Below are 114,139 nucleotides of genomic sequence, written 5' to 3'. Positions count from 1 at the left end.
AATTGAAATCGAAAATCCAAAAACTGCTAGATTACAAAATTTAAAAATTGGAAAATCGAGTATGTAATTGAAAACTCACAAGGATAAAAACTGAACAATTGATCAAGCAAATATTATAAATTATAAAATCGAAAGAAATATTGAAAAAAACAAAGGAAATGAAAAAACGAAAAATTATGACATAAACTCGAGAAAATGAAAAATAAAAATCGAGAATTTGAAAAAATTGGAAAATTGAAAAGTGAACATTGAGAAACTGAAAAATCAAAAAATGAAAAATTATTGATATCGAAAAATTGCAAAATTGAAAAACTTGGAATTTGAGAAATAGAAACATTGAAAACAAAAAATGAAGTTGAGACAACGAAAAATTTCGGAATCGAAACATTGAAAAAATATTGAAAATGAAAAATGAAAAATTGTGATATAAATTCTATAAAATGAAAATTAAAAATCTAAAAAATGAGAAACAAAAATCAAGAACTTGAAAAATTGAAAAAATTGAAGTTGGGAAAACGAAAAATTACGACACCAAAACATTGAAAAATGGGAAAATTGAAAAATTATAGAAAGCGAAAAAATGAAAAATTATTATATAACTCGATAAAATGAAAATTAAAAAATCGAGAAAATGAAAAATAAAAATCAAGAACTTGTAAAATTGAGGAAAGGAAAAATTGAAAGATTTGGAAGCTGAGAAATTGAAAAATAGAAAAAAAATTAAGTTAGGAAAACGAAACATTACGACACCGACAAATGGGAAAAATGAAAAAATAAAGAAAACGAAAAAACGAAAAATTGTATAAACTCGATAAAATGAAAATGAAAAAATATGAAAATTGAAAATAAAATTCAAGAACTGGAAATACTGAGGAAACGAAAAATTAAAAAATACGACAAGAAAGCTCTGAAAGAGGTTACAAAAAATACGACTAGAAATGTGATAAAAAAGGCGAAAAAGGGCGTAAAAAACATTACAAAAAAGACACCAATGAAAATGACAAAAATCCAACAAAAATAGGCGCAGAAAACGACAAAAAAATGTCAAAAACGGCTACGAAAAAGGAACGATTTTAAAAAGCCAAAAAAAAAGGAATCAGACAAAAAAAAGGCTTAAAAAGACAACGAAAAAATGCAAAACAAGGACAAGAGAATCACCAAAAAATACCAAAATAAAGGGCAGAAAAAAAAAAGCACCAATAAATGTACCAAAGAAAATACACCTAGAAAAGGCATCAATATAAACGATAAAAATCGTAGCAAAAATAGGCGCAAAAAATGCTAAAAAATTTCTGCGGAAGGGCGGGAGATACAAGCAAAGAAAGGTGTAAAAAAGGTCGACAAAAATTGCAAAACAAACAAAAAAATACTCTAAACAATTGAAAAAAAGATTTAAAAAAATATACAAACAAAATCACTAAAGATTTGATAAAAGAAGCTACAAAAAAATCGAAACAAAAAAGATGACACGAAAACGATTAGAACAGTAAAAAAGGCTGCACAGAAGGCGACAAAAAATGGGGACATAAGAAAGGTACCAAAAAATGCTACAAAAAGTGATAAAAAAAGACGGAAATTAAAGATGACAAAAAAATTTCCAAAAAAGGCTTTTAAAAACAGGACAAAATGGACTACCAAAAATCGTGAAAAAAGCTACAAAGGAAAAATATAGCAATAAAAACGACAAAATCTTAGCAAAAATAGAAACAAAACAAAAAACAAAAAACGCGACAAAAATTGTGAAAAAAAAATGGCTACGGAAAAAAGATGGAAACAATGATAAAAAAAATCAATGAAATAAAGGTTGAAGAAAGGTCTCAAAAAATTACGAAAATGCCACAAAAATTAATGAAACGACAAGAAGGTTTAAAAAATGTTACCAAAAAGTAATAAAAAAAAACTATTTAAAAAGCAATAAAAGAAAATTCAACAAAAAACGACTAAATAGGCGACAAAAAAAAATTTTAAAAAATTGTAAAAAAAATTACAAAAAAAATCTCCAAAAAACACCAAGAAAAGGGCTCAAAAGAAGACACCAATAAAAACGACAAAAGAAGAGAAACTGAAAAATGAAAAGAGAAACCACAAAAAAAAAGGCAACAAAAAACGAATCTGCCAAAAAAAGACGTAAAACAGACAACAAGAAAAAAATGGCAAAAAAAACAATGCTGCAAAAATGGAGAAAAAAGTAGAATTAAAATAATGACAAAAAAATTACGAAAAAATGTAAAAACAGAAACGACACAAAAAAGGCGAAAAAGTTCCGCAAAAAAACACAAAATCGATCAATAAAACGAAAAAGCGGAAAAACCTATAATAAAAATCGAGACCAAAAGGGTACTTACGATGGTCCCAAAAAATGTTACAAAAAAAGCGATCAAAAATGCTACAAAAAATGGAAAAAGGATAAAAATAAAAAAAAACAAAAGAAAGGGCACCAAAAAAGGATTACCAATAAAAACGACCAAAATCGTAGCAAAAATAGGCATAAAAATGGCAAAAAGTGGCTGCGGAACCGTGGGGAGCACAAGTAAAAAATGGCATAAAAAATGTCGATAAAAAGGACTTCAAAAAAGACCACGGAAAATTGTTAAAAGCGAGAAATGCACTGAAAAAGCGATAACAAAGAGATTTAAAAAAAAATACAAGAAAGAATCGCTAAAAATTCGATGAATGAAGCAACAAAAAAAGTGAAAGAAAAAGATGAATAAAAGAACGACAAGAAAAGACGGTAAAAAAAGCTACATAGAAGGCGACAAGAAATGGGACCATAAAAAACTCTCAAAAAAAATGCTACAAAAAAAGTGATGAAAAACAGTGAAAAGACGGAAAATAAAGATGACAAATATTTATCAAAAAAAGTACAAGCAGAAGGGGTAAAAATGAACTACCAAAAAGGGCGAAAGAAGTTCCAACACAAAAGACACCAATAAAACCGACAAAAATCATGGCAAAAATAAGAGCAAAAAAACAAAGATGTGAAATAAAAATGGCAGAAAAACGGCCAAAAAACCATAAACTTTTTCTTTCAAGTAATAAAAAAAGCAGTTTACAAAAGCAATAAAGGAAAAGGCAACAAAAAAGGCGACTAAAGAAACGAAAAAACGACAGAAAAGCGACAAAAAAAGGGGAAAAAAAATTACGAAACAGCGATTCAAGAAAAAAGCAACGGAAAAGACGACAAAAAGAACTATCAAAAATACCCCAAAATAAAAATCGCCAAAAAACCACAAAAATAGTAACAAGACGGAAAAAAAGTTGACCAAAAAAACGACAACACGTTTTTACATTCTGTTAATTTTAAAACTATAACCTATATAAACTATATTTTTCATCACTCATCAGTTTCAGTGAAAAAATGTGTTTTTTAAATTCCACTGCAACCGACTCACACTCATGTACGTGCGCCCTTGGCAATGTTATCAACTACAACTGACCACTCGAAAAAATCTCCGTGACTAATATCAAAACTCAACAACACTGTTTGCAGTGGAAAAAGTGTTGGCATTATTTTTCAGACAATCTACAACATGACAACTTTTTTCAAGTGAACATAACAATATTTACAGTGGTTGTTTTTATGTTTATTAGATGAAACCGATACCAAAACATAAAATGAATCATGCATTGTAGTGCGATAAAGTGATAACGATTGTTATGGCACTTCTTACGCACAATGTAGTTGTCGTTTATGACTTTCAAATGATCGCTATCCAGGTGAGTCATGTGTTGAAAATCTCAGTGTCAAATCGTCAAAACCAAAATTTCTACTAAAATTTTAAATAATCTCGACATCAAAACTTTGATTTGACTTTACTTGAAAACTAAATGTGATTAAAGTGTCAATGATCAACATGATTGTAGTGCCAATACTTTGTAAACTCTCATACCTACCTCCTCATTCTTCCCTTTTTTAATCTTTTTAATACTGTGCAGTGTTGCCGGTTGTAATTTTCCAAAAGAAGGCACTTTTGGTGTTTTTTTAATTGACAAAGATTGTACGCAAACTGTTCTAACCTACCTCTACTACAACATTAGTAAGTTATTGATTTAAAACCCACAAAGAGGTCAGTACGATGTTTAATAAATCAATCCTTTCCACGTGTATTTCATCAACCCTGAATACATTTGAATTGAATACGGTTCGGAAAACTCCGCATTACTTGCTTTCTGTGGTATTAATCTTAGATAACCTAAACATTTTGATTGTCTTTGAGAGATTTTTGATTATGCGTTGACACCAACTTAACCCCAACCATTCACAAACAAATCAGTTTTATCGATTTGTTAAAATCTCAAACGGAAATTACTCACACCTGTCTTAAATGAAAAATAATGCACAAGTGACTTGCATTTCACGTACTTAAACAAAATAAATGATGAATCACACGTGTTGATGAGATTAACAGATAATTACAACAACAAGATGGTGCCCCGCTGCGTTATAATGTATTCGAATAATACAAACTTAAATTTTTTTAATATCTATTTTTACAATGAACAAAAAATTAAAAAACCCTAATTCCGTTCGTAAACTTGCTGCGACTTGTCCATGAACTGCTTAAAACCTGTCGTCATTTTAAAGGGTTTACTCTCACTACCATCGTTAAGAGCGGTGTCTTCGCAGAAGCAAATGAACAGAGTGTCAACAATCGTCTGGAAATGGATTTTTCAAAAAATATTTTTTTTATAATTAGCGACTTACCTCAAAAACACTAAATACGATCAAGACAATAAGCAAATTGAGAATGAAAGCGAAGACTGTGGGTAACACAACGAAAGATTCATTCTAGAAAAAAATCGGTTTATGTTTCACATAGTAAAAAAAATACTTACTAGGAAAATTCCATAAGCAATCGCTGTTGAAATTGCAAGAATCAAAAACTGGGTCATTGCTAGAATAAAATCGCCGACGTAATTGATAGCGATGACGCTTCCGAGGTTAGTGATTAGTAATTTGGCAGCTCTTCTTCCGGACCTGAGGAAGGACTGGCCATATATTGCTGGAACAATCGGTACAAGTGATTGGTGTTGGGGTCAAATGAGGTCAAAGTGGGCTAGAAGCCCCGCTACAAACTACTAAATATTTTTCCTACCCGTTTCTACATAGGCATTTTTCGACAAAAACTTCAAAAGTGCTTCGATATTCCCACAACAACAGTCCACAAGCCATCTTAATCTCGCGTTACTAATGAGGGATTTTATTAGCGCTTTAATGATAGCCACCAGAGTGATAATAAAGGAACCAAACGCTATAGTCCCTAGATGGAACCTCATCGTGTTGGTAAAACTGGTAGCTATGGGAGCTTTCAAAGGGTCGCTACAACATAGTCTTAATTTAAACCCTCGGTACCGACAGTCGTTTTACCCTTTGAAGAACCACTGACCCACACTTCCGGCTATCACCATATACTGACAACCCGCGAAGAACTGTAGCGCCCATATGGTAACAACCACGTTGAAAACCATGGTAAATTTCACCACTCCGTTAGTTTCGTAGAAATAGTTGCCACTGTTTTCGATTTCTTTAAGTTCTGCTGACGTTCCCATGAATGTTGTGGTGGTGACCAAGAGAGCTAATACCAAGAGTTGCAAAACCAGGGTCTATAACACAAAAATCAATATAAACGTTTTCAATGATGAAGTTGTACCAAGATTGGTAAAAATATTATTCCTGGCATGGCGAACATCGCTTTTGTGGTTTCTTTGTACAAGAGAATAATCAGCTGGAGCTTTCTGAACAGAAAAATGAATAGAATGGTGATACTGATGGTGAATATGGTTGATATGAGGGCAAGCGCTATAAATCCTGGCTTGTCGGGGTCTCCAGATCGGGTCTGAGTGACTGCCCACCTATAAAGAAAAAATGTCATCTATATCTATGTGAAATAAGTACGTACCAGAAAATTCCAGTTAGTGCAATTGCTACAATTAAGCTAAGAATGGAAACCCCCCAGACTAGGACTCCAGGGAAATATCTGAATAAAATTAAAGTCAAACTGCATAGAACTAGAAGAAGTTACTATTAGAGGATTGATCAAATTAAATTAGACACTACCTGTTGTAATAAGCGCTATGATTATAAACTTCCACCACAAGTTTAAGCAGTAAACCCAGAGGTCCTAAAAGAGTTATTTTTATTTTGGTTAAAAATTCCACTGCTTAGATACATACGACTGATTCTATAGACACATCTCCTGTAAATGGGTCTCCACCATAGCAGGAGTTATCACCTTGAATACTGCAAAAACCCATTTGTTACTAACTAATAAAACATAAAATTACTAACTACTTACTAGCCTGGTGGGCATTCATCCGTACACGATTTTTCATTCGTAAGTACATTAACTTTGACATACCTGAAACGAATCTTAAAATATCACCGTTTTTTTTTTTCAAAAAATAAATTACGGCATGTTTGTGTAATCCTGCCCTGAGCACTCCACTCCACTAACTTTTGAGTTTTTGACCCCACAAATGTTACCACAGCTATCAATACCATGCCTGATCCTCCGAATGTCCGATTTCACCAACGTATAAATCATGAATGGAACCAAAATTAACATCAAAATTCCAAAAATTACGAATCCTTTTTTGTCCGTAAGTTTGCGTTTTTCGGGCGGTATCGGCAGTTCGAAATCGGTTTCCTCGTCGGGATTGAGTTTTCGAAATTCGTTTAGCTGTAATAAGGGCGTCAGTGGAACGAAGCAATTTTTACATTCTTACCTCTTGCTCTCTCAAAATGCTCGACGTAGTCCCCATTTTGTGGTACCTTAAATACGAATAGTAGAAAATTTAGCACGGCTGGAATTCGCCAACATCGCTATTAAATTGTTAATTAAGTTCGCAAAAATTGTGTTTTGTTTTTGTGTAAATGTGTACAATGGAGGCATTCTAAACACGGTTTTGGTGAAAATTGTCTAAACATTTTTAACCTTGGTTGCGACGGCGTCACTTGTTACATATTTGGTTAAGATTAGAATTATTATCAGAGAAAGAACTTACTAGGGTAGAGTTTCAGTCCGGCGAGTTGTAGTGGCAGCAGGAATGACACAATTTTTCGTGAGTGATAGTGGTAATCTTATCGGCAATAAACACTACTCAAAATCGTCGTAATACGGGAACGTCTATTCTGTCTGTCTGTTTGTTTTCTTGATTTCGTGTTATCTCGAAATTGGTCTTGACATTTCTTGAAAGTTTACTCACTGATTTTGTTGTGAGTCATTTTAATAAGGTTTGGGTGTGATTTTTGAAGCCACCGCATCAAGGGCGTGTTTGATTAACATTTTTCTGAAGTTGTGGTTTAGTACAGCTGATAACTGGATTTAGATAAACCAAGTAATTAACTGCAGCAAGTGTCAACAAGTTTTGTATGTGAATAACATTTTTTCGGTCTATTGTGATGCCAACGAAAATACCACAGGGCCCCAAAAGTCTTTGAAATTCATCTAAAAATACATCAGGGGAGTCCAGGATTCTTTCAAATTCTTCAAAGAACGAAAACTCCATGGAACCTCAACATTTTTAAAAATTAGTTCAAAAACGGAACACCAGGAGAATCTCAGATTCTTATATTCGTCTGGGTATAAAACATCAGGGCACTCCAATATTTAATCAGATTTTTCCAAAAACAAAGCACATGGGGACCCCAAAACTCTAGAAGTCTTCAAGAATTCTTCAATTTTTTCTCATAATAAAACAATAAGGGCCTTTAAGACCACCAGGACATGGCAAAATTTCTTCAAGGTCTTCCAAAAACAAGACACCAGGGAACTCTAAGACTTGTTCGAATTTTTCTCAAAATAAAATACCAGAACTCTTCAATGTTCTGTAAAATTTTTCCAAAAATAAAACACTTGGGAACCCCAAGATTCCTTCAAATACTTGTCAAAATAAAACGCAACTGGCCTTCAAAGTTATTTAATATTATTCCAAAATTAAAACACTAGAGACGAAGGTTTCTTCAAATTTTTTCAAAAACAAAACATCAGGGCACCCCTCATTTCTTCAAATTCTTTAAAAAAACAAAACTCCAGAGGAACCCTAAATTTTCTTCAAATTCTTCCAAAAATACGCACACCAGAACACCTCACCTCAAGATTTCTTCAAATTTATTCAAAAACAAAACACCAGGGGACCCCCAAAATTCCTTCAAATCTTTTCAAAACAAAACTCTAGAAAACTTCAAGATTTTGTCTTTTTTTAAACAAAACGCCAAAATTCCTCAAAATAAAATACCAAGAGCCTCGAGAACTTTTTAAGCCACAAAATTCCTTCAAATTCTTTTAAAATAAAACATATGGTTACCGCAAGATTCTTTCAAATTCTTCCAAAAACGAAAAATCATTGCAGCCTAAGATCCCTTCGAATTCTTTTCAAAGTAAAACACTAAGGGTCTCCAAGTTCCTTTAATTTTTTTTAACTAAATTCCAGAGGATGTCAGAATTTTACCAAATTCTTTTAAAAATAGAACACTAGGGGATCGCAAAATTCTGTCAAGTTCTTCCAAAAATAAAATATCAGGTGTCCCCAAATTTCTTTCAAATTCTGCCAAGAATAAAACACCAGAGACCTAAAATAAAACATCGGAAACCTCGAGATTCCTTCAAATTCTTTTTAAAAATAAAAATTTTATTATTTTAAAAAAGGAAATTTCAACATTCTTTCAAAAAATGTCTCCAAAAATAAAACACCAGGGGCCCCCAGGATTCTTCAAATTTCTTCTAAAAGCAAAACATTAGGACACTTGAAGATGCGTTCAAATGCTTCTTAAAATTAATCACCAGAAGTCTTCCAAATTCTTTAATATTATTCCAAAAATAAAATTCTAGAGGACTCCATGATTCCTTCACTTTTTTTCAAAAATAAAACACCAAGGCACCCCCAATTTTTCCAGATTTTTCTAAAAAATAAAATTGGATGGAACTTCAAGATAGATTCCTTTGAATTTTTTTTTAAATGAAACACCAAGGCACTTCAATATTCATTCAGATCTTTACAAAAACAAAGGCCCAAGGAATCCCAAAATTGTTTCAAATTCTTTCTTAAAAAAAACGCCAGAACACCTTTACTTAAGATTTCTTCAAAACATAACACCAGATGACCTCCAAAATTCCTTAAACCTTTTCAAAAACAAAACATCAAGTGACTCCAAGATTCCTCAAAATAAAATACCAGGGGGCCCCAAAAGTTTTTAAAATTTGCCCAAGGGTAAAACACCAGGTACTCCAAAATTCCTTCAAATTCTTCTTAAAATAAAAGAACGGTTGCAGCAAGATTTTTTCAAATTCTTCCAAAGACAGAAAACCAGATTCTTTAGAAAACTTCTCAAAATAAACACGAAGGACCTCCAAGTTTCTTTAAAATTCTTTCAAAAACTCAACACCAGAAGACATCAGAATGCTTTCACATTCCATTAAAAATAGAACTCTCGGGATAAAATATCAAGATTCTTTCAAATTCTTCCAAAAATAAAACACCGGAAACCTCAAGATATCTTCAAATTCTTTTCCAAATAAAACACAAGGGAGCCCAAGATTCTTTCAAATTCTGTTAAAGACAGAACACGAAGGAATCTCAATATCAAAAATTTCTCCAAAAATAATACACCACGATCCCTCAGGATTTTTTAAAACTCTTCCAAAAACAAAACATTCGAAGATGCGTTCAAATCAAATTCTTCCAAAAATAAAACACTTGGGAACCCTAAGATTCGTTCAAATATTTCTCAAAATAAAACACAGCGACCCTTCAAAGTTATTTAAAATCATTCCAAAATTAAAACACTAGAGAACTATCAAGATTTCTTCAAATTTATTCAAAAACAAAACACCAAGGGACCCCAAAATTCCTTCAAATCTTTTCAAAACAAAACTCTAGAAAATTTCAAGAGTTTTTCTTTTTTTTTCAAAAACAAAACACCAAATGACCCCAAAATTTCTCAAAATAAAATACCAAGGGCCTCCACAATTTTTTAAATCACAAAATTCCTTCAAATTCTTTTAAAATAAAACATATGGTTACCGTATGATTCTTTCAAATTCTTCCAAAAACAAAGAAGTATTCGACTCTTTTGAATTCTTTTCAAATTAAAACACCAAAGATCTCCAAGTTCCTTTAAATTATTTTAAAAACCAAGTACCAGAGGATGTCAGAATACGTTCAAATTCTTTTAAAAATAGAACACTAGGGAATCGCAAAATTCTATCAAGGTCTTTCAAAAATAAAATATCAGGGGTCCCCAAATTTCTTTCAAATTCTGCCAAGAATAAAACTTCAGAGACCTCAACAATTTTCCGAATTTTCCTAAAATAAAACACTAAAGAATCGCAAAATTTCTTAAAATTTATTCAAGAACAAAACGCCAGGCTTCAAACATTCTTTCAAATTCTTCCATAAATAAAACACCAGGGGCCCCCAGAATTCTTCAAATTTCTTCCAAAAATAAAACATTAGAACACTCGAAGATGTGTTCAAATTCTTTCAAAAATAAAACACTAGGGAACATCAAGATTCGTTCAAATGCTTCTCAAAATAAAACACCAGAAGTCTTTAAAGTTCTTTAACATTATTCCAAAAATAAAACTCTAGAGAACTCCAACATTTCTTTACTTTTTTTCAAAAATAAAACATCAGGGCACCCCCAATTTGTTCAAATTTTTCAAACACTAGTGAACTTCAAGATTAGTTCAAATGCTTCTGAAGATAAAATATCATGAGCCTTCAAAATTTTTTAAAATTTTTCAAAAAATAAGACACTAGGGGACTCCAAGATTTCTTCAAACTTTTTCAAAAACAAAACACCAGGGGACCCCCAAAATTCCTTTAAATCTTTCCAAAAGCAAAACCCTAGAAGGCTTCAAGATTTGTTCTTTTTTTTTCAAAAACAAAACACCAGATGACCCCCAAGATTCTTCAAAATAAGATACCAGGGGCCTCCAAAACTTTTTAAAACTTTTCCAATGGTAAAATACCAGGAATTCCAAAACTCCTTCAAATTCTTCTTAAAATAAGTCATAAGTTTGCAGCAAGATTTTTTCGAATTCTTCCTTCTAATTCCTTTGAAAGTAAAGCACCAAATATCTTCAAGTTTCTTTAAAATTCTTTTAAAATCTAAACACCAGAGGACATCAGAATGCTTTCAAATTCTTCTAAAAATAGAACCCTAGGGGATCTCAAGACTTTCTCAAATTTTTCTAAAATTAAAATATCAGGGGTCCGCAAAATTCCTTCAAATTCTTTTCAAAATAAAACAAAAGAAAGCCCAAGATTCTTTTAAATTCCGTTAAAGACAAAACAGGAGAGAATCTTAATATTCGTTCAAAAATGTCTCCAAAAATAATATAACAGGGGGCTTCAGAATTCTTTAAAATTCTTCCAAAAATAAAACACTACGCAATTCCTACATTCATTCAAATGCTTCTCAAAATAAAACACCAGGAACCTTCAAAGATCTTTAATATTATTTCAAAAATAAAACACTAGGGACCCCAAGATTTCTTCAAGTTTTACAGAAACAAAACACAGATTTTTTTCAAATTCTTCCAGCAAGTAAGACTCCATAGAACTCCAAGATAGATTCTTTCGAATTCTTCTTGAAATAAAACATCAGCGCAACACAATATTCATTCAAATTTTCCCAAAAACAAAACACCAAATGATACCAAGCTTTCTTCAAGTTCTTCCAAAACAAAACACCAGGAGAACCCCAAAATTCCTCCAAATTCTTCCAAAAACAAAAATGCCAAATTTGTTCAAAAACAAAACACCAAGGGAGCCCTAAGTTTCCTTCAAATCCTTCCGAAAGCATAACTCTAGGAGACTTCAAGATTTCTTGTTTTTTTTTTCAAAAACAAAACACCAAATGACCCTAAAATTCCTCAAAATAAAGTTCCAAGCCCCCCAAACCTCTTTAAACAAAAAATCCAAAAATAAAAAATTGGATCCCTACGAATTCTTCTCAAATTAAAACATCAAGGGCTTCCAAGTTTCTTTAAAATCCTTCCAAAAACAAACAACCAGAGAACTCCAAGATACTTTCAAATTCTTTTAAAAATAGATCTCAAAATTCTCTCAAATTATTTCAAAAATAAAAAATTCAGGGGTCACCAGGATTCTTTCAAATTCTGCCAAAAATAAAACACCAGAGGACATTCTTTCGAATTTTTCAATAAATAAGACACCAAGGAATAAGGGGATACCAAGATTTCTTAAAATTTGCCCAAAAACAAAACGCCAGGTTTCATCATTCCTTCAAATTCTTTTCAGAATAAAACACTAGGGAATACCAAAATTCTTTCAAATTCCTTTAAAAACAGAACACAAGGTAATCTTAACATTCTTTGAAAAATTCCTCCAACAATAATATACCAGAGGCCTTCAGGATTCTTTAAAATTCTTCCAAAAACAAAATACCAAGGGACCCCAAGATTTCTTTAGGGTCTTCCAAAAACAAAACACTAGAGAACTCCAAAATGTTTTCAAGTTTTTCCAAAAACCAGACTCAATAGAAATCCAAGATACATTCTTTCGAATTCTTTTTGAAATAAAACACCAGAGCAACTCGATATTCATTTAGATTTTCTCAAAAACAATACACCAAAGAATCCCAAGCTTTATTCAAAATAAAACAAAGGGCCAGGGGACCCCAAGATTCTTCCAAATTCTTCCAAACACAAAACACCGAAGTTACCCCAAAATTCCTTCAAATTCGTCCAAAAACAAAAACGCCAGAGCACCTTAAGATTTCTTCAAATTTGTTCAAAAACAAAACACCACCCAAGATTCCTTCAATTCTTTTCAAAAACAAAACTCTAGAGGACTTCAAGAATTCCTCATTTTTTTTTTTCCAAAACAAAACAGCAGGTGAGCCTAAAGTTCCTCAAAATTAAATATCAGGTCTCAAAGAATACTTAAAATTTTTCCAAAAATAAAACACCAAGGAATCTCAAAATTCCTTCAAATTCTTCTTAAAACATAAAGTTACCCCAAGATTCTTTCAAATTCCTCCAAACATAAAACATCGTAGGACCCTAAGGTAAAATACCAAGGGCTTCCAAATTTCTTTAAAGTTCTTTCAAAAACAAAACACCAGAGGACTCCAGGACACTTTCAAATTCTTTTAAAAATAGAGCACTAGGAAATCTCAAAATTCTCCCAGTTTTTTCCAAAAATAAAATATCAGGGATCCCCAAGATTCTTTCACATTCTGCCAAAAGTAAAATACCGAAAACCCCAAGATTATTTCAGATCGGTTTGCAAAATAAAACATTAGAACCCCAAGACTCTTTAAAATTTCTTTCTTTCAAAAAACACCAGCGTAAAACGAGGTTTATTATTTTTTTTTTTTCAAAAATAAACACAAAGGGCCTTGAGAATTCTTTCAAAGCATTAAAAAAAAAACACACCAGTGGGCCTCAATATACTTTCAAATGTTTCCAGAAATAGAACATCAGAGATTATCAAGTACACATTTTAATCGGCCAAATGTGCTTTAAAGAACAGAAATTGTGTAATTTAACAATTTATCATAAAAAAATCTTACAAAGGGTTAGATAAAATTTGTTTTTGTAATTTGCGTTTTGTGATAACTTCTTTAAAGTAAAAACCAGCTGACAAACAAGTCACCCATATGGACAATGTAAAATATTTTAAAGCAGAAAACCAAAGAGAAAAATTGTCCTCTCAGCAACTACAACAAGCTTAACTTTCAGTGGTTATGTTTATACGTTGAAAGAACTTCATGTATCAATGTGTTTGATTTGAATTCGTACACCACAAGTTTAGGAGTCTATAATGGTATATCATAAAAGTGTCAATTTAAAACACATGTTGTATACAAGATTTATTGTCCAGTATCAGATCAATATACACACAAATATTATAAACATTGTTATCTATCTACAATTATTACATCATAGATTAATAATTAATATTAGGAACTAGATCATTCAATTGGTTCGGCTTACAAAAATAACCCTACTTAAACAAAATAAAAATATTAATATCAAAAAAATAGTGCCAAATGGCAGATCCGAAATAAGCACTTAGACACATAACTAAAGTTAGTTTATAAATATAAACATTTATGTGCGTGTTTATTAAACAGACGAGATACGAGGTAGGTTTGAACCTAAAATAGTTTGGACGTTGCTTTAACAAATATCACACAGAATGACGCTACAAGAATATCGGAAGGCAGTTATTTTGACACAATATAATTGACGCCTTCTATAATTTGTACATAGATCAAGAGGAACGAACTACAAACTAGTTGGCACTGACTCGTAATTTGAACTTTGAATTACGCTCGTTAAATACTTTGCATCTTCAGGGTATAGATGAAGATGCAGAATTAGACATAGATTTTATTCTGTAACTGGTTGCGGCTGCCCTTTCTTCGAATTTTCGATAAACTCCATCAGACCTCGAGACATGTAGTAGGGTCTTGAGATACCGTCATTCATGATTGAGTCTTCACAGAAGCAGATGAAGAGGGTGTCGATGATGGTCTGGAAGCATTGGTTAGTTATTAATAGTTTGTACTGTGCTAGGTTGACTCACTTGGAAGGTCCCAAATATCACGCAAATAATGACAATGTTAATGACAAAACAGATGGATGTAGCTTCTTTTGGATCATGAGTATCCTGAAAAAAATTCACGTTAAGACAGTGTAAAACTGTGTTATAAAAACGTTACCTTAAAGAGTGCGAACGAAATTGCTGAGGCTAGTACAGCTACAAGAGCTATAATTACACCCAAAATAAAATCTCCGGCACAGCTTATCACGACAATGTTAGCAAGATTTTTCAGAAGTAGTTTTGTGGCTCGCTTGGCCGATCTCAGAAAAGACTGGCCATGAATTGCTAAAACATTTACATTTTTACTTCCCGAGCGTAAGCAAAGGAAGTATTGTAATCGAGTCCGTCGGCCGACTCTCTACTTTTACGTTTTCTCGATCTTTCATGACCCCTAGAAGACGAAGAAATAGGTCTCCCATTTCCGTCTGTCTGTCCGTCTGTCCGTCCGTCTGTCCGTCAGTCTGTCCGTCCGTCTGTCCGTCCGTCTGTCCGTCCGTCTGTCCGTCCGTCTGTCCGTCCGTCTGTCCGTCTGTTGTCCCGGATTTTTATTAGACAGATAATCTCCGAAAGTACTCGATCGATTGTTGTGAAATTTTGTACTTATATTAAGAATATCATGTAGATGGTAAAACGCTAACCAAAATTTGTCTAATCATCCCCACCACTAATGCGATGACGTCACTTCAAAATTGTACATAGTAAATGGGTTTTCAATTGTATAAAATAACATAGTCCTACACATGTAGTTTACAACTCCGAATCGACTTTTCACCCGAAACGTCCAGATTTTTGGAAAAAAAATCAAAATTATAAAACAACATTTTGAAATTTAATTTTTAATCTGCTAACCAGAATGCTTTGAAATGTTGCAGATGTTTTAAGGCTATAAAGAGCATCATAAATCTTTAGTCAAAAAATATTTGCTTATCCCCTCCAAAAACTTGATGACGTCAGCTCAAAAATTTGTGGAATAAATCATATCTAAAATGTACAAAATATGATGAGTCTGTACTTGTGATCTATCACTCCATTCATATTTTTTGGATTTGCATATACAGGGTGACTCAAAAAAATTAATGAATGCGTAAATATATTTTATTGATTTAATCAGGAACTACAAAACGGAATGCTCTGACATCTTGCAGATGTTTTAAGGTTATAAAGAGCATAATAAATGTTTAGTCAAAATATATTTGCTTATCCCCTCCAAAAACTTGATGACGTCAGCTCGAAAATTTGCCGAATAAATCATATCTAAAATGTACAAAATATGATCAGTCTGTACTTGTGATCTATCACTCCATTCATATTTTTTGGATTTGCATATACAGGGTGATTCAAGAAAATAAATGAAAGCGTAAATTTATTTTACTGATTTACTCAGGAACTACAAAACCGAATGCTTCGAAATCTTGAAGATATTTTAAAATTATCATAAGCATGGTAAATTTTTGATCAAAACGTATTTGGTCGTCCCCCCTAAAAAATTTATGACGTCACCACAAAATTTTGCTGAATAAATCCTATCTAAAATGTACAAAATATGGTGAGTCTCTTCTTGTGATTTATCATTCCATTCAAATTTTTTCGATTTGCATATACAGGTGACTCAAAAAAATTAATGAATGCGTAAATTTATTTTATTGATTTAATCAGGAACTACAAAACCGAATGCTTTGAAATCGTGCAGATGTTAAGGTTATAAAGAGCATAATAAATTTTTAGTCAAAATATATTTGGTTATCTTCTACAAAAAACTGATGACGTCAGCTCAAAAGTTTGCCGAATAAATCGTATCTAAAATGTACAAAATATGATGAGTCTGTACTTGTGATTTATCATTCCAATCATATTTTTTGATTTGCATATGCAGGGTGACTCAAAAAAATTAATGAAGGCGTGAATTTATTTTATCGATTTAATCAGGAATTAGAAAACCGAATGCTTTGAAATTTTGGGAATATTTTAAAGTTATTATAAGCATGGTAAACTTTTGTTCAAAATGTATTTGTTCATCCCTCCTAAAAAAATTGATGACGTCACCCTTAAATTTTGCTGAATAAATCCTATCTAAAATGCAAACAATATGATGAGTTTGTACTTGTGATTTATCATTCCATTCATATTTTTTAGATTTTCTTAAGAGGTGGTTCAAAAAAATTAATGAAGTCAATTTATTTTATTGATTAAATTAAAGGCAACGCTTATTATTAGTATTACACCCCAACCAACCCAATTTGGTAGACACAAAATTTGTTAAAGGAAAAACTCGGTTGAAACATAAGGGTAGCACGCTTATTTACATCGACTTTAACATTACAGACCTGCATTTGTTTTATGCGTTCACTTGGTTCCGCGAATGTGAAATAGACATGTTTATAATCAACCAATTGTGAATTTCACCGTCAAGAATTAAAATAAAACCCAATGTTTTATATAATAAGCGGAAGTCGAAGCAATAAAACCGATGGTCGTTTTGTTTACAGTTTCTCTGTTTGACTCTCACGTATGGTGTTACGCCTGTCATCTTAAATTAAGAATGTTTATACATACACGATTTTCAGTTGCCTCTGATACGTATACGTGAGTAAATTGTTTCGTTATTTTATTGATTATTACAAATCAATATTCAAAACGACCCAATTCATTTTCCCGAAAATTTGAGAATATAATAATTTTATTCTTAGTATTACACTACATCTATCCCAACTGATATACGTGTCCTTGCAAAAATGTTGATGACGTCATCACATTTTTTTTTAAATTCCCACTACAAAAATGTAATGAGAAAAAAAACACAATAGGCATGCAGTCGTCAAGTTTCCGACAGAGAGGGAAGTACTGTCTAAACTCTTTAGACCAATTTTTCTGAAGAAGCATACTGCGTTTTACTAACCCGTTTGTATATAAGAGTTTCCAGACAAGAATTTCAGGAGCATCTCTGCATTGTTGCAGCACAATTTCATGAAACACTTGCAGCACGCGTTTCTGAAAATTATCTTCAGAAGTATCTTCACTACGGCGAACAGCGTCATCAAGAAAGATCCGAATGCGATAGTTCCAAGGTGGTACTTCAGTGTAATTTTAAAACTAGTCCAGACTGGAGAATTCAACTGGTCTTTGTTTCTGGAAAAGTACCACTGTGCCACACTTCCAGCAATGGTCATGTACTGAATTCCTGCAATAAATCGCATAACCCAACTGGCGACGATTACATTGAAAACGATTGTGAAAATAGCGATTCCAGACAGTTGGTACGTGTACAGGTTTGGACCTTCTTTTGTCAGTTTTTGGGCGAACAACATCCAAAAAGTGGTAACTATGGCTGCTATGAATACAATAATTTGGATGAATGCTATCTGAAAATCAAATTTGAGCATCAGTGTGATTCTAAATGGAGTACTTACGAATATCGGAAAGAACACTATTGAGGGCATAGCAGCAAGAACTTTGGTTGTTTCTTTGTATAACTGAATAACCAAACCTATTCGTTTAGAGACGACCAAAAGAATCACCATCATTATAAAACAAAAAATTGTCCAAAAAATAACACTTGCAAGAGGCACTTGTTCCCTTGGTGGCCACGATATTTCATCGTTTTGGAAGTACAAAACCCTAAAAAACAAATCTAGAAAGGTTTTATATACTCGGATAGCGGTACCAATGATATCCTGTAATAGCCAATAAACCCAACATCGATATAGTCAAAATACCCCACACAAACGGAGCTGGGGCAAACCTTAGTAGTACCAGTGTGAGTACACCTAGAACTGTATACACCGGATTAGAAATTAATATTACTATACATTTAAGAAAATTCTAACCGATTGTGAAAAATATCGCCAAGACGTACCTCCACCACACGCTTTCACTTTCACCCATCTAGAAACAAACTGAAATAAGTACTATTAAGTAAAAGTACAAACTTAAAGTACCAATTCTTTGAAGTCAAGCGTATACGATCTTCCACCCAAGCTGCGGAACTCATTCCTGAACAACAATTTAGTACATTCGCCGTTTCCATCCACGTCTCTGGAAAAAAAAGGGTTCAAGATTTGGACAAGTTAGTACCGGGACTTACGGTTTCGATCTGAAATCTTTACCCGAGCAAGGAACACGTGGGCGTCGCGAGTTGTTGAGTCCACAGAAGTTTCCGCAGTTGTCGGTATCGTGAGTCATAAGTCTTGTGTCTACTGTCATCAAGGTGTACACTAGGCATGGTATCTGGAAGGCACCAAATGGAAAAAGCGGAAGGTAGCTAAATTTTCTTACCAAAAGTAGTATAGCAATTCCAAAAAACACGAATCCTTTCTTATCCGTGACAACCCTGTTTTCCGCTCGGGCGGGCACTTCCACATTTTCGATGGTGGTGTTGAGCTTCCGGAACTCGATCAGCTGAAACATGATTTAACATTTTTCCAGAATCCAGAATCCAAACCAAAATTTGATAAATTAAAAAAAAAAATTTGGAACCCCAATATTTTGAAAAACCTTTTTCCTGTCCCAGAAAATTTTTTTACAGTTTTTGGCTAACCGATTTTCCAGGAAGCGCAAGAAATTAGTTCTTCGCAAAAATGTTACGACAGCTGTGGTATTTTTGAAGTCTTTTAGTCTCAATCTATCGAAATCCATCTCCCGGGATTTTTAGATGTACTTTTAAACACATTCACCAAAAGCTCAATTTTACAATACACCTCTATATGAAATTTTTGAGCTTTTCATGAGCACTATCGAAAATTACTGAAAGAATCTCTTTTGTTAATTTCGGACTCTAGAAATTCTTTACGGCTTTATTTCTTCGAAAATCCCTACCATTTTTGAAAATCGCTACAACTAAATGTGACAAAATTTTGAGATACTCTGAAACTCTAATTTTGAATCCACCTATTTCGAAAATTAGTGGCCGTATCGACATTTTTTTTTTATTTTAGCAAATAGTGTTTTGTATAAATTTTTACAAGACGACTTCTACCAAAAAATTGGAATTGGAAAATATATCTTAGAATAATAATAATTCTTGAGTAAATTTATGAACATTTGCCTAGAGTAAAATTAATCCACTAAACTAAAAACATACTAACCTCCTCAGGCCTCATAATACTCGACGAAGACCCCATGATGTGGCTTTTCTCCTATAATACACGAAGAACCATTACTTCAAAAATAAAGACAAAAACACAAACTAAAATGCTATGTAAATTTCTATTTTTCTGGAAATCCTTGAATTATTTTAGACCACTTTTTACAACTATTGACTTTGTTCAGTTTTCTAATGAATGATGTCCTCCTAAAACTATGGCCGGTGTAGTTTTTCGGAAAGAAAACTTTCTACACTGTACTGTTTTAGGTCACAAGGTAAATAAGTTTTGTATTACAAATTAAAAATTTTATTTTCGTTGAGTTAGGTTCACAATAATTACACAATATACTCACTGTAAAATGTTGTAAAGGGCATTGTTTTCACCTTTATCGACTTTCGGAGATCAACAACAATATAAAATTGATGTAGATATACAGAAAATGTCTTAGTTTGCTGTGTCAAAAATGTATATTTTATGAAACAATAAATAAAAAAAATTTAAAAACTGATAAATCGAAATCCGAAAAGATTGGACAGTCCAAACATCACAAAGTTGAGAAATCGAAAATTGGAACCATCGAAAAATTAAAATTTTTTCAAAATCGGAAAGCCGAAAATTGAAATATCAAAAATCTAAGAAAATCCGTAAATCGAAATATCAAAAAATTTGGATGATCGAAAAATAAAAAAAAAATCGAAACATTGAAACAGAAAAATCCAGAAATTGAAAAATTCTCAAAATTGAAATGTTAAAAAAATTGAGAAATCGAAAAATCATCAGTACTAAAAGTTGAAAAATTAAGAATGCGAAAATTGGAAACTACGAAGAGTCGAAAAATCAAAACATCAAAAAATTAAAAAATCCAGATATTGAAAAAATCCCAAATTTGAAATGTTGAAAAATTGGGAATTCAAAAACTTAAAAAATCGAAAAGTCCAAAATTTTTTAAAATGAAAAAACTGAGATGTCGAGAGTTCGAAAATCCAAAAAATTACAAAAAAAATTGAAATATCAAACAAATTTAAAAACCTGTAAATGTTGAAAAGTGGAAAAATACAAAATTAAAAAATCTAAACACTGAAAAATAAAAAAAAGAAATCCAAAAATTTACAATTTGAAAAATTGAAAAATTTAAGAATCGCTAGATTGAAAAATTCCAAAAAATGTGGAAATATTAATACATCAAAAATCCGTAAATTGAAAATTTTCTAAAATTTAAATTTTGAAAAATTGAAAAATCTGGAAATCAAAAATTTTTTAAATCGCAAAACCCACGTGTGGAGGAATTGAAAACCCAAAAAATATATTGACATGTTAAAAAACTCGAAACGTCAAAAAATTGAAAAATCCAAAATTTTGTAAAATCGAAAAATGAAAAATTTAGAAAATCGAAAAACTGAAGAATTAAAAAAAATTATTCGAAAAATTGAAACATCGAGATGCTGAGAAATCGAGAAACCGTATAATTTAAAAACTGGAAAATCGATAAATCAAATATTGAAATCGGAAAAGACGAAAAATCGAAAGATGGAGCAATCGAAAAATTGGAAATTCCAAAAATTGGAAAATGCCCTCGAAAGACTAAACAGTCAAAACATCAAAAATTTGAGAAATTGAGAAATTGAAAATCCGAAAATTATATTAAGATATTAAAAAATTAAAAAATCGGACATTCGAAACGTCAAAAAATCGTAAAATTCAAAATTTGAAAAATCGAAAAATTTAAGAATCGGTAGATTGAAAAATTCTAAAATTGTCCAAACATTAAAACATCAAAAATCCAGAAATTTTATAAAATCGAAAACTGTAAAATTTAGAAAATCGAAAAACTGAAAAAATAAAAAAGAACAAATTGAAAAACTGAAACATCGAGATGCTGGAAAACCGAACAATTTGAAAATTGAAAAATCCATAAATCAAAAAATTTTAAAAGTGAAAAATTGAAAAACCCAAATATTGAAATCGGAAAAGTCGAAAAATCGAAAGATGGAACAATCGAAAAATTGAAAATTCCAAAAATTGGAAAATGCCCTCAATTGAAATGTGCTGAAAAATTGAGAAATCCAAAATTTGAAAAATCGAAAAGTCCAAAGTTTTTAAAAATCGGAAAACTGAGATGTCGAGAGTTCGGTAATTCAAAAAATTGAAATATCATAAAAATTAATAAATCGTAAAATCTAAATGTTGAAAAATGAAAAAATGCAAAATTAAAAAATTTAAACACTGAAAAATAAAAAAAAGAGAAATAGAAAAATTTACAATTAAAAAAATCGAAAAATTTTAGAATCGGTAGATCGAAAAATTCCAAAAAATGTGGAAACGTCAGAAAACCCAAACATTTTAACATCGGAAAATCAAGAAATTGAAAAATTCCTGAAATTAAAATGTTTAAAAAAGTGAGAGAACGAAAAATCGAACTACGAAAAGACGAAAAATCGAAAGGTTGAGCAGTCAAACCATCAAAAAGTTGGGAAATTGAAAATCCGAAATATATATTAAAGTATTAAAAAATTAAAAATTCGGGAATTCGAAACGTTAAAAAATCGTAAAATCCAAAATTTGAGAAATCGAAAAATCTAAAATTTAGCAAATCGAAAAACTGAAAAATTTAGAAAATCGAAAAACTGAAAAATTAAAAAAAGAACAAATTGAAAAATTGAAACATGGAGATGCTGGGAAACCGAGAAACCGAAAAATTTTAAATCTAAAAAGTCGATAAATCAAAAAATTTTAAAATTGAAAAATTGAAAAACCCAAATATTGAAATCGAAGAAGTCGAAAAATCGAAAGATGGAGCAATCGAAAAATTTTAAATTCCAAACATTGGAAAATGCCTTCAATTGAAATGTGTTCAAAAATTGAGTCATCCAAAACTTGAAAAATTGAAAAGTCCAAAGTTTTTAAAAATCGGAAAACTGAGATGTCGAGAGTTCGAAAATACAAAAAATTGAAATATCAAAAAAATTTAAAAACCTGTAAGAAACATCCAAAAAATCGTTAAATCTTAATGTTGAAAAATGGAAAAATGAGAAATTAAAAAATCTGAAGACTGAAAAATAAAAAAAAATAGAAATCCAAAAATTTACAATTCGAAAAAACGAAAAAAGTAAGAATCGGTAGATTGAAAAATTCCAAAAAATGTCGAAACATTGAAACATCAAAAAAAACAGAAATTTTGTAAAATCGAAAAAAAAATTGAAAAACTGAAACATCGAATGCTGGGAAATCGAGAAACCGAAACATTTAAAAACTGAAAAATCGATAAATCGAAAAATTTAAAAATTGAAAAATTGAAAAACCAAAATATTGAAATCGGAAAAGTCGAAAAATCGAAAGATGGAGCAATTGAAAAATTGAAAATTCCAAAAATTGGAAAATGCCCTCAATTGAAATGTGCTGGAAAATTGAGAAATCCAAAATTTGAAAAATCGGAAAACTGAGATGTCGAGAGTTCGGTACCTAATTCAAAAAATTGAAATATCAAAAAAATTAAAAAATCGTAAAATCTGAATGTTGAAAAATGGAAAAATGCAAAATTAAAAAATCTAAACACTGAAAAATAAAAAAAAATCGAAAAATTTAAGAATCGGTAGATCGAAAAATTCCAAAAAATGTGGAAACATCAAAAAACCCAAACATTAAAACATCGGAAAATCCAGAAATTGAAAATTTCCTAAAATTAAAATGTTTAAAAAATTGAGAAAACGAAAAATCGAACTACGAAAAGAAAAATCGAAAGATTGAGCAGTCAAAACATCAAAAAATTGAAAAATTGGGAAATTGAAAATCCGAAAAATATATATTACAATATTAAAACATTAAAAAATCGGGAATTCGAAACGTCAAAAAATCGTAAAATTCAAAATTTGGAAAATCGAAAAATGTAAAATTTAGAAAATCGAAAAGCAGAAAAATAAAAAAAAGAAAATGAAAAATTGAAACACCGAAATATTGAAATCCGAAAAGCCGAAAAATCAAAAGAAGAAGCAATAGAAAAATTGAGAATTCCAAAAATTGAAAAATTGACTAAATTGAAATGTTGAAAAATTGAGAAATCGAAAACTCGAAAAATCGTATAGTCCAAAATTTTTAAAGACGGAAAACCGATATGTCGAGAGATCGAAAATTCGAAAAATTGCAATATCGAAAAATTATAAAATCTGTAAATCAAAACATTAAAATATCGTATGATCTGAAACTTGAAAAATCGGAAAACGTAAATTTAAAAAAATCGAAAAACTGAAAAATCAAAAAAACGTGAAATCTAAAAATATAAAATTTATAAATTAAAAAATTTAAAAAATCGAAAAATTGAAAAATCCTAAAAGCCGAAAATTCTAAAAATGGTGCAATAAAAAAATTAAAGAATTGAAAAATTGAGATGCTGAGAAATCGGGAAACCGAAAAATTAAAAAATTAAAAAATCGATATTTAAATCGGAAAAGTTTAAAATCGAAAACTTGTAAAACCTAAATATTGAAATTCTAAAAGTCGAAAAATCGAAAAATTGAGAATTCTAAAAATTGAAAAATTCCCCAAATTGAAATGTTGAAAAATTGGGAATTCAAAAACTTAAAAAATCGAAAAGTCCAAAAAATTAGAAAACTGAGATGTCGAGAGTTCGAAAATCCAAAAAATTACAAAAAATTGAATTGTCAAACAAATTTAAAAACTTGTAAATCGAAACATCAATAAAATCGTAAAATCTAAAAGTTGAACAATGGAAAAATACAAAATTAAAAAATCTAAACACTGAAAAATAAAAAAAGAAATCCAAAAATTTACAATTTAAAAAATCGAAAAATTTAAGAATCGGTAGATTAAAAAATTCCAAAAAATGTCGAAACATTAAAGCATCGAAAAATCTAGAAAATGAAAAATTCCTAAAATTTAAATATTCAAAATTTGAAAAATCGAGAAATCAAAAATTTTTTAAATCGCGAAACCCACATGTCAAAAAATCGTAAAATCCAAAATTTTGTAAAATCGAAAAATCTAAAATTTAGAAAATCGAAAAACTGAAAAATTTTAAAAAGGACAAATTGAAAAATTGAAACATCGAGATGCTGGGAAATTGAGAAACCGAAAAATTTAAAAACTGAAAAATCGATAAATCGAAAAAATTGAGAAATTCAAATATTGAAATCGAAAAAAAACAAAAATCGAAAGATGGAGCAATCGAAAAATTGGAAAATACCCTCAATTGAAATGTATTGAAAAATTGAGAAATCCAAAACTTGAAAAATCGAAAAGTCCAAAGTTTTTAAAAACCCGAAAACTGAAATGTCGAGAGTTCGGTTAATCAAAAAATTGAAATATCATAAAAATTAACAAATCGTAAAATCTAAATGTTGAAAAATTAAAAAATGTAAAATTAAAAAATCTAAACACTGAAAAATAAAAAAGAGAAAGCGAAGAATTTTAAATCCAAAAAACCGAAAAATTTGAGAATCGGTAGATTGAAAAATTCCAAAAAATGTGGAAACAAAAAAACTTAAACACATCGGAAAATCCAGAAATTGAAAAATTCCTAAAATTGAAATGTTTAAAAAATTGAGAAAACGAAAAATCGAACTACGAAAAGACGAAAACTAGAAAGATTGAGCAGTCAAAACATCAAAAACTTGAGAAATTGAAAATCCGAAAAATACATTAAAATATTAAAAAATCAAAAAATCGTAAAATCCAAAATTTAAAAAATCGAAAACTGTAAAATTTAGAAAATCGAAAAACTGAAAAATAAAAAAAAAGAAAATGAAAAATTGAAACATCGAGATGTTGAACCGAGAAACTGAAAAATTGAAAAACCGAAATATTGAAATCCGAAAAGCCGAAAAATCAAAAGATGGAGCAATAGAAAAATTGAGAATTCCAAAAATTGGAAAATTGCCTAAATCGAAATGTTGAAAAATTGAGAAATCGAAAACTTGAAAAATTGTAAAGTCCAAAATTTTGAAAGTCGGAAAACCGATAAGTCGAGAGATCAAAAATTCGAAAAATTGCAATATAGAAAAATTACAAATCTGCAAATCGAAACATTAAAAAATCGTATAATCTAAAAGTTGAAAAATCGGAAAATGTAAATTTAAAAAAAAAATCGAAAAAAACGTGATTTCCAAAAATTTTAATTTTAAAAATCGAAAAATTGAAACATTGAAAAATCCAGAAATTGAAAAATTCCCAAAACTGAAATGTTTCGAAAACTGAGAAATCGAAAATCATAAATATTAAAAATTGAAAAATTGAGAAAACGAAAAGTCGAACTACGAAAAGTCGAAATATCGAAAGATTGAGTTATAAAAACATGAAAAAATTGCAAAATCAAAAATTGAAAAATTCCCAAAATTAAAATGTTTAAAAAATTGAGAAAACGAAAAATAGAACTACGAAAGGACGAAAAATCGAAAGATTGAGCAGTCAAAACATCAAAAAGTTGGGAAATTGAAAATCCGAAAAATACATTAAAATATTAAAAAAATAAAAAATCGGGAATTCGAAACGTCAAAAAATCGTAAAATCCAACATTTGAAAAATCGAAAAGTGTAGAATTTAGAAAATCGAAAAACTGAAAAATAAAAAAAAGAAAATGAAAAACTGAAACATCGAGATTATGAACCTTGAAACCGAAAAAATTGAAAAACCGAAATATTGAAATCCGAAAAGCCGAAAAATCAAAATATAATAGAAAAGTTGCTCAAATCGGAATGTTGAAAAATTGGGAAATCGTAAAGTCCAAAATTTTTAAAGTCGGAAAACCGATATGTCGACAGATCGAAAATTCGAAAAATTGCAATATCGAAAATTCGAAAAATTGCAATATCGAAAAATTATAAAATCTGTGAATCGAAACATTAAAAAATCGTAAATATCTGGAAGTTGAAAAATCGGAAAATGTAAATTTAAAAAAATCGAAAAAGTGAAAAATCAAAAAAACGTGAAATCCAAAAATTCTAAATTTAAAAATCGAAAAATTGAAACATTGAAAAATCCAGAAATTGAAAGATTCCCAAAATTGAAATGTTTCGAAAATTGAGAAATCAAAATCATAAATATTCAAATTGAAAAATTGAGAAAACGAACTACGAAAAGTCGAAATATCGAAAGATTGAGTAATCAAAACATGAAAACATTGAAAAATCTAGAAATTGAAAAATTCCCAAAATTGAAATGTTGAAAAATTAAGAAGTCGGGAAATCGAATCGTCAGAAAATCGTAAAATCCAAAATTTGAAAAATCGTAAAATGTAAAATTTAAAAAATCGAAAACTGAAAAATAAAAAAGAGAAATTGAAAAATTGAAACATCGAGATGCCGAGAAATCCATAAATCAAAAAATTTTAAAATTGAAAAATCCGAAAAGTCGAGAATTCTAAAAATGGACCAATCGAAAAATTGAGAATTCCAAAAATTGAAAAGTTGACTAAATTGAAATGTTGAAAAATTGATAAATCGAAAACTTGAAAAATCGAAAAGTTCAAAATTTTAAAAGTCGAAAAACCAATATGTCGAGAGATCGAAAATTTGAAAAATTGCAATTTTGCAAAATTAAAAAATCTTTCAATCGAAAAATATCAAAAAATCGTAAAATCTAAAACTTAAAAAATCAGAAAATGTAAAATTAAAAAATCGGAAAACTGAAAAATCAAAAAAACGAGAAATCCAAAAATTTAAAACTATGGCCGGTGTAGGTTTTCGGAAAGAAAACTTCCTACAATGTACTATTTTCGATCAATAGACAAAAGTCATTTGAACTAAGTCCATAATTTCATGTAACCAAATCCTGACCTTTTCTGTTTTGTTGTCTTCTACAACACTCACTAACAAAGAAATCACAAAATTTGGTGTTTTTTTTCAGTGATCAATGTGAACTCGTTTTATTACTTGTCAGAAAGACTTGAATTACATCTGATTTTATAAAAAAAACTTGTAGGAACACTATTTTTATCAACTTGAGGATCATTTTGCTTTAAAAACATTGACTCAATCCAGATTAATTAACACGTTTCAAAAATATAAAAACCTAAAAAAAAAGATAAAATCGATGTAAGGTTTCTAAAATTTCCTTTAAGTGTAACATTGTTCATTTTTGTTTAATACGAATTAAATAATAATTCGCTAGATTAATGTTCGTCTTATTTAATAGAAGTTATCCTAAAATTAAATTGAGTCAGTTGATTACAACGATTGACCACTAATGTTTGTGATTTTTTTTGTCAGGTTGGCAACGTATTTAAAATTTAATGGTTAGCTTCAGTTCAATAGTTTCCATAACATATGAAGCATTTAGGCAACCAGTTATACAGATGAGCGTGGTTTTTGCCATGCGTCCTTGGGCATTTAGTAAAGTTTAAAACTGAGAGGCGGCACGTTTTCATGACCTACTTCGATCATCTATAGAAACCCTGTATAACTTTTTTCCACAAACACAAAACAACAACAAGTACTTTTATTATCATTACTACACCAACTTCTACTACTCCTATAGTTGCTACAACATTAACATTAAGTCTACAATGAATAAATAAATAGCTGTCCATTCATTTACTCCTACTTACCACTTTTACTCAGCTAAAAAAATAACAATTTTAAAACCTTTAAAGCAAAAAATGGTGGTTTAACTCTCCTTTATTAAAAAAAAAAGAATTTCGGTAGGATCTGGCGCCAAACGTAGTCCAGCCTAAAATAAGCCACGCCCCATACATTGATTTTGTATGTGACATGGAGTAAAAATTAATGCTTGTGGCGCGAATTGTGGCATTCTTAATACAAAAAATTACAAAACACTTAAACTAGGAAAATTTGGAAAGAAAATTTTACCACAAGAATTCCTCTAAACTACTTTTTGATTGTGTACAGGGTGTCTGAAATGTGTGTAACCCAGTGTTTTCACGTGTAATAAAAAATAAGACATTTAGGTTTCGCTTATGAAATGATTTTGCAATGTATTGTTTTTTTTTTTTATTTTCTTTAATCTTATAATTTAAACTTTGGACAGCTTTGGACGGCCAAGTTCAGTAAAAAATGACATGATTTGCCAACGAAGCATTTTAAAGCGGAAACAACGAAAGCGGAAGTTGATTTGAAATAATTTAATACATTGCCTACCTAAAACGGTTAAAAGAACACAAGTCGTCTGTAGTGTCGTGTAGTGTGTAATGTATGTACAGCAGAGGACCGAATTGTGATCAATAGTCCATTGCGTAACCAAACTTAGCTGTTCTACTGCCATCTCTGACCATCAACCCCAACTGACGCGGTTTTCTTTAATGACCGCTATTTTGATTATCGTTTATTTTAACTTCGACCTTGAAATGAATATTTAATATTATAGTAAAAAATGGTTTACACAATATTTCTTAAACGTGTTATGATATCAGCATAAGTCCACAATGGACAATCATTTAATTCAGAACAAATCACGCGAATTAAAATCAAACAACAGTCCCATGCACTTCATAAATAGAAATGCAACTCAACATTCTTCTAATCATCAACCTTCACATCCGAATCAAGGACGCACACAGTTCCACTCGCGACCTCAACCTCAAATGCAACGCATACATCAGCAAAATACCGGACAAAGGAATATCTCAAACAGATTTCCGCGACAACCAATTTATCATCAAGTTCCTACAATGCCGAGCTATCAACAAAATTATCCGCAAAATCTTCAGCAAAATCAATACCCGAATCTTAACCAAAATCCGAATCTGAGGAATTTTGAAAGAAATGTATTCGCTCCAAATCCGAATGCGAGACACAATTTTCCAAGACCAATTGCAATGGAAACACAAACAATAAGAAATCAAGTTGTACCAATGGACACACAGACAGCCAGGCCAACTCAAAATTCAAATCAAAATCAAAGAAGAAAATACACCTTCGAAGAATTATATCACAACGACAATGAGTCACCTCAAACAAGTTATCTTCCATTTCCGAATGAACTTGAAGAAAATGAATCAGATGAAAATGGCACATTTGCACAATTTCAAGGACAGACTTTCGCAACAAGTGATTCCAATGAAGCTGTTATACCCAAAGAAATTTCTCCAAATCAAAATTTTTGGCTAATCCCGCCTCTCGAGGACCAGACTTAGCATTTCGCCCACAACAGCCTACAATCGAACTCAACAGAGACACAAACTACATTTCAAGATTACCATACATAAGGACACCGGAATTAAATTTAAAATTAATGATAGACACCGGATCAGCTAGCAGTTTGCTACGCCCTCAAGTCGCACAACAATTTTATCCTTCTTACATCAGAGAAGATGCATTTCAAATACATTCAGTTCACGCAACCACTCAACATTCAGAAAGCGTAACAATCCCAATTTCGCAAATTTTTGGAAGACCAGACATCAAACAAAAACATTTTCGATTTGACTTCAATCCTAAATACGATGGATTAATCGTTCAATAAGCGCATGCTTAGACTTGGAAAAAGCCATAGTTCCCATTTACTTTGAATGTGATGAAATAAAAAGAAGGAAACCAGTTTTTCAAATGAATCTTCAACCAAGAACTGAACAAATCATTCAAATACCTGTTGACAAAGATATCACAGAAGGAATCTTACACCACCAAAAATTCGACACAGCCGAAATACCAGCCTCATACGTCACCGTCAAGGAAGAGAAATCAATCCGGTCAATACATACGAATTCAATCCACAACCACCATTATGTCCAATTCACCCGAACATTGGCGAAATCTTAAAGGACAATCTATACAATCTCCGACTAAAACACATGAACACAGAAGAAAAAGACGCAATTTGGAAATTATGCATGGCATATCGAGACATCTTTCACACCGGACGTTTACCCCTAACGTTCAACAATCAAATCAAGCATCAAATAAGAACCAAAGACGAAAATCCAACTTTTACAAAATCATACAGATACCCAGAAGTACACAAAGAAGAAGTACGAAAACAAATATACTCAATGCTAGGACAAGGAATAATTCAACCTTCAATTTCACTTTGGTCATCACCCATATGGATCGTAGACAAGAAAATGGACGCTTCAAAAGAAAAGAAGTGGAGACTCGTAGTAGACTACCGAAAGTTAAATGAAAAAACAATCGACGACGAGTATCCATTACCAAACATCAATGACATTTTGGACAAGCTAAGAAACAGCATGTACTTCACCACACTCGACTTAGCCTCAGGATTTCACCAAGTAGAAATGCACCCTAACGACATAGAAAAAACAGCCTTCAGCACAGAAAATGGATCTTACGAATTTCTACGTATGCCCTTTGGATTAAAGAATGCCCCAGCTACATTCCAACGAGTCATGGATAATATTCTAAGAGGAATACAGAACGAAAAATGCCTGGTTTACCTTGATGACATCATCATATTTTCAACATCACTTGAAGAACATATCTCACGACTAAAAGAAGTCTTTGAAAGATTAAGAAAAGCAAACTTCAAAATACAATTAGACAAAAGCGAATTCTTACGTGAAGAAATAGCATATTTAGGACACGTTATCACACCCGAAGGAGTAAAACTAAACCCAGACAAAATAAAAGCAGTCATGAACTACCCATTAGCGAAAACCCAGAAGGAAATTAAAGGATTTTTAGGACTACTCGGTTATTACAGAAAATTCATACCAAAGTTTGCACAGCTCACAAAACCTTTGACAAAATGCTTGAAGAAAAATGCCAAGATAACACATGACCAACAATTCATAACAACATTCGAGACCTGTAAGAAAATTTTAATCAACCATCCAATTTTATAATACCCAGATTTTTCAAGACCATTCATCTTAACAATAGACGCATCAAATGTCGCCCTAGGAGCAGTCTTATCACAAGGACAACTAGGAGAAGATAAACCAATTGCTTACGCATCAAGAACACTCAATGAGACTGAACAAATACTCAACTATCGAAAAGGAATTATTAGCGATAGTATGGGCAACAAAATATTTCAGACTCTACCTATACGGAAGAAAATTCACCATCTATACAGATCTTCGCCCACTTCAATGGCTATTTTCACTCAAAGAACCCAATTCAAAATTAGTACGATGGAGATTAAAGCTAGAAGAATACGATTACGACATCGTCTACAAAAAAGGAAAATTTAACACAAATGCTGACGCACTCTCAAGAATACAAATTTACCCTCTGGACATTGACGCACAATCAATTGCAGTTCAACCAGATGAAGAACTAGAACGATTACTAAACGAGCTAATACAAGAAAATGAAAACCAAAACATAGGAGTTCCTAATCCAGAACCAACAATCAGCAATAACGACGCACTTCCCATTCCAAACTTGACAGACTTCTCACCAACAACTCCCGAAGAATTTTCAATACCAACATTTAGAATACCAACACCAAACAATACCCCAAGACATTCACCAACAAGCAGTTCACCAAGAAACTTATCACCAAGTAATTCATCAGACACAATATCAGCAATTTTAGGAACAAACCCATCCGACACATCAAATTCCAGACAAACAGGAAATTACTAACCGAATTATAATCGATCAGAAATTAGTCAATCTGAAAGTACCATCACTAACACAACAAACACACCATCAGTAACCTCACGACGAGAAAACAACGAAACACCAAGAACAATCAACATCTGTGAAGATGCAATCGACCGAAAAGAAAGACAAATTTTTATAACCACAGTTTTTGCAAACCCTTCGTCAAGACCAAAAATTATAAAGGAAAACGGAATGACAATAATCAAAGCTCAAATCGCTCAAGACAACAATAATCAACAAATCAAAGATCTTTTAATAGATTATTGCGAACCAAAAAGACATTATTATTGCTTTTTCGACACCGAAAGAATGTACAGAGATTTTTGCAAAGTATACAACGAAACATTCAACGCCGAAGCACCAATTCTCAAAATCACAGACAAAAACGAACAAAAAGAATTAATAAGAGATCACCATGAAGGAAAGACCAATCATAGAGGAATACGTGAGACATATACCAGATTACAACGCTTATATTACTGGCGAAAATTAACCAGAGACGTAGCCGATTACATCAATAAATGTGAAATATGCAAAAGGATAAAATACGAAAAACATCCCCCCGAGATTCCACTAAAACTAACAGAACAAGTTGACAGACCCTTTCAACAAACAAACATGGATCTATTTACAATCGAAGGAACCACATTCTTAACAGTTATTGACGCATTCACGAAATTAGCCCAAGCATATCAAGTTTCAAGCAAAAACGCTATCGAAATTTGTGACAAACTATTAATCTTTTTCCAACACTATGGAGTACCAGAAAAAATCACATTTGACTCAGGACTAGAATTTCAAAATGACACCGTAAAAAAACTTTTGGAAACCCACAAAATCCAATCTCACTTTACAACACCAAGACATCCGGAATCAAATGGTTTAATTGAAAGACTACATTCAACTTTCACAGAACATTACCGAATTCTGAGACAATACTTCAAAGACCAACCGATTACCACCATGGCTTACGCAATTATCGGATACAACAACTCAATCCATTCAGTCACCAATTATACTCCACTCGAATTATTAATAGGACACGCAACGTCACGAAACCCTTTTGATATTTATCACGACACCCGATATTACCAACAGTACAACATCGATCACAAAAATCGAATGAAATTAATCTACCAGAAAATCACCAAAGATATGCAACAACACAAGGAGCATATAATCGAAAGACGAAACAAACAACCCAATCAAAATACATTCGTACTAGGACAACAAGTTTACGAGAAAAACCCCCAAGCTGACCGAAATAAATCAAAGAATCGATACTTAGGACCATACATCATTACTGCAATCAATAATGATAACACCTGCATGATACGTTCACAAGATCAACAAACCAAGACAGTACATATGGATAATCTAAGACCTCCGGTTCCAAGATAATCATCAAAATCTATGGATCCAACCAACTTCAACCACAGATAACAAAAATTACCGAAAACTCTGGACTACTACCCCAAAATTTTGGTATTGCCAGAAACATAATCGATCATTGGACATTCATAAGAATATTCGACATAGAAAAGCTTATTAGTGAATATGATAATCTCCGTAGACACGCAAAAGAATTAGAAAATAATTTCAATAATACAATTAATCCCACACGTTTACATAACGAAGTACATAGTTATGAATCAGTATTGGACCAATTATTCACGCAAATAGAACAACATATAACTCAGTTATTTCCCGAAACAATATCAAAAAAGCATCGAAGAACGAAAAGAGGCCTAATCAACTTCTTAGGTAGTAATAGCAATCACTGGAAATTTAGATAGCGAAGACGGACAACGCTATGAAACCTTAATATCCCAAATTCAAACCCAGCAAGATAAACAGAAAATTCTGCTTGATGAACAAATCTCCCTAACCACCACAGCAATAGAAAAATTCAACGAAAGCATCGCCAGATTAACGATCAATCAACAAATATTCAAAAAGAAGATCACCGAAATCGAATCAATCATCAATCGAACTATTTCCACGAAAATCGAGATTTACCCACTTCTACATCTGCATACAGTTTTTCTCCAAATGATCACCATATCGCAGGAAATATTAAGAATATTAGAAGAAATCGAAACAGCAATCAGTTTCGCAAAATTGAACACACTGCACAATTCAATAATCGACCCAAAGGACCTGTTAAATGAACTAAAAATAGTAGAGAATAAACTCGACAAAAAAAGCCTCGCCTACGAAGCCAACGAAGCAAACCTTTTAACCTACGAAAGAATAATCCAAATTAAGGCTTATCAAAAAGATCTGCATATTACGTTTATTTTTGAGATACCTCTTACCGAACCTCATAATTACAATTTTTACCAATTATACCCATTTCCCATTCAGCATGACTCCAAAACTTACCAAATAATTATACCATCCCACAAATACCTCTACCTTAACGAGCTTTACTTCAGTTTGAACGACGATAAATGTAATGAAGTCACCCCTGGAGACTATATCTGCAACTTACCACAAACCAGTAAAATTTCCAAAGAAGCACCTTGTGAAATTCAACTACTCAAATTTTCGAAAAATTACCAGCAGTGTAAAATCATCAAAGTCAACCTTAAGAACACAAAAATCAGAAAAATCGACAAGAACCAATGGATTGGAATATTCCCAATTGAGCAACCAGCCACTTCCACATGCGGACAACAAGAAGAACACTTATCAGTAAAAGGAAGTTACGTTATCACCGTCCCAGATGGATGTAAATTAAGAATCAACTCAAGGACCCTTCAGAGCTACCAGAATCCTGAATTCAAGAAACAGTCAATTTAAACACCGAAATTAGAAATCTCATCAAATATACCACTCACGGAAGAAATTTGGAAACAAGAACCGTTACAACTCGAAACAGTCGACTTGGCAGACATCGACCCAATTTACCACAGGATGCACGAAATACAACAGGATCTTCAAAAAGAGGACCACGGATACGTCACATACTCCACTAATATTTGGACAATTTTAATTTGTATATTTTTCATTGTTACAGTAATCTTTTTCATTTGGCACAAGTGTATCAAGCCTCGAATTCATAGATATCGTTCCCGATGGTTGTCAGGTCCACCACCGGAAGACTTTTGAAAATTCGACATCGCAGGCTCCCCCGATTTTCAATCTAACGAGGGAGCATAAGTCCACAATGGACAATCATTCTGCAGACCCATATCCTGCCACGTGCAAGATGCGCTTCCACACTTGCATCAATATCAACATGAGAACTTCAATTCTGCAGTTTTCCTCCTTATAAAAGGCATTGGAATAATTAATTTTTCAGTTCAGAAGCATCCGTCATCCGCGTAACTAAGAAGCCGCCGCCGCGTAGTTTATAAACCCGTCATAATCGCGCTCTCCCAATAAGTTGTAATAATTTAAGTGAATAATTGTGAAGTAGAAATAAGTGAATAATCAAGTAATTGTGAATAATCAATCAATATAAAATAATCCAATAATCAATATTCAAGTGTAATAATGATATTTGTGAATAAAAGAAAAGTTCTTTTTAAAAACAAGTTTATTAAACCAATAAACTTAACTCGTATATATTTTTTGTTGTTGTTGTTGTTTTTTTTTTGTTTTGAAACTTTATTGTCGTGTATGTCGCTCTTGCTCCTTCTTCGAATTTTCCATAAACTCCTTCAGACCTCGAGACATATAGTATGGTCTTGATATACCGTCATTCATGACCGAATCTTCACAGAAGCATATGAAGAGAGAGTCGATGATGGTCTGGAGACATTGGTAATTTATTATAGTCCTACTGTATTACGTTAACTCACTTGGAAAGTCCCAAATATTACGTAAATAATGACAGTATTTATGAAAAAACAGCCAATGGCAGTTTTCGTTCCCACTGGACCAGTATCCTGAAAAAAATTAAAACAAACCAGTGTAAAAAAGACGTGAACTTACCTTAAATAGGGCAAAGGAAATTGCTGTGGCCAGTACAGAGAGAACTATTATAATTACTGCCAAAATAAAATCTCCAACACAGTTTATAGCGACAATGTTGCCAATATTTGTCAAAACTAGTTTGGTAGCTCGTCTAGCCGATCTCAGAAAAGACTGTCCATGAATTGCTGAAACATAAATATTATTATAATACAAAAATCGTTTTTTGCTGTTTTGATAGCTAACCTGTCAGTATATAAGAATTTCCTGACAAGAATTTGAGTAGTACCTCGGCTTGGTTACAGCAAAATTTCTCGCAACACTTGCAGCACGAATTTCTGCAACACAGTTTCAGAAACATCTTCACTACGGCGAACAGCGTCATCAATAAAGATCCAAATGCGATAGTACCGAGGTGGTACTTCAATGTAACTTTAAAACTAGACCAAACTGGAGAATTCACATGATCTTTGTTTCTGCAACACGAGACATTGTAATCGCGACATAGTCTAAAAATTTGTCTTACTTGGAAAAGTACCACCGTGCTACACCTCCAGCAATGGTCATAGACTGAACCCCCGAAACAAATCGCATAGCCCAGGTGGCTACGAATATATTAAAAACGATTGTGAGAATTGCGACTCCAGATAGTTCGTACTTGTACACATTTTCGTCGCGTTTTGTCAGTTCTTTGAAGTTCCAAATGCAGATGGTGGTAACAATGACAGCCATAAACACAATCATTTGGATGAATGCGATCTGAAAATTAGATTTTAGTACCAAAGTAGTTTAAATGCGGTACTTACGAATATCGGGAAAAACACAACTAGGGGCATAGCGGCAAGAACTTTGGTTGTTTCTTTGTATAACTGAATAACCAAACCTATTCTCTTAAATATGACCATAAAAATTATGAGTATCGTGACAGCAAAAATTGTCCAAGCAAGAACCGGTGCCAGAGAGATTGACCGCTCGTCAAACACGTCTTTACCTTGAAAGTACGAAGTCCTAATAAAGAAAAATGTAAAAAAAGTCCACACTCTAGAACAGTCGTACCATAGAAGTCCGGTAGTACCCAATAAAACCAAGATCGAAAAAATCAAAATTCCCCACACAAACGGAGCTGGGGCAAACCTTAGCAGTACTAGTGTGAGTATACCTAGAGCTGTACACCTCAATTAAGACTTTGTTTTACAAAATATTTAGAAAATTCTGACCGGTTGTGATGAATATCGCCGAGACCAACCTCCACCAAACGCTGCCATTTTGAGTCTAGAATCAACTAAAATAAGTACTAATAAAACAACACAAACTTAAAATACCGATGTATCGAAGTCGTCCTCAAATGGATTGTCCTCTTCAAACGTTCTATACATCTGTCCGAATAATTTCTCGGTGTTAAAATAATCGCATTCGCCTTTTGCATCCAATTCTCTAGAAAATAGGCTTAAGGTTTAGAACAGTTGGTGCCGGAACTTACCGTCTCATTGTGAAATCTTTACCCGAGCAAGGAACACCTTGAATTAGTGGGTTTCTGAGTCCACAGAAGTTTCCGCAGTTGTCGGTCTCGTAACTCATGTGTCTAAAATCCACGTTGACCAAGGTGTAGGCTAAGAAAGGTATCTGAAACAACTATTTTTGCACCAAAACTTGGTACCCTAAAGTCTCTTACCAAAATCAATATGGAAATGCCAAAAATGAGGAATCCCGTTTTATCCGTGACACTCCTATTTTCGGGTCGTGCGGGCACTTCCACATTTTCGATGGACGTGTTTAGCTTCCTGAACTCAATGAGCTGAAACATTATCGCTTATTATGATATGAAGGTAAGTTTGTCGGGCGGGTGCTTTGACCACTAGACTACGAAGCCGCTTACTTTCACACATTTTTCCGTCTTTAATTAAAATTTTTATTTGATAAATAAGATAAATAATGAAAGATGATTCTTCTTTTTTTCTTAGTTGATAAGTTAAAAATATCATTTTGTCTGTAGTTTGTTATTTTTTTCCGGATTACCGGAGATAAGTTGCATATGTGCTTGAAACTGTGCGTATTTAGTGTGCGCTGTTTACATGTGTATTCTGTCAATTAGTCTATTTTCGGTTTATGTAGCCCTCTCTCCGAAGAGGTCAGTTCTTATCTCGTCACCTCAGTTATTTGGTTATCGCACTTTATATTAATAGCACCTCTAGTTATTTCCACTTGTTATTTTCACAAATTTACATCACTTCTTATTAATGCAATGATGCTTATCTATTACCTCCTAGTTCTGGGTTGTAGTCTACCGTACAAAAAAACTCACAAAGTACAACGAATTACATAACTAGAAAACACATACTAACCTCTTCTGGTCTCATAATACTGGACGAAGATCCCATGATGCCACCTTCCCCTACAATATAGCCAGAAGATTTATTCCAGAGCAGTCAAAAACACCCACAAACCAGAAACTAACACGATATTTAAACACAAACCAACTAAAAGCAAAAATGATCACTTAAGTACACAAAAAAGGGCGAAAAATGACTAAAGTAATTAAGAGTGCTTACACCCGCGAGTGCGCTCTGCAAGTGATAAAAATTCACAACAAACAATGAAACCAAATTTGCGCCAATTATGTACGCAGCTGAAATATTTTATTATTATTATTATTATTAATAGTCTTTCATCAGAATTGAGATAGGGTGGGTGGGCGGGGCTTATATTTTGCCTTGTTTATCTTAATATACATAGCCATCTTTTCACAACAAGAAACTTAGAACATGGTAAAAATGGTACATATTTGCAACGAAATATTGATTTTGCAATTACGGGACGGAGCCAAATTGCAAAATCGATATTTGTTTATGAAAATTTTCCATTTAAAACGTGTTTTAAGTTTCATGTTGTGAAAAGACGTATACACATACTAAAACAAAAAGGCAACATTTTAACCTCTTTTTCGGAAAGTCTTTGGAAATTGTGAATTCACTTTGCGTGTTTATTGAACCAGATATCGTGGCGGCTATTTCGGAATAGTAACTAGCGGAAGATTATCTACAATTTGGCACCAATTTTCGGTCGATTAAACCAATTTTAATCACTTTTTTGAAAAATTTTTGGAAATTTTCAATTCACTTTGCGTGTTTATTAGACCAGATATCGTGACGGCGATTTCAGAATCGTCACTAGTGGAAGATTATCTACAATTTGACACCAATTTTCGGTCGATTAAACCTATTTTAAGCACTTTTTTGGAAAATTTTTGGAAATTTTGAATTGATTAGTCGCTTTACTGGACGATATATCGTGACAGCGATTTCAGAATCGTAACCAGCGCAAGATTATCTAAAATTTGACACCAATTTTCGGTCGATTAAACCGATTTTAACCACTTTTTTGTAAAATTTTTGGAAATTTTGAATTAACTTTGCGTGTTTATTTAACCAGATATCGTGGCGGCGATTCCAGAATAGTAACTAGCGGAAGATTATCTACAATTTGACACCAATTTTCGGGTGATTAAAACAATTTTAACACTTTTTTGGAAAATTTTTGGAAATTTTGATTTCACTTTGCGTGTTTATTGGTCCAGATATCGCGACCGCTATTTCAGAATCGTAACTAGCGCAATCTTATCTACAATTTGACACCAATTTTCGGTCGATTGAACCAATTTTAACCACTTTTTTGGAAAACTTTCGGAAATTTTGAATTGACTTTGCGTATTTATTGGACCAAATATCGTGACGGCGATTCCAGAATTGTAACTAGCGGACGATTATCTACAATTTGACACCAATTTTCGGTCTATTGAACCAATTTTAACCACTTTTTTGGAAAATTTTTGGAAATTTTGAATTGACTTTGCGTGTTTATTGGACCAGATTTCGTGACGGCGAATTCAGAATTGTAACTAGCGGACGATTATCTACAATTTGACACCAATTTTCGGTCGATTGAACCAACTCTAACCACTTTTTTGGAAAATTTTTGGAAATTTTGAATTCACTTTTCGTCTTGATCGGACCAGATATCGTGGCGGCGCTTTCATAATCGTAACTAGCGGAAGATTATCTACAATTTGACACCAATTTTCGGTAGATTGAACCAATTTTAACCACTTTTTTGGAAAACTTTTGGAAATTTTGAATTCACTTTTCGTCTTTATTGGACCAGATATCGTGGCGGCGATTGCAGAATCGTAACTAGAGGAAGATTATCTACAATTTTACACCAATTTTCGGTCCATTAAACAAATTTTGATCACTTTTTTTGGAAAATTTTTGGAAACTTTGAATTCACTTTTCGTTTTTATTGGACCAGATATCGTGGCGGCAATTTCAAAATCGTAGCTAGCGGAAGATTATCTACAATTTGACACCAATTTTCGGTCGATTAAACCATTTTTAACCACTTTTCTGGAAAATTTTTGGAAATTTTTATTTCACTTTTCGTCTTTATTGATCCAGACATCGTGGCGGCGATTTGAGAATCGTAACTAGCGGAAGATTATCTTCAATTTGACACCAATTTTTAGTCGATTGAACCCATTTTAACCACTTTTTTAGAAAATTTTTGGAAATTTTGATTTCGCTTTTCGTCTTTATTGGACCAGATATCGTGACGGCCATTTCAGAATCGTAACTAGCGGAAAATTATCTACAATTTGGCACCAATTGTCGGTCGATTGAACCAATTTTAACCATTTCCGTGGAAAATTTTTGAATAGTTGCGTGTTTATTGGACCAGATATCGTGACAGCGCTTTCAGAATCGTAACTAGCGGAAGATTATCTACAATTTGACACAAATTTTCGGGTTAATAAAGCAATTTTAATCACTTTTTTGGAAAATTTTTGGAAATTTTGAATTCACTTTCCGTGTTTTTTGGAGCAGATATCGTGGCGGAGATCTCAGACTCGTAACTAGCGGAAGATTATCTATAATTTGACATCAATTTTCAGTCGATTGAACCAATTTCAACCACTTTTTTGGAAAATTTTTGGAAATTTTGACTTCACTTTGCGTGTTTTTTGGGCCAGATCTCGCGGCGCCGATTTCAGGATCGTAACAAGGGGAAGATTATCTACAATTTGACACCAATTTTCGGTCGATTAAACCAATTTTAACCACTTTTTTGGAATATTTTTGGAAGTTTTGAATTCACTTTTCGTCTTTATTGGACCAGACATCGTGGCGACGATTTCAGAATCCTAACTAGCGGAAGATTGTCTACAATTTAATACCAATTTTTAGTCGATTAAGCCAATTTTAAGCACTTTTTTATGGAAATTTTTTGGAAATTTTGAATTGACTTTGTGTGTTTATTGGACAAGATGTCGTGACGGCATTTTCAAAATCGTAGCTAGCGGAAGATTATCTAAAATTTGACACCAATTTTCGGTCGATTAAACCAATTTTAACCACTTTTTTGGAAAATTTTTGGAAAATTTTTGAAAAATTTTCATTCCCTTTTCGTCTTTATTGGACCAGATATCGTGGCGGCGATTTAGGAATCGTAACTAGCGGAAGATTATCTACAATTTGACACCAATTTTCGTTCGATTAAACCAATTTTAACCACTTTTTTGGAAAATTTTTGGAAAATTTGTATTCACTTTGCGTGTTTATTGGACCAGATATCGTGGCGGCGATTTCAGAATCGCAACTAGCGGAAGATTATCTACAATTTGGCATCAATTTTCGGTCGATTAAACCCATTTTATCCACTTTTTTGGAAAATTTTTGGAAATTTTGATTTCGCTTTTCGTGTTCATTAGACCAGATATCGTGACGGCAATTTCAGAATCGTAACTAGCGAAAGATTATCTACAATTTGACTCCAATTTTCGGTCGATTGAACCAATTTTAACCATTTCCGTGGAAAATTTTTGAATAGTTGCGTTTTTATTGGACCAGATATCGTGACGGCGCTCTCAGATTCGTAACTAGCGGAAGATTATCTACAATTGGACACAAATTTTCGGGCGATTAAAGCAATTTTAATCACTTTTTTGGAAAATTTTTGGAAATTTTAAATTCACTTTGGATGTTTATTCGAGCAGATATCGTGACGACGATTTTAGAATCGTTACTAGCGGAAAATTATCCACAATTTGGCACCAATTTTCGGTCGATTAAGCCCATTTTAACCACTTTTTTGGAAAATTTTTGGAAATTTTGAATTCACTTTGCTTGTTTATTGGATGAGATATCGTGGCGGCGATTTCGGAATCGTAACTACCGGAAGATTATCTTCAATTTGACACAAATTTTCGGTCGATTGAACCAATTTTAACCACCTTTTTAGAAAATTTTTGGAAATTTTGATTTCGCTTTTCGTCTTTATTGGACCAGATATCGTGGCGGTGATTTCGGAATCGTAACTAGCGGAAGTTTATCTACAGTTTGACACCAATTTTCTGTCGATTGAACCAATTTTAACAACTTTTTTGGAAAATTTTTGGAAATTTTGATTTCTCTTTTCGTCTTTATTGGACCAGATATCGTGGCGGCGATTTCAAAATCGTAACTAAAGGAAGATTATCTACATTTTGCCTGTTTTTCTTATGCAAAATGGTAAATTTTTGTTGTAATCAACTTAAATCGTCAACTTTTCTTCTACAACTTCTTTATATAGGGCAAAAGTTGGATATCAAAGTCACTATCAATGGCAACTTGGTAACGGAGTTTATAAATGACAATTTTCAGCTCTAAAAGCAAGGTCAGCGAGTTTACTTGTTTATAAAATCTGATGCACTGACTTCACATTTATTTTTTTTACGAACAGCAAGCAAGGAAGCAAGGAACCAAGGAATTAATTCTCAATTATTTTCGAAGTCCCCTTGAAAATTTTGTCTCAGTGCTCTAGAAAAATAACGTCAAGTTCCGCTAGAAAGTCAGTTAAACAACGATATATACCGAAATTTTCAGAATCACCACAGGCTTTGATACAATTGGGAAGGTTCGATCGATTTTATATTGCCATATGTAATTTCTACGTATACCAGTAGAAACACTACGCATGAACTAGACTGTGTTTGGGGAATGCCTACAACTATACACACACGATTTCTAATTTGTGTTAGTTTGTGGGTATTCGTAATTTAAACTTTAATATACGCTCAAGTAAATACAATAAGTTGCAAATTTCGTTTCAGGAAGAGTATCAGTACAGGCAGAAGTAAAACTAGATATGCCCCTGAGACGTTTCTATCGGTTTTCGTTGTAAATTGGGACTTTATTGTTGTGTATGTTGTCGTCCCAGCGTCTTCTTCGTACTTTCCATAAACTCCATCAAACCTCGAGACCTATAGTATGGTCTTGATATACCGTCATTCATGACTGAATCTTCACAGAAGCATATGAAGAGAGCGTCGATGATAGTCTGAAACATTTGCAATTTATTTTTACAGCCACTGTGTTACTTTAACTCACTTGAAATGTCCCAAATATTACGTAAATAATGATGGCATTTATGAAAAAATAAATGGTTGCAATTTCAAATGTAATCCTATACTAATAAAAAAAAAAATTTAACAAGCCAATGCTTAAAAAAGATATGAACTTACGTTAAATAAATTAAAGTAAAATACTGTGGCGAGTGCACAGATCAGCATTATAAATACTCCAAAAACAAAATCTCCAACACAGTTTACAGCCACGATGTTACCGATATTTGTCAAAAGTAATTTGGTAGCTCGTCTGGCGGATCTCAGAAAAGATTGCCCATGGATTGCTAAAACATGAACATTATTATAACATTTATTTTTTTTAATCATACATCTACTGCTCGGCTAACCTGTCAGAGTATAAGAATTTCCAGACAAGAATTTGAGAAGCACTTCCGCATAGTTACAGCACAACTTCGTGCAACACTTGGAGCACGAATTTCTGCAACACAGTTTTAGAAAGATCTTCACTACGGCGAACAGCGTCATTAAGAGAGATCCAAATGCGATAGTACCAAGGTGGTACCTGACTGTAACTTTAAAACTAGACCAAACTGGAGAATTCAACTGATCGTTGTTTCTGTAACACGAGACATAGTAATCGTGACAAGCTTTTAAAATTCGTCTTACTTGGAAAAGTACCACCGTGCTACGCCTCCAGCAACGGTCATATATTGAATTCCCGCAAGAAATCGCATAAACCAAAGGGTTACGATTATATTAAAAACCATTGTGAAAATTGCAACTGCAGATAGTTCGTACGTGTACTTATTTTCGTCACGCTTTGTCGGTGTTGTAGAGTTAGACATGTAGCTGATGTTAACAATGGCAGCTATAAACACAACTACTTGGATGAATGCTATCTGAAAATTAGATTTTAGTAACGAAGTGGTTTTAAATGAAGGACTCACGAATATAGAAAATAACACTACTAAGGGCATAGCAGCAAGAACTTTGGTTGCTTCTTTATATAACTGAATAACCAAACGGATTCTTTTAAATATGACTATAAAAATGATCAGTATTGTGACAGCAAAAATTGTCCAGGCAACAACGGGTACCAAAGGCATTCGAGTCCCTCGGAAGTATAGAACCCTAATAAACAAAATGTAAAAAAGTTCCACACGCTAGAACAATCGTACCATAAAAATGCAGTAGTATCCAGTAAAACTAGCCCCGAAAAAATAAAATTTCCGCACACAAACGGAGCTGGAACAAACCTCAACAGTACCAGTGTGAGCACACCTAGAACTATGTACGCCGTACAATCGCACGCAAATGTTTTGATCATTTTTGCCGGTCGTCACCGAAGGAGGCGGTCCAAATCGTCCAAGGGCAGAATTTGTAGGTAGGCTCAAACTACAACGAAATTTACGTGTTGACCAAATTCCCTGAATTAGTTTTAATTTTATAAATACTTACTCTGAATTAGTTTTAATTTTATAAATACCCTATCTAAAATGTTCAGAATATGATGAGTCTATACTTGTGATTTACCATTCCATTAATATTTTTTGGATTTGTTTATACATACAGGGTGACTCAAAAAAAAAATAATGACTGAGTCAATTTATTTTATTGAAGAAATCAAGAATTGCAAAACTGAATACTTTGAAATCTTGTCAATTAGTTAGAAAAAAAAAACCTGTCCTGCTCTAATAACATCGAGAATATGCTCAAAATCACACTAATATTAGGTCTAATTGTGCCGACCATAGTTATAAAATTCACATTAAAGTAAGTCACGAACATTTTTTGAAGTGTACTACATTTCAAAAAGCAAAAAAAATGTTCAGTTTATAAACTTCATAATTTTGGTTTAAACTTTATCAATCATATTTGACGCTTTATTTTATCCATTCCATTTGTTATCCTTTACTGCGGTCTCTCTTGGATCGAGGTGTAACACCGGACCGAACGTTCTTCGACCGATAGGATAATTTATTTCTTCCGACATCTTGTCGGTGACAAATTTAATCTTTGCATACTTCAGCGTAGTTAATGAACTTGTTGTGACCACTGAAATATACAAAGAGTAAATTTTGAAATGGAACGAAAGTCGAAGATTTTTTTTTAATTTGCCGTTCTTTCAATTTTCGATTTTTCGTCGTTCCATTTTTAGATTTTTTGATTTTTCTGTTCGTCAGTTTTTAGACTTTGCAATTTTTTTACCTTTTTCGATTACATTTTACTTTCCGATTTTTTTGATTTTTGAATTCTCGATTTTACTTTTTTAATTCTTCGATTTCCGATTTTTCAATTTTCCGGTTTTTTAATTCTCCTATTCTCGATTTTTCGATTTTCCATTAATCATAAAATTTTTCAACTTTCGATTATTCGATTTTCCATTTTCTGATTTTACGATTTTTCGATCTTCGTTTTTCCGCTTTTGTGGTTTTTCGATTTTTCTGTTTGTTTCAGTTTTTATGGTTCTGCAATTTGCAGCTTTTAGATTTCAATTTTGTTATTTTCCGATTTTCCACTTTTCGATTTTTTGATTTTTTTTCGATCGTCGTTTTTTCGATTTTCATTTTTTTGATTTTTTGATTTTTCAATTTTTAGGCCTTGCAATTTTTTTACTTTTCGCTTTTTCGAGTATTTGTTTCATCGAATTTTCGATTTTTCGAGTTTTCGATTTTCGATTTTTCGGTTTTTCCATTTTTCGATTTTCCATGTTTAGATACTTTTCGATTTTTTTTTATTTTTCGATTGTTCTGTTCGTCAGTTTTGAGACTTTGCAATTTTTACTTTTCTACTTTTTTAGTTTCGGATTATTCGATTTTTGAATTTTCGTTTTTTTTTCATTTTTCGATTTTCCACTTGTTGATTTTACGATTTTTCAATTTTTCTGTTCGTCAGTTTTTAGGCTTTGCAATTTGTTTACTTTTCGATTTTTCGATTATTTTACTTTCCAGTTTTTTGATTTTTGAATTGTCGACTTTTAGAGTTTTCAATATTATGAATTTTCGAATTTTCGGTTTTCCTATTTTTCGATTCTCGGTTTTTCAATCTTGCAAATTTTCGATTTTTCAGATTTGTGAATTTCCAGTTTTTCGATCGACCCACGTATTAGATTCATTGAATTTTCTATTTTCGGTTTTTCGATTTTTAGATTTTTGATTTTCCATTTTGCATTTTCAGATTTTCTGTTTTTCGCATATCTGATTTACCAAATTTTCGATTTTTCGGCTTTTCGATTTTTCGATATTTTATTTTCGAATTTTCGATTGTTCAGTTTTCCATTTTTCAGCTTTTACACTTCAATTTTTTTACTTTTCGATTTTCCAAATTTTCGAGTTTCAATTTTCGGATTTTTGATTTTTCGATTTTCTTATTAAATCTTTGAATTTTTCGGTTTTGATTTTTCGAATTTTTGATTTTTAATTTTTCCATTCTTCGGTTTTTAGACTTCAATTTTCTTTCTTTTAAATTTTTCGATATTCTATTTTCCGCTTTTCAGAATTTTCGATTTTCAGTTTTCAGACTTTCGATAGTTAGAATTTTGGATTTTTCAGTTTTATGATTTTTCGATTTTTAGAAAATTTGAGTAGTCGAATTTTCGATTTTTCAATTCATCGATTTTTCTATGTTCAATTTTTCAATTTAAATTTTGCGATTTTCAATTTGTCCATTGTCGATTTTTAGAATTTTCGGTTTTTCAATTTTTCCATTCTCAACTGTTAGACTTCAATTTTGTTACTTTCCGATTTTTTGGTTTTCGACTTTCCAATTTTCAGAATTTTCAAGTTTCTTTATTCAGATTTTCCATTTTCCACTTTTTCGATTTTAGATTTTTCGAATTTTTGTTTTTCCAATTTTTTGCTTTTTCGATTTTTCTGTTCGTTTCAGTTTTTAGGCTTTGCAATTTTTTTTTACTTTATATATTTTGATTATTTTAATTTCCGATTTTTTTTATTTTTGTTTTTGATTTTTTTAATTTTCAATATTACAAATTTTTGACTTTTCGATTTTTTGGTTTTCCCGTTTTTCAATTTTCGATTTTTCGATTTTAGAGGTTTGTGAATTTCCACTTTTCGATCGACCTAGGTATTTGATTAATTGAATTTTCGATTTTTTGATTAGCCATTTTCGATTTTTACGATTTGTATTTTTCGATTTTCTGTTTTTTGCATTAGTGAATTTCAGTTTTTCCGATTTTTGATTTTGCGCATATTTGATTAATAAAACTTTCGAAAAAGTTACCATGCTTACAAAAACTTCAAAACATCTACAATATTTCAAAGTATTCAGTTTTGCTATTCTTGGTTTCTTCAATAAAATAAATTGACTCGGTCATTAACTTTTTTGAGACACCCTGTATAACCAAATCTAAAAAATATTAATGCAGTGATAAATCACAAGTATAAAACTCATCATATTTTATACATTGAAGATAGGATTTATTCTGCAAAATTTTGAGGTGACGTCATAAATTTTTTAGAGGGGATAAGCAAATATATTTTAATTAAAAATGTATCATGTTTATCATGATTTTAAAACATCTGCAAGGTTTCAAAGTATTCGATTTTGCAAATTCAAAATTAAATTGCAAAATATTGTTTTATAATTTTGATTTTTTTTCCAAAAATCTGGACGTTTTGGATAAAAACTCAACACGGAGTCATAAACTACATGTGTTACTGTATACAATTTAAAACCCATTTACTATGCATAAATTTGAAGTGACGTCATCACATTATTGGTGGGGATGATTAGACAAATTTAATAATTTTGCGACATTTATGAAAAAAATATCAGTTAACAAAAATGGCACGTTTTTATTATTATGCCAGTTACATGTCACTCAACGACAATATCGTTTTTTTTAAGAGTATTTTATTTGAAAAATTGATGAAATTTTTTATGCGGAACAATTGGTCGAAAGATGTTAGAAAGCAAAATAATTCATGTCCGGACCATCGTTACTCACGAACGAAAGTGACCATTATTTTATGGGAACAACTAGCTGCTAAATCTTCTCCGACAAATTCGAGAGAACTGGTGTGAGCCATAAATATTTCTTACCAAATGTATATATAACTACTGTCCGTCCCGTTATTGTCAATAAAATTTTATAGGGTAAAATGTGAATTTCGTTGTAGTTTGAGCCTACCTACAAATTCTGCCCTTGAAGGATTTGGACCGCCTTCTTCGGTGAGGGCAGGCAAAAACGATCCGCCCATAGGCTCAAAACATTTGCGTACGCCAATTAGAAACCTAAATTACAAAATATTTAAGAAAATGCTCACCCGTTGGAAGGAATATCACCAAAACGGACCTCCATATGCTTTTATCTTTTAGCTAGCAACAGACTGAAATAAGTACTAATAAATGACACAAATTTAAAATACCCCTACAAGAAAGGCAGCGTCGGACGGATTGTTTAGTAATCTTAGTTGTCGCACAATCATGATTGGCCCGGAATTACGTGCAATACATTCATCCATTGCACCCAAGACTCTGGAAATAGGCTTTAAAGTTTAGAACAATTAGTGTCGGAACCTACGGTTTCGATGTAAAATCTCCACCCGAGCAAGGAACACCTTCGACTACGGGGTTTTTGTGCCCACAGAAGTTTCCGCAGCTGTCGGTATCGTAATTCATGTATCTAAAATCCACGTTTACCAAGGTGTATACTACGAAAGGTATCTGCAACAAGTTCAGGTTTAACTATTTTGAGCCAAAATGTTAGTATCAGTAAGGAGCATCATTTTCTACCAGGTAATTTGTAATTTAAAAAAGGTTAACCAACTACCGAAGCTGGAGATCCCTAAATTCTCTTACCAAAATTAGTATGGAAATGCCAAAAATGACGAATCCCTTCTTATCCGTGACAATCCTGTTTTCCGGTCGTGCGGGCACTTCCACATTTTCGATGGACGTGTTCAGCTTCCTGAACTCGATGAGCTGAAACATTTGCTTGTTAATTTCATTATAAATTTTATTTGGTTAGATTAACGTGGATTTCAAAAACTACTGAAGATACAAATAGGACAGGATGTGCTTAGAAAGTTGTTAAGAATGTTATCCAAAATTAAAACAAAAAATAGCTGTAGTTTTGCATTAAAAAACGTTAGATGCTTTCTTCCAAACAATCGACTCTTGGCTACATTAGGTCAGTTCTTATCTCGCTATCTATCAGTTGTTATTCGGTTATCGTATTTTTAAATGGTAATAGCACTATTTTTCTTGAGTATGGTAATAGAGAAATTAGAACCACTTTCATATATAGTGTTCACGCATTTCAAATTTGTCTTCTAAAATGTAACCCAAAATAAATCTAAAAAATTATCAATTATCAATTAATCGAATCGTTATTTCCACAAAATTTACAAAAAATGTCTGTTGTTTCTGGAAACGCAGATTAACATGTTTTCAATATTTTTTCAAAGAATTGTGACAGAACTTCCTCTATCATAGTTTTTTCTACTCTAGCAATAAATCAAAAAACCATTTGAAAAACGATGTGTCCAAAGTCGCTGTCTTGTATTTTAAAATTAGTAAGTAATCGAAAACGCTCACAACTTGGCACTAATAAAACTTACACACTACAACGAATTATGTAATCAAAAAAAAAAAAACTAACCTCGTCTGGTTTCATAATACTGGGCGAAGATCCCATGTTGCCGCCTTCCCATACAATATACGCACAAGTATTACTTCCAGCACAGATAAAAACACAAAACCAGAAACAAACACGACGTCTAAATACAAAGAAACTAATACCAAAAATTCTCGCAGAACACAATAAAAGGCGAAAAATGAGTAAAGTAATAAAGTGTCCTTACAACCTGGAGCGCGCTCTGCAAGTTTCAAAAGTATTGAAAGCAAGTTCGTGTCAATTATATACGGAGCTGAAATATTTCTCAGATTTGAATGAATGACAACATCAATTTATCGTATGAGGTCACATATTTTTATTATTACTAGAATTGTTGATAAAGGTTTGTTTTTCCTTCTTGAATGTGGGTTAGCAAACTAAATGTAGGATTCCTGTTTCCGTGTGTCTGTAACCGTTTGTTGGTGTACCTACCTTAAAAACAGTACAATTTTTGAAATATTTGCTTATTTAAATACACCTTAAGAAGAACAGGACAAAATCCTTGAATTTTAAACGTTTTCAAAAATGAATTTGTTTGGCGGAAATCGAAGTCACCTTTGGAAACACAGGCGAGATTCTATAAAATTTGATTTTTAAAAACAGGGTAAAACCCTTAAAAAAGTATTGCGTCCTAATTCTTTCAATATTAGATTCCAGAGTAGGTAAACATTTTGGTAAAGAAATTGGCAAATATATCAGCAATATGCTTCTCATAAAGAAGTCTGTTCTCTTTGATCACAGTTGAAAGATGGTTAGAAAAAGTTCTGTGTGAACATTTTTACTCGTTTCGGTTCCTGTTCATTTAAAGCTCGCCAGAGTGCTCTATTTTTGGGGACTAGGTTTAAAATTCTCCCGTTAATTCACTGTTTTGATGAAGATCTTTTAAACGTGGAAATAGTGGTGTACTGTGTGACACCCATTAATATCTTTTGTACATGATCTTTTTTACTGATATGTATTGTCAATTAAATTTTTAGTTGTAGCGCTGAAGTGGGAGTTAGACTTTCATAATCATAAGGGTTGCTAGGTCCATTTTTTTTAGTCTACGATCATCATCACCAGGAGGACATCCAGTAAGATCCAGCTAGCAATTGGAAATTCTGGAATCAAATAGAACATTTTTAGTAGAACAATATCACGTACCTATTGCTGCTACATAATCCATTAACACAAGATCATGGAGAACGGTAAAAACTATTGCTTGATCCTGCTTATCGTTTGGCAACAAAAACGATGCAGATAATGGACAGCACTGATGTGAAACACAGCGGTTGAGAACAGTTTTATGAAGGGAAGGATTTAAGAACTGGAATCGAGGGATAGGAAGACGTACGCTGGAGTTGTCGGAGGTGCTAAACCTAGGCGGGATAGTAAGGAAGTGCCAAGAAGGAAGGAAACGTATTCTGTTATGGTAAAGTCTAAGGATATTAAGGAAGACGGGGATAAGATTAGAGAGAAAGTTAATAAAATGGATGTAGACGTGAGAGTGGAAAATGTGAGAAGGAACAGAAGTGGTAGGTTAATAATTGGACCCAGCAAGAAAAGTTTTAAAAAGTCGAGTTGCGAAAGCACGAAAAAATGGCCGTTGACTTGTAAACGAGAGAGGAATTTGGACGGAAACGAGTGGTGCAGGTTCGAGTACCAAGACTTGCTCAGACATTATAAAAATGCCTTCAAGGAGGAAAAAGTCTTATGGTGGAGGAATTTTGTCCGGTTTGTTGGAAATGGAGATCCGTGGGGTGCAGTTTATAAGCTCTGCAGGAATGAGAAGAACGAAGGACTGGTAGGCGCATGGGACGGTGATAGGAAAACGGAAACGTGGGGAGATACGGTGGAAATATTGTTGAGAGAGTTTTTTCCAGTTGACGTTCCGGTGAACAATGAATTTTATGAAGGGGTGGAGGGTGTCGTGGTGAGAGTGAATTATGAATATGATGAGGTGGAAAAGAACGTGGGGAGTTTGAGGAAGAAGAGATCACCGGAAATAGATGGTGCGACGCCTGAAATAATGGCGCTTGTGTGGAAGACTGTTCAGAGTATGTATTGAAAGTGTTTAACGCATGTGTGGGGGAAGAATGGGTTCCGGAAGAATGGAAGGTAACACGACTGATCATCCTCTTGAAGGGCATGGATAAGAATAGGTCATTATGGGGGTCGTATAGACCGATCTGCCTTTTGAATGTGATGGGAAAAGTGTTTGAGAGGGTACTGGTGGGGAGATTGGAGAGGGTACTTGAAAGAAGAAGGTCGAGGGCTCAGTTCGGATTCGTGAAAAAGTTAAGAGTTATTTTAGAGATCGGAAAGTGTGTCTGGTAGGAGGGGCAAATGAGGTGGAAAGGAAGGTGTGTAGAAGATGTCCACAAGGATCTATCTGTGGACCGGCGGTTTGGAACATGATGATGGATGGGTTGTTGGAAGAGATTGGAAGAAGAAGGATATCGTGTGAGGCATATGCAGATGATCTGTTGTGTATGATTGAAGCGGATAACAGAAAGGAGATTGAGGATATGGGAACGGAAGTGATGGAAATGGTGGTTGCTTGGGGGAAGGGAGTGGGTGTCGAGATGTCCAGGGAGAACACGGTTATAATGCTTCTGAAGGGATCGTTGTCTGACTCGAGACCGCCAAATGTGAGGGTTCAGGATCAGTGTGTGAAGTATACGAAAAAGGTGAAGTATCTGGATATATCTGGATATAAGAGTTAGTGAGCTTATGAATTTAGGCCGCAGGTCGAGAGTCTGAGAGGTAAGGTGATAGGAGTGATAAGGAAATTATCGTGTATTGAGGAAAGAATAGGGTCTGGATAAACGAACGGTACGAATGATGTGTAAAGGATTGATAGTTGCGTGTGCTTCGTTTGGTGTGATGTGTTGAGGTTTGGATATGCGAGGGAGTTGGTGAAGAGGTGTCACATGAGCGTGTTGTATGGGTGCATGGTGTTTTGTAACACATAAATAAAGCAAGTGTTGATGGGAGAGGAAAAGGGGAGTGCGTCTAGGAGAATTAGAATAGCTGCAGATTAAGTTAGAAGAGGGAGAGAAAAAGGGTGTGTTGGCTGCGAAACTGTGGGAGATCTGGCAAAGAAGATGGGATATGAACGAGAAGGGTAGAATGGCTCATGATGTTGTTCCGAGTGTGAAGTTTGCGCCAGGAATGTTTGGGTTGTTTTTGTTTACGGGGCATGGGAGTATGAATGAGTTTTTAAAAAAAAGAGGACTGAGTGATACGGATCTGTGTGGTTACGGTTGGGTAGAGAATGTTTCGCATATTGTTTGCGAATGTGGATTGTATGATGAAGAAAGAAGGAGTTGAATGGTCGATATTGAAGAAATTTATGAAAATTTCGATGGTATGTAGTTATTGACCACGTTCGTTATTATGGGGCTATGGTTGACTCTGTCTGTTTTAAGTGAATTTTGCTAGAAGTTTATTTCGTTACTACTCAAAGGAAATTTCTACGTAAAATACTCTGCGCGAGGTCAATATTTATAATTGTTGCTGAAATTTTCGTTCACGTTGTGGTATAATATCTAGAGAGCGGATTTATAAGCACAAAAAAATTAAGAATAAGCGCTTAAATAAGCACAACATTTTCAATAAAAAAGTCTTATTTTAAGCAAAAAACATTATTGAGTTCTAATAATTCAAACACTCCGGATAACTCTTATGATTTTGAAGTTGTAGTTCAAGAAGTATCTGAACGGGAAAAGCGGAAAAATGATATTATATTTTATGGTATTTCCGAACAAGATTCCTCCCTAGATAGTAAAAATCGTAGAGAAAAGGACTCTGAATTTCTATCTGATTTTCTACAATTTGTTAACGCCAATCCAAACGACTATATGACTCCAGAATCACAGATTCTTCTTCCATCTCGTCTTGGCAAATTTGAAGCAAATCCTAATAAGTCGCGTCCTATTAAAATAACACTCAATAACAATCAACAAGTACGTAACCTACTGAGTCTGATAAAAAAAAATCGTCCAAATATTGAAGGTAACCCTCGCTTTAAATCTATTCGAGTTTCATTGGATCGCACAAGTCGACAACGTCACTATCATAATGAATTAAAGGACCAAATTAAACAAAGACTGGAGAACGGAGAAGAAAATCTTTTTATAAAATATGTTCGTGGTATACCTACCATTCAAAAATCTTTAAACTAACCTCGCCCAAATGCCATAAACGTAATTTAAATATTTATTATCAAAACGTTAGGGGACTTCGAACAAAAACGCTTAATTTCTTTAACAATCTTTCTATTTCTGCTGACAATTATGACATAATTGGATTGACCGAAACCTGGATGACTGAGGATTTTGCTAATTCGGAACTTTTTCCTACTTCTTTCCATGTGTTGAGATGTGATCGTAATTTATCAATTATCGGTGGTACTAGAGGTGGTGGTGCACTATTAGCATTCAGTAATGCGTTATCCTATGAAAAGTTAGATCTACATTGTATCACTGAGTGTGTTCCACCAATTGATATTGTTGGTGCCAAAATTTCATATTCGCCTAATACTAAATTAATAATACTTGTTGCTTACATACCTCCAGCCACTGAATTTGCTTCATATGAACTCTTTTTTGAATTACTGTCACTTCTTCCATTTATATATGATAATCATGTTATACTGTTAGGAGATTTCAATGTTCCTGAATATAATACTGACCATCAAAATGACAAACGCGCCATGTTAATTAAAAACTATGAAAACTTTTTAATTTCACACAATATAATTATGTAACTAATTCCATCGGTCGGGTTCTAGATCTTGTCTTATCTAATATTGATAAATGCTCAGTCACTAAGGAATTTCCGCTTATAAAAGAAGACAATTATCATCCATCATTGTCTGTACAATTAACTATTCAAGCAGATAAAAAACTTCCAAAGTAATGCAATTTATAAAAAATACAACTTCAAAAAAGCCAACTTTCCTCGATTATACGAACTTTTGATACAAACTGATTGCACCGTTTTAAACAAATTCTCTGAGATAAACGCAGCATGTCAAGCCTTCTATGATGCCTTATATAAAATATTAGATCAAACTGTTCCTGTAGTTAAATATAATAAATCTTCATTCAAATATCCTCCTTGGTTTAGCGTTGACTTGATTAAAAATATACGTAAAAAAGATAGGCTACATAAAAGGTTTAAGAAAACCGGCGATCATACTGACTATATAAATTTTAGCGCCTTAAGAGCTAGTATCAAGTATCAGTCTAAACTTCTTTATAAAAATTTTATTCGTTCAACTGAAGAAAAAGTTACTGATGACCCTAAATTAATTTGGACATACATTAACTCTCGTAAAAATCGGTCAAGAATACCTAATACTATAACAGATCAACAAAATTTACAACAAGAAGGATCTGATGCAGTTGTTAATGCTTTTTCAACGTACTTTGGTAGTGTATATATAAATTCGACACCCCAGGACAATGGAAACTTTAATAATGGTTCTACTTCCTTGGAATACGTAAATATAAAATCTATCTCTGAAGAAGACATAACAGAGGCAATCTTAAAGCTAAATAACAAATTAACATCCGGTGTAGACCAAATTCCAAGTTTTATAGTCAAAGACTGTCGTTCAGTGTTTGTCAGACCACTTCATATGTTATTCAATCTTTCTCTAAAAACCGGTACCTTTCCCAACATTTGGAAGCAGGCTCGTATATGTCCAGTTTTTAAAAAAGGTGATCCGACCATGGTTGTTAACTATAGACCGATTTCCATCTTATCCAATTTATCAAAAGTCTTCGAATCTATATTACATAAGTAGGTACCTACGTCTATAATGCTATTAAATTGAATATCTCTATTTCACAGCATGGGTTTATGGAAAGACGATCAACGATCACCAATCTTGTTACTTTTTGTCAATACCTTTCTGAAAATATGGATACACAAATACAAACTGATGCAATTTTTACAGATTTCAGTAAGGCATTTGACTCCATTGATCATTACATTTTGTTACAAAAGCTGGAAAAATTTGGAATGAGTACTTCGTTATTAGACTTATTCGAATCATATTTATGGAATCGCTATCAGTTTGTTGAATTTCAGGGTGTACGTTCCAAATACGTTGTTCCAACTTCTGGCGTGCCACAAGGCTCAAATTTGGGTCCGTTATTATTTCTCATATTTATTGATGATTAACCTGGGCTTCTTAACTGCAGAAAACTACTATTTGCTGATGACCTTAAACTATATTATAAAATTACTGCCATTTCTGATTGTCATTTATTGCAAAACGACATTTACACTCTAGTCGATTGGTGTAAGCACAATCGATTAGAATTAAATATTGATAAATGCTTCATTATTACGTTTACCAAGTCAAAAAGTCCGATTATGTTTTTCTATACTATAAATAATAACATTCTAATTCGTAAAACATCAATTAAAGATTTGGGAGTACTGTTTGATTCAGAGTTAAGTTTCTCCGGACACATAACATCAATAGTGGCGACTGCTTTCAAAACCCTAGGTTTCCTGTTTCGTAAGTGCAAAGATTTCACAAATATCCAGTGTTTAATTGCACTTTATAATGGTTTAATCAGATCCAAATTGGAGTATGGTTGTTTAGTTTGGTCACCTATCCATAAAGTGTATATACAGCAGATTGAAAACATTCAGCGAAAATTTTTAAAATATCTAGCGTTCAAAGAAGAAGAATTCTATCTTCACAGAGGCTTTAGTCAAAATATTCTCGTAGACAGATTTCACGTTACTTTTCTCGAACATAGACGTAATAACATTTCTATTAAATTCTTACATAATTTACTGAATAATAAAATTGATTGTACAAACCTATTGTCTCAAATTAACTTTCACGTTCCAAGATTAGGTACAAGAAGTTCTATTTTTTTTTATGTAATCACTCCACGCACGAATGTTTTAGTTCGATCTCCAATACATCTGATGTGTAACAACTTTAATAAATTCTGCTCAACTTGTGATATCTTCGAAGACAACATTAAGAAGTTGATCCGTACTGCTGCAGCAAATTACATTGTACAGAAATTTATTTTAATTTTGATTCAATTTTTTTTTTTCTCTTTCTGTTTTCATTCTCAATTTTTGTTATATTACTTATAAGCAATACATGTAACATTAATTTTATATTTCCTGTATTTGGGCTTTGTCTGTTGGGAATAAAGAAGTATTATTATTATTATTATTATTATTATTAAAATGTGTTTAAAATTGGAGAATGTGCGTTCAACATCCACACTCGTTGTTTCAAATTTGAATTTTGCAATTAATGTTGAATCTAACTCCAAATTTTCTCCCTTCTGGCCTTGTAAAACACGAGCAACGTCGGAAAGAACACCGAAACCTGCATTTCTATTTAACACTTCGTCAAGTTTTTGAGGTACTCTAGTACCAATATCACCCGTTACTGCGTTTGCTTGTTGTTTAAATTCTTTCACTAAGTTTATGGCATCTACCAACAACATGTTGGGTTTTTCTAACTTTTCTATTACCTCACATACGAATTGATAATTGCTTCTTAGAAAAGCTAGATCTTGTCGCAAATCTTTGTTTTCCAAAATATTTATGCAATCTTTAATCGATTGAGAAGAATCTACGCTAAACTCCGTAACTACTTCCTCAAATTCTTTGACATATTTGTCATAATAAAATGTGGCCTGTAACCATGTTCCCCACCTCGTTATAATCGGCTCTGGGAGCAATGGTATGTTTGGAAATTTTTCCTTAAAATGTTGCACTCTTAGTGGGGCTTTAACAAAAATCTTTTTACCATTTGCCACTAATTTATTAACAGTAGGAAACTGCAAACGTATTCCTTCAGCCACTCTGTTTAAACCGTGGGCAATGCAAGTAGAGTGAATTAAATTGAGGTACAATATTTTTAGATTATTCCCCTCTTTCAACATATAACGAGCTGCATCCGAGATCATCAATAAAATTTTATTTGGCAAAAATAGTGACGTAAGACTGTCACTTACAAATATGGTAATCGTATTGCCATTTGTTTTATCTAACATTTTCAAACTTACTACATACCCTCGACTAGGGAAACTTTCATTTAAGATTCCAACAATTAAACTTGCCACGTATCTTCCACAACTATCGGTTGTTTCATCGACAGCGAACCATAAATAATTATCTCCAATGCGATGTTTAATTTCGTTGTAAACTTGCTGAAACACTGGGCCTACATAATTTTTTCGGAGAGTACTTTCAACCGGAATATGTCGATTGCAGTGTTTTTCAAGGAATTCTTGAAGAGGGCCTTTCTCCAATTTTTTTTAAAGGTATATTGGACTGGATCATCATTTTACATAAATCGAAATTAAACTGAAACTGCTCATCTTTTGTGGAAGTAGATGCAACAGTTTCATGTAAGGTCTGCTGTTTAATTTTAGAAACTTCAAACATTTTCTTCCTTTCTACATGAAGAGTCGTTCTGACATGTTGCGTCACGTTATATTTTTTATCACTTTGAATCTAAAACAACGTACATATACAGGATTAATAAAGGAAAATAGATAAAAAAAAATTAGGGGGCTTACGGTTTTCACACAAGCTCTGCAGAATATTTTGTTGTTTTCTAATTTTAATTCTGGAAAATACCTTATCCACTCATCCGGCGTCGATTTTACTTTCGGCATTCTTTTAAAATGTTAGTAATATTACCAAAAAGAACTCAACATGTAACAAGGGAGAACCACGTATAACACTGTACTACGACAGATGCGATAGACTGATGGTTGTGAAATAAACGGTTCATTTATTGTAAGAAATATTGCTTACAACATCAGAAAGGAATTCAAGATTCGAAAAGAAGCTGGTGAACAGAATATAAAGATGAAATACACAAATGGCATACCAAAAATTATCCAAGAAAAAAACTAAAACAATCCCAGCAAATGCAAGGTAATACGTACAATATAATCTACCAAAATGTAAGAGGCCTAAATACCAAAGTGAATGAATTTTTTATTAATTGTTGTAATACTGAAGCAGACATTATTTTATTAACGGAGACATGGCTCAGTGAGGGAGTATTATCGTCCGAGCTTTTTCCTCAAAATTTTCAAATATTCCGATGTGATAGAACTTGTGGACGAGCGGGTGGAGTATTGGTTGCAGTTAAAGCTGAATGGGTAGCTCGGACAATCAATTTGGTATCTCCTGTACCCAATGTCGAACTGTTAGGTGTGAAAGTCCGAATTAACAACTGTAATCTCACCTTTATTGTATTGTACATTCCACCGTCTGTACATAATTATGGTTATATTCATGGTACTAATGATACTTATGATCAGATTTTTGATTATTTGGAGGAGTCGTGTAAGTTGGATGAGTCGACTGTGTTAGTGGGAGATTTTAACATCCCGGAATTTTATGAATGCTGTTACCTTAATCGAACATATACAAGTCTCTTTAGTGTAGCTCAATCTTTTGTCACATTCAATAATTTGAGTCAAAAAAATCAAATACTAAATGATAATGGTCGCCTGCTTGATCTTGTGTTAGTGTCAGAGAATGTATCCTGCATAGTATCTTCAGCGGAAAGCTCACTTGTCCCTGAAGATGTCCATCATCCAAGCTTGTTAATAGAAATTCTGTTAGAAACTGAATCCAAAGTAAAACTATTAGGAAATCAGAGCTGTACTAAATACAATTTTCGTAAGGCTAATTTTCAAGAGTTATATAACGCTTTTTGTTCTCTGGACTGGAGTTATCTTGAGAAAATACGAGATGTAGAAATTGCTGTGGACTGGTTCTATGATAAAATATACCAACTTTTTGATAATTACGTTCCCAAATGTCCCATTACAACTTCCAAATTTCCAATATGGTTTACGAGAGATATTATTGTTTGTATTAGAGAAAAACAACGTTATTTAAAATTATATAAGAAATTCAAATTTGCCCTATACAAAGATAAAGTCTCCAATCTTAGGAAAATTATTAGAAAAAAAACACGTGAAGAATATCAGAAATTTTTAAAGGTTGCAGAAGACACCATACAAACAGATCCTAAAAATTTATGGAAGTTTATTGATAATAAAAGAAATGCTAGTAGAATTCCAGGAAATATGACATATGAAGATGAGTCTTTAACATCAGCTGAAGATATAGTGAATGGATTTGCTAGACATTTCCGGAATGTTTACCATCGTGATAGCAAATGTGTCTGTGATGTAAATTGTGATGAATGGTCTTTCTGTGATATTTGTAAAATGAAAACGTCCAATTGTGTTCTAATTAACTGTGATAAAACCAACTGTGATATATTTAGTAATGCTCAAAATGTGCTACATAATTTCAATATCACCTGCGACGATATCTACGCTGTTGGAAGAAAACTAAAAAATACGCATACTATGGGACCGGATAACATACCATCCTTCCTGGTGCGGGATTGTTTACCCTGTTTCGTACGACCTCTATTATATATTTTTAATTTAATAATAAATACGGCGCATTTTCCCAAAAAGTGGAAATTTTCGAGGGTATGTCCAGTTTTCAAATCAGGATCTAAGAATGATGTAAGCAATTATAGACCCATAAATTTGCTGAACAACTTTGCTAAATTGTTTGAGGGAGTGATAGCTAAAGTTATATTTAGTCATGTATCGGGGATGATAGCACAGCAGCAGCATGGATTTGTAAAAGGTCGATCAACGGTGACCAACCTATGTGAATTTGTGCAGTATGTTTCGAATGCTCTTGACAATAAAAAACAGGTGGATGTTATATATACCGATCTAAGTAAGGCGTTTGATCGAGTAGATCACTGTATGTTAATTAACAAACTAAAACAATATGGATTATGTGATAATATAATTAAGTTGTTCTGTTCATTAATACGTCACAGATTTCAGTATGTAGAATATGTAGGCACTAGATCGCAATTATATCAAGTCTATTCAGGTGTGACACAAGGGTCGAACTTGGGGCCTTTGCTATTTCTAATGTTTGTTAATGATATCGTCAAAGTGTTGAAGTGTAAGCTCTTTCTGTATGCGGATGACCTAAAAATTGTGAAGATAATTACAAACAAAAATGATTGTGAGTATTTACAAAATAATTTAGATGTATTTCTACTCTGGTGTAGTAATAATTATTTAAAAGTAAACAACAAAAAGTGCAAAATAATAACTTGTAGTAGAAAATCGGAAAGTATTAGATACAGGTACCATATTAATAATGTTGAACTTGAAAGATGTATGCAGTTAATGGATCTTGGTGTTGTTATGGATTGCACGCTCTCGTTTGTACCTCACGTAAATTATGTTGTTAATTCAGCTATTAAAATGTTAGGTTTTATTACACGTAACACGTCTCAATTTAAAAATGTAAATTGTTTAAAATTGTTGTACACATCGTTAGTAAGAAGCAAGTTAGAATATTGTTGCGTGGTGTGGTCCCCTTTTTATAATGTATATATTAGTGACATAGAGCGGGTTCAAAGAAGATTTCTTAAGAGATTGTATTTTGTCAAATATGGTACTTATCCACAGAAACAATTTCCACATGAAATATTATTGAGAGAATTTAATGAAACTACATTGTGTTCTAGGCGAAATTTTTGTAGTGTACTATTCTTGTATAAGTTAATCCATAGTACTGTTGATTCTACTGAATTGTTGAGTCAAATTAATTTTAATGTTCCTAAATATGGTACCCGCTCTTCAGTTACATTTACTTTCAATACACCATCCACTAACCAACATATGCACTCTCCATTGGTAAATATGGTCAGATTGTATAATAACGTGCAACAGTTTGTTGATATTTTCGTAAATATATCTGAATTTATAGAAAATGCTAGAACAGCTTTGTTACATTAGCTAGACTTTAGAGAAAGTTTCTATTTTTATTTTTATTTTTATTTTTATTTTGTATTGGAATTTATATGATATATATATATATATATATATTACCCTGATATATACCCTATATTAAACATTAAATGTTTGCTGGGTTAATAAATACTTATTATTATGACCCACCACTGACCCGGAAATGACCGGCATTCAGGCAAGACTTCTATCATTACGGGTACTAAGACCAAGTAATGATATGAATTGATTATTATTATTAATATTATTATTTAGTTAAAAGTTTCCATTAGAAAAATTTTAAGGTAGGTAGTTGGGTACAATAATCCTTTTTTCTAGAAAACGGTCTTCAACGGTCTTGCCGCAAAATGCCGAAAAAGAACATCTAGTTAAAAGCTTTAATTCATTATCAACGGAAGTAAGGATTTAAAGTCATAAAATCTATGGAGGATTTTTCCAATCCTATAATAAAATTTTATTACCCAAACGACCAGAACCTATTCACAGAAAGGGTCTTCTGTAAGTGTACTTCAATGATCAATTCCAGGTAAAATGCATACGATACGATACGGCTAACTAACAAGTATTTGTCATCCCGACAAGGCCGGCATTTGAACAAAATATGCATTAAAACTCATATTCGTCGAAAATAGTAATTTACGCAACTAGTTCGGGATAGCCTGCTTCCCGCATGAACGCTTGTTTGAGGCACGACCGAAGGGAGTGCCGCATTTGCGTGAATGCGGGAAGCAGGCTCACGAACGTGTTGTGTACAATATTTTTTGCGACGAATAAACCTTTAAACTGAAGAGATTAACTGTGAGTTATTTATAAACAACGCCATTGACAGCGCCGTCAACACGTCACAATGTTGACACTACCCGAGTATTTTAAGGTTACCATGGCAACGGGAAGTTAAATGCACGTGTGCGGGAAGTTCGACCTCCCGCACTCTGGTGAATGCGCGAAAGCTATCAAAAAAGTTCATGAGTGCAAAATAGTATATTACATATCGAGGGTGGTAAGAAGCTAATTACGAACGAAGTTTATACACGAGCGAGCGTAGCGAGCGAGTGATGTAATATGAGTTCGTAATTAGCTTACCACCAGAGTTGTGTCATATACTTTTTCTACGATCTATAATGAAGAATCACTTTCAGAAGAAATTTTTTTGGGAAAGCAAATATTTATAGTTGCTATGGAAACTACCCAAACAGGCACGTAATATATATATATATTACGTGCCTGTTCATTCATTACATGCCAGTGGGTGTAACTATGGTTTTACTATGAGGCTAGACAGTTCGTAATTCATGGATTACTATGTGGGAGTAGAAAAAAGTATTAAATAAGCATATAAGTTTTAATATGCATAAAATTGAAAAAAAAGCAAATAAGCAATAAAAAAATGTGTCAAATGACCCCAAATTGTATCATAGTTACAGATATAAAAAAGTTTTGAAGTGCTTACATTTTTCACAAAAAGCATTAAACCTAGAAATCCGCTCTTTAGTGATGATACAGATTTTCATAGCGAAATAATAGTAACTTGTCGGGGGATGATATTTTTACGCATCTTTGGTTCTAAATTTACCAAGGTAGTGAAAAACTACCTGACGTACAACAAAATAAGTATAATTTTAGTTAGATCATCCACGTTGTTACTTTGCACCAAATTTTAAGCATTTTCATTTTTTTTTGTAACTCTTCATGGACCTGGAGAAGGCGTATAGTAACGTTCTTATTAATAAGCGTTTGGAAGTACTTAGTAAAAGCAAATAAAGACCACTTACGTAAGCATTAGTAATAGCTATGTAGATAAATAATTCAATTTAAAGCCGGAAAAATATTTCAGAAGAGCTAAACCCATCAAAGCACTAGAGCAAGGTTGTTGTCTTTTACCAACCCTTTTAGTAATCTTAGAAAAGTGAAAAAAGAAGTTGGAAGATATGGAAATAGGCTGTTCACAAAGGTCGAAATTTCCATTTCTAAGAAGAGTGGGCGAGCAGAACGAACTGATGATTGAGAATTAAAGATGAGATGCTAAATGTGGCATGCGACAATAGTCGTATGTAGAACCCCCATTCATATAAAAACAATCTTTAAGTGAAATTTTAGTGTTTGTTCCGTACATATGAAACACTTAGAAAAAGCCGAATAACTGTTTTAAATAGCGTAAAGTTTTATGCTTTCTAAGAAATGGATACTGTTAACTTGGTCATTGCTACTGAAAACTGAAAGTATCGGCAACAATGTTTATATTTCTGGCATATTTTTTATCAATACTTATATAATAAAGCTGAAGCTTTTGTTTATTTGAACACGTTAATCTTAGAAACTACTGGTTCAAATTCAAAAAATCTTTTTGTGTTGGATAATCCATGTATCATATCTACATATAGGTTATATAACATCACGCTACGATCATTAGGAGCGAAGTAGCAATGAAACATTCGGAAAAACGGGAAAATTATTCCTCCTTTGACAGCTTCCGTTGCTTACGCTGCTTAAGTGGTTAAAGTTACGTAAAAATCATGTATGACGAAATTGTTCCCCTTTAAAAGTTCTAAAGAAAAGTCCGCGACAGCATATGTCCATCTTTTAAGGTCGAGTCAGTATAACCTTTTTTATGGTAATGAAATTTGTTCTAAAATAATAATGCATTTTATGTATAAAATTCTCGCCTCACAGTGTTTGTAACCGAACTTCTCCCAAATGGGTTGACCGATTTGTATGAAATTTTTTATGTATATTCGGTAGGTCTGAGAATAGGTTGTAAACTATTTTTTAAACCCCTAAGTGATAAGGGTGGCCCACCCTAAAAAATTTTTGTGTATTTTTTTGACAAAATTTTTTATTTTTATTTTGTTAAGAATTGGCATCAAAAAATACACATAACCCTAAATTTTCACCTTTCTACCACCAACCCCCATTTTTTAATCGTCTATATAATAAAAATCAATTGCTGTTCCTGTTAGTCTCGCTAAGACTCAGAAACGGCTTAACCGATTTGAAGAATTTTTTATATTACGGGGATGGTTTATAAATTAAAAAAATAAGGAAAACTTAAAAGAACAGATAAAAAATAAAAAAATTCTAAAAATTTAGTATGGGAATCCCCACTTCGAATTAATTTCAATAGTTGCCGTTTCTAACTGACGTGTCATACAAAACTAATTCTTCCGTGCAATTGTGAAAAGTATGTTGCATTTCAAATCGTTCTTTGTTTTTTCGTAAAAAAAAAACGTCGTTTATTTTAAGAAAAGTCTTGGTTAAAGTGAATTTAATTACATATTGCGAAAGTTTCTTATTAATTTTGATCTGCCATTCTATTTACCTATATTCACTTTGTTGGTTTCGACAAAACCTCAAACTTTACCGTTATTCGAGGATTTCATTGGGAGTTTTCGATATTTTAAAATTCTCAAGACAAAATTTACAGATTTGATTGACTGTGAAAATAATTCTGTGTCGTTTTATGAAGTTCATTAAAATGCCGAGAAGACGACAACCTCACATAGGTCCACGAAGTCAATCAAATGTGCGACGAACTACCTCAGGTGCAAACCGCAATGATTTATTTTATGGGTAATTCGGATATGGAAGTTGATCAGCGTTGTGCTCATAATCAACATAATCAAACATTGAAGCAAGACATTGGGTGGTATGAAGAAAACTGAGTAGAAACTAATATTCGAAGTACGAAGTACCTACTTCATTATTACTCTTATACACCTGAGCATCTACTCTATGTACTGAGTACCTACTTGGAAACATTATATCTCCCCGGACAGAAATTGAACATCTGCGCGTTTTGTGAGCATTTAATCTAAAAATGAGCATCGGCGTGGCAAATAACTGAGCTGTCTGTAAAGCAGCTTAGAAAACGAGTAAGATCATTGTAAGAGTGAATTTTAACTAAACATGGCCACTTTCATGAACGTGGAACGTCGTCAAAAGGTACATTCAGTTTGAAAAACACATTAGGAGCAGGAATATCAAAAACTTTTCAGGTAATTAACTTTTATTTATGCATAAATTGTGCAGTGCGTTTTTTCTAACACTGGCCATAGAGATTCCCATCTCAAAGTGTCTACCCCATACTAACTTATATTTTGGTGACTCGATTTTTGCTTTAATGGTTGAACACTGTCACTGTTGTCCTTTTTTGTTGTATCGAGATGCTACTTGAGCATCAACTGTTACCTACTGAAGTATTAATATCATCTAGAAAAACTAGAAATATTTTGATTTGATATTCGAGTAGATACTTCGTATTTCGAGTATGAGCACCTACTGAGTTTTATTTATATCAACCATTGTCAAAAAATTGATCGAACGTTGTTTCGACAGAACTTCCTTCGCACCAAAAGTATAATGAAACATATTCAGCATTTTCGAGTTGAGTCTTTTCTTCACACAATTTTGTGATGACCTAATCAACATTTACGATCAACACATATACCACCTTGGATTCGTGCAGTGTAATACTAAAAATAACTGTATTGTATTCCCAAAATAATCTGCGAAAATCGAGTGAGCCATTCCATCAATTTTTTGGGGGCAATAATTAAATATTCTTAACAATTTACCATGCTTACAGTAACTTTAAAACGTCTGCAAGATCTCAAAGTATTCATTTTTGCAACTCTTGAGTTATTCACTAAAATAAATTGACTGATCCATATATTTTTTTGAGTCACTGTACAAGCAAATCTAAAAAATATGAATGCAATGATAAATTACGAAAATATACTGATGATATTTTCCATATTTTAGATAGGATTTATTCGACAAAATCTTGAGATGACGTCTTCAAGTTTTTGGGTTTGATAAACAGATATATTTTGATTGAAAACCTACCATGTCAAACATTAACTTCCAAACGTCTGCAATATTTCAAAATTCAGTCTTGCAATTCTTGATTCAATCAATAAAATAAATTGACTCAGTGATTAATTTTTTTGAGACACCCCCATAAGCAAAACTAAAAAATATGAATGGAATGATAAATCACAAGTATAGTCTCATCCTATTTTGGACATTTTAGATAGGATTCATTTGGCAAAATTTTGGGCAGACGTCATCAATTTTTTGGAGGGGATAAGTAAATATATTTTGAATAAAAATTTATTATGCTTATCATATGTTTAAAACATCTGTAAGATTTCAAACCATTCGATTTTGCAGATTCAAAATTAAATTGTAGGTGAAACGAAGTTCACGGGGTCAGCTAGTCCTTCAATAAAAGTTCAGGGAATTTTTATTCTTCTGCATCGAATACCAACAAACTCACTAGATTTTCATGGCCAACCCTACTATATAAAGATCGTGAACGGATAATATGTTGTACCCGACGTAGATTTTGACTTGTTAAATAAAAAGACTTGAATTACATCCGCTTGATAAAATTCTCGATATCACTAGGTACATGCGAAATAAATAGTGATTCGTACACTTGTTGTATAAAAGCTTTATTGTACACACCAAAACAACATACACCTAAATATTGTAAGCTTATTCTTGTCTATCTACAAATGCATCAAATAATACTTGAACATGTTCAAACTTAATTAATTCAATTTGTTTTGCTTACAAACAACTAACTACACAAACAAATTAATAACATTAACAACATTAATGCAAAATATAAAAAACGAATGCGGTGGCTTTGTCAAAAAATGTAGTGTCAAGTGTCAGATATGAAATGTGCATTGAACTATACACCTAAATCGTAAACATGCATGTACGTGTTTATTAAACAGAGACGAGGTAGATCTGGAAATAAATGAATCAAAAAATATATAGCTGCCGCCTAAAAGTTAATACACCGGTTAGAACAGCAGCCAATTCGTATACACAAATATTATAACAACCTAAAATCATTCGGATATTGCTTTAACAAATAGCTTCGATCCCGCAGAATGAACAATTTATATAATTTGTACATATACCATATATATATTAGTGGGTATTCGTAATTTCAACTTTAATACACGCTCGAGTAAGTACAATAGTTTGCATTTCCTTTTTAGGAAGTTTTTGTAGGATTTCGTAGTACAGTGAGACTTTAGTGTTGTGTATGTCGCGCTTGCCCCTTCTTCGAATTTTCCATAAACTCCATCAGACCCCGAGACATATAGTATGGTCTCGATATCCCGTCATTCATGACCGAGTCTTCACAGAAGCATATGAAGAGAGTGTCGATGATGGTCTGGAAACATCGATAACTTATTTATAGTCCTACTGTGTTACGTTAACTCACTTGGAAAGTCCCAAATATCACGTAAATAATGACACCATTTATGAAAAAACAGGTGGTTGCGGCTTTCCCTCCTACTGGACCAATATCCTGAAAAAAAAAAATCAAAACAATAAGTCAGTGTATAAAAAAATATGCATTTACCTTAAACAGGGCAAAGGAAATCGCTGTGGCGAGTACAGTGACAAGCATTATTATTACAGCCAAAACAAAATCTCCAACACAGTTTATAGCGACAATGTTGCCGATATTTGTCAAAAGTAGTTTGGTGGCTCGTCTGGCGGATCTCAGAAAAGACTGTCCATGAATGGCTAAAACACACACGTTATTTTGATATAATACACACGCAATTTTTCTAACCTGTCTGTATATAAGAATTTCCAGACAAGAATTTCAGAAGCACCTCCACATTGTTGCAACACAAATCCATGCAACATCTGCAGCACGCGTTTCTGAAAAGCATTCTTAGAAGTAGCTTCACTACGGCGAACAGCGTCATCAAGAAAGATCCGAATGCGATAGTACCGAGATGGTACTTCATGGTAACTTTGAAACTAGACCAGACTGGAGAATTCAACTGATCCTTGGTTCTGTAACACGAAAATCGTAATGGTGGCACACTTTTAAAATTCGTCTTACTTGGAAAAGTACCACCGTGCCACGCCTCCCGAGATGGTCATATACTGAATCCCGGCCACAAATCGCATAGCCCAACTCGTGACGATTATATTGAAAATGATTGTGAAAATCGCCACCCCGGACAATTCGTACTTGTACATATTTTCCCCGCGCCTTGTCAGTTTTCGGGAATAAAACATCCAGAAAGTCGTAACAATAGCAGCTATAAATATAATAATTTGGATGAATGCGATCTGAAAGTTGGATTTTAATACCAAAGTGGTTTTAAGTGCGGTACTTACGAAAATCGGGAAAAACACCACTAGGGGCATGGCAGCCAAAACTTTGGTTGTTTCTTTGTATAGCTGAATAACCAAACCTATTCTCTTAAATATGACTATAAAAATGATCAGTAATACGACAGCGAAAATTGTCCAAGCGATAACCGCTCCCAGGGGAATTGGAGTCTCCATTGGCCAGTCTTGTTTACCTTGCAAGAACGCAACCCTAAAAAAACGGATCAAGAAAAGTCCACAAGCCAGAACAATCGTACCATAAAAATCCGGTAGCAACCACTAGAACCAGCACCGAAAAAATCAAAATTGCCCACACAAACGGACCTGGGGCATACCTCAGCAGTACCAGTGTGATGATCCCTAAAGCTGTACCACAATCACGAATTTAAATTACAAAATATTTAAGAAAATTCTAACCAACTGTAAACAATAGCGACAAGCCGTACCTCCACCAAACGCTTGCATTACTCGGATAATCCCTCTAGAATCAGTCTGGAATAAGTACTAACAAAAAAACACCTATTTAAAATACCGTTGAATCAAAGATACTCCAGTTTTCTTCATTTTCGTAATTCGACTTTCCGTTCGTTTGTTTTGTGGAAAACTCAGAAAAAGTCTTTTTCAGCTCTTTATCGATGGTTTCACTCAACTTGTTTAACTCGTCTTCGAAACCAAACAAATCACATTCGCCATTTTCATTCGCGTGTCTGTAAGATAATCTTTAGAGTGTGAACTACAGTACGACAACTTACTTCTGAGATGTGAAATCTTGACCAGAGCAAGGGACTTCGTCGATTAGAGGGTTTTTGAGTCCGCAGAAATTTCCACAATTGTCGGTGTCATAAATTGCGAGTCTAGAATCTACTTTGACCAAGGTGTATATGAGAAAAGGTATCTGCAAAATAAATACAGCTATCCGCAATTACATAATTAACAAAATGGTGCAAAAAACTTTGTTCAGAAAGTAGCGTCATATTTATTAACATGAGCAAGGACGCATATAACGAAGCTCATTATTTATAGTCTCGTTTTAATGTCAATGTCATCCAATTATTACGAGAACTGAGTTCCTGAAATTCCCTTACCAGAATCAGTATGGCAACCCCAAAAATGGCGAATCCTTTCCTATCTGTGACAATCCTGTTTTCCGGTCGTGCGGGCACGTCCACGTTTTCGATGGAAGTGTTCAGCTTCCTGAACTCAACGAGCTGAAACATTAATGCTAGTTAATAACATTGTAAATTGCAGTAATTAATTGATGGCATTGTGTTCCGGTTAAAGTTTGACAAGTAGTGAGGTAATATTTTTCGGCAGTTTTTAGTGTAAACACTGCGGCGAAGAATGGGTCATTAAAAATAGACAGGGTATTTAAAGACCGTCTGAGCCTATAAAGCAAATTTAGATTAGTGTGAGTAACTAGATCGGTGAAAGTTTGGCTGTGAAGAGCGATCGGAATGAATAACGTAATAAAAATTCCTATTTTCGTTCGGGCCGAATTTTTGGACACTTGGAAGATTATTTATAGTTGAAATTTGTTCTTAATTTTGGTGTACTTTCTGAATTTTGTATTTAATGTTTTTACAAAGACAATATTTCTGGTTCTGGAATCGGTATTTCTTAAAATATCAAATTAAATCAATACAAAAAAAAATTATACGTATGTTAAGAAAAGAAAAAAGAAAAATATAAGCCCACCCACCCTAACTCAATTGTGATGAATTATTTTATTCATCGTGAGCCGGAGGGCGGAGCTTAATTGCAATCCTAATTTTTCTCCAAGAAATTACCATATGAAACATGTTCTCAAGTAATTGTGTGGCTCAAATAAAACTACATATCTCAAGTAAAAAAGAAAGCCAAAGATTAAGCCCCGCCCCGTTGACTTTCATTCGTTGACACACGGAAGGGTGGAGCCTAATTGCAAAATCGATATTTCTCTAGAAAACTTTACCTGTTTAAACACGTTTTAAGTTTTTTGTTGTGAAAAGAAAATTAAGTATGTTAAGAAAAAAAAAGCAAAATATAAGTACCCAAAATGTTGAAAATTCTGGAATGTAGATTTTAGAAATATCCTGTTTGAAAATAATGTTTTTTCATTTAATACTAAAAATTATTTAACACTAAAACTTCATTTGGCGATTCTGGTAGGAGTTTTTGAAAAAATAAAGCCGGAAATAACTTCTGGGAGTCAAAATCTACAGAAAATTAATTAATTGAGGAAATTTTCAAAGGTGGTCCGAAAAAAATCGAAATTTTCATAATAGCCCAGGGAATATTGGAAAACTGCTTTTGAAAAAGTTGTCCAAAAATCAACAAAAAATCTGGAATGTAGAAAATTCCAAAAACATACGTGTTCTGGAGCAATATTTTAGAAAAATCCTATTTAAAAATCTTTTTTTTGGACTAAAAATTTCACTGGACGGTTCTGGTAGAAATTTTCAAAAAAATAAAACCGAAAATAACATCGAGAGATAAAAATCTACCGACAAATCTCTTTAGGTAATTTTGAAAGTTAATCGAGAAAAGAGCGAAATTTTCATAAAAGCGGAAGGAACATTTGAATAATTGGTCTTTTGAAAAATTTGTCTAAAAATCTACAAAAAATTCCGGGATCTAGATCTCGACGTGCTGATTCGACATATAGGTATAGCATGTTTATGGTTCTGAAGCAAATTTTAGAAATATTAAAAGTAAAAAAAATCCGTTTGAAAATATTTTTTTAAACGACTCTAAAGCAAGAAAGAACGTCAAAAAATACATATTGAAAAGGTATTGAAAAAACTAAAATTTTTAAAAGCTGCCGAAAAATCCTCAAAAAATACTTGTACATACATCCTTAGAGGCTGATTTGAAAAACGCAAAGTTTGAATGGTTCCCGAACAAGATTTTCTGAAAATTTGCTTTGAAAATGTTTTTTTAATAACTCGAAAGCTCGAAAAAAGGAAAAAAATCCGTTTGAAAATGTTTTTTTTTTGATAACTCGAAAGCTTGAAAAAGCTCAAAAAATACACACGGGCGAGTATTGAAAAACTGAAATTTTTGAGAAGTTGACAAAAACTCTTCAAAAAATTTTACAGGTTAATTCGAAAAATACAAAGTTTTAGTGGTTCCCAAAAAGATTTTCGCAAAATTAGCTTTGAATTTTTTTTTTTTTAATAATACAAGGTGAAAAAATTTATACGGAGTTCCTGAAAAATTGGCATTTTTAAAAAGTTGCTTAAAAATCCTCAAAAATTCTGGGATATAGATCTCTGAGGAACTGTTTCGAAACACATGAAGTATTAATAAATAGTCTTATATCAAGATTTTCGAAAAATCCTGTTTAAAAGTGATTTTTTTTTAACATCTCGAACTCCGAAAACGACCAAAAAATTCATACAAAGGGGAATATTGAAAAATTGAGTACTGCGTATTTATGGTCCTACAGCAATATTTTACGTTTTTCTAACAATTCGATTTCAAAATCTTGGTTTTCTTTGGACTAAACACTTCATTGAACGATTCTGGTAGGAATTTTGGAAAAAATAAAACCGAAAATAGCATCAAGAGGTTGTAATCTACCGAAATATCTTTTTAGGTAATTTTGAAAGTTAATCGAGCGAAGACCAAAATTTTGGTAAAAACGGAGGGAAAATTGGCCTTTTGAAAAAGTTGTCAAAAATCTAAAAAAAATTCTGGGATCTAGATCTCGACGTGCTGATTCTACAAATAGGTATAGCGTGTTTATGGTTCTGAAGCAAATTTTAGAAATACTAAGTGAAAAAATCCATTTGAAAATATTTTTTTAAATAACTCGAAAGCATGAAAAAACGTCAAAAAGTACATAGGACTAGTATTGAAAAAACTGAAATTTTTCAAAAGTTGCCAAAAAATCCTCAAAAAATTCTTGTATGTAGATCCCTACAGGCTGATTCGAAAAACACAAAGTTTTAATGCTTCCCGAACAAAATTTTCGAAAATTGCCCTTTGATGATTTTTTTTTAATACCTCGAAAACTTGAAAGAAGTAAAATATTTCTTTTTAAAATATTTTTTTAAATAACTCGAAAGAATGAAAAAATGTCAAAAAGCACATAGGAGGAGTACTGAAAAACTGAAATTTTTAAAAGTTGCGGAAAATACCTCAAAAAATTCTTGTATATAGATCCCTACAGGCTGATTCTAACATCAAAAATTTTTCATGGTTCCCGAACAATAATTTCAAAAATTTGTTTTGAAAATGTTTTTCTTTTTAATACCTGGAAAGCTCGATAAAAACTCAAAAAATATATACGGACGAGTATTGAAAAACTGAAATTTTTGAAAAGTTGCCAAAAAATCCTCAAAAAATTCTGTGAAATAGATCCCTACAGGCTGATTCGAAAAACGCAAAGTTTTAATGGTTCGCAAAAAGATTGTCGAAAAGTTCGCTTTAAAAATGTTCTTTTTTAATAGCACGAGAATTTGAAAAAAGTTAAAAAAGTGAAAAAATGCATTCGGGGTTACTGTAAAATTGTGATTTCTAAAAAGGTACCTAAAAATCCTCAAAAAGTCTGGGATATAGATGTCCGAGGAACTGTTTCGAAACACATGAAGTATTAATAAATAGACTCATATCAAGATTTACGAAAAATCCTGTTTAAAAATGAAATTTTTTAAGCATCTCGAACTCTGAAAATGAACAAAAAATTCGTACAAAGGGGAGTATTGAAAAATTGAGTACTGCGTATTTATGGTCCTACAGCAATATTTTACGTTTTTCGAACAATTCGATTTCTTTGGACTAAAAATTTTATTGAACGATTCTGGTAGGAATTTTGGAAAAAATAAAACCGAAAATAGCATCAAGAGGTTGTAATCTACCGAAAAATCTGTTTAGGTAATTTTGAAAGTTAATCGAGTTAAGTTGTCTAAAAATCTACGAAAAATTCTGAGATCTAGATCTCGACGTGCTGATTCTACAAATATAGCGTGTTTATGGTTCTGAAGCAAATTTTAGAAGTACTAAAAGTGAAAAAATCCATTTGAAAATCTTTTTTTAAATAACTCGAAAGCATGAAAAAACGTCAAAAAGTACATAGGACGAGTATTGAAAAAACTGAAATGTTTCAAAAGTTGCCAAAAATCCTCAAAAAATTCTTGTATGTAGATCCCTACAGGTTGATTCGAAAAACACAGTGTTTTAATGGTTCCCGAACAAGATTTTCGAAGAATTCCCTTTGATAATTTTTTTTAATAACTCGAAAACTCGAAAGAAGTAAAAAAATCCGTTTTAAAATATTTTTCTAAATAACTCGAAGCACGAAAAAACGTCAAAAAATATTATATTCAATGTGAGTATTGCAAAACTGAAATTTTTAAAAGTTGCCGAAAAATCCTCAAAAAATTCTGAAAACACAAAGTTTAATGGTTCGCGAACAAGATTTCCGAAAAATTTGGTTTGAAAACTTTTTTTTGATACCTCGAAAACTCGAAAAAAGAAAAAAATCCGTTTGAAAAGGTTTTTTTAAATAAACTCAAAAGCTCGAAAAAAGCTCAAAAAATACATTTGGACGAGTAATGAAAAACTGAAATTTTTGAAAAGTTGCCAAAAAACCTCAAAAAATTATACAGGCTGATTTGAAAAACACAAAGTTTTAATGGTTCCCAAACAGATTTTCAAAAAATCTGCTTTGAAAAAAATTTTTTTTTAATAATACGAGAGTTCGAAAAATGGTAAAAAGGTGAAAAAATGCATACGGGGATAATGAAAAATCGGAATTTTTAAAAAGTCCTCAAAAATTCTGGGATAGAGATCTCCGAGGAGCTATTTGGAAAAACGTGAAGTGTTAAGAATCTCATATCAAGATTTTCAAAAAATCATGTTTAAAAATGAAATTTTTAAATATCTCGGACGCGGAAAACGGCCAAAAAATTCATACAAAGTCGAGTATAGAAAAATTGAGATTTTTAAAAAGATCCTCAGAAGATTCTGCGATGTAGATATAGAAAAATGAAATTTGTATTATAACATTTTGGAATTTAATTTTGAAACTACAAATCTGAATGCTCTGAAATCTTGCAAATGTTTTAAGGATATCGTACTCATGCTAAATCATTAATCAAATTTTATCCGTTTCCACTTCCAAAAATTGATTTTACTTTTACTTATACTGGGTAACTCAAAAAAATTAATTAATGAGGCAATCTATTTATTGGTCAATCAAATCAACTTTGGAAATTCAGTGTTGTTATTGTTAGTATGACACTGTATCTACCCAAATGGCCTTCTGTTGAAAATTGTGGAATAGATCTCGATATACTGATATTTTACAAATATTCGATTTGAAAATATTTTTTTTATTTAATACTAAAAACTTCATTTAACACTAAAAATTTCATTTGGCGATTCTGGTAAGAGTTTCTGAAGAAATAAAGCCGAAAATAACTTCTAGGGGTCAAAATCTACAGAAAAATTACTAATTAAGGCCATTTTCAAAGAAAAAACTGCTTTTGAAAAAGTTGTCCAAAAGTCAACAAAAAATGTTGGAATATAGATTTTGACGTACTGATTCCAAAAATTCCAAAAATATAGCGTAATATTTTAGAAAAATTCGATTTCAAAATCTTGGTGGTTTTTTTTGGACTAAATATTTCATTAGACGATTCTGTTAGAAATTTTCGAAAAATCTCTTTAAGTAATTTTGAAATTTAATCGAGAAAAGGCCGCAATTTTCCTAAAAGCGAAGGGAATACTGAAAATATGGCCGTTTGAACAAGTTGTCTGAAAATCTACAAAAAATTCTGGGATATAGATCTCGACGCACTGATTCGGCATGGTCCTGAAGCAATATTTTCGAAATATTCAGCATGAAATTTGAAAAATTGTCATATTTCGTTGGACGATTTTGGAAAACTTGCAGTAACCTTCGAAGAAATGAAGCGGAAAATAACTTCTGGAGAGATCTACATAAAAAAATATTTAGATCAATTTCAAATCTGGTCGAGAAAAGATCGAAATTTTCATGAGGGGAGGAAATATTAAAATAGTGAGCTTTTGAAAAAGTCATATAAAAATCTACAAAAAATTCTAGGATATAGATCTCGACGTCCTGATTCCAAAAATATAGCCTGTTAATGGTCCTGGGGAATATTTTAGAAATATTCGGTTTGAAATTCGATTACCATAAAATTTTATTATGGAAAACTCACGTGTATTCTAGAGTTGAGATTCTCCAAAGAACCTTGAAAAGGAGATAAAACATTTTTGATCGACGAGCTAATTCGAAAAACTTTTGTTTCCAGATCAAAATTTTCGAAAAATTCGATTTGAAAATTATTATTTTTTTTAACTCGTAAGGTCAAAAAAGGTCAAAAAATGCATATCTTGCGAGCTGAAAAAACAATAAAGAAATTCATATTCAAAAATCGAAACTTTTGAAAAGTTGCCAAAACATTCTCAAAAAATTCTAGGATATGAGATTTTCAAAAAATTTGATTTAAAAATGGTTACGGGACGGTAGTAAACAATTGCAATTGAGATTTTTGAAAAGTTGACAAAAAATCCTTAAAATATTCACAGATATCGACAAGCTGATTCGAAAAACATAAATTGTCAATCAAGATTATTGAAAAATTCGGTTCGAAGGTGACATTTTTCAGTATTTCGAAAGCCTCAAAATACGATCAAAAAAACCATACAGCGGAATTAAAATGTTAAAAAATCCTTACAAAATTCTTTGGTATAGATTTCGACCAGCTGATTTGAAAGACATAAAGTGTCAATGGTTCCGGAAGAAGATGGTCGAAAAATTTCTTTCGAAAGTGACATTTTTTTAATATCTCAAAAATCAATCCAAAAATTCATATTAAAATATTCAAATTAAAACATTTAAATTTTTGAAAGGTTGCTAAAAGAGCGAATTCGAAAAACAAAGTGTTGATGGTTTCTAGTCAAAATCTTCGAAAAATTCGGTTTGAAAATAACTAAACTGCGCGTCAAAAGTTAAAGATATCGTAATTAATATAATTTATACCTACTCAATTGTTTGGATAATTATAAAAAAAAATCTAATAATGAACTGAAGCGCAGTTGATTTTTAGATAACTCCAAGGCTCGAAAAAAGGTCAAAAAATTCATACGACGCGATATTGAAAAATTGGGATTTTTGAAAGGTTGCCTAAAAATCCTCAAAAGAATCTCGATGAGCTCACTCTAAAAACATAAATTGTTAATAATCCTCTACCAAGATTTTTATTACGTCTTAATTAACGTTGGTTTCTTACTGACTATGTGTACTTAATATTTAATTGTCGCACGTAATCACTTTTAGTATCGTTAATAAAATGCATTAAAAATTTCCTTGAACGATTCTGGTAGAAATTTTCGAAAAGATAAAATCGAAAATAGCATCGAGAGGTCGAAATCTACCGAAAAATAAGAGCGAAATTTTCATAAAAGCGGAGGAAATATTGAAATATTGTCTAAGAAAATTCTGGGATGTAGATCTCGACGTACTAAATCGACAAAAGCGTCTTTATGTTCCTGAAGCAATATTTTAGAAATATTGAGTGTAAAATTGTCAAATTTCGTGGGCGATTTTGGAAAAATGGTAGTAGTTTTCGACGAAATGAAGCCGAAAATAACTTCTGGAGATCTAAATCTGCAAAAAAAAAGTTGTTGTGGAACGTGGACGTCTATCTATTTCAAGAATTTTCAGGTTAGATTTCAACATTTCTGTCAAAAATGCGGGGAAATTACTTTCTATACAAAAATTTTGAACCAAACATAACCTTTTTAAACACAAAATTTTCTCAAAATGTTGTCTTTTCTGGAAAATGCAACCAAATATTTTGCTAATATTTTTGCACAAAATTGCAACAGGAAACAGTCTCGTCAGGTTTTAACTACTTCCGCTATCATAATTAGACGCTCTAACAGTAAATCCCAGAACCACTCCAAAACGAAATGTGTCCTTTATAAATAATGCATGAAGTCACTGCTGCAAGGCCACCAAAACAGACGTCGCTATCTTTTGTAGTAAAATTAATAATGCGGAACACTCCCAACTCGGCATTAGTAAAAGCCGCATACTCCAACGGATTATATAACCAGAAAAAAACCGAACTAACCTCCTGAGGCCTCATAATACTCGACGAAGACCCCATGATGTCGCTTTTCCCCTACAATATACGAAAAACCATCACTTCCAACACAACCAAAAAAAAACAACCACAAACTACGTCAAAACACAAAAAAAAAACACTAAAAAAAATTATCACACTTGTAGACAAAAACCGCGAAAAACCACTAAAGCTCTACGTAGTGTGCTTACACCCGCGAGTGCGCTCTACAAGTGGTAAAAAAGCACAACAAACATCGGCAAATTCGCGCCAGTTCTGTACGCAGCGGAAATATTCTGGGTTTTGAATCGCAACATCAGTTCAACATATTCGGTTTGACGAAGGTCACAGTACGAAAGTCCAGAGCGTTTGAGTTATTTGCATCGGAATGGGTTCCGGGGAGTGCGGGACCTGGAGGTGCCCAGGTCTTGGGAACACTGCGCCGGTGAACTGCATGGGAGCGTAATGGAGGCATGGGTCATGCCCCAGTTATGACCTATTGTTGGGTTGGACCAGACTGGGTCATGGGTGCGACATAATAGAAGAAAGATCTGGGTTATTTATAGCGGGACGAGGCGGCGTGGTGTTGTGTAAGAATACGATCAGTGGTTTACATGTGGTTGTTGTTTGGGTTCACGTGTTTGAACACGTGGTGCGGAAGATTTTTTGAAGAGTTTTCACTCCGTGTAGAATCTTTGAAAAAAATATTGAAAGAAGCAAGTTTTTATTTTATTTGCTAAAAAGGTTTTTTTTTTAAATACCTCTAAAGCTCAGAAAAGATCAAACAATTGGTTTAAAACTGATATTTTTTAGTTCTAAAGCTCGAAAAAGCTCAAAAAAAAGACCTCGATGCGGTGATTAAAAACACATAAATTCTCAAAGATTGCAGACAAAGATTTTCGAAAAATTCGGTTTGAAAATGACATTTTTTAATATCAAGAGTGCTCGAAAAATTATAAAAAAATTCATGCTGGGGAACAAAAGAATTACATTTTTTGAAAAATTGCCAAAACAATTCTCAAAAATTCTTTGAAATAGATCTCGAAGAACTGATTGGAAAAACCTAAAGGATTCCCGAATAATATTTTCGGAATATTTGTTTTGAAAATGATTTTTTGTTTTTAAATAACACGAAAGTTCGAAAAAAGGTTAGAAAATATTATTGAAAAAATCCGATTTTGGAAAAGTTACCAAAATATCCTCGAAAAAACAAAGTGATAATGTTTTCACATCAAGATTTTCAAAAATTCGATTTGCCATTTTTTTTTATATTTTCGGAAGTTCGATAAAACGTCAAAAATGCATATGTGGAAGAATTAGAAAAATTGAATTTTTTGAAAAGATAGCCAGCAATCCTCAAAAAATGCTGAGATTTGTTACTGGTTTACAAAAAAAAAACGAGAAGAGATGAAATTTTTGAAAAGTTACCAAAAATCCTCTTGACATTTAAAAAATGACATTTTTTAATATCAAAAAAGGTTGAAAAATCATAAAAGAATACATTCTGGGGAACAAAAGATTTAAATTTCGTGAAAAGTTGCCATAAAAATTCTCAAAAATTCTTTGAAATAGATCTCGAAGAACTGATTGGAAAAACCTAAAGCATTACCGAACAAGACTTTTGGAATATTTGTTTTGAAAATGATTTTTTGTTTTTAAATAACACGAAAGTTCGAAAAAAAGGTCAGAAAATACTATTGAAAAAATCCGATTTTGGAAAAGTTACCAAAAAATCCTCGAAAAAACAAAGTGTTAATGTTTCCACATCAAAATTTTCAAAAATTTGATTTGTCATTTTTTTTATATTTTCGGAAGTTCGATAAAACGTCAAAAATGCATATGTGGAAGTATTAGAAAAATTGAATTTTTTGAAAAGATAGCCAACAATCCTCAAAAAATGCTGGGATTTGTTACTAGTTTCAAAAAAAAACGAGAAGAGATGAAATTTTTGAAAAGTTGCCAAAAATCCTCAAAATATTCTTTGAAATAAGTAGATTTCGAAAAGCTGATTCGAAAAACAAAGTATTAATGGTTTCCAAATAAGATTTTCGATTTGAAAATATTTTTTTTTAATAACACGACAGTTCGAAAAAATACTATTGAAAAACTGATTTTTGAAAAGTTACCAAAAAATCTTCAAAAATTTGAGGATGTAGATGTTGAGGAGCTAATTCGAAAAACACAAAGTGTTAATGTTTCCAGATCAAAATTTTCGAAAAATTCGCTTTGACAATTATTTTTTTTAAATAACTAGATAAAGCTCCGAAAAAGGTACAAAAATGCAGATGGGAAACTATTAGAAAAATTGCAATTTTTGAAAAGATAGCTAGCAATCCTCAAAAAATTCTGAGATATATTATTGATTTAAGAAAAAAAACGGGACAAGATGAGCAAATCACGAAATTTTTGAAAAGTTGCCAAAAAATACTCAAAAAATTCTGGAATATAGATCTCGACGAGCTGATTCGAAAAGCATGAGTGTTAATGATCCCATGTCAAGATTTTCCAAAAATCCTATTTGAAAATGGAATTATTCAAATTTCTCGGGGAGAGGGAATTGAAAAATCGAGATTTTAGAAAAGATAACAAGAAAATAATAAAAAAATTCTGGGATATAATATCTCGACGAGCAAACAAGATTTTCGAAATATTCGATTTGAAAATTATTTTTTTTTTAAAGAACACAATTCGAAAAAATACTATTGAAAAACTGATTTTTGAAAAGTTACCAATCTTATCTTGGCAAGTACTAGCCCACCCACCCACCCTATATTTTCTTACAGGATATGTGATTTGCTAAAATTCGTTTTATCTTAGCATGTAGTAGGCCCGCCCACCCGCCCTCTATTTTCTTAGAAGGTATGTGATTCGCCAAAATAAGTCTTATCAAGCAAGTACTAACAAAAAAATTAGAAATTGAAAATTATAAAAAGAAAAATAGAAAAATCCAAAATGTGAGAAATTAAAAATTGAAAACTCGAGAAATTGCGAAAGGAAAAATTGCAAAATCTGAAAACTGAAACATCCAATAGTTGGAAAATTCAAAAACTGAAAAATTTAAAAATGAAAACTCGAAGATTCGCATATCTTAAAAATGGAAAAAAAAAATGAAAAATTGAAAAATTGAAAAATTGCAAATCGAAAAATAAAGGAAACGAGAAACTGAAAAAAATAAAATCGAAACACTGAAAAATCGAATAAGTGAAAAAATAACACAAATAACAAACCGAAAAATTTAAAAATATAAAAATTGAAAAAATCAGAAGCTGCAAAATTGAAAATTTTAAACTTGAAAACTCGAAAAATTGCAAATAGAAAAACTGAAAAAAAAAAGAAAAATTGAAGAATTGAAAAATTCAAGCAAAAAATCGAGGCGAGGGAAGTTCTGTCGAAATAATGTTCGACCAATTTTTTAAACCAACAAATGTTTTTTTTTAATGTTAAACCTTCTGGGAAGTTCCAACTGTCTTTTTTAAAAATATATAACCTTCTCGGGGGCGACAATTTTTTTTTTTTAATGTGAAACCTTCTCGGGAGTTCCAAATGTCTTTGTTGAAAATGTAAAACCTTCTTGGGGGCCCCAAATGTCTTTTTTTAATGTGTGAGTTTAGGTACTCTAAAGAGTCTTATAAGCAAGGAGTAGCCCCGCCCAGCGACCCCCTCTTCATTCCAGTGACTACTCTTAATAAAGTCAAAAAATGAGAAATTCAAAATTGAAAACTCAAGAAATTGTAAATGGAAAAATCGCAAAATCTGAACCTGAAACATCCAATAGTAAACTGAAAAAATTAAAATTGAAAAAACAAAAAAATAAAATCTAAACACTGAAAAATCGAATAAGTGAAAAAATAACGAAAATAAAAAACGGAAAAATTTTAAAATATAAAAATTGAAAAAATCAAAAGTCGGAAAACCGAAGATTTTAAAGTTGAAAACTCGAAAAATTGCAAATCGAAAAACTGAAGAAACAAAATGAAAAATTCACGCAAAAAATCGATCGAATGATCCCATGTCCAGATTTTCGAAAAATTCTATTTGAAAATAAGATTATTGGAATTTCTCGGGGAGAGATATTGAAAAATCGAGATTTTAGAAAAGGTGACAAGAAAATGATAAAAAAATTCTGGGTTATAAATCTCGACAAGCTGATTTGAAAAACATAAATTGTCAATACTCCCGGACCAAGATTTTCGAAACATTCTGTATGAAAACGTTTTTGTTTTAATACCTCGAGAGTTCGAGACATGAGACATTAAAAAAATTCCAAAAAATTCTAGGATACAGATCTCAACGGGCTGATTCGAAAAGCATAAATTGTCAATGGTACCAGATCCAAGAATTTCTAAAAACTCGATTTGAAACTGCCATTTTTAACATCTTGCGAGCTGAAAAAGCAATAAAAAAAATCATTTTTTTGAAAAGTTGCCAAAAGATTGTAGGAATTAAATTTCGACGCTCTGATTCGAAAAATCCAAAGTGTTAATATTTCTAAATCAAGATTTAAAAAAAATTCATATTGAAAAATCGAAATTTTTGAAAAGTTTCCAAAAAATTCTGGGTTAAGACTTTCAAAAAATTCGATGTAAAAATGATTACGGGACGGTATTAAATATTTGAGATTTTTGAAAAGTTGACAAAAATACCCAAAAGATTCTGAGAATTAACACAGATATCGACGAAATGATTCGAAAAACATAAACTGTCAATCAGGATTTTCGAAAAATTCGTTTTAAATTTTTTCAGTATCTCGAAACCGTGAAAAACGACCAAAAAATTCATACAGCGGTATTAAAAAGTTGCCAGAAAATCCTCACAAAATTCTTTGATATAGATTTCGACCAGCTAATTTGAAAAATATAAGGTGTGAATGGTTCCCGAAAAATTCCTTTTGAAAGCGATATTTTTTTAATATCTCGAAAAACGATGTAAATTAATTCATATTAAAAATTGAAATTTTTGACAACTTGCCAAAAATCCTCAAAATATTCTTTGAAATAGATTTCGAAAAGCTGATCCAAAAAACAAAGTGTTAATGGTCCCAAACAAGATTTTCGAAATATTCGATTTGAAAATGATTTTTTTTTAATAAGACGACAGTTCGAAAAAATACTATTGAAAAACTGATTTTTGAAAAGTTACCAATCTTATCTTGGCAAGTGCTAGCCCCGCCCACCCGCCCTCTATCTTCTTAGAGGGTGTATGATTTGCCAAAAATGGAAAAGTCCAAAAGAGAAATTAAAAATAGAAAACTAGAGAAATAAATAAAAAATAAATTCGAAAGACTGAAAAATCGAATAACTGAAAAAATAACGAAAATAGAAAACGGAAAAATTTAAAGATATAAAAATTGAAAAAATCAAAATTTGGAAAACTGAAGATTTTAAACTTGAAAACTCGAAAAATTGCAAATCGAAAAACTGAAGGAACTAAATAAAAAATTCAAGCAAAAAATCGAGCAGAGGTGTTAATGATACCATGTCTAGATTTTCGAAAAAATCTATTTGAAAATGAAATTATTGGAATTTCTCGGGGAGAGGTATTGAGAAATCGAGAATTTAGAAAAGGTGACAAGAAAATGATAAAAAAATTCTGAGAAGTAAATCTCCACGATAATGTTTTTTCTAATATCTCGAGAGCTTCAGGCACGATAAAAATATTCATACGTACTGAATAATAAAAAAATTTGTAAAAAGTCGCCAAAAAATTCTCAAAAAATCCTGGGATATATATCTCGAGGAGGTGATTCGAAAAACATAAATTATCAGTGCTCCCGGACTCAAGAATTTCGAAAAATTCGATTTGAAACTGAGATTTTTAATATCTTGGGAGCTGGCAAAACAATAAAAAAATCATAATGAAAAATCGAAATTTAAAAGTTGCTAAAAAATTCCCAAGAAATTATGGGATACAAAATTCAATTTAAAAATTATTCCGGAACGGTATTAAACAATTCAGATTTTTGAAAAGATTCTGAGATATTGTCGATCAAGATTTTCGAAAAATTCGACCAGCTGATTTGAAAAATATCAAGTGTCGATGGTTCTCGATATTCGACAAATTCCTTTTGCAAGTGACTTTTTTTAATATCTCGAAAAGCGATCCAAAAATTCATATTATAAAATTTAAACTTTTGAAAAGTTGCGAAAAATCCTCATTGAAAATTACTATTTTTAGATAACTCCAGGACTCGAAAAAAGGTAAAAAGATTTATATGATGCGGTATTAAAAAATTGGGATTTTTGGAAAGTTGCCTAAAAATCCGCAAAATAATCTGCATTAAAAACTGTGAGCGCAAATTTAATCTTTGATTTATGCTTTTAATACTCATATTATTTATCCAACAACTGTTCATTTTGACTTATACGAAAATTCATCGCTTATACTTATAATTAATTTTGGCGGAGGTGCCGGTTCTGCGCACATTTAAACCCCTCACATAAAAAAAATCATTTAACTAACCTAAAATTAGCCACACTTGTTGTACAAACGCTTTATTATACACATCAAAAGAGCAAAAAAACACGACCAAAAACAGCCATCGATTTGTGAAAATTTGTCTTTGATTGCATGTTTCATTGCTCTCTCGGTTTGAACATGTTCAAAATTACATACATTAACAATATTAATAATATTAATAATAATATCGATGTCAGATATGAAATATGTATTTAAGTACATACCTAATTCATAAACGTACATGTGCTTGTTTATTAAATAGAGACGAGGTAGATCTGGACATAAATTAATCATAAAATATGTAGCTGCGGCCTAAAAGGTAAATTATACATATATCAGGAGAAGAAAGGCTAGTAGGAAGTATTTTAATGTGTAAGTTGTTGCCCTTGTGCCTTTTTCGCATTTTCTATAAACTCCATCAGACCTCGAGACATATAGTATGGTCTTGATATACCGTCATTCATGACTGAATCCTCACAAAAGCATATGAAGAGACTATCAATTATGGTCTAGAAATATTGATAATTTATTAATAGTGCTACTGTGTTAAGTTAACTCACTTGAAAAGTGCCAAATATTATGTAAACAATGACCAAATTTATTATGAAACACGTGACAGTACCTTGTATTCCCGCCGGACCCACATCCTGAAAAAAAAGCAACCGGTGTATACTTGTGTTATAAATAGGTTATAAACTTACCATAAAGAGCGCAAAGGAAACTGCTGTGGCGAGTAGAGTGATAAGCATTATAATCATTGCCAAAATAAAATCTCCAACACAGTTTATAGCGAAAATGTTGCCAATATTTGCTAGAAGTAATTTTGTAGCACGTTTGGCCGATCTCAGAAAAGACTGTCCATGAATTGCTAAAACATAAATATTATTGAACTACTAGCAGTTTGTTTTACTAACCTGTCTGTATATATGAATTTCCAGACAAAAAGTTGAGAAGTATATCGACATTGTTGCAGCAGAAATGCATGCAAAACCTACAGCACGCATTTCTGAAAAACATCTTCAGAAGCGCTTTCACTACGGCGAACAGCGTCAGCAAGAAAGACCCAAAAGCGATAGTACCGAGATGGTACCTCACTGTAACTTTAAAGCTAGACCAAACTGGAGAATCTAACTGATCTTTATTTCTGAAACACGAGCATTGTTATCGTAACATACGTTAATAAAATTTGTCGTACTTGGAAAAGTACCACCGTGCCACACCTCCAGAGATGGTCATATACTGAATTCCTGCCACAAATCGCATAGCCCAACTGGCAACGATTATATTGAAAATGATTGTGAAAATTGCGACTGCGGACAGTTCGTACTTGTACATATTTTCGTCGCGCTTTGTGAGTTGTCGAAAGAAGAACATCCGGAAGGTGGTGACAATAGCTGCTACAAACACAACAATTTGGATGAAAGAAGTCTGAAATTTGGGTTTTAGTACCAAAGTGGTTTTAAATGCGGTACTTACGAAAATTGGGAAAAACACTACTAGGGGCATAGCAGCAAGAACTTTGGTTGTTTCTTTGTATAATTGAATAACCAAACCTACTCTCTTAAATATAACTATAAATATTATCAGTATTATCACAACAAAAATTGTCCAAACAAGAATCGGTAGCAGGGAGATTGCATATTTTTGAAAGTACAAAATCCTGAAGAAAAAAAATTAGAAAATTTTCATACGTTAGTACTATCATACCATAAAAATCCTGTAGCAGCTAACAAAACCAGCACCGAAAAAATCAAAATTCCCCACACAAATGGAGCTGGAGCAAACCTCAACAGTACCAGTGTGATTACACCTAAAGCTGTATCAACAATCAAAAATTTAACAAAAAATTAAAGAAATTCTAACCGATTGTAAAGAATATCGCCAAGAGGTACCTCCACCAAATGCTGTTCTTGGTCGTGAAAACCTTCTACAATCAGAATGCAATAGGTACTAACAAAAACAACGCGAATTTAACGTACCGATATATCAAAGCTATTTGCCCGAAATTGATTTTCCTCATTCCAGAAATCGTTCGTCGGTTGTAGCACGCTCAATTTGTTCTCGAATTGATTTTGTGAAACACATTCACGTTTTTCATTGACATATCTGAAAAACAAGGTTTTGGGTTTCAAAATGGTGCTACCTGAACTCACCTATTAAGTGTGAAATCTTGACCAGAGCAAGGAACACCGTCGATTGTGGGGTTTTTGAGTCCACAGAAGTTTCCGCAGTTGTCACTGTAGTGAGTTAGGTGTCTAGAATCCGCATTGACCAAGGTGTACACTAGGAAAGGTATCTACAAAAAAATGTGCAACTTTGCTATAGTTGTCCGGAATCAATATATCAAGTTCCCTAAATTTCCTTACCAAAATCAGTATGGCAATTCCAAAAATAACGAATCCTTTCTTATCCGTCACAGTCCTATTTTCCGGTCGTGCGGGCACTTCCACATTTTCGATGGAAGTGTTCAGTTTCCTGAAATCCACGAGCTGAAACATCATTGCTTGTTCAGATCTTTTTTAATTATAGTAATTAATTGATGACATTGGTTAACAAGTTGTGATTAAATACTTTTCGCAGTTTTCAGCATAAATATTGTGGCTGAGAACGGGTCACTAAAAATAGACATGATGTTTGAAGATCGTCCGAGCCTATAAAACAAATTTAGATTATTTTGAGTTACTAAAGCGGTAAGAGTTTATCTGTAAAAAGCGGCAGGAATAATTGGCGTTACAGAAACTCCTTGAAACGAAATCTATAAATAAATCTTCATTACATTATTTTGTTTTGGGTGTGGTTAATCAACAGTGCAAAATCGTGCACGACCTAAAATCTTGCGTGTAGCCGAACAAATAGCACTTCAGAGGGTGGAAATAATGCTCTTATAATTAAATTAGTAAATTTTGAGGTTTTAAAATAATGAATTTCAGTGATGCTACATCCTATTTTTTTTTTTCGAAAATGCATAACGTGATAATAAATACGAGAAAATAAAGTCCAATTTTGAAAAATATCATAAAGGAAAAAAATGTTTCAAATTTCTCTTAACTAAGCATGAATAAAGGTTTAAACAATTACATAACTAGAAAAACATACTGACCTCCTCAGGTCTCACAGTACTCAACGAAGACCCCATGGTGCCGCCTCTTCTCTACAATATACGAAAAAACATCATTTCCAGCACAGACAAAAGCACCCACAAACTAAAACCAAACTCGATAGCAAAACACAAAAAAAATATCACCCAAGTGCACAACAAAGTGCGAAAAACAACCAATGGTATAAAGAGTCCTTACACCCACGAATGCGTCCTACAAGTGGTAAAAAAGCACAACAAACACTGACGGCAAGTTCGCGCCAGTTCTACGCAGCTGAAATTTCTCAGATTCGAAACACAACATCATTTTAACAATAAATTCGCTTAGTAATGTAAACTTGTAATGGGGTCGTTACACCAAAAGTTTCAGCCCTTAAATGTGGTTCCTGTTGTTTGTATTTCAACGGTGAATGGGTGGGAATTGACAAACAAGATTTAATTTTGTTAAAATCATTAAATGGGCGTTCTTGGAACTTCAATGATTGTCGTTTGCCCTCTAAAACCCCTGGTGATTTCAATACTCCTAATTATGCAAGCAGCTATATTGACTTTTTTTGTGGGGAACCATTAAAAAATTTCAATTTTAAAAAAGTTGTCTAAAAATTATGAAAAAATTCAGGAACGTGGATCTCAACACGCTGATTCTATAAAATAGCACGTTGATGGTCACGAAGCAAGATTTTCGACAAAGTCGCTGCGAAATGTGAATTTTTGAAAATTTCAAAAATTTCGAAATTTCAACGGTCGATTCTAGAAAAACGGTTGCAGGTATAAAAAAGTCGAAGCCGGATTTGAGTTCTTGAGCTCGAAATCTACAAGAAAATATATTTGATTGAGTTTCGAAAATGTCAAAATTTTTGCGAAATTTGAAGCGTTAAAAAATTTCAGTTTTAAAAAAGTTGTCTAAAAATTATGAAAAAATTCAGGGACGTAGATCTCGACACGCTGATTCCAAAATTATAGCATGTTGATGGTCACAAAGCAAGATTTACGAAAAAATCGCTGCGAAATGCGAATTTTTGAAAATTTCAAAAATTTCGAAATTTCAACGGTCGATTCTGGAAAAACGGTTGCAGGTATAAAAAAGTCGAAGCCGGATTTGAGTTCTAAAGCTCGAAATCTAAAAGAAAATGTATTTGGTTGAGTTTCGAAAATGTCAAAATTTTTGCGAAATTTAAAGAAGGGGAGATCATTTAAAATTTCAATTTTAAAAAGTTGTCTAAAAACTATGAAAAAATTCAGGGACGTAGATCTCGACACGCTGATTCCAAAAATATAGCATGTTGATGGTCACGAAGCAACATTTTCGAAAAAATCGCTACGAAATCCGAATTTTTGAAAATTTCAAAAATTTCTAAATTTCAACGGAAGATTCTGGAAAAACGGTTGCAGTTATCCAAAAACCGAAGCCGGATTTGAGTTCAGGAGCTCGAAATCTACAAGAAAATGTGATTAGTTGAGTTTCGAAAATGTCAAAATTTTTGCGAATTTTGAAGGTGGGACCATTAAAAAATTTCAATTTTAAAAAAGTTGTCTAACAATTATGAAAAAATTCAGGAACGTAGATCTCAACACGCTGATTCCATAAAATGGCATGTTGATGGTCACGAAGCAAGATTTTCGACAAAGTCGCTGCGAAAGGTGAATTTTTGAAAATTTCAAAAATTTCGAAATTTCAACGGTCAATTTTGGAAATACTGTTGCAGGTATAAAAAAACCGAAGCCGGATTTGAGTTCTAGAGCTCGAAATCTACAAGAAAATGTGATTAGTTGAGTTTCGAAAATGTCAAAATTTTTGAGAAATTTGAAGAAGGGGGGACCATTAAATAATTTCAATTTTGAAAATTTGTCTGAAAACTATGAAAAAATTCAGGGACGTAGATCCCGACACGCTGATTCCAAAAATATAGCATGTTGATGGTCACGAACCAACATTTTCGAAAAAATCGCTGTGAATTCCGAATTTTTGAAAATTTCAAAAATTTCGAAATTTCAACTGTCCATTCTGGAAAAATGGTTGCAGGTTTCAAAAAACCGAAGCCGGATTTGAGTTCTAGAGATCGAAATCTACAAGAAAATGTGATTAGTTGAGTTTCGAAAATGTCTAAATTTTTCCGAAATTTGAAGAAGGGGGGACCATTAAAAAATTTCAATTTTAAAAAAGTTGTCTAATAATCATGAAAAAACTCAGGAACGTAGATCTCAACACGCTGATTCCATAAAATAGCATGTTGATGGTCACGAAGCAAGATTTTCGACAAAGTCGCTGCGAAATGCGAATTTTTGAAAATTTCAAAAATTTCGAAATTTCAACGGTCGATTCTGGAAAAACGGTTGCAGTTATCCAAAAACCGAAGCCGGATTTGAGTTCTAGAGCTCGAAATCTACAAGAAAATGTTTTTGGTTGAGTTTCGAAAATGTCAAAATTTTTGCGAAATTTGAAGAAGGGGGGAGGGACCATTAAAAAATTTCAGTTTTAAAAAAGTTGTCTAAAAATTATGAAAAAATTCAGGAACGTAGATCTTAACACACTGATTCCATAAAAGAGCATGTTGATGGTCACGAAGCAAGATTTTCGACAAAGTCGCCGCGAAATGCGAATTTTTGAAAATTTCGAAAATTTCGAAATTTCAACGGTCGATTCTGGAAAAACGGTTGCAGGTATAAAAAAGTCGAAGCCGGATTTGAGTTCTAGAGCTCGAAGTCTACAAGAAAATGTGACTAGTTGAGTTTCGAAAATGTCAAAATTTTTGCGAATTTTGAAGAAGGGGGAACCATTAAGAAATTTCAATTTTAAAAAAGTTGTCTAAAAATTATGAAAAAATTCAGGGACGTAGATCTTGACACGCTGATTCCAAAATTATAGCATATTGATGGTCACGAAGCAAAATTTTCGAAAAAATCGCTGCGAAACGCGAATTTTTGAAAATTCTAAAAATTTCAAATTTTTAACGATCGATTCTGGAAAAACGGTTGCAGGTATATAAAAACAGAAGCCTGATTTGAATTCTAGAACTCGAAATCTACAAGAAAATGTATTTAGTTGAGTTTCGAAAATGTCAAAATTTTTGCGAAATTTGAAGAAGGGGGGACCATTAAAAATTTTCAGTTTTAAAAAAGTTGTCTAAAAATTATGAAAAAATTCAAGAACGTAGATCTAACACGCTGATTCCATAAAAGAGCATGTTGATGGTCACGAAGCAAGATTTTCGACAAAGTCGCTGCGAAATGCGAATTTTTGAAAATTTCGAAAATTTCTAAATTTCAACGGTTGTTTCTGGAAAAACGGTTACAGGTATAAAAAAGTCGAAGCCGGATTTGAGTTCTAGAGCTCGAAATCTACAAGAAAATATATTTAGTTGAGTTTCGAAAATGTCAAAATTTTTGCGAAATTTGAAGAAGGGGGGACCATTTAAAATTTCAATTTTAAAAAGTTGTCTAAAAACTATGAAAAAATTCAGGGATGTAGATCCCGACTCGCCGATTAGAAAATTATAGCATGTTGATGGTCACGAAGCAACATTTTCGAAAAAATCGCTACGAAATCCGAATTTTTGAAAATTTCAAAAATTTCTAAATTTCAACGGAAGATTCTGGAAAAACGGTTGCAGTTATCCAAAAACCGAAGCCGGATTTGAGTTCAGGAGCTCGAAATCTACAAGAAAATGTGACTAGTTGAGTTTCGAAAATGTCAAAATTTTTGCGAATTTTGAAGAAGGTGGGACCATTAAAAAATTTCAATTTTAAAAAAGTTGTCTAACAATTATGAAAAAATTCAGGAACGTAGATCTCAACACGCTGATTCCATAAAATGGCATGTTGATGGTCACGAAGCAAGATTTTCGACAAAGTCGCTGCGAAAGGTGAATTTTTGAAAATTTCAAAAATTTCGAAATTTCAACGGTCAATTCTGGAAATACTGTTGCAGGTATAAAAAAACCGAAGCCGGATTTGAGTTCTAGACCTCGAAATCTACAAGAAAATGTGATTAGTTGAGTTTCGAAAATGCCAAAATTTTTGAGAAATTTGAAGAAGGGGGGACCATTAAATAATTTCAATTTTGAAAATTTGTCTGAAAACTATGAAAAAATTCAGGGACGTAGATCCCGACACGCTGATTCCAAAAATATAGCATGTTGATGGTCACGAACCAACATTTTCGAAAAAATCGCTGTGAATTCCGAATTTTTGAAAATTTCAAAAATTTCGAAATTTCAACTGTCCATTCTGGAAAAATGGTTGCAGGTTTCAAAAAACCGAAGACGGATTTGAGTTCTAGAGCTCGAAATCTACAAGAAAATGTATTTAGTTGAGTTTCGAAAATGTCTAAATTTTTCCGAAATTTGAAGAAGGGGGGACCATTAAAAAATTTCAATTTTAAAAAAGTTGTCTAATAATCATGAAAAAACTCAGGAACGTAGATCTCAACACGCTGATTCCATAAAATAGCATGTTGATGGTCACGAAGCAAGATTTTCGACAAAGTCGCTGCGAAATGCGAATTTTTGAATATTTCAAAAATTTCGAAATTTCAACGGTCGATTCTGGAAAAACGGTTGCAGTTATCCAAAAACCGAAGCCGGATTTGAGTTCTAGAGCTCGAAATCTACAAGAAAATGTTTTTGGTTGAGTTTCGAAAATGTCAAAATTTTTGCGAAATTTGAAGAAGGGGGGAGGGACCATTAAAAAATTTCAGTTTTAAAAAAGTTGTCTAAAAATTATGAAAAAATTCAGGAACGTAGATCTTAACACACTGATTCCATAAAAGAGCATGTTGATGGTCACGAAGCAAGATTTTCGACAAAGTCGCTGCGAAATGCGAATTTTTGAAAATTTCGAAAATTTCGAAATTTCAACGGTCGATTCTGGAAAAACGGTTGCAGGTATAAAAAAGTCTAAGCCGGATTTGAGTTCTAGAGCTCGAAATCTACAAGAAAATGTGACTAGTTGAGTTTCGAAAATGTCAAAATTTTTGCGAATTTTGAAGAAGGGGGAACCATTAAGAAATTTCAATTTTAAAAAAGTTGTCTAAAAATTATGAAAAAATTCAGGGACGTAGATCTTGACACGCTGATTCCAAAATTATAGCATGTTGATGGTCACGAAGCAAAATTTTCGAAAAAATCGCTGCGAAACGCGAATTTTTGAAAATTCTAAAAATTTCAAATTTTTAACGATCGATTCTCGAAAAACGGTTGCAGGTATATAAAAACAGAAGCCTGATTTGAATTCTAGAACTCGAAATCTACAAGAAAATGTATTTAGTTGAGTTTCGAAAATGTCAAAATTTTTGCGAAATTTGAAGAAGGGGGGACCATTAAAAATTTTCAGTTTTAAAAAAGTTGTCTAAAAATTATGAAAAAATTCAGGAACGTAGATCTAACACGCTGATTCCATAAAAGAGCATGTTGATGGTCACGAAGCAAGATTTTCGACAAAGTCGCTGCGAAATGCGAATTTTTGAAAATTTCGAAAATTTCGAAATTTCAACGGTCGATTCTGGAAAAACGGTTACAGGTATAAAAAAGTCGAAGCCGGATTTGAGTTCTAGAGCTCGAAATCTACAAGAAAATATATTTAGTTGAGTTTCGAAAATGTCAAAATTTTTGCGAAATTTGAAGAAGGGGGGACCATTTAAAATATCAATTTTAAAAAGTTGTCTAAAAACTATGAAAAAATTCAGGGATGTAGATCCCGACTCGCCGATTAGAAAATTATAGCATGTTGATGGTCACGAAGCAACATTTTCGAAAAAATCCCTGCGAAATCCGAATTTTTGAAAATTTCAATAATTTCAAAATTTCAACTGTCCATTCTGGAAAAATGGTTGCAGGTATCAAAAAACTGAAGTCGGATTTGAGTTCTAGAGCTCGAAATCTACAAGAACTTATAATTAGTTGAGTTTCGAAAATGTCAAAATTTTTGCGAAATTTGAAGAAGGGGGGACCATTAAAAAATTTCAATTTGAAAAAGTTGTCTAAAAACTATTAAAAAATTCAGGAACGTAGATCTCAACACGCTGATTCCATAAAATAGCATGTTGATGGTCACGAAGCAAGATTTTCGAAAAATTCCCTGCGAAATCCGAATTTTTGAAAATATCAAAAATTTCGAAATTTCAACTGTCCATTCTGGAAAATGGTTGCAGGTACCAAAAAACCGAAGCCGGATTTGAGTTCTAGAGCTCGAAATCTACAAGAAAATGTGATTAGTTGAGTTTCGAAAATGTCAAAATTTTTGCGAAATTTGAAGAAGGGGGGACCATTAAAAAATTTACTTTTAAAAAAGTTGTCTAAAAATTATGAAAAAATTCAGGAACGTAGATCTCGACACGCTGATTCCAAAAACATAGCATGTTGATGGTCACGAAGCAACATTTTCGAAAAAAACTCTGCGAAACGCGAATTTTTGAAAATTTCAAAAATTTCGAAAGTTCAACGGATGATTCTGGAAAAACGGTTGCATCTACCAAAAAACCGAAGCCGAATTTGAGTTCTAGAGCTTGAAATCTACAAGAAAATGTATTAAGTTGAAATTCGAAAATCTCAAAATTTTCGCGAAATTTGAAGAAGGCGGGACCATTAAAAAATTTCAATGTTAAAAAAGTTGTCTAAAAATTATGAAAAAATTCAGAGACGTAGATCTCGACACGCTGATTCCAAAAATATAGATTGTTGATGGTGACGAAGCAACATTTTCGAAAAATCGCTGCGAAACTCGAATTTTTGAAAATTTCAAATTGGAAATAAATAAGCTGATCTGGTGTTGTTTACAAATTTGCATTTTATGACGGACTCATTACAGTAACCATAATCTCTCCTCCCTTGGGTCGATACCTGCGGTGGGTTGGTACTTTGAGTTGCATAGCTACAAAAAATAATTCTTATTTTTTGTTGTTTTTCACACAGACAGTTGTAAACGTGAGTCAATTTTGTTTTCTATTATTACTACAACTACTCCTACTACTGCTACCGTTACTAATGCATTAATATTAATTCTGCAGCGATTAAATAAACACATCTGTTCAATTACAACAAACTTTATAAATAATGTAATAAGTTTGGTCTGGCACACAGTGTTTTATCAAACGTTTATGATCGAATTAAATACACAAACATCGGGGATTTTTGTTACATTATAACTACTTACAATCACTACAAATATTTACATATTTTCATTTTCATAAATACTAAATAAGTATATAAATATCTAAAATTCCAAATTAACTGCAGCGTAATTTCAAGAGATAAAAAGACCCTGAAAGTATTTAAAAACAAGGCTATTACACCACTTTCAAACAAATAACGAATTATTATTGTGGATGTAGGAAATGTGGGTGTTCAAAAGTTTTTAGATTAAAACATAATTCTACGGCTACTGAAACTCCAACAATTTAAATAGTGGCTCGTTGACAAACTAAAAGCCTCATTTATCTAAAAAAGTGTAATTTCAGTGCAACTCGTAAATAACACTGTATTTAAAGAACTGGATGAAACATGGAAGTTGGCACTTGAATTATAAAAATTTAATCTATTTTCTATTTTTATTTGTTTTTTTTTTAAAGACGTAATGGGAAAATTTCTTTTAACTTTCCAGCACTCACCACCACATACTTGGTACCACAACCGCACAGCAACTTTCCTAAAAAAATCATCACCTGGAAATCCCCGGAAACTAAAAATCCCGCTGAACATAATCCACAATTCCCAGTTCACGCTTGGCTTAATTACCACATTATCATTATTCGTGATACACTAGACACACAATGAAATTAAATATGCACTCATCTCGCAATTTTTTATCTCATGACTAATCTTTAATAACAACGCGAATCGAAAATCACGTTCTATTCTTTCCTGAGGCGTCTAGTGTACACACCTTCCCGGATTAACCACATTTTCTTAAGTAAATCGTAACAAAGAAGATGTTCAACACGTTGTGGTACGGTATCTTCCTCATGGGTTTGTTCCATTCGTCCCAAACCCAGTGTACCAAACCCAGCCCGACCACAGTCAGTGGTACCCACGCACCAACCACGACAATTTGTTCCGGCGACCTGATTTTCGAAGATGAGTTTGACGAACTCGATTTGCAAAAGTGGAACCATGAATTGACGCTGGGTGGAGGTGGGGTAAGTACCAGTACCATTTACTAGTTTACGTATCAACATACTCGTGCATAGAACTGGGAGTTCCAATGGTACGCCAACAGCAGGTACAACAGCTACGTGGAAAATGGGACACTTTTCCTGAAACCAACCCTAGTGGCTGACGAATATGGAGAAATGTTTTTGTCGACGGGGAATTTGGATATCAATGGTGGTGCTCCAGCAGACCAGTAAATACGTTATTACAACAACAAAAAAAAAATAATAAAATGTGTACGATGTAGGTGTACCAATCCGGCGTTTTATGGTTGTCAGAGGCAAGGTACCACCCAGAATTATTTGAACCCAGTCAAAAGTGCCCGGATTCGAACTGTGCATTCGTTCAACTTCAAATATGGTAAAGTCGAAGTTAGAGCGAAACTTCCCGCTGGCGACTGGTTGTGGCCTGGTAAGTTTCTCTAAAGGTAGTATAGTCACTAGTCAAAAATTTGTAGCCATTTGGATGCTACCCAGATGGAACCAGTACTCCGGGTGGCCCGTTTCCGGCGAAATCGACATCATGGAAAGCCGTGGCAACCGCGCCCTTGTCAATGCTTCCGGTGTCAATATCGGTACCCAGATGGTCGGTTCCACCTTGCATTGGGGTCCATCGGCGAAATACAACAAGTATAATTTGACCCATCTGGAAAAACTAAATCCGGATGGTTTTGACACCGATTGGCACAAATATCAATTGCTATGGGACGAAACGAGTCTTCAGTTCTCCATAGATGATGAGGTTTTGGGGAAGATTGAACCTCCAGCTGGTGGCTTCTGGGAATTGGGTAACCTCAGTTACTCTGGTTACGACAACCCGTGGAAAGGGAGTAAATCGAAACTGGCGCCCTTCGACCAGGAGTATTATATCCTGTTAAATTTGGCCTGTGGTGGTGTGTCCTATTTTCCTGATGAAGCCACTAATCCTGGAGGAAAACCCTGGTCCAATGTGTCTCCAACCGCCTCTAAAGACTTTTGGAAAGGGAAGGACCAATGGTTGCCTACTTGGCAGCTAGGAAACGATACTGCGGCTTTCAAAATTGATTACGTCAGAGTCTGGGCTTTATGAATAAGTTTAAAAATGTAAAATAAAACTATATTGTCATTCATCTTTATATAAAAATCACATCTTCTTTTTATAAAATAACTTACAATATCGTGCTTAAAAATATTACACACTGTGCACTACACAAACCCCGAATTTAAAATATCCTACGTCGATTTATCCACAGAATCACTAACTGTGGGAACTTTCTCCTGCCAAGCTTGAGCATCTCGTTGCTTATTATCATAAATCGCCAACACTTTTTTCGAATTCTCCACAAACTCCATCAACCCTCTGGACATATAGTATGGTTTTGCCATACCGTCGTTCTGCTCGCAGTCTTCGCAAAAACACAAAAAAATAGTGTCAATGGCCATCTAAAACCACTTAAATTACAACCCAAATCACCCATTTTGGTCATAGTACCTCATAAACTGTCATAAAACAGTGGGCCACAAAGTATGCAAAGAGTCCAGCTAGAGTTAACAGAACCCACATGTGTTGCAACCCTTCTTTGTACTAAAATTCAAACTAATAATGTCATTTAGGTACTAATTGTAAACGAACCTGTAGCATTTTGGCCCCTATTAACACCGTCGCAGCAACTACTAGAACTTTTCCCAGAAATAGTACAAAGTCACCGACTGAGTTTATCGCGGTGACTCGAAGAACGTTGGCCACCAGAAGCTTGAAAGCTTGTTTGCCTCCTTTACAAAATGAGTACCCGTACATGGCTAAAGAATCACAATTGTTTACCACCAAGTTTTGCTTTTTGGTACCACTTACCAACTTCAATGTACGCGTTCCTGGTTATGTACTTGAGGATTTTTTCGAAACAGTATAGACAGCACTGGCAACATTTTAGGGCGCAGTCCACGCATTTACCTTGGTGACTGTGCAAGTACTTCTCCACCCACTTTAAAATTATCCGGATGAACTGGACTAGTGCTACGAGAAAAGAGCCCAAAGCTACGGAACCCAGATGGTAGCGGACTAAGTTGTAGCCGCTTTTCAAAATGGGAGTACCGAGGGTGTTCTTGTCTCTAAAAGTGTGACGGTGAAAATAATGGTGCGACGTTTGTGTGAAAGTACCTGGCGAAGTACCAGTCGGACACAGCACCGGCTAGTACCATGTGTTGACACCCAATCACAAACTGGCACATCCACAGCATCGCTAGCAAGTTGTACCACCTAGTCAGTTTCATCCATACGTCTTTTTGGTACTTGTAGACGTGTGGTTCTTTGGGTGTGAGGTAGCCGGAACTTTCAATCCACAAAGAAAAATAAAACCAAATACTGATCACAACTCCCAGAGAAACGAAAGTCTAAAAAGTAGTTCGTTAGTAGTATCGAAATGTATTTAATGAAAATAGTAGTACTATTAACGGCTGCACTAGTAGCAAAGGCATTGAAGCCATCGCTTTCCCCGCTTCTTTGAATAATTGCACTACTAATTCTATTCTCTTTCTCATCACGATGATGACCAGAATTACAATCAGGGTCACAATACTGGCAACAATGGCGAACGCAAAGTAGGTGCCAGTTTTTCGGGAGTCGACGTCCGGGATTAGATTTTCGGGAAGATGGTTTGTGGATGTCTTGGACTGGTGCCACATTATCCTGGAAAAATGGGTTTATTTTTCGTGTGGTTGGTGTTGGTTGAGGTACCATAGTATCACTGTGCCGATGCAGCAGGCCAGTACGACCCCTACGAGTACTATCCATACGACGAATCCCACCAGGAAGCGAAATAAGATCAGTATTAAAAGCGAGAAGGCTGAAAAAAATAAAGGAAGTACTAACACTGAAGTTTGAATTTTCTTAATTAGTAAAGCAAAATTTTGGAAAAACGTTTGTAAATACACAGATTTAAGGGGCTGTAAAATTTCTTTGACTAGCATATCCTAAAATTATTAATTTTGGCAATTCTGATGCGACGTTGTCACGTTGCCACGTTATTCCAGTTTTCTTGATTTTTTTTGCCAAAGCAAAAGTTCACAAAAAAATCGGAGTCAAGTTGGTTTCAAAGTTCCTGTTGCAATATTTTATGGAAAGATAAACAGAGCTACGCGGTTTGTTGTGCTATTAAATAAATCAAATTTTAATATACAGAGTGTTTATCAAAAAATTCTAAATACATTACAATTTTCAAATATTGATATTTCAGTTTTTTCAAATCGAATACCCTGTATTTTATTACAACATCTTATTTTAACTTGCTGTCTTCCTTTCAATATGTCAACTTGAAATATAGAAAACACTTAACACAAAAAATGCTAAATAACTGAAACGAAATTTTTGGTTTTCTCTGGAAGGTCTTCAAAAAAATTCAAAAAATTCTCCGATGTCAAATTCACGCTGCTGAGGTGTTTCAACCCGGCCATTTCTTGATATTTCCTATTGTTTTACTAAAATTCTGAATCTAATCTTTGGGAAAAGCAACATTATTTCTCAAAAATTTTGAATTTAACTATAACTTTTCGATTCAGTGTGTCGAGATCTACCCGTCAATTTTTTGTTTAAATTTTTGACCGACTTTGAAAAAAAAACAATTTTTGGATATTTCGTGAAAATTGAAACTTTTGGCTTTCTCCTGAAAGTTTCCAAAAAATCCAAAAAATTCTCCTATGTCAAGTTCAAGTTGCTAAACGGTTTTGACGTGGTCATTTGTCCATATTTCTTGTTGTTTTACCAAAATTCCCAAAAATTCATGACAAACTTTGAGATATTCGAAAAATTTGAATTTGGATCCAGATATTTTGGAAAATAGTCACCGTACGAACGTCTAATTTTTTTCTACCAGAGATGTGTTATATCTTTACTAAAGCTCGATCTTTTTCATAATTTTTGTCTTGTCAGTAATTCTGAAATCGCGCTGAATGTGTTTTTTTGGAAAAATACCTTTATTTCGTAAAAAAAAATATTTTCAACTATAATTTTGACACAAGACCACTATATTTTTCGATTCACTATGTCGAGATCTACCCGTCACAATTTTTTGGCGCCTTTTTACGAACTTTGAAAAAAAAAAATTTTTGGATAATTCATGGAGATTGAAATTTTTGGTTTTCTCCTGAAGGTCTTCAAAAAATCCAAAAAATTCTCCTATGTTAAATTCAAACTGCTAGGTGTTTTAACATGGCAACTTTTCGATATTTTCAGTCGTTTCACCAAAATTCTCAAAAACATACATGAAAAGTTTTGAGATATTCGGAAAATTTGAATTTGGACCTAGATATTTCAGAAAAAAGTCACCGTAGGAACTTCTAATTTTTTTAAACCATAAATGGGGTATCTTTAATGGAGCCTGATTTTTTAATAATTTTTACCGTGTTACTTTTTCTGAAATCACGTTGAATGTGTTCTTTGAAAAAATCACCATTATTTTTGAAAAAATTTGCTTTTCAACTATAATTTTGGCCCAAGACCACTAATACGTTATATATTTTGATTCAGTATATGAGGATCTACCCACCAATTTTTTAGAGACTTTTTACCGACTTTGAAAAAAAACAATTTTTGAATATTTCATAGAAATTGAAATTGTTGGCTTTCTCCTGCTCGATTTCAAAAAATCAAAAAAACCTCCTATGTCAAATTCAAGTTGCTGAGGTGTTTTAACGTGGCCATTTGTCGACATTTCCTGTTGTTTTTCCATAATTTTGAGAAACATACCTGAAAAATGAAATATTCGAAAAATTGAATTTGGACCTAGATATTTCGGAGAATAATCGCGGTAGGAACTTCTATTTTTTTTTCCTCCATAGATGGAGTATCTTTACTAGAGATCGAATTTTTTCATAATTTTTACTTTGTCAGTTTTTCTGAAATTACGCTGAATGTGTTCTTCGAAAAGACCACCATTATTTCTTAAAAATTTTTGATATCCAACTATAATTTTGGCCCAAGACCACTAATACCGTATATTTTTCGATTTAGTATGTCGAGATCTCCTCATGAAAATTTTTTGGCGACTTTTTACAGACTTTGAAAAAAAAACAATGTTTGGATATTTCATAGAGATTGAAATTTTTGGCTTTCTCTTAAAGGTTTTCAAAAAATTCTCCTATGTCAAATTCAAGCTACTGAAGTGTTTTAATGTGGCCATTTGTCGATATTTTCTGCTTTTTACCAAAATGCTGAAAAACATAATTGACAAATTTTGAAATATTCAAAAAATTTGAATTTGGACCTAGACATTTCGAAAAATGGTCACCGTATAATTTTCTATTTTTTTTTTTTTCTATAGAAGTATAGACCAGGTATCTTTACCAGAGCTTGAATTTTTTCATGATTTTTACCTTTAGAGTTTTCTAAAATCGCGCTGAATACTCGTATGTTCTTTGGAAAAAGTACCATTATTTCTTAAAAATTTTGATTTTCAACCATTATTTCTTAAAAATTTAGATTTTCAACCATAATTTTGGACCAAGACCGCTAATACGCTCTGTTTTCCGATTCAGTAAGTCGAGATCCACCCATCATTTTTTTTTGGAAACTTTTTACCGACTTTGAAAAAAAAACAATTTTTGGATATTTGAGATTGAAATTCTTGGCTTTCTCCTGATGGTCTTCCAAAAAATCCAAAAAATTCTCCTATATCAAATTCAAGCGGCTGAGGTGTTTTAAGATGGCTATTTGTCCATATTTCCCGTTACTTTACCACAATTTTCATAAACATATATGACAAATTTTAAGATATTCGAAAATTTTGAATTTGGACCCAGATATTTTGGAAAATAGTCACCCTACGAACTTCTAATTTTTTTCTACCATAGATGTTGTGTGTCTACTAGAGCTTCATTTTTTTCGTAATTTTTGACTTGTCACTTTTTCTGTAATAGCTCTGAATGTGTTTTCTGAGAAAAGCACCATTATTTCTTAAAAAATATATTTTTAGCAATAATTTTGGCCCAAGACCACTAATACGTTGTATTTTTCGGTTCACTATGTCAACACCTACCCGTCAAAATTTTTTTGGGCACTTTCTACCGGCTTTTAAAAAAAAAAAATTTTTGAATATTTCATGGAGATTGAAATTTTTTGCTTGCTCCTGAAGTTCTTCAAAAAATCCAAAAAAATTCTCCTACATCAAATTTTTTAACGTGGCGATTTGTCAATATTTCCTGTAGTTTTACCAAAATTCTCAAAAACATACTTGACAAATTTTGAGACATTCAAAAAATTTGAACTTGCATCTAAACATTTCGGAAAATAATCAATTATAATTTGTTCCTTCTATGGACGAGGTATCTATAATAGAGTTTGAATTTTTTCATAATTTTTACCTTTAGAGTTTTTCTAAAATCGCGCTGAATATGTTCTTTGGAAAAAGTACCATTATTTCTTAAAAAATTTGATTTTCAACCATAATTTTGTACCAAGACCGCTAATACGCTGTATTTTTCGATTCAGTAAGTCGAGATCTACTCATCAATTTTTTTTTTTTTTTGGAAACTTTTGACCAATTTTGAAAAAAAAATAATTTTTGGATATTTCATGGATATTTAAATTTTTGGCTTTCTCCTGAAGGTCTTCAAAAATCCAAAAAAATTCTCCTATATCAATTTCAAGCTGCTGAGATGTTTTAAGATGGCCATTTGTCCATATTTCCCGTTACTTTACCAAAATTTTCAAAAACACATGACAAATTTTAAGATATTCGAAAATTTTTAATTTGGACCCAGATATTTTAGAAAATATCCTACGAACTTGTCATTTTTTTCTACCATAGATGTTGTGTCTCTACTAGAGCTTGATTTTTTTCGTAATTTTTGTCTTGTTAATTTTTCTGCAACCGCTCTGAATGTGTTCTTTGAGAAAAGTACCATTATTTCTTAAAAAATATATTTTCAACTATAATTTTGACCCAAGACCACTAATATGTGGTATTTTTTGGTTCACTATGTCAACACCTACCCGTCAAAATTTTTTTGGGCACTTTTTACCGACTTTGAAAAAAAATAATTTTTGGATATTTCATGGAGATTGAAATTTTTGACTTTCTCCTGAAGGTCCCCAAAACAATCCAAAAAATTCTCTTATGTCAAATTCTAGCTGCTGCAGTGTTTTAATTTGGCCATTTGTCGATATTTCCTGTTTTTTACCAAAATTCTGAAAAACATAATTGTCAAATTTTGAGATATTCGAAAAATTTGAACTAGGATCTAAACATTTCGGAAAATATTCAATTATAATTTTTTCCTTCTATGGACGAGGCACCTACAATAGAGCTTGAATTTTTTCATAATTTTTACCTCGTCAATTTTTCTGAAAGCGCGCTGAATATATTCTTTGGAAAAAGTACCACAATTTCTTAAAAATTTTGATTTTCAGCTGTAATTTTGGCCCAGGACCACTAGTATCCTGTGTTTTTCGATTCAGTATGTCGAGATCTACCCGTCATCATTTTTTGGCAACTTTGGCGACTTTAAAAAAATATATATTTTTGGAAATTTCATGGAGATTGAAATTTTTGGCTTTCTCCTAAACGCGTTCAAACATTAAAAAAAATCTCTTAACTCAAATTCAAGCAAATTCAGCAAATTTCCTGTCGTTTCACCAAAATTCTCAAAAAAATTCACGTCAAATTTGAGATATTGAAAAATTTTTAATTTGGACCAAAATATTTCGGAAAATAGTCGCCACAAGAACTTCTTTTTTTTTTCCATAGACGGAATATCTCTCCTTAAGTCTGAATGTTTTCACAATTTTTGCCCATGCTGTATAAGGTGATGCTTTTAACAATAAACGATAAATACGTGATCTTTCGTAAACAAAACGTGGAGACACCCTGTATATACGGGTATCTCAGCTAAAACTCCGCGGCCTATTATTATCTTGAGAACGGACAGAGATATTAAAATTCTGTGGACGTCATTGTTTTTAGTTCGAAAGGCTTAATTTAATTTTAATTATGACGCATACATGAATACAAAAATTACAGAATACAAATAATTACAAAACCAAAAATAAATCAAAATTTTAAACTTCGAAAGATATTAAATAATTTTTCCAGCTACTTACCCAGGGCAATAAGGCAAAGATACAAAAATTCGGGCCAACATAAATGAAAATCCTCAGACACTTCCTACAAATAACGAGATTATTTCCTCTTTTGTAGAAAATTCTCCTCTTTTTCGCGTTCAAAAATTTCGAAAAAAAAATAGGAGTAGAAATTTTTCAAATTTTTTGAACGCGCTGTTTTTGTCACTTACATGGAAGAAATTTTTCAATCCAGTTTTCGAAAAAAACTTGTTCACTACTTTGCTACTCCCTGTCGGAACACATCTACGGAAGAAGCGCCGGCTGAAAATAGAATCGCATATTTCACCCACGAATCGATAATTCCGTCTGGAGAGGCAGAATTGCACAGAAACTAACATTAATATTTAAAGATCGCGTGCAAACGTGCATCTAATCAAATTATCGATAACAGCAAACACTACACTTACTATCCTTCGTAATTGTCACAATCCGGGACGCACTTTTTTTCGATAATCGATGAGTCGTTGTTCCTTATCATTATGTGATATCTACAACATTTAATCAAAGAAAATTTTTATTTTGGAAATGAACTGGTGTCGATTATACTGACGGTCTCGTCAACGTCGAACTTTCTTCTTGACACACCTCGTCTTTGAAACCGTCATAATTAACGACGTTGTTCTTTCCACAAACGTGACCACAGTTGTCATATCCGTTAATAATGCGGAAAATATCGCCGTTGAAGATGCAATAACCCACAAAGAACAGCTGAAAATCGCACCTACAACACCGATTTATCGCGATTTAGTAAATCAACCCTTACCAGGACGATCAGGAATAAGGTTAGGAAAATCAGGAAGCACACATCCGTCGTGGACCGAGATCTCCGCTTAAAATCGTCGCTTCCCTGCGATCCTGATCCATCGTAAAAATTCCCCATATCGCCCGTCTGAAAAATAAAAAAATACTACAATCAGTAAAACCACAAACGCTTGCTGCCGTACCCACAAGGGTGGAGTATTTAATAGAAAACATTAATTAGTTAATTACCATAACTTACCTCGTGTGGTTTAATTTTTTCGCCGGCGCTGACTTTCGCCCCCATCGCTTTTAACAGCTGGAACGATATTAAGTGTAAAACTATAGCGAAATTTTAATAACAAAGGAGGATTAAAGCGTGATGGAGATAATGTTTTACATCCGTTTGCTTTTGATATGTTTTGATTCCGTGTGTTGTTATCAAAGAACTACCATGGTTTGATGAAATGCTGTCGTGTTGAGTGCGTCGCGTTAATTTTTTTTGTGTAATTGACCTATATAGAGTGATGTTGAGTGGAAGTGGCGATGGATAAATCGAGTATTTCGAAATTTTACCACCATGGCTTCCCGTGTGGTGGTGTGTTGGTGCTTATTTCGTGTTAACGTGGTTGGGTGGGTGCTAAACTTGCCGTGTTAGTTAGGAGTAATTTGCAATTTTAATTACTAAGCTTTTGTGAAAATAGTTGATATGATTTAAATAATTATTTTTATTTTTATATGAAAATGTGGGTAGTTTTTGCACGATGTTGCACCTGAATAAACAACTACAATACATAGTCCAAGAGATTCAAAAACGTTTATTTTACCTTTAGTTATGTTAAAAACTTTAATGTACATTAGTAATTATATGGTGGGGATTCTAGCATACTTTGACCTCACTTGACTTAGGCCAGAACCTCGATCACTTTTGTTGACCGCATCCCGGAAGTCAGGTCAGTTTAGACCAGCTCATAGTTTGTCAAGTCACGTCAAGTAAAGTCAGGTCATTCAAGGTCAGGTCAGGACAAGTAACGACCAGTCAATTCAGGTCAAGTTTGGTCATTCAGGAGCAATTTGTTCAAGTCAAATGAGGTTAAAATGAGCTAGAACCCCCATCACGCAATTGAAAAATGAAAAAATGAAAACTAAACTAAAAAAAAGATCTTTTCACAAAAACTATACGTCAAAAAATTCGTCAAAATTTACCATTGTGTAGCAAATTGTGAAAAAAAATCAATTACCGACTTTTTGGAGAATTGTGAGTGCTTTTGGCGAATTGGTAACATCACCACCGAGAAATTTACAAAATTTGGCCGAAAATAAATTTCTATCTTTTTACTATTTAAAGCTGCCGAATTTTGCAGACGTAATTGAAAAATTCTAAATTTCACATTTTGCACTGGTTTTTTAATTTTACTATGAAAAGTTTCTCTCCTTTATGAACACTTTTTTTAAATGTGCAAAATTTTTAATTACTATTTTAAAAATTTTCTATGATTCAAGAGATCTTTCACTATCAATGACCTGATACGTCGGTATGAGGTCACACTGAGCTAGAACACGATATAACTACTTATACCAAATAATATTTAATTTTCTGAGGAAAGTTGAAACTATTTTCAAAACATTTTTTTTAAGTTGATCACAGCCTCGTAATTCTAATGTTTTTTTGACAAAAAAGTGACATTACATTGTTTAAAAATTCGTACAAAATTAATAATTATTCTAAACACATTCAGGTACCAGTTCCTGGTGAATTACGAGCGCTTCTTACGACTTGACAACACCACCAAGAAATTTGCAAATTTTTTGAGAAAAATAAAATATTATATATTCGTAAATTGACTTTTACGTATTCAACGTGTACTGTTTGTACTTTTTGACAGTTTTTCACATTTTATTTTGCCTTTTTAAGTTCACTATTATAAGTTTTTCATATTTATTAACACTTTTTTTTTAATTTTGCGAAATTTTAATTCGGATTTAAAACGAGGTTCGGACTAAGATCAAATGAGGTCAAAGTGTGCTATAACTACTTAGACCAAACAAAATTTACTTTTATAGTAAAAGTTGCACCTATTTTGGAAAATATGCTTTCAAAAATGTTTAAAAATTGCGATAATTGTATAATCAAAAAGAAAAAAGAAAAACTTGTTTTAATTATAAATGCAAATTTCGACGGAAAAAATCTTCAAAAAAATTTGAGTAATAGAGTTTTTGAGGTCACAATTTTTTAAAACACTTTGCATTTTCTTTTTCGAGGTAATTATATTTAAAACCGTCAAAAGTTTAATACATTTTTGAAAAAAAAGGAAATATTACCTGTTTTTCCACAATAATTTTATAGTAATTTTGAAAACTGTCCATGGTGAAATGGTCGGCATAAAACAATGGGGGTTATGGCTCAGGTCAAATGTGTTCAAAGTGAGCTGGAACCCCCACCATATAACTAATAAATAATTATTATAACAAATAAAATTTAATTTCTTTTTATTTATTCTTACTTTCAACGCGTTGTGTCAATTCTTACAGAAAATAAGGCAAAAGGGAGCATTTTTCATTTTTTTCCTAATCAATTTCGAAATCCAAAGGGATTTTTTAAACGTAAGAACAACATCCAAAAATACAATTTTACCACTTGTAAAAAAATCATGTACTAACTTCCTGAAGAATTAAGAATTCTTTTAACAAATTGGCAACACCGCCAAGAAATTTACAAATATTTGGAGAAAGATAAATTTTACCTAGATATGAATTTCAATTATTTCAGCTGCTCTCAATTGAATTTTGTGTATCCTACGTTTACTCTTTTCAAATTTTCGAAATTTGCGGACATAATTCAAGTTCTGTAAAACTCTTTTGAGATTTTTTTCATATTTTAATTCGATTTTTTTTCACTATTATAAGTTTTTCTCATTTATTGTGCCAGATTTTTATTAGTTTAGAAAATTTCTCATAACTCATAATATTAACTTTATAATTTATAGAAAATATTTTATAAAATAATAATTTTATAATAATTTTGAAAACTGCAGGTAGATCATGAACTGATGAAATGGTCGCCGAAAAGTAATGGGGGTTCTGGCTCAGGTCAAATGAGATCAAAATAAGCTGGAACCCCCATCATATAACTAATTCATAATTATGTATTGTATCAAACACAAAGTTAAATATACGTACTTTAGAACATACACTTTTTTTTTTGAATCGTGATAACTATATAAACACAGATTAAAGATTTATCCTTACTTCCAATAAGTTGTGTTTATTCTTGCATAAAATAAGGTAAGAGGAGAACAACATCTTAATTGTAAGGAAGTTTTCGAAAAAAAAATAAGTTTTACAAATTTACCTCTTTTCAGGTTTTTTGGTTTTTGAATTTTTCTATTTTTTCAGGTTTTGATTTTTCAACTTCACTTTTTTGATTTTTCGATTTCTCAATTTTTCAATTTTTTAATTTCTCACTTTTAGGACATTTCAGTTTTGGGATTTTTCAGTTTACTTGTTATTCAATTTTTCGATCTTACGATTTCGCAGGTTTTCGATTTCTCAATTTTTCGATGTTTCGACTTCATTTTTTTTATTTTTCCATTTCTCAGTTTTTCGATTCTTTAGATTCTCAGTTTTTCGATATTTCAGTTTTGGGATTTTTCAATATTTCTGTTCTTCGACTTCCATTTTTGACTTCTGGATTTTTCGATGTGTCGACTTTTTACTTTTCGATTTTCAAATTTTAGATTTCTCAATTTTTTGGTATTTTAATTTCTTAATATTTAAAATTTTAGATTTTTCGATTTCTCGATTTTTCATTTCAGCTCTTCCATATTCCAATTTTTCAAATGTTTCGATCTCTTAATCTTTCGATTTTTCGACTTCCCGGTTTTAGATTTTCTGTTTTTCAATTGTCGTTTTTTCAAATTTTCGATATTTCAATTTTTCAAATTTGACATTTAAGCTGTAAATTTTTCGATTTTTCAATTAATCGAAGTTTTGATTTTCCCATTTCTTGACTTTCGAGGGTTTCCATATTCCTGTTCTTCAATTCTTTAATTTTTCGATTTTTCATTTTTTAGTTTTTTTAAGGTTTCGATTTTTCGACTTCACTTTTTGGATTACTCGATTGCTCAATTTTTCGACTTTTTAGGTTTTCAGTTTTTGGATATTTCAGTTTTCGGATTTCTCAGGTTTTCCATTTTTGAGTGTTTCTTTCATTATTCAGATTTTAATATCTCAGTTTTGGGATTTTTCAATATTTCGATTCTTCGATCTGGATTTTTCGATGTGTTGATTATTTTACTTTTTCAATTTTTGGATTTTAAAATTTTAGATATTTTAAAAATTTTAGATTTTTCGATTTCTCGATTTTTCAGTTCAGTTCTTCGATATTTGAATTTTTAAAATGTTTCGATTTCCTAATCTTTTGATTTTTCGACTTCCCGGTTTTAGATTTTCTGTTTTTCAATTGTCATTTTGCCAATTTTTCGATTTTTCAATCAATGTTTTGACCTTTGAGTGTTTCGATTTTCCTGTTCTTCAATTCTTTAATTTTTTGCTTTTTCTGGTTTTTGATTGTTCAATTTTTCGATTTTTTAAGGTTTCTATTTTTCGAATTCACTTTTTTTATTTTTCGATTTTTCAGTTTTTAGATGTTTCAGTTTTAGGATTTTTCAATATTTCAATTTTCGGCTTTTCTATTTTTGACTTCTGGAGTTTTCGATGTGTCGATTTTTTTATTTTTTCGATTTTTCAATTTTTCGATTGCTTAATGTTTCGATTTTTCGACTTCCCGGTTTTAGATTTTCTGTTTTCAATTGTCGTTTTAAATTTTTCGATTTTTCAATGTTTTGATTTCCCGATTTAGTTTTTCTTTCATTTTTCAGTTTTTCGATATTTTAGTTTTGGGATTTTTCAATATTTCGATTCTTCGAATTTTCGATTTTTGACTCCTGGAGTTTTCGATGTGTCGATTATTTTACTTTTTCGATTTTTCAATTTTTCGATTTTTCAATTTTAAATTTTTTAATTTTTAAAATTTTAGATTTTTCAATTTATCGATTTTTCAGTTCAGTTTTTCGATATTTGAATTTTTTAAGTTTTCGAATTTTTCAAATATTTCGATTTTTTAATCTTTTCATTTTTCGACTTCCCGGCTTTAGATTTTCTGTTTTTCAATCGTCATTTTGTCAAATATTCGATTTTTCAATTTTTTAAATTTGACTTTCATAAACTCTCATTGTTTCGATTTTTTAATTAATCGATGTTTCGATTTTCCCATTTCTTGACTTTTTAGGTTTTCAGTTTTTGGATATTTCAGTTTTCGGATTTTTCAGGTTTTCCGTTTTTCAGTTTTTCTTTCATTTTTCAGTTATTGGATATTTCAATTTTGAGATTTTTCAATATTTCGATTCTTCGACTTTTCGATTTTTGACTCCTGGATTTTTCGATGGGTTGATTATTTTACTTTTTCGATTTTTAAGTTTTAGATTTTTTAATTTTTAAAATTTTAGATTTTTCGATTTCTCGATTTTTCAGTTCAATTCTTCGATATTTGAATTTTCTAAGTTTTCGAATTTTTCAAATGTTTCGATTTCTTAATCTATCGATTTTCCGACTTCCCGGTTTTAGATTTTCTGTTTTTCAATTGTCGTTTTTTCAAATTTTCGATTCTTTGATTGTTCAATTTTTAGATTTTTTAAGGTTTCGATTTTTCGACTTCACTTTTTTGGATTTTTCAGTTTTTAGATATTTCAGTTTTAAAATTTTTCAATATTTCAATTTTTCGGCTTTTCTATTTTTATTTCTGGATTTTTCGATGTGTCTATCTTTTTACTTTTTCGATTTTTCAATTTTTGGATTTTTAAATTTTAGATTTTTCAATCTTTTGATATTTTAAATTTTCAATATTTCTTAATCGTTCGATTTTTCGACTAACTGGTTTTAGATGTTCTGTTTTTCAATTTTTCGATTTGTTAATTTTTCGTTCCCGGTTTAACGAGATTTGATTCTTCAGGTTTTCGATTTGTAAGTTTTTCAATTTTTGACTTCCCGAGCGTAAGCAAAGGAAGTATTGTAATCGAGTCCATCGGCCGACTCTCTAGTTTTCATGACCCCTAGAAGACGAAGAAATATGTACGTCTGTCCGTCTGTCCGTCTGTCCGTCTGTCTGCCGTCCCGGATTTTTATTAGACAGATAATCTCCGTAAGTACTGGACCGATTATTATGAAATTTTGTACTTATATTAGGAATATTATGTAGATGGTAAAACGCTACCCAAAATTTGGTTGGGTTTTAAATTGCATAAAATAACATAGTACTACACATGTAGCTTACGACTCCTAATTGAGTTTTTACCCGAAACGTCCAGATTTTTGGAAAAAAAATCAAAAATATAAAACAACATTTTGCAATTTAATTTTGAATCTGCTAGCTAACCCGAATGCTTTGAAATGTTGCCAATGTTTTAAGGCTATAAAGAGCATCATAAATCTCTAGTCAAAATATATTTGGTTGTCCCCTCCAAAAACTTGATGACGCCACCCCAAAATTTTGCTGAATAAATCCTATCTAAATTGAACAAGATATGATGAGTCTCTTCTTGTGATTTACCATTCCATTCATATTTTTGTTATTTGCATATACAGGGTGACCCAAAAGAATTAATGAATGCGTAAATGTAATTCAATTCTGCCTACTACTAACTATCATCACAAAAACACGATAAAGCCTGTATTACACACGCCTGCATTCGGTCAGCTGATGGAATGATAAAGATTAAATAAAAAACTATAAAATATCATGAATCCTACATGTGTTCACGTGTTTACCAGCCTTAACTAGCGAATTGTCGAAACGTATAATCAGCACTTAAGAACCTAGGAACACGCATTCGCTCGATATTGTGATAAAACGGACGACTACTTTGGACATTCCTTAGATAAACTTGTCTCGACAAACAGAAAAGGACAAACATTTTTGTGACCAAACAGTAATGAACAAATAAATACAATTTATTAAAATCTAAATTACTTACTTATGGACTAAATTTTCTCCAAAGTAATAATAAAAATACATACCTCTGATATAAATGCTATGACAGCGAAATAAGCACTCAAGTTTTTTTGGATCTGATTTCCGTAAAATTCCCTAAACAAAACTTAAAACTGAACTCTTCAGAGACGTAATTGTATAATGAGGTAACAACCTAATAAGTTGTTTATTTGTTAAAGTGTCTATCAATGTGTCATCATGCATAATCAATAGTGAAATCTACATTTCGAGAAATACCACGATGACTTACTTTCCAACAATTAAGAAGAAATTATAGGAAGGTCATTTTGGCAAATGTTCAAATTCATGTTTTGTTGGTATTTGAGAATAATTTAAGATCATTATGAAAATAATGAAAGACTACTTAAAATTTATCTATGATTTATCCCTTCCAGAAAGCTAATAACATCATGTATAAATATTATTGTTTGCATTAAATAATGTGTAGAACCGAAACGTTTTATGTCTTACCTGTTTACTAGGAGTACAACTAAAGAAATAAGCTCTAAATTGTGGCAAATACAACACACCAACTTTGACTTTTAAAAGTTATTACAAACTCCGACAGCTGCAATAACAGTGAACAAAAACCCACGATACGCAGAAAATAAAATAATCAGCGAAAAACAACACTTTTTTCTCCGTTTTTTAAGCAAAACGCACCAAAAACTCCCACATTGTAAAAGCAATAAATTCATCACTTACCTCCAACCAGTTTAACTCCTAAATGGTCCACACACTCTCATAATCACTGTCAAACAGTCCCACAAGCAATCTTTTCATCACCCGTTATGCGGCAGCCACACAACATTATCAACCAATTTAGCCCTTCCTTAACAGTCACGGGCTAAACTTAGAACGAAGCCCATTTTCTTTTTAAGCAAACTTTAATAAAAACTTCATGCCGCACTTTTCCCCTTGCCGGTGCAAGTGAGTGGCTTATGCACGCTCGCCATGCCATGTAAACAAGCGGGGTTGTAACCTAGACAACACCTTGACCCCATCCCACAGCCATCAGGTGTGTCCCCTTTTCCATTTTTATCTATCTGTTTCATTTATTTTACATAATAAAGGTACAATACATGTCGAGACTTCCATCAGTAAATCTATAATGGATTTTCTGGTGTCAGAAGCACGCACTGTTTCCGTTTCAAAAGGTGACCTCAATAGTGGTCGGAATAATGCAAGCCCTACATGGAAAATGGATAAAGGGGGGAGGGGTGGGTGTTCTTTTGGAAGGAAATTGGGTTTGGGTGTGAATTGTTTGGTTGTTTGTTTGGGTTATCGGTTTTCGATCATTTTGGTAAAGCGAGGGGTTGTTGAAAGGTTTTTGAGTTATGTACATATCATCCAATCATTTTCGAAGGTGCTGGGAAACGGGTCAAAATTTTTTAGAGGAGTATCACAAAACTGAGCCTTTTTGACTAAGTTGTCCAAAAATTCAACAACAAACTGTAAGAGCAGTCGTGGTATTTTTTAAGGACATATTTAGCGATTTTCCGGAAAAACTGGCTGGCCAAAAAAGTGAAAAATATTGCATTTCTAAATCAAATTTTTAAAACTGTGGGAAAATGAAGTCGAAAAAAATTTCCGAGGGCTGAATATATAAACAAACATTTCTTTAGGTAATTTCCGAAGGGAGTCAGGAAAGCATTGAAAATTTCCTAGCACGAGGAAGTTGCCTAAAAAGTTGCATACAATTCTGATCTCGACACGATGATTTTCTTTATTACTTTATAGTTTTTCGATTGCTTTATTCGAGTTATCAATTTTAAATTTTTCCTTTTTCGATGTAATTTCTAGAAATTTTATTGTTTCGATTTTTAATTTTTTTTATTTTTTAGTTCCCCAATTTTTAATTTGATTTTTCAATTTTTAGTTTATCCGTTTTTCAAGTTCATAATTTTTTGTTCTCCAATTTTTCGATTATTTAATTTTTCAATTTCTCAATTTTTAATTTTTCAGTTTTTCAGTAGGTACTTCACTGCTACTGTTTATCAATTTAACAATTTTTAGTTTTTTCAATTTTTCCGACTTTTTTAATTTTCGGTTTTCCTATTTTTGATTTTTTCAATTTTTCGATTCCTGGATTTTTAATTTTTCAGATTTTCGATTCGATCCCTAATATTTCATTTTTCGATGTTTGAGTGGGTACAATTTTTCGATTTTTCAATTTCTCAAAATTTTTCAATTTATTAATGTTTCTCTAATCCTAGATTTGTAACTTTTCCACTTTTCACTAGTTTTTTGACTTTTCAGTTCTTCGATATTCCAATTTTTGTTTTTTCAAATTTCGCTATTTTGATTTTTCCATTTTT

General features: G+C 32.4%; 8 protein-coding genes across 13 annotated transcripts; 1 reads left to right on the top strand and 7 right to left on the bottom strand.

Moving 5' to 3' along the window:
- Positions 1 to 4,468: 4,468 nt before the first annotated feature.
- On the bottom strand, positions 4,469 to 7,295 carry LOC135139435 (choline transporter-like protein 1). Its single transcript, XM_064069667.1, has 13 exons — positions 7,006 to 7,295; positions 6,727 to 6,772; positions 6,412 to 6,680; positions 6,297 to 6,359; positions 6,175 to 6,241; positions 6,059 to 6,122; positions 5,901 to 6,009; positions 5,652 to 5,853; positions 5,369 to 5,604; positions 5,097 to 5,320; positions 4,837 to 5,003; positions 4,706 to 4,789; positions 4,469 to 4,656 (listed from the first exon to the last, which is right to left on the bottom strand). Exons 2-13 carry the CDS (start codon positions 6,760 to 6,762, stop codon positions 4,519 to 4,521), a joined length of 1,659 nt encoding a protein of 552 aa, XP_063925737.1. The 5' UTR covers positions 6,763 to 6,772; positions 7,006 to 7,295; the 3' UTR covers positions 4,469 to 4,518.
- A 6,568-nt stretch (positions 7,296 to 13,863) lies between these two features.
- On the bottom strand, positions 13,864 to 20,037 carry LOC135139428 (choline transporter-like protein 1). The gene is made up of 12 exons (XM_064069655.1): positions 20,014 to 20,037; positions 19,662 to 19,712; positions 18,853 to 18,975; positions 18,662 to 18,804; positions 18,516 to 18,612; positions 18,405 to 18,462; positions 18,242 to 18,350; positions 17,988 to 18,195; positions 17,477 to 17,939; positions 14,699 to 14,865; positions 14,563 to 14,646; positions 13,864 to 14,510 (listed from the first exon to the last, which is right to left on the bottom strand). The coding sequence occupies exons 2-12, from the start codon at positions 19,695 to 19,697 to the stop codon at positions 14,367 to 14,369; spliced, it is 1,632 nt and encodes a 543-aa protein (XP_063925725.1). The 5' UTR covers positions 19,698 to 19,712; positions 20,014 to 20,037; the 3' UTR covers positions 13,864 to 14,366.
- A 15,754-nt stretch (positions 20,038 to 35,791) lies between these two features.
- On the bottom strand, positions 35,792 to 38,707 carry LOC135139426 (choline transporter-like protein 1). Of its 3 annotated transcripts, XM_064069652.1 has the most exons (13): positions 38,461 to 38,707; positions 38,379 to 38,399; positions 37,791 to 37,913; positions 37,599 to 37,741; positions 37,441 to 37,552; positions 37,336 to 37,390; positions 37,175 to 37,283; positions 36,925 to 37,126; positions 36,645 to 36,877; positions 36,365 to 36,594; positions 36,140 to 36,306; positions 36,007 to 36,093; positions 35,792 to 35,956 (listed from the first exon to the last, which is right to left on the bottom strand). In XM_064069652.1, the coding sequence occupies exons 4-13, from the start codon at positions 37,694 to 37,696 to the stop codon at positions 35,813 to 35,815; spliced, it is 1,437 nt and encodes a 478-aa protein (XP_063925722.1). In that variant the 5' UTR covers positions 37,697 to 37,741; positions 37,791 to 37,913; positions 38,379 to 38,399; positions 38,461 to 38,707; the 3' UTR covers positions 35,792 to 35,812. The 3 variants fall into 3 exon arrangements, with proteins under 3 accessions (XP_063925722.1, XP_063925721.1, XP_063925724.1); XM_064069651.1 differs by lacking the exon at positions 38,379 to 38,399; XM_064069654.1 differs by lacking the exons at positions 38,379 to 38,399; positions 38,461 to 38,707 and adding an exon at positions 37,995 to 38,124.
- Positions 38,708 to 43,201: 4,494 nt separating this feature from the next.
- Positions 43,202 to 50,353, bottom strand: LOC135139430 (choline transporter-like protein 1). Of its 4 annotated transcripts, none has more exons than XM_064069659.1 (12): positions 50,137 to 50,353; positions 49,335 to 49,457; positions 49,057 to 49,199; positions 48,908 to 49,010; positions 48,800 to 48,851; positions 44,693 to 44,801; positions 44,462 to 44,645; positions 44,181 to 44,413; positions 43,901 to 44,130; positions 43,671 to 43,837; positions 43,537 to 43,617; positions 43,202 to 43,486 (listed from the first exon to the last, which is right to left on the bottom strand). In XM_064069659.1, the coding sequence occupies exons 1-12, from the start codon at positions 50,170 to 50,172 to the stop codon at positions 43,340 to 43,342; spliced, it is 1,608 nt and encodes a 535-aa protein (XP_063925729.1). In that variant the 5' UTR covers positions 50,173 to 50,353; the 3' UTR covers positions 43,202 to 43,339. The 4 variants fall into 4 exon arrangements, 3 of the variants coding, with proteins under 3 accessions (XP_063925729.1, XP_063925730.1, XP_063925731.1); XM_064069660.1 differs by having other exon boundaries at positions 44,693 to 44,759; XR_010282155.1 differs by having other exon boundaries at positions 43,472 to 43,486; positions 43,537 to 43,612.
- A 17,701-nt stretch (positions 50,354 to 68,054) lies between these two features.
- On the bottom strand, positions 68,055 to 78,656 carry LOC135139474 (choline transporter-like protein 1). Its single transcript, XM_064069715.1, has 12 exons — positions 78,257 to 78,656; positions 70,253 to 70,375; positions 69,920 to 70,062; positions 69,700 to 69,874; positions 69,585 to 69,648; positions 69,425 to 69,533; positions 69,174 to 69,378; positions 68,893 to 69,125; positions 68,614 to 68,843; positions 68,398 to 68,564; positions 68,257 to 68,343; positions 68,055 to 68,205 (listed from the first exon to the last, which is right to left on the bottom strand). Exons 1-12 carry the CDS (start codon positions 78,290 to 78,292, stop codon positions 68,062 to 68,064), a joined length of 1,716 nt encoding a protein of 571 aa, XP_063925785.1. The 5' UTR covers positions 78,293 to 78,656; the 3' UTR covers positions 68,055 to 68,061.
- A 6,102-nt stretch (positions 78,657 to 84,758) lies between these two features.
- On the bottom strand, positions 84,759 to 95,552 carry LOC135139264 (choline transporter-like protein 1). The gene is made up of 13 exons (XM_064069432.1): positions 95,404 to 95,552; positions 87,804 to 87,854; positions 87,070 to 87,192; positions 86,857 to 86,999; positions 86,683 to 86,809; positions 86,567 to 86,630; positions 86,411 to 86,519; positions 86,180 to 86,363; positions 85,899 to 86,131; positions 85,618 to 85,847; positions 85,405 to 85,571; positions 85,264 to 85,350; positions 84,759 to 85,212 (listed from the first exon to the last, which is right to left on the bottom strand). Exons 1-13 carry the CDS (start codon positions 95,452 to 95,454, stop codon positions 85,069 to 85,071), a joined length of 1,713 nt encoding a protein of 570 aa, XP_063925502.1. The 5' UTR covers positions 95,455 to 95,552; the 3' UTR covers positions 84,759 to 85,068.
- LOC135139265 (beta-1,3-glucan-binding protein-like) lies at positions 95,535 to 97,069 on the top strand. The gene is made up of 4 exons (XM_064069433.1): positions 95,535 to 95,931; positions 95,983 to 96,137; positions 96,192 to 96,355; positions 96,402 to 97,069. Exons 1-4 carry the CDS (start codon positions 95,725 to 95,727, stop codon positions 97,010 to 97,012), a joined length of 1,137 nt encoding a protein of 378 aa, XP_063925503.1. The 5' UTR covers positions 95,535 to 95,724; the 3' UTR covers positions 97,013 to 97,069.
- Positions 97,026 to 112,631, bottom strand: LOC135139262 (choline transporter-like protein 1). The gene is made up of 14 exons (XM_064069430.1): positions 112,527 to 112,631; positions 105,036 to 105,092; positions 104,799 to 104,924; positions 104,586 to 104,743; positions 104,443 to 104,523; positions 104,206 to 104,296; positions 104,015 to 104,078; positions 98,657 to 98,765; positions 98,368 to 98,608; positions 98,081 to 98,313; positions 97,775 to 98,031; positions 97,556 to 97,722; positions 97,415 to 97,507; positions 97,026 to 97,365 (listed from the first exon to the last, which is right to left on the bottom strand). The coding sequence occupies exons 2-14, from the start codon at positions 105,078 to 105,080 to the stop codon at positions 97,156 to 97,158; spliced, it is 1,875 nt and encodes a 624-aa protein (XP_063925500.1). The 5' UTR covers positions 105,081 to 105,092; positions 112,527 to 112,631; the 3' UTR covers positions 97,026 to 97,155.
- Positions 112,632 to 114,139: the final 1,508 nt, after the last annotated feature.

This window comes from Zophobas morio, unplaced genomic scaffold, assembly GCF_036711695.1.
Source record: "Zophobas morio isolate AGI-343-1 ecotype UQ-CSIRO unplaced genomic scaffold, CSIRO_AGI_Zmor_V1 ptg000031l, whole genome shotgun sequence".
NCBI classification, from domain to species: domain Eukaryota; kingdom Metazoa; phylum Arthropoda; class Insecta; order Coleoptera; family Tenebrionidae; genus Zophobas; species Zophobas morio.
Note: the sequence above shows the minus strand (reverse complement) of the source record. Positions and strands in the feature narration are given on the sequence as shown.

Excerpts from the sequence above, each read along its gene's own strand:
- LOC135139435 (XM_064069667.1), bottom strand. The coding sequence starts at position 6,762 with ATGGGGACTACGTCGAGCATTTTGAGAGAGCAAGAG. Across the intron at positions 4,790-4,836 it reads TTGCTTATGGAATTTTCCTA|AATGAATCTTTCGTTGTGTT; the intron begins GTAAGTATTTTT and ends ATTTTTTTCTAG. Across the intron at positions 4,657-4,705 it reads TCGTATTTAGTGTTTTTGAG|ACGATTGTTGACACTCTGTT; the intron begins GTAAGTCGCTAA and ends ATCCATTTCCAG.
- LOC135139428 (XM_064069655.1), bottom strand. The coding sequence starts at position 19,697 with ATGGGGTCTTCGTCGAGTATTATGAGGCCTGAGGAG. Across the intron at positions 18,805-18,852 it reads GAATTGCTATACTACTTTTG|ATACCATGCCTAGTGTACAC; the intron begins GTAAGAAAATTT and ends GGTGCCTTCCAG. Across the intron at positions 14,511-14,562 it reads TGATATTTGGGACCTTCCAA|ACCATCATCGACACCCTCTT; the intron begins GTGAGTCAACCT and ends CAATGCTTCCAG.
- LOC135139426 (XM_064069651.1), bottom strand. The coding sequence starts at position 38,496 with ATGGGATCTTCGTCCAGTATTATGAGACCAGAAGAG. Across the intron at positions 37,391-37,440 it reads AGGACGACTTCGATACATCG|ACTCAAAATGGCAGCGTTTG; the intron begins GTATTTTAAGTT and ends AGTTGATTCTAG. Across the intron at positions 37,284-37,335 it reads GGCGATATTCATCACAACCG|CTCTAGGTATACTCACACTA; the intron begins GTCAGAATTTTC and ends TGAGGTGTACAG.
- LOC135139430 (XM_064069659.1), bottom strand. The coding sequence starts at position 50,172 with ATGGGATCTTCGCCCAGTATTATGAAACCAGACGAG. Across the intron at positions 44,414-44,461 it reads TAGTGTTATTTTCTATATTC|ATAGCATTCATCCAAGTAGT; the intron begins GTGAGTCCTTCA and ends TCTAATTTTCAG. Across the intron at positions 43,487-43,536 it reads TAATATTTGGGACATTTCAA|ACTATCATCGACGCTCTCTT; the intron begins GTGAGTTAAAGT and ends CAAATGTTTCAG.
- LOC135139474 (XM_064069715.1), bottom strand. The coding sequence starts at position 78,292 with ATGGGGTCTTCGTCGAGTATTATGAGGCCTCAGGAG. Across the intron at positions 69,534-69,584 it reads GTCGCTATTGTTTACAGTTG|CTTTAGGGATCATCACACTG; the intron begins GTTAGAATTTTC and ends ATTGTGGTACAG. Across the intron at positions 68,206-68,256 it reads TGATATTTGGGACTTTCCAA|ACCATCATCGACACTCTCTT; the intron begins GTGAGTTAACGT and ends CGATGTTTCCAG.
- LOC135139264 (XM_064069432.1), bottom strand. The coding sequence starts at position 95,454 with ATGATTTTTTTAGGAAAGTTGCTGTGCGGTTGTGGTACCAAGTATGTG. Across the intron at positions 87,000-87,069 it reads GAATTGCCATACTGATTTTG|ATACCTTTCCTAGTGTACAC; the intron begins GTAAGGAAATTT and ends ATTTTTTTGTAG. Across the intron at positions 86,631-86,682 it reads CAAATAGCTTTGATATATCG|AAGGTTTTCACGACCAAGAA; the intron begins GTACGTTAAATT and ends TTCTGATTGTAG.
- LOC135139265 (XM_064069433.1), top strand. The coding sequence starts at position 95,725 with ATGTTCAACACGTTGTGGTACGGTATCTTCCTCATGGGTTTGTTCCAT. Across the intron at positions 95,932-95,982 it reads TGACGCTGGGTGGAGGTGGG|AACTGGGAGTTCCAATGGTA; the intron begins GTAAGTACCAGT and ends ACTCGTGCATAG. Across the intron at positions 96,138-96,191 it reads GGTGGTGCTCCAGCAGACCA|GTGTACCAATCCGGCGTTTT; the intron begins GTAAATACGTTA and ends TGTACGATGTAG.
- LOC135139262 (XM_064069430.1), bottom strand. The coding sequence starts at position 105,080 with ATGGGGGCGAAAGTCAGCGCCGGCGAAAAAATTAAACCACACGAG. Across the intron at positions 104,925-105,035 it reads AAAAAATTAAACCACACGAG|ACGGGCGATATGGGGAATTT; the intron begins GTAAGTTATGGT and ends TTTATTTTTCAG. Across the intron at positions 97,508-97,555 it reads TAGGGGCCAAAATGCTACAG|TACAAAGAAGGGTTGCAACA; the intron begins GTTCGTTTACAA and ends TTTGAATTTTAG.